Below are 144,179 nucleotides of genomic sequence, written 5' to 3' on the forward strand. Positions count from 1 at the left end.
CATATCCAAGTGGGATTTATCCCTGAGCTGTACGGTTGGTTCAACATCCACAAATATATCAACGTGATACAATACATTAATAAAAGAAAGAAAAAGAATCATACAATCCTCTCAATAGATGCAGAAAAAGCATTTGACAAAGTGCAGCATCCTTTCTTGATCAAAACTCTTCAGAGTATAGGCATAGAGGGTACATACCTCAATATCATAAAAGCCATCTATGAAAAACCTACAGTGAATATCATTCTCAATGGGGAAAAACTGAGAGCTTTCCCCCTAAGGTCAGGAACACGGCAGGGATGTCCACTATCACCACTGCTATTCAACATAGTATTAGAAGTCCTAGCCACAGCAATCAGACAACAAAAAGAAATCAAAGACATCCAAATTGGCAAAGAAGAAGTCAAACTCTCCCTCTTTGTAGATGATATGATACTTTATGTGGAAAACCCCAAGGACTCTACCTCAAAACTGCTAGAACTCATACAGGAATTCAGTAAAGTGGCAGGATATAAAATCAATGCACAGAAATCAGTGGCATTCCAATACACCAACAACAAGACAGAAGAAAGAGAAATTAAGGAGTCGATCCCATTTACAATTGCACCCAAAACCATAAGATACCTAGGAATAAATCTAACCAAAGAGGCAAAGGATCTGTACTCAGAAAACTATAAAATACTCATGAAAGAAATTGAGGAAGACACAAAGAAATGGAAAAACGTTCCATGCTCGTGGATTGGAAGAACAAATACTGTGAAGATGTCAATGCTACCTAGAGCAATCTACACATTCAATGCAATCCCCATCAAAATACCATCCACTTTTTTCAAAGAAATGGAACAAATAATCCTAAAATTTGTATGGAACCAGAAAAGACCCCGCATAGCCAGAGGAATGTTGAAAAAGAAAAGCAAAGCTGGCGGCATCACAATTCCGGACTTCCAGCTCTATTACAAAGCTGTCATCATCAAGACAGTATGGTACTGGCACAAAAACAGGCACATAGATCAATGGAACAGAATAGAGAGCCCAGAAATGGACCCTCAACTCTATGGTCAACTCATCTTTGACAAAGCAGGAAAGAATGTCCAACGGAAAAAAGACAGTCTCTTCAACAAATGGTGTTGGGAAAATTGGATAGCCACATGCAGAAGAATGAAACTGGACCATTTCCTTACACCACACACAAAAATAGACTCCAAATGGTTGAAAGACCTCAATGTGAGACAGGAGTCCATCCAAATCCTAAAGGAGAATACAGGCAGCAACCTCTTCGACCTCAGCTGCAGCAACTTCTTCCTAGAAACATTGCCAAAGGCAAGGGAAGCAAGGGCCAAAATCAATATTGGGACTTCATCAAGATAAAAAGCTTTTGCACAGCAAAAGAAACAGTCAACAAAACCAAAAGACAACCGACAGAATGGGAGAAGATATTTGCAAATGACATATCAGATAAAGGGCTAGTGTCCAAAATCTATAAAGAACTTATCAAACTCAACACCCAAAGAACAAAGAATCCAATCAAGAAATGGACAGAAGACATGAACAGACATTTTTCCAAAGAAGACATCCAAATGGCCAACAGACACATGAAAAAGTGCTCAATATCGCTCGGCATCAGGGAAATCCAAATCAAAACCTCAATGAGATACCACCTCACACCAGTCAGAATGGCTAAAATTAACAAGTCAGGAAATGACAGATGTTGGCGGGGATGTGGAGAAAGGGGAACCCTCCTACACTGTTGGTGGGAATGCAAGCTGGTGCAGCCACTCTGGAAAACAGTATGGAGGTTCCTCAAAAAGTTGAAAATAGAGCTACCATACAATCCAGCAATTGCACTACTGGGTATTTACCCCAAAGATACAAATTTAGTGATCCAAAAGGGTACGTGCACCCCGATGTTTATAGCAGCAATGTCCACAATAGTCAAACTGTGGAAAGAGGCAAGATGTCCATCGACAGATGACTGGATAAAGAAGATGTGGTCTATATATACAATGGAATATTATGCAGCCATCAAAAGGAAGGAGATCTTGCCATTTGCAACGACGTGGTTGGAACTGGAGGATATTATGCTGAGCGAAATAAGTCAATCAGAGAAAGACATGTATCATATGACCTCACTGATATGAGGAATTCTTAATCTCAGGAAACAAACTGAGGGTTGCTGGAGTGGGGGGTGGGGTGGGAGGGATGGGGTGACTGGGTGATAGACACTGGGCAGGGTATTTGCTCTGGTAAGTGCTGTGAATTGTGGAAGACTGTTGAATCTCAGATCTGTACCTCTGAAACAAATAATGCAATATATGTTAAAAAAAAAAAAAGAAGAAGATAGCAGGAGGGGAAGAATGAAGGGGGGGAAATCGGAGGGGGAGACGAACCATGACAAACGATGGACTCTGAAAAACAAAATGAGGGTTCTAGAGGGGAGGGGGGTGGGAGGATGGGTTAGCCTGGTGATGGGTATTGAGCAGGGCACGTTCTACATGGAGCACTGAGTGTTATGCACAAACAACGAATCATGGAACAGTACATCTAAAACTAATGATGTAATGTATGGGGATTAACATAACAATAAAAAAGTAAAAAAAATCTATATTGGTGAACAATTTCAAATCAACCTATATAGTTTTCAAAAATTTGGAATGTGATCATTTTAAAGTATGTCTACAAATTCTTCAATATTCCTCTCTTCAAGAGGTAGACCTTATTTTCATTCCTCCTGGGTGTGGCTGGACTTAGTGACTCATGTCTAACAAATAATATAAAGCATATATAAGTGGAGCTGTTACTTTCAAGGGTAGGTCATAAAAAACTTTGTTTCCACCTTCCTCTTTCTGTCTCTTGACTCACTCATGCAGGGGGAAAGCCAGCTGCCATGTTGTGAAGACACTCATGTAGCCCTACAGGGAGGCTCACATGGCACAAAAAAGAGCTTTCTATCCAACAGACAGTGAGGAGCTAAGTCTCCAGCCAATAGCCATGTGAATGTGGTATCTTGGAAGCAGACACCCCAGCCCCAGTCAAACCTTCAGATACTGTAGTCCCAGTCAATATCTTACTGGATCCTCTTGAGAGACTTTGAGCTAGAATGACTCAGGAAAGCTACTCTCAAATTTCTGACCCTCAGAAATTATGTGAGAAAACAATTGTACTAACAACAATTAACACTTAATAATAAAATAATTGTTATTTTAAGATGCTGAGTTTTGCAGTAGTTTATTACCCTGCCCTAGACAACTAACACAGAGGGCAATATAGACAGTCAGCAGGGTCTGTCCCTTTGTTTCTTCAGGCCTAAGAGAGTGATGGATCCCCACTGTTATTAGACCCAATGTGTTGTCTGGATTTAGAAACTTGCGTATTTTTCTACCTTCTGTTCTCATATTTGCCAGCAGTGCGTATATTAAACTCTTCAATAACTACTTTGAGTGTGCCTTTTTTCCCCCTGCTACGTCCTCCTCAGAATATCTATCATGTAAAGTCTGCAAAAGCTCCAGCGAGTGGTGGTAGATTTGCCTGTGCCATTGGCACCCTGAGTGCAGCTATGCCTATTACGTCTGATGATGCTATTCAGTGCTCTCGGTGCTGGCTTGTTTCAAAGCAAGGTCAGGTCCCAGGGTCTGAGGGCTTCGCTCATATCAGAGGTTCTTTGTCCTTGTCATGGAGAGATGTGTTGCTGAGGCCTCACCCTCTCCATGTCGTTCCTCGATTTTGATACAGCCTCCCTTACCCCAGGACTTGGAAATAAGTCATTGTGGACAAACTGGAGAATCGAGCAGAGGGATGGACAATCAGAATAACCCTGAAGCAAATTTGTTTTCCTGGGATCTCATGTTAACAGCCCCCAGTAGTGCCCTAGTGCACCAAAGATGCTTATAAATTCCTGAATCCTGGTGTGAACAGAGTTTGGGTCCATCTGGACGTTTACTATAAAAACCTAGGAATTGGCTGAGGTGAAAGATTTAGCTTTCCTATACATTGGGATCTGTGAGTCATTGTTCCTGTAAAGATTTTATTTTATTTTTAAAGAAGATTTTATGTATGCATGTAAGTGTTTATATAATTTAGAGAGCCTGAGTGGGGGGAGGGGCAGAGGGAGAGAGAGAGAATCCCAAGTGGAATCCCTGCTGAGCTCAGAGCCTGATCTCACCACCCTGAGGTCATGACCTGAGCTGAAATCAGGAGTCAGATGCTTAACTGACTCAGCCACCCAGTCGGTTTACCTTTTTGTAAAGATTTTAAATCAGAAACTTTTATTTACAGAGAGTAAAATATAAGTAATCAAACATCAGCATAGGTCCCCAAGCAGGATCCACATATAAGACAGGATATTGAGAAATGGCAATCACATGCTAGGATCCAAAACCCCACTAGGAACTGTTATGCAGCCCATGATGCTGCCCCGTGTGCCCCCTTCCTGAGGTCGGGGCCATGTTTGTCTCCCTGAATTTCACTCCAACTGCACTTGTTTCTTTCCTCCAGAACGCTCCACTCTTGAAGCAAGTGGAAAACCTGCTCTATGTTTGGAAATGCTCCCACAGATGTGTGACAGGGTAAAGAATTTTATCTCAATTCTAGCAGGCCTTAATTTTTTATACCTATGAGTATGATAAAAATAAAGTTCTAGAAACAGATGAACTTGTCTGTGGAGACAGCTCTGCAGAGGGGATGGGTTTTAGATAATGTTTCATAGGGCTTTTCAAGGAGCCCAGGAACTTGTCTGCCTTTGTTTTTCTTGGTTCCATTTCTGAAAAATTAGGACACTCTTTAAATCTCCTAACACTGTCAGAGACACTAAATGCAAAGGATATAGCAGCGTTCTTTGCATTATGCAAGACTGAGAGATTTTTCTGTCTTAAAATCATTGCTGCTTCTTTATTAAACTGACAGCATGTCTGAAATGAGGGGCAGGGGATGTGATTCCTTGAACTTCAGTAGCTGTGGCTTCAGTTGCAACCCATATCTCCTATTTTTAATTATTGATGGGAAATAGTAGTTTGAATATACCAAATACATTCTTTGAATCGATTATGCTGATAAAGGTCACTAAGCACCTTCTAAGTGCCAGGCCTCGTGGGAATTTCTCCGTCTCATCTGACCTTTCTGATGTCTTCCCCCTGTGGACCATCTGCTCTTGCAGGCCTGAATTCCACAGCCTGGTGTCTCTCTTTTTTGGGGAGTAGGGGTGTCTTGCTGAGCATCCCTCATTGTATTCACTGAGTCTCGCCCACCTTGAATGTCAGTGCCTTCTGGCTCTGTGGGAAGCTGTGCTTCTTACTGCATTACTATCTCCTCTTTACCATTTGACAGGCCACCACACCCACACCTGTGCCCTTAACCCCTTATATGCCGATGACCCACAGGATCACATCTTTCACACAGCCTGGAAATCCACACTCTAAGCCTATGGAACAGCCCCTGGGGGTCCCCCCAGATGGCTCAGAGCAGAGCTTATTGTCCTGGTCATCAAATTGGTTGCAACTGGTGAATTTGGGGGCTGGCAAGTCTCACCTGTTCCCTCCACCCCAGTCCTCGATCACTTTCTCAGTGGAAACCACCCCCAACCCAGGCACATCTGCCTTCATCTTCTCTCCTAAAACTGATGGTTTTCAGTCTTCCCAGGGCTAGGCTTTGGCATGGCCTCTGTTGCACCACCATGGAAGATTTGCCCTGTTGCCCAAGTTTGGACCACTCAGACATCCTGAGGTTCTGCTGCAATTACCATCTCTGGACTCCGATGGGCTCAGGGACTCAAGCTGTACCACAAAATCCAGAACTTGGCTTCCCAGTGGCTTCCTGGAGGAATCGGGCAACATAACCCAGAGGAGAGAGGGCAGTTAACTCTCCACAGAACAGAAGTTGACCAGTGAAACAAAAGAGGTAGAGAAGCTCCACACCATAAATCCTTCTCCCTTCCTGTCCTCAAAGGCCATTCTGAGACCAAGTGGCTCCACCTACTCAGACCAGAAGTTGCTCTTTGTGACTCAGCCACCAGACATTCCTGATCCACTCTGCAAAGCACCGCTTGGCCTCTGCCTTTCTCCTTCCCTGCTCCCTTCACTTTCTCTGTCTCTTGCTGCCCTGGGACTGTAGCTCCCATGAAGCCTGGTTTGTAAGCTGGGATCATGATCTGAACCGAAGGCAGATGTTTAACCGACTCAGCCACCCAGGCACCCCAATACTTGCTGTTTCTTGAATTTTTTATTTTAGCCACTCTAATAGGTGTGAGATAATATCTCATTGTGGTTTTGATTTGCATTTCCCTGATGATGAGTAATGTTGAGCATCTTTTCATGTGTCTGTTGGCCATCTAGATGTCTTCTTTGGAGAAATCAGACATTCTTATTGGTCTGACTCCTCTGTCATCGCAACCTCCAGGCCATCCTCACACACATTCTCAAGGGCGGGGGGCAGGGGGGTCTCTCTGAAATGCAAACTCAACCATCTTGTTTCCTGCTTTCAGCCTTCCGTTGGCTCCATCATTGTCCTTAGGATAGAAGTCATATTTTTTAGGATGAAAGTCTTTAAGACCGATCCTCTTCAGCTCGAGCTTCTGACAACTACCTCCAACGCTGAAAAAGGAGTTGCTTTCATGCTCCAGCAGCAGGAAGTGCCTACAATTCCCATATCCTTTTCTGCTTAGTGTTACAGGTTGGGTTCTCCAGAGCTGATGCTGAGATGGAGTTTGGGGTGAAAGGGATAAGTTTGTCAGATAAAATATAGGGTGCCCAGTTAAATTGAGTTTCTGATAAACAAAGAATAATTATTTTAGTATAAATGTGTCCCACTCAATATTTGAAATATGCTTACATACAAAAATACATTGTTTACTTGAAATTCAAATTTAACTGGACATTGTATTTTTATTTGCTAACCTGGCAACCCTAATTAGGGATCAACACCTGTGAAGGGAAGAGGGAAGAAGCAGGATTGGAAAGATGAAGAATTTGAATGGGATGCAGTACTGGCAAAGCTGTGGCTTCCTCTGTCTCACTCAACCACAGATGCAAACCCCCCTCCCCCTTGGAGTGGTCTGATATTGGCAGGATGGCTCTCTACCTCTGAGGCAGACCATGAAAAAGCTGACAGCTGTGGGCTGCCTGATGACCACACTTCCTTATGGGCAGTAGGTCTTTCTCTGAAGGGAGATTGAGTGGTACATCTTTGTGTTCACCATACTTAGTCTTTGCCTTTGTTTTTTTGCTCGAACATCTTTCCTGCCTTCCCATCTGGTCTATTCAGTCATTTAAAACAAGAGGTCACCTGTTTTGATTCCATCTGTACCTTACATACAATTAATCACTCCCTTTTCTGTGTTACTTTTGGATATGCCTCAATTGTTCCCCCTATTTCTTGAGTTGTCATTAAGCTTCCCATGTCTGTCTTCCCTGCCAGATGGTTAAACTCCTGCATAGACTATACTGTGTCTTCATTAAGAAAATATTTATTGGCGGGCATCATGAGCCAGGCAGTACATTGGGTATTAGGATATGACTGTGAGCAAGAGCAACTCACTCCAGCTCACCCTGACTTCAGAACTAGATGGGGGATGGACAATTTAGTTGGACAGATATCATAACTATTAGGATGCATGTCGTAGCTTGAATTCCCCCAGAAACAGACTCTGAGATAAAGGTTTGGGTGCAATAAGTGTGTTTGGAAGATGATCTCTGGAAACCTTGGTAAGTGAACAAGGGGGTGAGATAGGAAAGGGAAGGTAACTAGCACAAGGAGGTGGAAGCAATTCCACAACTGGCTTAGATAGTATTGCTCACTCACTCCTCGGTGAGGAGGAACTCGACATGGCAAGAAAGACCCATGATATTTACACCTGGTATTTTGCTGTTTCAGTGAGGACAAGTTAGGCTGTGCTGTGAGGACAATCTCTTAAGAGGTTCAAATAACAAAGATTTGTTTCTCCCTCACATTGTGTGTCCACCATGTGTCGCTGTGAGGTGATGGTTTCTGTTCATTATAGGAATTAAAGGACCCGGGATGACCCAGTTTTCATCTCCTAGGGTGAGAGAGACTGCATTCCTCCAGGTGCTTCCACATCACGGAAGCAGGGAAAGGGGCCCAGTGAATCACACAGCAGCCTTAAGTCTACGGACCAGAAGTGATATGTGATGTTCTGCTCCCATGTCATTGACCAAAACCTTGCCTAATGCCAAAGAGGGTGCTCAAAGTTGACCCTTTTTATGTGCCCAGAAGAAAATCAAGAATATTTGTAACTAGCTCCCATGACCACTAAATATTTGATTCTCATTTCTTCCTGCATTTTTCTCCCAAGAGAGACATCTTAGAAATTCCACAAATATGACAGTGACACTAGAGAACTGGGAACTCCAGAGAGTTCCTGAGGCTGAGGCTGGCCATTTGCTCTCTGCCCTAGTTTTCACCTTGATGGAATGCAAGGGGATGAGCCAGACTCTCAGGGACTATCAGCAGCCAGTGGAGGAGCCAGAGCCTGCAGCTACTACAGCTCACCGACTCCAATGAAGGCCTTAGCAGAGACCTTAGTCTCTAAAAAACTCTCTAGAAAATAACAGAAATTGCATTTTTATTCTCAGTTTGAGAAATCCTGCAGAAAAATTTTCCAAGTCTTTAAGTCATAAAACAACAACAACAACAACAACAAAAACCTGCCTCAGTCCCCAGTCCTGAGTCCTCAGTCCTGAGTGCAGAAACAGATAGGAAGCCCTGGAAGAGAGAGAAATCCCAGCCATCCATAAACCTCAGGAGTAACCTTAGATGACTGGGCCCAGGAGCTGGACCAAGACAGACAGCAGGGCACTGGCTGTGAAATGAGCTCCAGCAGAGGTGTCTGGCTGTGCCTGCATCCATCCTCCCTCCACCTCTCTGCTCCTGTCTCAGGCTGGACAGAAGTGGCCATGCTGAGGATTGAGAGCCCCACCCATTCCCTACATGGCCGAGTGGCTGGGCTCCCCGTTCACACACCAACCTGCATCCACCTCATGTGAATAGCTCTGATGACTCTGATATTGTTTTTTAGCTTTCTCAACTCATCTTTCTGCTGAAGGACACAACAACCTTGCTCCTCCAAAGACCACTGAGTGGAATGTTTTTTGGGTTAGGTCTCATTGTTGCGGATATAACCAGGTTCATGATTTGGACAGGTCCTGGTCTCTGCCTTTTGTGACTAGGTTATGATACGTAACAGAAAGACAAAGATTCCTTTAACTTTCTCAAATTCCATGAGTGTGGAAACAATCATCACCATGGACAGTCAGGGAAACCAGAACCCACTGCTCTTGGTGTGGCTGTAACACATATTCCAGAGGGTGCCCAGGAACTTTCCATTTTCTAGGCCTCATTTCATCCGCTGATTTAAGTACTTGACAAAACGAGCCTGAAATGTTAGAAAATCGCAAACACAGCTGAAGAATGAGTATGGTTTCTCATAAAGCAGTGACTTGTTCTGGCTCCTTGTTTTGGCTGAGAATCAGGAGGGCGCGTTCAGCCAGATTTTCCTTTAGCAGTTCATAAAAACCTAACCATGCATAAAAACGGTTGACAGTTACATAGCACATTTGCGTTTCCAAAGTGCTCATAGGTTTATTATTTCAACTGTGGTTCCTAACAACTGGTTGCAAATGAGGAAATTTAAGGTTAGTAGGAGTCAATGACTTTCCTAAGGTCACACAGCTAGTAAGTGTCAGATCACAGTCTGGGATCCAGACCCCTGAGCACTCCCTCATCATCTAAGGGGGCTCGGTCTTCCTGGCATTCTTTCCTCACATGGCAGAATAGAGAGTGAAGACCCATGAGAGTCCAAAGGTGGGAACAGCTGACCAGCATCCCCCATGCTGTAAGGAGAGGAAGTAACCATCTATGCAGGGTGAGTTAGGAGGGGACCTCAGACAATCTCTGCAACTGACATCCACCTTCAACTGTTACATATAAAAAACCAGAAAACAAAAAAAGCAAAAATAAAAAAACACACAAAAACACAACAACAACAACAACAACAACAACAGATGGGGGCTTGGGCATGGGACCAAAGGATGCAGCCAAAAATTCTGCTTTACCACATAGTTATGGTGTAAGGATTAAATGAGGTGATGCTATACAAAACCTCAATAAACACTGGTCCTTCCACATCCCTCTTGGGATCAAAGGCAGCTGATGGACACCAAGCAACCATTGGAACAACTGGCTCCATTCATAGGATGGAGTTTTGCCTTAGCCCCTCCCTTTAAATTCCTACTAATGACTTTCCATATGCCCTTCTGTTCCCTCAGTTCTGCAGCAATTTTCTGTTGCCAGAATGAGGTCCCCGATGGCTTTGTTTCTTGGACAGGCCTTCTCTCGGGACCAGAGTCTTGTCCTTGATACTGTCTCATGGAAACAGGACACCCAGAGGGAAAGACCTGGCTGGAAGAAAAGCAAGAGAGTGTCAAGTTCTCACTCTTCATGCCTGTCCACACTTTCCTATCCCTGCCCAGTCAAGGTATCTTTTCCCATCTGGGAAGCTACAGAGAGAAGATCCCTCAGCTCACAACTGTCCCATGATTTAAATTGTCCATGCTGAGCTCCCAGACAAGCTGAGGGAGGGGCCCATGCAAGTCAGAGCTAGTGGCAGGGACCGCTGTGACAGTCAACTGCCAAAGGTCAGCCTGACCTCCTTGACAGTTCCTACCCACAGGGAAGGAACCAAAGGAGGGGAGTTTGTGCTCAAGAACCTCCCAGAAGGCTGAGGTCAGATTTGCTGTGGCCAGTTACCTTGAACCAGGGTGTGCTCATGAGCAGAGAGTGTCCACTTGGGGTGGACACACTCAATGTCGGCCTTCAGGATCTCAGCATTTTCTAAGAAAATGCAGCCTCAGGTGCAGTGCCGCTGAAATGAGCTGGGCTGTCAGACCCCTCCCCTCCAAGTCCCCTGCACCAGGTTTGTGCCGTAATCTCGGCTTCTTGCACCTTTCCAGATGTGTTGTCAAACATGCTGCTTCTTACCTAGACAGGAAAGAAGGAAGAAGACTGAGGGCCCAGCTGGCTTCAGCCTACGGTCCCAACTTTAAAATGATTTCCCTAGAGCCATGCCACCTAATAGGAATTTAACCCAGACACATATATAATTCTAATTTTTCTAATGCCACGTTAAAAAAATGAAATTAATTTCAATAATAGATTGTATTTAACCCGCTATATCAAAAGTATTATCATTTCAATTTTAACCAATATAAAACAATAATTAATGAGATATTTTATATTCCTTTTTTCATTCAAAGTCTTCAAAACCTGTTGTGTATTGCACAGAACATCTCGATTTGGACCAGCCACATTTCAAGTGTTCAGGCCTGTGGCTCCAGGCCTGGAGAGCGCTGCCCTACAGTAGTGTGTCCTTTCACAAGTGGTAATTGATTCCTTGCAATAATCATGACTGAATCTTATGTTTGTAGGAGATTTACCACTCCTCACAGAGTCTTCATGCTCTTCAACCCATTTGACCTCATTTGAGCCACTATTGACAGTAGAAACTGAAGCAAAACCATGTGTCACCAGGCAGTTGGTAGCAGAGTTAGGTCACCCAATTCCTGGTGTAGTGGCCTTCCTGCCTTGAGTTCACCTGGGGTGGGAAAGGAGAGGTGAAAAGCCAAGGTGGCCAGGGAGGCTGTAAGGGATGGGTCATATCTGTCTGTGAATATACTAAAACCCACCGACTTGTACATGGTAAGTGGGTAATTGTATGGTAGGGGTATTGTACCTCTTTAAAGGTGTTAGAGAGAGATAGGGAGAGAGAAAGGCCAGCCAAGTGAACTGCTTGCTTTTCAGGAGCTCAGGAGTGAGGGAAGAGAGGGTCTGCTGATGACAGTGCTGTCCTTCATCTGTAAGTCTTTGTATTGTCAAACTATGTTAACTAAGGGAAATGAACATTTTCCGTAGGCAAGGTGAGGTGCCCCCAAGATCCTGAAATAAATCATCCCAAGAATTTGCATTATAAATGATAGAAGCAGTACCCAACAGGTAAGTACGTGTACAAACACACCTTGAATGTACAGATGGCCCCCACTTCTGCAGGACGCTCTGTAGGCTGATCAGAGAGGCTGGCCTGGCTAGGGAAGGTGGTGCCAGCCAGAACCACCTGGGCAGATCTGCCTGCTCACTGCTGTCTCTTGGGTATTTAGCCCAGGCCTGGGCACATATGGCATCCTCAGAGAGTATGTGTTGAGTGAATACTAAGAGCAGAGGGTGCCATGGACAAGGATTTGCCCCTCTGGGGCTGGGAGCAGGAATGTCTCTAAGTTGGGCCTGGATTCTTCTTACCTTAGTCTAATGTCAACAAACATCAGTCCCCACGGGACCTCTGGTCACAAATTACCAGGTCTCTCCTGCACTTGTTAAAGGGAGAGAATGGACAGATGATGTACTTTCTGTCATATGCTTTGAAGTATTGCACTTCTTCCTTGGGTTAGGCATTGGCGTACAGATTGGTACCTTTGTCTATTTGTGTCTGTCTGATTTTTGTTGTGGTGGTTGCTTTGTTTTAGCTGAGCTGGTATCCCCGAGTGTGAATGAGTTGGAACCATGGAAAAGTAAGTTTTAGCCTGGCAAGATGAGCCCCATACCCCAAGGAGACCCCTTGGGTTGGCTTGATTCTCTGGGAAGTGCCTGGAGCTATTTCCATGCCTTTATTCCAGTGCCTGGTGACTTCACTGGAAAGGCGTAATTTCGAGAGAATTTCTGAATCATATCCCAAAAGTAAGAAAGTATAATGTTAAAAAAAAAAAAAATCCACAGTTGGAGTGACTGCTGATGAACATGTGACTTCAGATACCAAGATGCAGATGCCTGTACCCAGCCCTGGCCCCACGCCTGTGCACCCCCAGCCAGCCTGCAAGGGGCCCCCAGCACCTTTCCTGCCATTGCACCCTGGGGGTCGGGGAAGGGAGTGGTGCTGACTCTCCTGGATACACTGAGCACCAAACCTCCCACCCAATGCAATGGGTGGGGGCGAGCGGGAAGCAGGAAGCGCCACAGGCCGGCAGCGCCCAGATAGATAGCTGGAGAGGGCCTGAGTGCTGAATGCCCTGAGCCGGGCGGTTCCAGGAAATTCCAGGCCAGCCAATCTAACTGGCCTTTCAGAGTAGCTAAGCTGCTATTTTGAGGGTGTGTTGAGGGGAAACAACTCAACAAAAACAAAACAATGGTTTCAGAGAAGGAAGGTCAGGGCAGGCTCAAGAACCCCCTTTGCACCTTCTGGGATGCAGCCAGGAACACCGTCCTGGGCTGTTACTATGACACCCCTCTGACAACTGTCCAACAGTTTGCAGTCCCTCAGAGCCTGAGCCAAACCTGGGGCTCCCTGAAACAATGCGATAGAGAGGACTCTGTGCTCCTTCAGGTTGTTTGAAGTCTCTTGACACTTCTTAGGCTGGTTGGTCTGGCCCTCTGCTGGTGCCAACTTTATACCTAGGTCTCTGGAGAATACGTTCCTAAAGGAGGCAACCGCACAGGGGGCTCAACTTCTCTGCCACATCCAGTGATGAAATTTGGAAGTTTTGGGTGTGTGACCGAATGGCTAAAAGAATCCTTGAGACCTTTTTGGTACAAAAAGATGATTTTATAATAGCACGGGGACAGGACCCGTGGGCAGAAAAGAGCTGCACTGGGACTGTGAGGAGTGACTGGTTATATACTTTTTAATTAGTGAGGGTTAGGGATAGTGCAAGTCTCTAAGGAATTTGGAAGCAAACCTTTCAGAACCTTGAAGGGCCAACTGCTGCCAAGATAAAGTTACTTTTAGTCTTTAATAAAAGCATTAAGCATTAAGGCTCTAAGGCAGCAACAAGTTCCTTGAGGAAGGTCACGCTCTGCACATTTCAGGTATCTGTCAGTGGGCTGTAAGCTGTAAAGAGATTTAACTTAAGCTACATTCTCTTGCCTTTGCTTCCCTCATCATCCAGGATGGTTGCTCTGATCTCAAGGTCATGGTTACCCCACCCTGTTTGCAGGCCTGCCAGGGTGAGGCCTGGGTCCTCCTCTGGTGTCGCTCTATGTCACTTATCCTTCTTGGTGGCTCTTTCCTCAATTGTAAAATGAGGTTGGGGGTGAATAATATTCCATCATGCTCCAATGCTACCACCCACATTTCCAGGACCCAGTGTCACTCCTGGCTCCCACCCACTGTCCAATGTCACCCGATTGCCAATGACAGGCTGTGGACAGGGGAGCAGGAAGCCATAGGAATACACATCCAGGGTTTATTTCACCTCTGGTTCCTGTGCAGGTTCCATGCCTCCCATGGGACCACAGGTTCCCCAGCTCCTTTAAGACATTCAAGCCCCAAGTGTCTGTTAGTGGTTCAAGGGAGTTTCTCAGGGCTTTGCTTAGGAGCTGGATCGAGCACCCTGTGGAAATTAGACCAAGAGGAACACTGGGCACAGATTCTAGAAAAGCACAGCCTGCCCCTACCATGGGGATGGTTAAGAAGAGGTGCCAAGACAATCTCTTGGGAGTTCCCTTCAAAGATACCATGACATTGGGACAGTGAGATGCAAGACTCAGATTCAGATCTGCCTGTGACCACTTACAGTCACATGTCCTTGGAGAAGTCACTTAGCCTTCCTAAGGTATGGTATCCTCATTTTAATATACCTCTGAGGGTGCCAGAAGCTGAGTCATGGGTGGGCCTCTTTTCTCTTTGATGGGTGCTCTGCTCATACTCAGCAGGGAGACTGATGGGGTTGCCTTCCAGAGTTCCATTGTGCTGGCTTGGCACCAGCTCCAGAGGGAAAGCAAGCCTGACCTTCCTATTCAAGGTAGACTCCTGGTCCCAGGCTCCCACCACGTGGATGGGGGCGGAGATGTGCCAGCAATTGTCCTGGTTTGTGGAAAGAATATTAAGAAAGTTCAGTTCCATGAGGAAGACAGTGATGAATTAAAAAAATAAAAAGAAAAGAGAAGGGAAGAAAAGAAAAAAGAAGGAAAAGAAAGAAGAGAAGAGAAGAGAAAGAAGAGAAGAGAATAGAAGAGAAAAGAGAAGAGAAGAGAAGAAAAGAGAAGAGAAGAGAAGAGAAGAGAAGAGAAGAGAAGAGAAGAGAAAAGAAGAGAAGGAAAAGCCAGGCTCATATCCGGGGAGGATTTGACATATGAAGAAAAGGATTTGGGCGGTAGGAAAGTGGTTCACAGATGTTTGGCCTGCAGGGCTCTAGGAGGAACAGGCAACACGGAAAACAAAGGAACTGATCACCTCAATAATGTTGTAAGTTGCAGATCATTTTCAAAGAGGCAAATGGATCTGAGGGACAATACAAATGCAAGCAGCTACCGTGTTCTGGAAAAGCTGACACCATAGCTTCCCTCTGACTTTCTTGGTGCCCGGCTCTCCTGTGCCTCCTGTACTCACGGACAGCTTGCTCAATGATGTCCTGAAAAGGAGGCCTGACCTCGGCTGCCTAAACACAACATGTTTGTCTTGGTCTGAGATAGCTCACACTGTGCTTTGCCCTAGAATGAACCCTTCAGAGGGACATGAGGATGTCATGGTGGGTGGGAACTAGGCTGATTGGAAATTTGGGGGCAACCTTCTTTTTGAAAGCCTGGTGAAGTGGGCTGAATGGAATCTCATATCTTCAACTGGGAAAGCAAGCCAGGATAAGAGAATATTTACTGCAACGGGGATTACCTGTGCTGGGTGATTCAGGAATAGACCCCAGTAATCCAGGGACCCAGATTCTTAACATGATGATGTCATGGTTACTCTTCAAAAGAAGCAAGAAGAGCTGTTGGCCCAGGGAAAAAAACAGATACTAGTGTTGGTGAGGTGGCCTGCTCTCAGGTAGCAGCTGAGAAAATCAGCCATGACGTCCAATGGTGGGAGCCTGGCCTCTTCTATGACCACAGGAGCAGAGCCCACCTCAAACGCCATGAAGGCAGCACACCCCTGGCAAGGACTGCTCAACTGGGACCAGCCAAAGTGGGGAGCTGCTTTGGAAGCCACAAAATTGAGGGAGGGGTGACCTAGAGCATCCCAAGGGTTGCAGGTAGAATCCCAAACTAGACAACTTGAAACTGGAGGAGTGGGTGCATTCAAGAGAATGAAAGGGTAGAAGAGAATGAAAGAGAGAGAGAGAGAGAGTGCAGAGTGCAAGAGAGTGCATAGATATGCTGTCCCTCTAATACCCAAGTCACAATGTCCTCTGTTGCGGGGGCGGTCGTATAAAGTAACAGTAGAGTAGAAAATGCAGGACTGTGGCCTTCCCCCATCATTCTGCTCAGTGACAGCTCCCAGACTTGTCCGTATGACATTCATGTAAAGATTTAGCACTCTGTACTAGGATCTGGCATGCAGGAAGCTTCATTCCATACATCTTCTCATGTAATCCCATTTCACCCTCACAAGAGATGGCAAGAATGGCATTATTTCCATTTTTATAGATGAAGAAACTGGGGATCAGGTTAAATAATTTATCCCAGGTTCCACAGCCTGTGAGTGGAAGAACTAAGTCTTGAGTTTCCTTCTCTGTGACCCAAATATCCCCATCCCACCAGGCCCAGCCACTTCTTCCCTGAGGCCTGGTACCCTCCCTCCACACTCAGAGGTACCTCCCCCAGTACTTGCCCTGTCAACTCAAACTGGCTTCTGTGGTCCAAGCAGGTTGGAGTAAGGCCTTGAGCCCTTGTGGTGGATTAAAGATGGCACAAAATCTTAGACATTCCTCCGTTGAGTGGTGGGGTCTGTGTCTTCTCTCCTTGAGTCTGGTGGGCCTTATGGAATCACTGTAACATAAGTAATGCTATGTGGCCTCCAAGGCCAGGTGAGAGGAAGGCTTGCTGTTTTGGCTTTGGTCTCGTAGAACATTCAGTTTCTGGACTTTGGCGACATCCCCTGTAGACCCAGCCCCTATGCTATGACAAGCAGGCCACGTGGAGAGGCACATGTGAGTACTCAGGCTGGCAGTTGCAGCTAAACTCCCAGCCAACAGCCGGCATCACCTGCCAGGCAAGCCAGTCAGTCATCTTGGACGTCCAGTCCAGGTGGAAAAGGAAGCCCCAGCAGATGTCTGATCATAACCACTTGAGAGATTCCCGATGAGGACTCCCCAGTTGAGCCCATCCTGAATCCTGACCCTCAAATCGTGAGCAAAATTAAATGGCTGTCTTAAGTTACTTGCATTTGAGGATAATTCATCGCATAGTGGTAGGTAGCCACTAGGGTGCCTCTATGAATATCTAGGTCAGGATGAGCTGCCTGTAGGGCATGTGGGCATCAAGTGATGAGGAAGCATCAGAGGTGGCCAGACTTGCCTGTTCCACTCAGATAGTCTAAGGGATTCTTCCTGACAATGCCACCTGGCATGTACTTTCAAACTTTCAAACAGCAAACATCCAGAAAAAAGAGTCTGGGAGCAAACTTTTAATTGGTGAATGGCAAACTTATCTCAGAGAAGGACAGCAGGATCTGGGAACAGAGATGGGCTCACAAGCCATCCAGATGGATTTCTAACACATACAGAAAACCAGGGATGGCAGGAGGAGAAAATAGAGGTCAGGAAAGCAAACACCGTGTGAGCTGGTGTGAATGGCACGATGGCATTTTGCTGTTATTTTTGACGATGCTTTTCATTTCCCAGACCAGTTTGTTTCAGGATTTGAGCTCTCCTGGAACAGGATTCCTGAGAATCATTGTCTCCGAGGTGAAGAAATGGGTCTCTTTCCTCTGAAAATCATTTCACCATTTACTGAGCTGCCTGGAGGTTGGAGTTTCTGCCCCAGCCTCTGTTAAGTATCCATAGATTGGGGTGTGCACTTCAGTATGTCATGTCTTATCCCCAAATGTGGTTTAGCATAAATCTGATCTAAAACTCAGGACAGGCTGTGTTTTGAACGTCACACATGTGAATTCGCCACACCTCAAAATTCCTCAAACCTCATCTTAAAGTCTTGAAATTCGACTTGTCTGTCCCTCCTGCTGGTGAAAACAGTCGGTGGTGCCACTTGAGTAGGATTTTGTTCTTTGGCTCTGGGTTTTGGAAGAATCCAAACTTCAAGACCAAAGTCAAGCAAGCCTCCAGGCCTCGGCTAGAGAAGAGAGAAAACCAAGGCAAATACAAGTCTGCATGTGAATGCCCTCCTTCCTAGGGGGGCTGGGACACCTCTTCTTGCCCTATAAGAAGCATGAGGAAGGAAGTGGTGATGAAATAACTGGAGACAAGGGCTTTGCTTTTAGTTCCTACATTCCAGCAGGCCAGCTATCTGGCTTAGGACCGAGTTCAGTATTGCTGGGTAAACAGCCCTACTTGGTCCCTGCTTTTTAGCCAGTGGAATGATTTGGGGGTTTTGTTTGGATGGGGAAGAGAATGGCCTGACAAGATCAAAGATGCAGAATTCTGACATTTGTAGATACACAACCAAATAAAGAAAAGGAGAGAAATGATTCTGTATGTTGAGGGAAAGCCAGAAATGGATTATATTTGAAATAATACTTGAAGATTGTAAAATTCATCTGTATGTAAAGAAGTACCAAAAAAAAAAAAAAACCCACTAATAAGATGCATGAGTTTATATTTGGCCAAAATTTAGGCCATCTTAGGATGCTGGTGAGTCTGGGATGGAGATTTCCATTCAGAAACCGGAGGTTAGGTGTTCAGATGCTGAAGATGGTTTCATTCAGGGGACAACTCTGGTGGAGAGGACCTATATTGGGGGGGGGGGGAATTAAGAACAGACTAGATGAGTGGTTCATAATCTAGTTGACAATCTATGAGGCAAATCAAGTCACACCCATTGGTCTCTATGTTGTGGTTACTTTTCCGATACAAAGGCAGAAGCTAGAGGTTATAGCAGGGACACTGGCCCATGAAACCTCAAAATATTTATTATTTGGCCCTTTACAGAAAACATTTGCCAACCCTTGGTGTAGAAAGTCACAAACACACTCACCTTGGCACTACTTACCTTGTTCTTGCCCTAAAATTTTGTTAGGTTGGGCTCCGCATGATTGCTAGTATGATGAAAAATGAGAATACATTCATGAACACAAATGGATACATGTGTACATGCACATAGACAGACACATACATACCTACCTATACACACATGCACACATACGTGCTTGCATGCATACACACATACATAGATACAATAAAATAAAGAGAAAGAAAGAAATCCATAAGACTGCATCATGGGATTACAGAGAGCCCAAACTTTTGGCCCCCTCCCTGCTCCTCAGTGCTCACTTCCCCTGTACACACTGCAGGCTAAACACTGTTTAGTGTACACACTGTTTACTAAACACAAGTGAGAGTCCTTGCTTGAGGGTTTCCTCTGGACACAGAAGCATGCTTGATCCCTGTGCAAAACAGAGACAGATACTCCCACCATCTGCCCTTAATCTGGGACAAATGAGTGTTAGTAGATGCTCACTCCAGCTTCCTCACCCTATGGAGGGGACAACTCTTAAGATTGTATGTGTGTTGCCCTGTTGCCCAGAAATCCCCAGAAGGATGAGCCCCAATGCCCCCAGTGGTAACCTGTCCATGAACACATTCTTTACTGTGTGACCTCCCTTCCTTATCTCACACTTCCCTACCACTTCTCCTTGGAATCACCTCCCAAATAAGATTCACATCCTTGTCTTGGGGGCTGCTTCTGGGGGGCCCAATACATGACAGTTCTGGCATATTTTTTCTGTTGGCTGTAAGAAACTTGACTCTGATCCCTGTTTTCCTTTGCTTGATCATGTATTTTTTAATATAAGGATAATAACAAGATTAATAAAGAGTTAATGGTAATATCTTTTTTTCTTACTCATCATCTAAAACCAAGAAATGCACACCAAAACAAACAAACAGAGAATCAAGAATGAGGACAGAGGCTAACCTTCTCTGTTGGACATAAATATTTTGTCAAGTTAAGCTTTGTTTGGGCACCAGAGTCTATTTATATAGACAGGCAAAGGAATAAGAAGAACCATTCAGTGTTTTCATCTTTTCAAAGGGGAATAATTGGTAAATGCCCTATAGTGAGATAGTTACTTATTCTACCAGTTGCAAAATTTACAGGTGCCTATGCCAAGCATTCTTTTTTTCTTTTCCTTTTATAAGAATAAGCACAGATCTAGACACAGCATGGAAACACATTTGTCTAAGAGACTAGGAGTGAATGTGAGAAGCTCTGAGGAAAGAGGTATTTGGGAGAAGGTTGTACAGACATCGATGAACAGTTCATTTCCCCACAGCCCTTGGACTACCAAGAAAAAAAAAGGTATCATATGCAAAAGAGAGGAGCTAGATGAATAAGAGTGACAACAGCCTTCAATAGAGTTGGGGCTTAGGGCACCGCTCCCGGGGAAGTAGCTGTTTTGAGTAGAGTGTGAAAGAAGAATTAAAGAATTGAGATACCACCCTCATCTCTGAGATAAGGGGAGTGTTGATACATGGAAGGATAGTATGGATAGGAGAAAAGAAAGGTATCTTGAAGAGCTGGCAACAGGTTTCTTCACTGAACATTTCCCGATTTCTGTTTGGAGACAGAATACTGGCTTGAATGGATGGGTTATCTGGTTTAATATGCCACTTGGCATATTTGCAATAAGATTCATTTTTACAGAAAATTGAGTCTATTGTGCAAAGCTGGACAGTCTCTCCTTGTTGTGGAGTTTTAGAACTGCTGGTGGGCTTAGCAGTCTCCTGCAGTCTCCCATTTCACTAAAGAGTAATGTGGAATGTGATGGGGATTCTTGGTAACAACGACCAGCATTTGTGGAATGGCTACTGTGTGCCAGAACACTTTGTATAGTTTTGCAAATGCTCACTACAACCTTTCAGAGTAGTTTATTGTCCCCATTTACTGTTCGTCTAAGAAGTTATGAAATTTGCTTAAGCTCAGCCACCAGCATATACCAAGGTTGAATTTTGAACCCTGATATATCCAGATCCTATGCCATGTTCTGTCCACCATATCAGTGGTTCCCAAATACCAGTCTGTGTACAATCCCATACCTGATACCAGAGATTCTGGTTCAGCAGGAGTTGTTGGGTTGGGTTCCCTCACACAGAAAACCATAGATGATAAGGATATGAGTGCAAATGATTTATTGGGAGGTGATCCCAGGACATACCACTAGGGTAGTGGGGGAATGGGGCAGGAAAGGGGAAAAAAAACAACAAAGGGAGCATTAGTGAGCAGATTACTCTGGGCAACTGGGATTCAATTCTGCTGAAGAATTATAGGAGATCGTGGAGGATATGTCAGAATTGTCCCATTCTTAGGGGTAGGAAGACGAGGACTTTTCCACCGTCACTGGCTGAGTGAAAAATCTGGGGCATTAACTCCTAGGCACCTCTAGATTCCTCTGAATGTAACACAGGTGTGCTCTCAAAGTAGAGAAGCTCTCAGGCAGAGGGTTACAGGTATTTGGTGTAAGAGAAGCCATCTGGCACAGAGGTGAATGGGCAGGATATAGAATATCAACTGCAGCATTAAGATGGGGCTGAGGAAGCTGTAATTTATTATTTCTTTTTCTTTCTTTTTTTTTTGGGGTGGTATCTGTAATTTTATTTTATTTTTTTTAACATTGAAAACAGTTTTTTATCTGTAACATATAAAGCTCACACAAATCAATAAGAACCAAATAGGAAAATGGGCAAAGGGTATGAAAAAACAATCTACAAAAGAAAATACAATTAAAAAGGAATAAATACATTTAAATGATTTACCTCGTGAATAATTAATTAAATGCCAAATGAAAACAATACTTAGGTAATTGTCACATTCAAATAAGCAAACTTTTTTTTAAGATTTTATTTATTTATTTATTTTCTTCCTACCTACCGGTTTTATTTTTTTAATTTATTTTTTATTTTTTGAATTTTTTCAAATTTAAATTCAATTAATTAACATATATTATTAATTTCAGAGGTAGAGATCAGTGATTCATCAGTCTTATATAATAGCCAGTGCTCCTTACATCATGTGCCCTCCTTAATGTCCATCATCCAGTTACCCCATCCTCCCACCCCTCTCCTCTCCAGCAACCCTCAGTTTGTTTCCTATGATTAAGATTCTCTTATGGTTTGTCTCCCTCTCTGATTTCGTCATTTTATTTTCTCCTCTCTTCCCCTATGCTCCTCTATTTTGTTTCTTAAATTCCACATATAAGGGAAATCATATGATGATTGCCTTTTTCTGATTGACTTATTTCACTTAGCATAATACCCTCTAGTTCCATCCATGTCATTGCAAATGAGATTTCATTTTTTGATGGCTGAGTAGTATTCCATTGTATATATACATATACCACATCTTCTTATCCATTCATCTGTCAATGGACATCTGGGCACTTTCCCTAGTGTGGCTATTGTGGACAATGCTTCTATAAACATTGAGGTGCAGGTGCCCCTTTGGATCACTACATTTGTATCTTTGGGGTAAATACCTAGTAGTACAATTGCTAAGTCATAGGGTAACCCTATTTACAACTTTCTGAGGAACCTCCATAGTGCTTTCCAGAATGGCTGCACCAGCTTGCATTCCCATCAACAGTTTTTTTTTTTAATTTTAATCTTATTTTATTATGTTATGTTAGTCACCATACAGTATATCATTAGTTTTTGATGTAGTGTTCCATGATTCATTATTTTCATATAACACCCAGTGCTCCATGCAATATATGCCCTCCTTAATACCCATCACTGGGCTAACCCATCCCCCCACCCCCTCCCCTCTAAAATCCTCAGTTTCTCAGAGTCCATAGTCTCTCATGGTTCATTACCCCCTCTGATTTCCCCCCTTCATTTTTCCCTTCCTTCTCCTAATGTCCTCCATGCTATTCCTTATGTTCCACAAATAAGTGAAACCATATGATAATTGACTTTCTCTGCTTGACTTATTTCACTTAACATAATCTCCTCCAGTCCCATCCATGTCAATGTAAAAGCTGGGTATTCAACCTTTCTGATGGCTGAGTAATATTCCATTGTATATATGGACCACATCTTCTTTATCCATTCATCTGTTGAAGGGCATCTCAGCTCTTTCCACAGTTTGGCTATTGCAGACATTGCTGCTATGAACATTAGGGTGCATATGGCCCTTCTTTTCACTACATCTGTGTCTTTGGGGTAAATACCCTGTAGTGCAATTGCTGGGTCATAGGGTAGCTCTATTTTTAATTTTTTGAGAAACCTCTAAACTGGCCAGAGTTATTCAAAAGAAAAGAGAAAGGACCCAAATTAATAAAATTATGAATAAAAGGGGAGAGATCACAACTAACACCACAGGAATAGAAACAATTTTTAGAAATTATTATCAACAAATATATGCCAATAAATTAAGCAACCTGGAAGAAATGGATGCCTTCCTGGAAACCTATAAACTCCCAAGACTGAAACAGGAAGAAATTGACAACCTGTATAGGCCAATAACCAGTAACAAGATTGAAGCAGTGATCAAAAACCTCCCAAAAAACAAGAGTCCGGGACCTGGTGGATTCCCTGGGGAATTCTACCAAACATTCAAGAAAGAAATAATATCCATTCTCCTGAAGCTGTTTCAAAAAATAGAAACAAGGAAAGCTTCCAGACTCATTCTATGAGCCAGCATTACCTTAATCCCCAAAATCTCCCCTCCGGACTGGCACCCCTTCTCACCCCCACAGCACCTTGGCCCACACTGGTTAGCAACTCTCGTGCCGTTTTCTAGAATGTGTCCCCTGGCCCTGGGGGCTGGGGAGAGCTCCACATCCTTGCTGGTGGGGGTCACCGTGTTAAGTTATTTTTGTACATGTTCAGGTGTGGGTTCTACGGTCTCTTGCCCTTCCACCTCAGCCCCACCATACGCATTGTACAGAATACCGCTCTTGAATCCGGGACTGCCCTTTCCTTGCCTTTATATACATTAAAAACATGTGAGTCTTCAAAAAAAAAAAAAAGGAGAATCAAAAGGAGATCTCCCATCAAAAAGGAGAATTTCAGACCAATATCCCTGATGAATATGGATTCCAAAATCGTCAACAAAATCCTAGCTAATAGGATCCAACAATACATTAAAAGGATCATCCACCATGACCAGATGGGATTTATCCCTGGGATGCAAGGGTGGTTCAACATTCACAAATCAATCAATGTGATAGAACACATTAATAAGAGGAGAAAGAAGAAACATATGGTCCTCTCAATTAATGCAGAAAAAGCACTTGACAAAATACAACATCCTTTCCTGATTAATACTCTTCAGAATATAGGAATAGAGGGAACATTCCTCAAGTTCATAAAATCCATCTATGAAAAACCCACAGTGAATATCATCTTCAGAGGGGAAAAGCTGAGAGCCTTTCCCTTAAGATCAGGAACACATCAAGGATGCCCACTCTTGCCACTATTGTTCAACATAGTACTAGAAGTCCTAGCAACAGCAATCAGACAACAAAAAGAAATAAAAAGTATTCAAATTGGCAAAGAAGAAGTCAAACTCTCTCTCCTTGCAGATGACGTGATACTTTATGTGGAAAATCCAAAAGACTCCACCCCCCAAATTACTAGAAGTCATACAGCAATTCAGTAATGTGGCAGGATACAAAAATCAATGCACAGAAATCAGTTGCTTTCTTATACACTAACAATGCAACTGTAGAAAGAGAAATTAGAGAAACAATTCCATTTACAATAACACCAAAAAGCATAAGATACCTCAGAATAAACCTAACCAAAGAGGTAAAGTATCTATACTGTAGGAACTACAGAACACTCATGAAAGAAATTGAAGAAGACACAAAAAGATGGAAAAACATTCCATCCTCATGGATCGGAAGAATAAAGATGGTTAAAATGTCTATGCTACCCAGAGCAATCTATACCTTCAATGCCATTCCGATCAAAATGCCAATGATATTTTTCAAAGTGCTGGAACAAACAATCCTAAAATTTGTATGGAATCAGAAAAGACCCCACATCGCCAAGGAAATGTTGAAAAAGAAAAACAAAGCTGGGGGCATCATGTTGCCTGATTTCAAGCTATATTACAAAGCAGTGATCAGCAAGACAGCATGGTACTGGCACAAAAACAGACAGACCAATGAAACAGAATAGAGAGCCCAGATATGGACCCTCAACTCTATGGTCAAATTATCTTCGACAAAGCAGGAAAAAATATGCAATGGAGAAAAGACAGTCTCTTCAATAAATGGTGCTGGGAAAATTGGACAGCCACATGCAGAAGAATGAAACTCGACCATTCCCTAACACCATACACAAAGATAAAGTCAAAGTGGATGAAAGACCTCAATGTGAGACAGGAATCCATCAGAACCCAGAGGAGAACATAGGTGGTAACCTCTTCGACATCAGCCACAGCAACTTCTTTCAAGATACATCTCTGAAGGCAAGTGAAACAAAAGCAAAAATGAACTTTTGGGACTTCATCAAGATAAAAAGCTTCTGCACAGCAAAGGAAACAGTCAACAAAACACAGAGGCAATCCACAGAATGGGAGAAGATATTTGCAAATGACACTACAGACAAAGGGCTGGTATCCAAGATCTATAAAGAACTTCTCAAACTCAACACCCAAAAAACAAATAATCAAGTCAAAAAATGGGCAGAAGACATGAACAGACACTTCTCAAAAGGAGACATACAAATGGCTAACAGACACTTGAAAAAAATGTCCATCATCATTAGCCATCAGGGAAATTCAAATCAAAACTACACTGAGATACCACCTTACACCAGTTAGAATGGCAAAAATGGACAAGGCAAGAAACAACAAGTGTTGGAGAGGTTGTGGAGAAAGGGGAACCCTCTTACACTGTTGGTGGGAATGCAAGTTGGTACAGCTACTTTGGAAAACAGTGTGGAGGTTCCCATCAACAGTTTAAGAGGGTCCTTCTTTTTCTGCATCCTCAACAATATCTGTCATTTCCTGACTTGTTAATTTTAGCCATTCTGACTGGTGTGAGTTGGTATCTCTTTGTAGTGTTGATTTGTATTTCCCTGATACCGAATGATGTTGACCATTTTTTCATGGGTCTGTTGGCCATTTGTATGTCTACTTTGGAGAAGTGTCTGTTCATGTCTTCTGCCCATTTCTTGATTGGATTATTTTGTTTTTTGGTTGGTGAGTTTGATAAGTTCTTTATAGATTTTGGATAGTAGCCCTTTATCTGATAAGATATTTGCAAATATCTTCTCCCATTCTGTTGGTTGTCTTTCAGTTTTGTTGACTATTTCCTTTGTGGTGCAAAAGCTTTTTATCTTGATGAAGTCCCAATAGTTCATTTTTGACTTTGTTTCCCTTTCCTTTTAGACGTGTCTAGTAAGAAGTTGCTGCAGCCAAGGTCACAGAGGTTGCTGCCTGTGTTCTACTCTAGGATTTTGATGAATTCCTGTCTTACATTTAGGTCTTTTATCCATTTTGAGTTTATTTTTGTGTATGGTGTAAGGAAATGGTCCAGTTTCATTCTTCTGCATGTGGCTGTCCAATTTCTACAACACCATTTGTTGAAGAGACTGTCTGTTTTCCACTGGATATTATTTGCTGCTTTGTCAAAGATTAGTTGACCATAGAATTGAGGGTCCATTTCTGGGCTCCCTAATCTGTTCCATTGATCTATGTGTCTATTTTTGTGTCAGTACCATACTGTCTTGATGATTACATCTTTGTAATACAGTTTGAAGTCTGGGATTGTGATGCCTCCAGCTTTGGAAATGCCTTTATTTCCTTGTTGATCTTTGCTTAGATGATCTATCCATTTCAGTGAGGGGGGTGTTAAAGTCCCCTACTATTATTGTATTGTTGTCAATGTGTTTCTTTGCTTTTGTTATTAATTGGTTTATATAAGTGGCTGCTCCCATGTTAGGGGCATAGATATATACAATTGTTAGATCTTCTCGTTGGATAGACCCTTTTATTGTGATATAGTGTCCTTCCTCATCTCTTCTTACAGTCTTTGGTTTAAAATCTAATTTGTCTGATATAAGGATTGCCACCCCAGCTGTCTTTTGATGTCCATTAGCATGATAAATGGTTTTCCACTCTTTTTTCCACCTCTTTTTCAACATTCCTTTGGTTATTTGGGGTCTTTTCTTCTTCCATAGAAATTTTAGGATTGGGGTGCCTGGGTGGCTCAGTAGTTAAACATCTGCCTTCAGCTCAGGTCATGATCCCAGAGTCTTGGGATCAAGCCCTGCATCGGGCTCCCTGCTTCGTGGGAAGCCTATTTCTCCCTCTCCTACTCCCCCTGATTATGTTCCCTCTCTCGCTGTGTCTCTCTCTGTCAAATAAATAAATAAAATCTTTTAAAAAATCTTTTTAGGCTTATTTGTTCCATCTCAGTGAAAAAGTTGACAGTATTTTGATAGGGATTGCATTGAATGTATACACTGCTCTAGGTAGCATAGACATTCTAACAATATTTGTTCTTCCAATCCATGAGCATGGAAACATTTTTACATTTCTTTGTGTTCCTTAAATTCTTTTATGAATGTTCTATAGTTTTCTGAGTATAGATCCTTTGCCTCTTTGGTAAGGTTTATTCCTAGGTATCTTATGGTTTTTGGTGCAATTATAAATGGGATCGATTCCTTAATTTCTTTTTCTTCTGTCTCATTGTTAGTTTATAGAAATGTAACTGATTTCTGTATATTGATTTTATATCCTGCCACATTGCTGAGTTCCTGTAAGTGTTCTAGCAATTTTGGGGTGGTGTCTTTTGGGTTTTCCACATAGAGTATCATGTTATCTGCAAAGAGTGAGAGTTTGACTTCTTTGCTGATTCAGATGCCTTTTATTTCTTTTTGTTGTCTGATTGCTGAGGCTAAGACTTTTAGTACTACGTTGAAAAAAAAAAAAGTGGTGATATTGGACATCCCTGTCTTGTTTCTGACCTTAGGGAAAAAACTCTCACTTTTTCCCTACTGAGAATGATATTCACTGTGGGCTTTCTGTATATGGCTTTTATAATATTGAGGTATGTTCCCTCTATCCCCACACTGTGAAGAGAAAGAGAGTAATATTTTGATCAAGAAAGGATGTTGTGCTTTGTCAAATGCTTTTTCTGCATCTATTGAGAGGATCATATGGTTCTTGCAACACTTTTTTTTATTAATGTATTGTATCACGTTGATTGATTTATGGTTGTTGAAACACCCTTGGAGCCCAGGAATAAATCCCATTTGGTTGTGGTGAATAATCCTTTTAATGTACTGTTGGATCCTATTGGCTAGTATTTTGGTGAGAATTTTTGCATCTGTATTCATCAAGGATATTGGTCTGTAATTCTCCTTTTTGATGGGGTCTTTGTCTGGTTTGGGATCAAGGTAATGCTGGCCTCATAGAATGAGTTTGGAAGTTTTCCTTCCATTTCTATTTTTTGGAACAGTTTCAGAAGAATAGGTATTAATTCTTCTTGAAATGTTTGGTAGCATTCCCCTGGGAAGCCATCTGGCCCTGGGCTTTTGTTTTTTGGGAGAGTTTTGATGACTGCTTCAATTTCCTTAGTGGTTATAGGTCTGTTCAGGTTTTCTATTTCTTCCTGGTTCAGTTTTGGTAGTTGATACATCTCTAGGTATGCATCCATTTCTTCCAGATTATCTAATTTGCTGGCATAGAGTTGCTCATAATATGTTCTTATAATTGTTTGTATTTCTTTGGTGTTGGTTGTGATCTCTCTTCTTTCATTCATGATTTTTATTTATTTGGGTCATTTCTCTTTTCTCTTTGATAAGTCTGGCCAGGGGTTTATCAATCTTATGAATTCTTTCAAAGAACCACCTCCTAGTTTCGTTGATCTGTTCTACTGTTCTTTTGGTTTCTATTTCATTGATTTCCACTCTGATCTTTATTATTTCTCTTCTCCTGCTGGGTTCAGGCTTTATTTGCTGTTCTTTCTCCAGCTCCTTTAGGGGTAGGGTTAGGTTGTGTATTTGAGACCTTTCTTGTTTCTTGAGAAAGGCTTGTATTGCTATATACTTTCCTCTTAGGACTGCCTTTGCTGCATCCCAAAGATTTTGAACAGTTGTGTTTTCATTTTCATTGGTTTCCATGAATTTTTTTTTAATTCTTCTTTAATTTCCTGGTTGACCCATTCATTCTTTAGTAGGATGCTCTTTAGCCTCCATGTATTTGAGTTCTTTCTGACTTTCCTCTTGTGATTGAGTTCTAGTTTCAAAGCACTGTGGTCTGAAAATATGCAGGGAATGTTCCCAATCTTTTGGTACCAGTTGAGACCTGATTTGTGACCTAGGATGTGATCTATTCTGGAGAATGTCCCATGGGCACTAGAGAAGAATGTGTATTCTGTTGCTTTGGGATGGAATGTTCTGAAATTACCTGTGATGTCCATTTGGTCCAGTGTGTCATTTAAAGTCTTTATTTCCTTGTTGATCTTTGCTTAGATGATCTATCCATTTCAGTGAGGGGGGTGTTAAAGTCCCCTACTATTATTGTATTGTTGTCAATGTGTTTCTTTGCTTTTGTTATTAATTGGTTTATATAAGTGGCTGCTCCCATGTTAGGGGCATAGATATATACAATTGTTAGATCTTCTCGTTGGATAGACCCTTTTATTGTGATATAGTGTCCTTCCTCATCTCTTCTTACAGTCTTTGGTTTAAAATCTAATTTGTCTGATATAAGGATTGCCACCCCAGCTGTCTTTTGATGTCCATTAGCATGATAAATGGTTTTCCACTCCCTCATTTTCAATCTGGAGGTGTCTTTGGTTCTAAAATGAATCTCTTGCAGACAGCATATTGATGGGTCTTGCTTTTTTTTTTTTTTTTTTTTAATCTGATCTGATACTGTGTCTTTTGATTGGGGCATAGCCCATTTACATTCAGAGTAACTATTGAAAGATATGAATTTAGTGCCATTTTATTACCTGTAAAATCACTGTTTTTGTATATTTTCTCTGTTCCTTTCTGGTCTATGTTACTTTTGGGCTCTTTCTTCACTTAAAGGAACCCTTTTAATATTTCTTGCAGGGTTGATTTAGGAATAACAAATTATTTTAGTTTCTGTTTGTCCTGAAAACTTTTTATCTTTCCTTCTATTTTGAATGACATCCTAGCTGGTTAAGTATTCTTGGTTGCATATTTTTCTCATTTAGCACCCTGAATATATAATGCCAGTCCTTTCTGGTCTGCCAGGTCTCTGTGGATAGGTCTGCTGCCAGTCTAATGTTTCTACCCTTATAGGTTACAGACCTCTTGTCCAGAGCTGCTTTCAGGATTTTTCTCTTTGTCTCTGAGATTTGCAAGTTTCACTCTCATATGTCAGGATGTTGACATATTTTTATTGATTTTGAGGGGAGTTCTCTGTGTCTCCTGGACTTGAATGCCTGATTCCTTTCTCAGATTAGGGAAGTTCTCTTCTATTTTGCTCTAATATACCTCTTGCGTCCCTCTTTCTCTCTTTCCTCTTTTTTTTCTGGGATTCCCAATTACTCTAATATTGTTTTGCTTTATGGTATCACTTATTTCTCAAATTCCCCCCTCTCAATCCAGTAGTTATTTATCTCTCTTTTTCTCAGCTTCTTCATTCTCCATCATTTTGTCTTTTATATCACTAATTTTCTCTCTTGCCTCATATATCCTAGCAGCTAGAGCCTGCATTTTTTATTGCATCTCATTAATAGTCTTTTTGATTTTGACTTGATTTGATTTGATTTTTTATTTTTTATTTATTTTTTATTTTTTATTGTTATGTTAATCCCCATACATTACATCATTAGTTTTAGATATAGTGTTCCATGATTCATTGTTTGTGCATAACACCCAGTGCTCCATGCAGAATGTGCCCTCCTCAATACCCATCACCAGGCTAACCCATCCTCCCCTCTAGAACCCTCAGTTTGTTTTTCAGAGTCCATCGTCTCTCATGGTTCTTCTCCCCCTCCGGTTTCCCCCCCTTCATTCTTCCCCTCCTGCTACATTCTTCTTCTTCTTTTTTTCTTTCTTAACATATATTGCATTATTTGTTTCAGAGGTACAGATCTGAGATTCAACAGGCTTGCACAATTCACAGCACTTACCAGAACACATACCCTCCCCAGTGTCCATCACCCAGTCACCCCATCCCTCCCACCCTACCCCCCACTCCAGCAACCCTCAGTTTGTTTCCTGAGATTAAGAATTCCTCATATCAGTGAGGTCATATGATACATGTCTTTCTCTGTTTGACTTATTTCGCTCAGCATAATACCCTCCAGTTCCATCCACGTTGTTGCAAATGGCAAGATCTCATTCCTTTTGATGGCTGCATAATATTCCATTGTATATATGTACCACATCTTCTTTATCCATTCATCTGTTGATGGACATCTTGGCTCTTTCCACAGTTTGGCTATTGTGGACATTGCTGCTATAAACATCGGGGTGCACGTACCCTTTCGGGTCCCTACTTTTGTATCTTTGGGGTAAATACCCAGGAGTGCAATTGCTGGATTGTATGGTAGCTCTATTTTCAACTTTTTGAGGAACCTCCATACTGTTTTTCAGAGTGGCTGCACCAGCTTGCATTCCCACCAACAGTGTAGGAGGGTTCCCCTTTCTCCGCATCCCCACCAACATCTGTCATTTCCTGACTTGTTAATTTTAGCCATTCTGACTGGTGTGAGGTGGTATCTCATTGAGGTTTTGATTTGGATTTCCCTGATGCCGAGCGATATTGAACACTTTTTCATGTGTCTGTTGGCCATTTGGATGTCTTCTTTGGAAAAATGTCTGTTCATGTCTTCTGCCCATTTCTTGATTGGATTCTTTGTTCTTTGGGTGTTGAGTTTGATAAGTTCTTTATAGATTTTGGACACTAGCCCTTTATCTGATATGTCATTTGCAAATATCTTCTCCCATTCTGTCAGTTGTCTTTTGGTTTTGTTGACTGTTTCCTTTGCTTTGCAAAAGCTTTTTATCTTGATGAAGTCCCAATAGTTCATTTTTGCCCTTGCTTCCCTTGCCTTTGGCAATGTTTCTAGGAAGAAGTTGCTGCGGCTGAGGTTGAAGAGGTTGCTGCCTGTGTTCTCCTTTAGGATTTTGATGGACTCCTGTCTCACATTGAGGTCTTTCAACCATTTGGAGTCTATTTTTGTGTGTGGTGTAAGGAAATGGTCCAGTTTCATTCTTCTGCATGTGGCTGTCCAATTTTCCCAACACCATTTGTTGAAGAGACTGTCTTTTTTCCATTGGACATTCTTTCCTGCTTTGTCAAAGATTAGTTGACCACTTGATTTGATTTTAGTTTTTATTTCTCCAGAAAGGGATTCTCTAGAGTCTTCTATGCTTTCTTCAAGCCCAGCTAGTATCTTTATAATAGTTATTTTGAATGTTATTTCCCACATCTTACTTATATCCATGCTGATTAGCTCCCTGGCAGTCAGTACTGCCTCTTGTTCTCTTGTTTGAGGTGAGTTTTTCCATCTTGTCATTCTGTTCAGAAAAGAATACATGAACAAGAGAGTAAAATATTAAAATGGCAACAACAATCCCAGAGAAATATACACTAAACAAATCAGAAGAGACTCAAAACTGAAAAAATAAAATAAAAAAAGAATATAATCAGACAGGTGAACAGAACAGCCAATACACTGGATCCTGTGTGTATTTTGGTCTCTTTGTTAGAAAACTAGATCCCCAAATTGTAAAGAAATAAGAACTTATATATGTACCAAAATAAATAAAATACAGTGAAAGGATAGAATGTAACTGTAAAAATGAAAATTAAAAGACAAAAAAAAAAGAATATAAACAGACAGGTGAACAGAACAGAGCAATATTCTACATCCTGAGTGTACTTTGTTCAGTTTGTTATAAGAAACTGCATCCCAAAATTGTAAAGAAAGAAAAACTTATATGTACACAAAAATAAAATTAAATACATTGAAAGGATAGAATGTAACTCTATAGATGAAAATTAAAAAATGACTTTAACAAAAAAAAGAAAAGAGAATATGATCAGACAGGTGAAGAGAACAGAACCATACACTAGATTCTGGGTGTATTTTGATCTGTTTGTTAGAAGAAACTGCATCCCAAAATTGTGAAAAAAAAAATATATATATATATAGACAAAATAAAATTAAAAACAATAAACGGATAGACTGTAACTGTAAAAATGAAAATTGAAAAGGTTTGAAAAAAAGAGTTGATAAAATAAGAAATTTGTTGAAAAAAGAAAAAAATTAAAATTGAAAAACTAAAGAATCTTGGGGAAAAACCATGAATTCTATGTACTCTTTTCTCCCAGTGCTAGAGTTTTGCAGTTCTGTGTGTTCAGTAAACTTGGTCTTAGCCGGATGTTCTTGTTGATCTTCTGGTGGAGGAGGCTATTGCTTTGATTTTCAAGTGTCTTTGTCCTGGTTGGAGTTGCACTGCCCTTGCCAGGGGGCCAGGCTAAGTAAGTGACTCCCGGTTGCTCTATGTGCCCATTTTTCCCTGAAGGCTTTCTGCACCACTTTAGAGCATGAAAATGAAAATGACAGCCTCCCAATCTCCAACCCTGGAGCCAAGAGCTCAGTCCCACTCTGCAGTGTGCCCTCAGGGTAAAGCAGTCAATCACTCCTGTCTCCCTGGTCTCCATCAGCACTCTGTGCTCACCCAGACTGTGACTGATCATTTCTATGTCAGGCATGCAACCCCACTTTGAGTCTCTAAACCCTTCAAACTCCTGGGGTGTGCACCCATGCCGTTTCTCCCAGGGGAGGAAGAGGGGCCTCACTGCAGCTCTGTTGCTTGCTGGGCCCCTGTTCAGAGAGCAGTCTCCCAACGTTGCCACAGTTCATGGTATATGTCAACCCTGAGTTGAGAGCCCACTCTTGGGCTCACTGATTGCAGCTGGCTTCCCCACTCTGATGCCTGGGAACTCTGCCACATTCAGGCACCCCCAGTCTTCTTGTGACCCCAAGAATCCTGAGACCACACTGTCCCACCTAGGATTCTGCCCCACTTTACCACCTGAGCACCTTTCAGTCAAGGATGTCCCTCACTGGAGCAGACTTGTAAAAGTTCTGATTTTGTGCTCTGCTGCTATATTACTTTCCGGTGCTGGCTTACAGAGGCTCCCTCCCCCTGCAGTTTATCTTCCTATATATTGCCTCAGATTCACTTCTTCGTACCTCCTACCTTGCAAAAAGTGGTTGCTTTTCTATTTTTCGTGTTGCAGCTATTGTTTTCTTAGATCTCCAGTTGAATTCACAGGTGTTCAGAATGATTTGATAGCTACCTAGCTGAATTCCAGGGACCAGATGAAACTAAAGTCTCCTAATCCTCCACCATCTTGGACTATCTTCTTGGAATCTGTAATTTTAAAAAAGCTCTCCACTTCTCAACAAATGGTGTCAGGAAAACTGGGTATCTACATGCAAAAAGATGAAACAATATTTAGTCAATGCATTACTTTTTCCAATATATATATTTTAATTTTTTGACTCCCTATACTTAGGACAATTTAGTTTCTCAGCATCAAGTAAACTTTGTTTCTCCCACATTTTAGGCTCCCTGAGTAATGTCTGCATCACCTCTGTATATGTGGGAAGTGGTGCTTGGAGCATGAGGGGTACATTGAAATCACAGGCATAGGCAATGTTTCCAGTGCCCTTGGGTGGAGAACTTACTGGAACCTAGTCAAGCAAGACTTCAAAATAGATGAGTAAATCCTATAGAAATGTCAACTGGAAAATTTGGGTGCTCTAGACAATCTTGTAGTAAACCTTAGATGATAAAGATCTGAGTGCAAATGGTTTATTGAGAGATGATCCAAGGAAGCACCACTAGGGGAGTGACAAAAGGGGACAGGAAAGGAAAACAAACCAAGATGTGGATGTCATCCTTGATGTCAGAAAACCCTGTTTACTTTGTCTCCAAATAAATGTAAAGCTGGCCACTCCATCTGCACCACTGACCCAAAAATTAAGTTGAATCTTTATCTTATCCCACATACAAAAATTAACTCAAAATGGATCAAAGACCTAAGAGCTAAATTTATAATACTCTTAGAAGAAAACATAGCAGAAAATCTTCATGACATTGGATTTGACAATGATTTTTTGGGCATAACAACAAAAGCCTAGACAGCAAAAGAAGAAAATAGATAAATTGGACTATATCATAATTAAAAGCTTCTGTGCATCAAAGGACACAATTCAACAGAATGAAAGCCAACCCAATGAATGGGAGAAAAGTATTTGCAAATCATATATTCTATTATGGATTAATATCCAGAATATATAAAGAACTCTTCCAACTCAACAACAAAAAGGCAAACGACCTGATTAATTAATGGGCAAAAGACTTGAATGGACATTTCTCCAAAGAAGATATGCCAATGACCAATAAGCACATAAAAAGATGTGTAACATCACTAATTATTATGGGAATGTAAATCAAAACCTCGATGAGATACCACCTCATGCCTATGAGGTTGGCTACTATCAATAAAATAAAATAAAATAATAAAAAGTAACAAGTATTGCATCTTACTGATCAGAAAACTGAAGTTTAGAGGGTATGTGTATTGTTGAATGATACGGAGCACATTAAAATTTTCAAGAATTTATTTGAGCATACATTGATTTGAGTTGGGTAATGCAAAACCAAAAGTGGTTAGGAGAACTCCATCAAGAGGAGCTAGGGGAGAGGTTTTTATAGAGGAGAACTGGAAACAAAGCAAGGAAATTACTTGATTAGCTATAGCTCAAGTGGTTGCATTTATTTGGGAAAGCCTAGTTGGCTGTTTGTGATTGGTTGTTTTGGTTTCATTATCTCACATTCAATTGCATTAATGCTCGTCTAAGTTTTAGTTAATTGTGTAGGCTTAAGGCATTAGAGCCTTCCCAGTCTGAGGGTCTCCTTGTTTAATTACTCTAACAGTATTATGCTTAAGGTCACAGAATTAAGGTCACAGCTAAGACTTAATTTTGTGACCCCCAACCTCTTCCTTGGTCATGTCATACAAACTTCCAGAAACAAGGGGAGCCATGTTCCATTGTAGATGAGAGGAAAAGCTGCAAGGTATTACTATAGCATTTGGTTTTTAGCACAAAAAATGAAATTCTACTTTAATGATATTCAGCTTGAGAAAAGACTACACAAATAACATAAAGAAGGAAAAAAAAATGTAATAATCCCACTTGAAGCTAGAAACTTCCTCTAAGGACAGAAACACAAATGTGTATCCCAAGAAAGGATGGGATCTCTTCTTCAAGAGGAGGAAAAGTCAGCATTTGATAAATATTTGCAGAATTCTTCCAACTTCAACATCTCCTTATGAGGATTGGGAAAAACCAAGGCAGTGCAGAGGAAATAGTCTGACCCTCTTTCCCAAAGGAAGATTGCAGGAAGACTTGGAGAAGTGAAGAATAAGCTCAACCACATTTCTCTGAGGCCAGGAGGCTGTCACATTCAGAGCAGGAATTTATGGCAACTGTTCCAGTAATTTCTTATTGAAAATTAAGAAATCTGAAGGATTAAGTTAAAGAGGCAAAACAAAATAATACAGTATGCTTCACAGCAATGACAAAGGACTTGCTTATAGAAAGTAAGCAATTCTGAGCCCTTTGTGGAGGATAGAAACAATGTGCTTTTGTCCTGTGGAAGACATCCTCGAGGGTAGCTCATCTTGTGGACTGTGAAAAGTTTATTATTTGTTTATTCTTTGTTTGAAAAGACCATTTTGGTTGCTCTATATAGAATGATGGAGAGGGGAGGGAGGTGAGGAGGCCAACTAGGAAGCAGCTTCAAAAACAAGACATGACCTTAGGTTGCCCTAGGATGGAGACAGCAAGGTGAAGAAAGTGGGCAGGTATGAGATATGTGCTGAAAGTAGGATCTCTGGGGTTTGCTGCTGTATTGAATATGGAGGCAGGGGAGAAGGGAAACCAATCAACATACTTTTTAGCTCCAGCCACTGAGTAAATTTGGGTGAATGGGAAAAAGGTACTGGGTCAGGGGGCAGTAAAGGCAAGCTCAGCTTGGATATGTTAAATTTGTAATGTCCAGAAGGCAAGCAGTTTGGCTACATTCTGATGTTTGACTTTGGTGCCCTGAAATAGGTTTTCTTCACACATAAAAATGGAGGAAAATTATATCTCCCTTACAGGGCCGTTTTGGACTTGGACTTTTCGGAAGTGTTAAAGCAGTATGAAAATATAATAAGATATAATATCTATAGGAAAAGGAACATGTAATTGTCAATCAGCAGGTAGAAATGCTGGTTCCCAAAGACAGTGAGGTAAGTTGTGGGAATAAGCAGCCAGGTGTAAGCAGTCAGCATGGTATTAGAAAGCCCCCTCCCCTACAACAAACACAATTATACGTGGTGTGTGTGTGTGTGTGTGTGTGTGTGTGCGTGCGCGCACGTGCGCATGCGTGTTATTATGAGTGTGCATGCCTGTGTACTTGTACTTTTGCATGTGTGTATTCAATTCGACACAGGAGTAATGAGGAGATGAGAAAGGAATGGGGTGGAAGTTTCTAAAATGAAAGCTAAAGAGATAATACCAGGTACCAAGTTTTGGTGAGTGGTGTGCATGTTTAAAATTCTTTGCCCTTCTGATCTGAGTCAGCAGGGTCAGTATGCAGGATCCAGTAAAAGGGAGTACTTCAGAGAGGGAGGGTTTTTTGTGGACATCCAATAAAAATTGGCGATGAGGTCTGTGGGAGTAAAAGGAAATGATAAATGGATTAGAAGTCCTGGAAGGCAAACGGTGACGTGAGCTTTTCCAAGAGGAATGGCAAATTACATAAGTATCTGATAAAATAGTTGGTGCACATTTCCATCCTGTTGTGGAGCATAAGGGTAGCTAATGAATTCCAAAGGAACAGTTCAATGGTGAGTCAGGGGATGTGGAGACCTGGTGAAGGATATTTGCTTTTTCTGTCAAGCCCCTCTCAAGCATACCTTTTTATCTTTCTCTGGAGAGCTTCACTCCCTGACCTCAGGGGTAGGAACTTTACCAGATGAGTCAAACACAATAGCCTGTAGCCCTGGTCTTGAGGAGTAGACCCTGATGCACTTGAGTCCTGAGCAAGAGTGACTTGAGGCCTTCTCCAGGATTTTTCTACTGGTAGTTTGCAGAAAAGAGCTACCAGTCCCCAGAGCTACAAGGGTGACAATTACATTTGGCAGTACGGCAAACTCAGACTCAGTCATCCTACCAATGAGAAACAAGTAAAGTAATTGGTTAGCTACTGGTGTCTAAAAAGTCACCCTGATAGTTAGTGGCTTGAAACAACTGAACTCTCGTCTTTTTTCTGTTTTATTGTGCTGGGTGGATCTTTTGCTGAACTTTCTTTGGCTCTCTCCCAAGGTTCCATTCAGCTGGTTGTTGGGACGGGCCAGCTGATGGTGGGAGCATCCCGAGCACTCATGCCCAGGGACAGAGCTTAAGGAGCTTCTGTCTGCATCATGTTAGCTGTTGTAGGATTGGCCAAAGCAAGTCACATACATGGCCAAACCCAGAGTAAGAGTGGGAGTGAACAGAGGAGGCACAATTGGTTGGGGACCATCATTGTGACTACTACACTAAGGTTCAGACACTCTAGTGGCATCAAAATCCATGGCCCTGGGAGTCTTTGATGTGTTTTCCCATCATTCAAAAGATCCCTGACTAATGAAGACCACCAGACACCAGAGATTATTCTCATTTACTAAGGCAGGGAAATTTTTCTATCCAGAAATATAGGCAAGATCAGAGAATCTTAGTCATTCAATCTGCAGTTAAGTGTTTATTGAGAAGCTACCGTAACCTTGTGTAGAATAAAAAGAAAGGTTATATACTCTTCTAGGCTTCAAATAGCTCACAATTTCCTGGGGGAAATAAGTCATTCACATACAGAGAATTAAAACACAATCCAATAATATGAGGCACCATGAGTAAAAAAAAAATACCTGTCATTCATTGAACATGTTTTCACAACCTTTCATTGTAGCTGTGATGTCACCCAGGTCCAGAAAGAAAGCCATGAAACTCAGAGAACGTATGCAACTGGTCATAGGCAGATGGATGAAATAAAATATATTCAAGTGATGAGCGGTTATGGAGGACAAGAGTGGCCAGAAAAGCCACTGTAGAGGAGGCTGTTATTATCTGTACTCTTTTTTAATGTTTAAATCTTTTATTTATTGGTTTTCAAGATAAATAATTGGTACAACTAATAAAATATCATGTTGAATTACTACATTGTACACTTGAAACTAATATAAAACAGTGTGTTAACTAACTGGAATTAAAACAAAAACAAAAAATATGTCATATTATCTATACTTCCAACTTTTCTGTAAGTCAGTGCTTTAACATTGGCCACTAGTTATTCCCAAGTATCTTAGTCCCTGCAGGATGCTCTAACAAAAATACCATCAACTGGGTGGCTTATAAACAACAGAAATTTATTTCTCATAGTTTTGATGGCTGGGAAGTCTAAAATTAAGGCACTAGCAGACCTGGTGTCTGGTGAGAGTCTGTTTTCTTGTTCACAGGAACCTGAAACCTCACATGATGGAAGGTGTAAGGGAGCTCTCTGGGGTCTCTTTCATGAGGCATTAATCCCATTCATAAGGGCTCCACCCTCATGACCTCATCACCACCCAAAAGTCCCACCTCCAAAACCATCACAGTAGATATTAGGTTTCAACATAAGAATTCTGGGGGGATACAAACATTCGGTCTATAGCACTAAGTAAACCCTGGCTCATCCAAAAACCTCTGGAGACTTTAGATAATTCCAAACCGCATGATCTAATTGTTACAGTGAACATGAATTTCATGGTAGTACCACTTCCAAACTTCACTAGCCATCCTGAACCTGCTTACTCTACCTTGCCCTTTCCTTTCCATGAAAACACAACAAAGACATTTGCCCAATAGTTCTCTCCCCACTCCCTTCCTCATGATCAACACTGGTGCTTTCCTGAGTGGCTCTGGGTTGTGTGCTGTGTTCTCCCCAGGGAATTATAAGTATGATAAATGTTTTAAATGTTCCTGGTCTGTGTCTTGTCTTACATACCTCACCCAAGGTAATATGCTTAAAATGGAGGCAGAACTTTCTACTTTGAAAAATCCTTATAAGCAGGCAGGAACCACCTCACCCCATCCAGCACTATGATGAGGATCAACTATAGTGGATGGGACAGTGGTGAAGCTTCAGAGGAGCACTGAAATACTTCAGTGAGCTTCAGTGGGGTGGAAGAGTATATCTGCTAGTCCCTGAAGCCATGTGTGAGGAGTTGGTTATCATATGGACCCTGACAGCTTCCCACTGCAGACTTCCTTATCAGATTTCCCACCCTACCCTCAGTGCAACATCTCATAATTATAGGGTATTACTAAAATATAATAAAATTATAATGAGCCACTTGTTAGAAAATGTGGCCAATAAAAAGAACCCTCCATGAAAAGCTATTGTAAGTAGCCAATGTCAATGATACATCTTCAACAGCTTACACATAGGAATTTTTCATTTTCCAGGCTGAATGTGTGTATTTGATGGATGATTGTAGGTCATTTGATGGATTTGCCGTTTCATAGTTGACCTTCCCTAATGCCTATGAGATGGAAGCTGGTCTGGGCTTAGCTGTGGTCCAAATGCACATGTCAGATCAGAGATGAGGATACTTTTCAACAAGGACTATGAAAAGATGCTCTTTCCTTTAGAAGACCATAGTACAACAGTACCAGAGGAATTTTATAAGGTCACTGGGACCAATCCCTATAGAAGAACAGGTGAAGGTTTTAAAAGCCCATGGCAGGTGTTTGCTTCCCTGCAATTCTGAGTCCCAAGGCAGATCTACACAGCTGAAATGAACTGAATAAATCCAGAAAATCTCCAAACCCTTCACCTACCCAACAGTCTTTAGGCTAATATAGTGGGAGCCAAGTTTTTAATTCACTTTAGCTGTGTAGACAGACCCTTGGAGAAAAAGATCAGCTAATTTTCACCATAGTTCATGGGAAAACCTCTTCACATAGTTCACTCAAACTTACCTTGACCTTGATCCTGTAAAGATTTCTGATCTTCAGTGAGCTGGATTATAGCCTTAAAGTTATGTCTGGCAAACAAATCTGAAAACAAAAAACCTTTGGATGGGACAGTAGCAACAACTGAACAAATCCAGAAAGTTGATCTGTGTTCCACAAAGCCTTGGCTCCCAGGACTGAAAATCATGTGAATGATTAGGAATTAAGAGCAGTCTGGGAACCTCTCATCCCCCTGAGGCAGAGATTTCCTTTAAACTATCATGCAAAACAAATGCACCATAGAATGAGCAGACTGCCATGGGAATATTAACATGGTTGAAAGCATGTGCGCTTCCAATTTTTATCAGACTGCCAAACAATCCTGCTGAGGCCACATCAATTTACTCACTTGAAGAGCATCTCTCTCTTCATCATCGCTGGGTATTACTTCTGACAAGCTGAACATCAGAAAATAGTGTTCCATTGCTGTTACTTGCTTTCTTTTAATCCTGAGTGAGATTAATCATTTAAAAATATTTCTATGAGTCATATATATTTATTTTCTTGTACATAGTTTTTATATCCATTATCCATTTTCTTTAGGGGTTTTGAGGGTTTTTTTTCTTATTAAGTTGTATGAACTTTCCATGCATTAAGATGACAAAATCTTTATGCATTATCATTATTTTTCTCAATTTGTCATTGTTTTCTGAATTTATTAACGATTTTATTTTTAAGTAGTCATATTCACTGATTGTTTCTTCAATGGCTATGGGAATTTGTGTTCTTAGAAAAATAATAAAGCCACCCACACTTTGACATTATATTTTCATTATGGCAAAATCTTTGATTTCTCGGGAATTTGTATTAGAAGGAGGAGTAAGGTAAGAATCAATAGATATGATCTTATCTTCTGCCCCCAAACTTAACCAGCCTTCTTTCTCAGCCTATTCCTATGTGCTGTATATTAAGAAATTTTCAGACACTGAACAATTTATTATAACGCTTGTTCAAACTGTATGATTCCTTTATTTTGCCAGCAAAGCAAAATTTCTATTCTTCAAATTGTGATTTCTGCATTCACATCTATAACTGGGTTTTGTTTCCAGTCTCCTTTCCTGTGCTGTCATATTTGCTTTCTGCCTTTTGCTCCAGAGATTATTTTTTTATTGAACTTACTTAAAATCTTGTTTCTCACTTATCAACTTGAGACATTCTCTGCTAGCTCTACATTGTGAAAGAAACCGAGGCATCACACTAGTTTCCACAACCTTGTACCTCCTCCTGGGCTTTGTCACTTGCACATTTGCTTAGGCCTTTACAACTTTAAACAAGTTACCTAAATTCACTTAAAATAATTTAGAGGTTCTAATATCTTTTGCTGTATAACAAATCACCCTAAAATAATGGCTTGAAATGTCATCGATCTTTTGCTATTTCTGATAGTTTCTGCATGTCAAGAATTCAGACAGAGCACAGTAGGGATAGCTCATCTTTGCTCCATAATATTTGGGGCCTCAACTGGAGGACTCAAAGGCTGGGGCCTGAAATCATACAAACGCTCCTTCATTCCCATGTCTGGTGGTTGATGCTAATATCAGCTGAGGGTGCAACAGAGGTTGTTAGCTGAAAGACCTTCATATGGCTTCTCCATGTAGTCTAGGCCTCCTTGTATCATGGTGGCTATTTTCCAAGGCTGAGAACAGGACAGAGGGAAAAAAAAAGGAGAGATATAAAGAAATAGAGATGATAGATGGATAGATGGATGGAGGATAGATAGATGATAGATAGATGATAGAAGATAGATAAAGAGTAGGGGTGGGGGTACTAGGCTGAGGATGTATTCTTTATGACATAACCTGGGAAGTCACATTCCATCATTTCTGCCACTTTATTAATTAGCAGTGAGTCACTAAGTCCAGTCCACATTCAAGAGAAGAGGACCCAGACTCCACCTTAATTTGAAGAGTGTCAAAGAATATGCTAACATTTAAACTTTTTTAAAAGATTTTATTTATGGGACACTTGGGTGGCTCAGTCGGTTAAGCATCTGCCTTCGGCTCAGGTCATGATCCCTGGCTCCTGGGATCAAGTCCTGCATCAAGCTCCTTGCTCAGCGGAGAGCCTGCTTCTCCCTCTGCCTGTTCTGCCTGCTGCTCCCCCTGCTTGTGCTCTCTCTCTCTCTCTCTCTCTCTCTGACAAATAAATAAATAAATAATTTTTTAAAAATAAAGATTTTATGTATGTATGCATGTATGTATTTGAGAGAGAGGGGTGGGGGTGGGGAGGAGCAGAGGGAGAGGGACAAGCAGACTCTGCACTGAGCACAGAGCCAGATCCCACAACCCAAAGATCACGACCTGAGCTGAAATCAAGAGTCAGACACTTAACCAACTGAGCCACCCAGGCAGCCTGAGAGAGAGAATCTTAAGGAGACTCCATGCTGGGAGCCTGGGAGCCATACAGGGCTCAATCTCACAACCCTGAGATCATGGCCTGAGCCAAAAACCAAGAGTTGGATGCTCAACTGTCTGAGCCACCCAGGCACCTCTAAACATTATTTTAAAACCACCACAATTGTTCTTAGGATGGTGGCCTTGGGATAATGATCAAGATCTGTGCTGTGTCCTATGAGCTTTGCATGCATGGCCCCTGCCTACCTTGCTAGCCTCATCCTTGATCATGCTCTCCTGTTCTCCCTCCAGCAGATCCCACAGGCTTTTCATTTCGTGGTACTACCACTGCACTGTGCACAGCATGCTTCTCTGCATGGAACCCTGTTTTCGCCACTTTACTGAGCAATTCTTGGTGACCTTTCAGTTATCATTTCAGCTGTCACTTCCTTAGGGAAGTGACCTCCCTCACAGGGCTGATTTCCCTCTGCTATCCCCTCTCTTGGTACTGTGCATCTCTCCTTCATAGCACTCAGCTCAGGGGACATTTTCATTTCACTGTATGACTGTGTATCTTCCTTGCTAGACAGTAAGCTCCTTGGGGAGAGACTGCCCACTGCTTTTCACCGGCATTGTCAGCACTTAGCATACACCCAAAACTTAGAGGACACTTCCTACATATTTGCTGAATTAATCTGTCTTTTGATTTATCAAACATACTCAATGTCTATTTTCTCCACAAAGAAAAATATGGAAATTAACACACTTGTACATCCTCCCACTCTCCATTTTTTTCACTTCTTTTTATTTGTTGGCAAATATATTCCACATTCATCATATTTCCTGGATATTACCCTACTTTCCTTTATTATTGAGCTTTACTTAAAATGGGTTTGAGTTCACCACTCCTTCTGTGCTTCTGTTGTGATGCTTCCTTTTATCTCTCAACTTCTGGTTGTCTTCATTTTGTCCTCAAGAAGTTCATTTAAAATGGGCTAATGGACTCCATATTTTCTACGTGTGTGTGTGTGTGTGTGTGTGTGTGTGTTTGATACCATCTGCCTATTGTTTCTATACTTAAAAGAGATACTGCTGGAAATAATATTTTTGGGTCACACTTTCTTTCCTTCAGCATTTTGTAGATGCCACATTGTGAGGCAGTTCAGTGGTGGTTTGGAAATCAGATCCTGGGTCCGGCTACCTGGTTTGGCAACTTTCTCATCTACTAATTGCAAGCTAATGAATGTCTTCATTCCCCAGTTTTCTCATTTATAAAATGGAGCCCTAGTGGTGTCAGGTGGGGTCACAGCAGGACAGAGATGGCACAGTTAAATTGGCAACTCCAGGAGAGTTTGATAAGGGATTACTTACATAGTATGGCTGCTAATAGCGGGGCTCACTTCCCTGCCCCCAGACCCGATTGAATGACGGGAAGGAACAGTTACTAAACCCAGAGACAAAGATTGCTATGTGGGCAGGGCCTTCTCACAGAGGCTGAAACTTTAGGTCAAGGGACCAACCAGCAGGGAGGAAGCTTCCACAGATAACTTGCCACACTCCCTTCATGATTCCTTGTGGTACCCTCCATGGGGCAATCCCAACTGCACCCAGAGGAGGGTTCTGGGAACTAATTTAACTTCACGTCAGTAGTATGTAACTGGCCAAGGAAAGTCTACACCACAGGCATCAGCAAATATGACACACCAGGGCCTTTTTATTGGAGATCCTCTTGTTAAACATTTGCCAGCCCACTACTTCCTCTGGAACAGAAATCAGGGTGGAGATGGGTGGAGAGTGGATCTGGCAGGGCAAAAATAAAAAAGATATCTGGCACAAGGCCCCTGAGTATTAAGTCAGAGAACACATATCGGGTATCCAGCCCAGCACCCCACACTCTGTAAGTACACTGTTGCTGGCACCTTTCGGAGCTGAGTGTTGAAACGGAGAAGCTGCAGGGCAGCCTGACTTTTTTTTTTTTTTTTTTTTTTTTTTAGTATTTCTCTAACACTGCCTAGAGGCTGACAGTCCCTTTACCCCTCCTCTACTTGCCAGTCTGAGATTCAGTTTTGGTGATTTCCCATAACAGATTTTCAGGAACACATTGTGCCCTTTGGTCTGCCAGTTCATTTTTCTTCTAATGTATGTTTGGGGACTTGCTTTATTCTCTTTATTGGCTCCTCTGCTCATGTTCCATTTCTTTGTATTCCATGGCTATTATCATGATTACTTGGCAGAATTTCTGAGTATCCACCATGCTTACCACCAGCAATTATTTTAGGTTAGCAATAGGGTGTTCAACCATGTCTGATCTATTTAGGGTGGCTTAAATATCTTTGTTAGTTTTTTTTTTTTTTTTTTTTAATGGCCTCAAATTTGTTTCCTTGACTCTGATGTATTCTTGGCATCTCATTCTGTTGTTTACTCAGGTAACTTTTACACACTTGTGTTATTGAATGCACGTCCTTATTGAGATCTTCCCTGGCACAAAATATTTCCAGTTTTTTTTTTTTTCCAGAACATATTCTCTTCATGACTTTTGCAGTAGTTTTCCCATCCTCTTTAACTAAGTAGGTTTCATTCCATACTATTTTATGGTGATCTTGCTCATGTTTTATATCAGCACCCATCAGGACCCCTACTTTATTTCATTTAACAGTCATGCATCCCACTGGCTCCATCCTATTCACCTGACAGTAGTTGGTGTTCCCTGGTAGAGCCGAGTTTGGTGCTTGATATTATGTGTTCCATCTTCTCTGTACTTTGTGGGCAGAAGTAGAAGTGCAGAGGCCATCTGGAATAGTACTGCCCACACACCTGGGCAAGAGGGACCTGGCAGTATGTGTAGGCAGTCCCAATTTTCCCAAACACACAAAGCAGTTAATAGATTAAATAACAAAGGGTGCCTCTTGTCACTTGGGTTCTGGCACTCAGCCCTGGAGCAGAACTTACAATTTTGCTCTTGATTCATACCAGTCAACCCCTGGGAAATGCTTCTCCTTGTCTCTTGCCCTCTTCTTGTGTCTGCAAAACAAATCCAACTATGTCCAGACTCCAGAAGGTTTGTGGACTGTGCTCTGGCCAGTGTTGGATATGAAACCTCCTTTGGATGCAAAGAGGATCTGACCAGTGAGAGGGAGAGCTTAAGCAAAAGAAAGGTGAATGTGTGGAGTTGCCAAGTCCTTCTTCTCAGACAGCCAGATGCCACAGGGGCCTGGCACAATGAGTGGGACTCCCCCAATAGTGTCAGAACCATCCTTCCGTTTTTCCTTGTGTTCAAGCATGTGGTTCTAGAGGCACTCATAAGTGTACACAGCTCTTGCAGTGTTTGCCTGTGGCAGCTAAGAAAAATGTGCAATATGAGGCAATTATTATTACCTTTGATTTGTATATGGATGGGTCCGTGTGACCTCAGAAAATAGTTACACTGATACCTAAATGGCCAATGGATGATGGACTTGTGAATAGTTTCATGTTTATGAAAATGTTTATTTATATTTTTCTCTTGTAATTTTAATTTAAAAACTTTTTTTTAAAGATTTTATTTATTTGACAGAGAGAGACACAGTGAGAGAGGGAACACAAGCAGGGGGAGTGGGAGAGGAAGAAGCAGGCTTCCCGCAGAGCAGGGAGCTTGATGTGGGGCTTGATCCCAGTACCCTGGGATCATGACCTGAGCCGAAGTCAGATGCTTAATGACTGAGCCACCCAGGTGCCCCAATTTAAAAACTTTTTTTAAAAACATTTTTTTTAAGATTTTTTTTTATTTATTTATTTGAGAGAGAGAGAGTGGGAGAGAGCGCAAGAGGGGGTAGGGTTAGAGGGAGAAGCAGACTCCCCGCCGAGCAGGGAGCCCGATGTGGGACTCGATCCCGGGACTCCGGGATCATGACCTGAGCCGAAGGCAGCCACTTAACCAACTGAGCCACCCAGGCACCCTAAAAACTTTTTAATGTTACTTCAATTTATACTTTTGATAAAAATACATTCAAAATTTTGGTCAGTGAAATTTTAATTCAGTTGAATATTATTTTTAATCCTTTAAGTCAGTTTTTCAACTTTGGCATATAGATCTTTTGGACCAAATGATTCTTTTTTTTTTTTTAATTTATTTTATTATGTTATGTTAGTCACTATACAATACATCTTTAGTTTTTGATGTAGTGATCCACGATTCATTGTTTTCATATAACATCCAGTGCTCCATGCAGTACGTGCCCTCCTTAATACCCATCACTGGGCTAGCCCATTCCCCCAACCCCCTCTGCTCTAAAACCCTCAGTTTATTTCTCAGAGTCCATAGTTTCTCATGGTTTATCTCTCCCTCCGATTCCCCCCCTTCATTTTTCCCTTCCTTCTCCTAATGTCCTCCATGCTATTCCTTATGTTCCACAAATAAGTGAAACCATATGATAATTGACTTTCTCTGCTTGACTTATTTCACTTAGCAAAATCTCCAGTCTCATCCATGTTGATGTAAAAGTTAGGTATTCATACTTTCTGAAGGCTGAGTAATATTCCATTGTATATATGGACCACATCTTCTTTATCCATTCATCTGTTGAAGGGCATCTCGGCTCTTTCCACAGTTTGGCTATTGCGGACATTGCTGCTATGAACATTAGGGTGCATATGGCCTTTCTTTTCACTACATCTGTGTCTTTGGGGTAAATACCCAGTAGTGCAATTGCTGGGTCATAGGGTAGCTCTATTTTTAATTTTTTGAGGAACCTCCACACTGTTTTCCAAAGTGGCTGTACCAACTTGCATTCCCACCAACAGTGTAAGAGGGTTCCCCTTTCTCCACAACCTCTCCAACATTTGTTGTTTCTTGCCTTGTCAATTTTTGCCATTCTCACTGGTGTAAGGTGGTATCTCAGTGTAGTTTTGAATTGAATTTCCCTGATAGCTAGTGATGATGAACATTTTTTCATGTGTCTGTTAGCCATTTGTATGTCTCCTTTTGAGAAGTGTCTGTTCATGTCTTCTGCCCATTTTTTGACTTGATTATTTGTTTTTTGGGTGTTGAGTTTGAGAAGTTCTTTATAGATCTTGGATACCAGCCCTTTATCTGTAGTTCATTTGCAAATAGCCTCTCCCATTCTGTGGGTTGCCTCTTAGTTTTGTTGACTGTTTCCTTTGCTGTGCAGAAGCTTTTTATCTTGATGAAGTCCCAAAAGTTCATTTTTGCTTTTGTTTCACTTGCCTGCAGAGAAGTATCTTGAAAGAAATTGCTGTGGCTGATGTCAAAGAGGTTACTGCCTATGTTCTCCTCTAGGATTTATGAATGAAAGGGGAGAGATCATGACTAACACCAAGGAAATAGAAACAATTATTAGAAATTGTTATCAACAACAATATGACAATAAAATGAGCAATCTGGATGAAATGGATGCCTTTCTGGAAACCCATAAACTCCCAGGACTGAAACAGGAAGAAATTGACAACCTGTATAGGCCAATAACCAGTAACGAGATTGAAGCAGTGATCAAAAACCTCCTAAAAAACAAGACTCCAGGGCCTGATGGATTCCCTGGGGAATTCTACCAAACATTCAAGGAAGAAATAATACCTATTCTCCTGAAGCTATTTCAAAAAAACAGAAACAGAAGGAAAGCTTCCAGACTCATTCTATGAGGTCAGCATTACCTTAATCCTCAAACCAGGCAAAGACCCCATCAAAAAGGAAAATTTCAGACCGATATCCCTGATGAATATGGATTCCAAAATCCTCAACAAAATCCTAGCTAATATGATCCAACAATACATTAAAAGGATCATCCACCATGACCACATGGGATTTATCCCTGGGATGCAAGGTGGTTCAACATTCACAAATCAATCAATGTGATAGAACACATTAATAAGAGGAGAGAGAAGAACCATATGGTCTTCTCAATTGATGCAGAAAAAGCACTTGACAAAATACAGCATCCTTTCCTGATTAAAACTATTCAGAGTATAGGAATAGAAGGAGCATTCCTCAAGTTCATAAAATCCATCTATGAAAAACCCACAGTGAATATCATCTTCAATGAGGAAAAGCTGAGAGCCTTTCCCTTAAGATTAGGAACACATCAAGGATGCCTACTCTCACCACTATTGTTCAACATATTACTAGAAGTCCTAGCAACAGCAATCAGACAACAAAAAGAAATAAAAAGTATTCAAATTGACAAAGAAGAAGTCAAACTCTCTCTTTTCACAGATGATATGATACTTTATATAGAAAACCCAAAAGACTCCGCTTCCAAATTACTAGAACTCATACAGCAATTCAGTAATGTGGCAGGATACAAAAATCAATGCACAGAAATCAGTTGCTTTCTTATACACTCACTAACAATGCAACTGTAGAAAGAGAAATTAAAGAAACGATTCCATTTACAATAACACCAAAAAGCATAAGATACCTCAGAATAAACCTAACCAAAGAGGTAAAGGGTCTATACTGTAGGAACTACAGAACACTCATGAAAGAAATTGAAGAAGACACAAAAAGATGGAAAAACATTCCATCCTCATGGATCGGAAGAATATAGATGGTTAAAATGTCTATGCTACCCAGAGCAATCTATACCTTCAATGCCATTCTGATCAAAATGCCAATGATATTTTTCAAAGTGCTGGGACAAACAATCCTAAAATTTGTATGGAATCAGAAAAGACCCCGAATCACCAAGGAAATGTTGAAAAAGAAAAACAAAGCTGGGGGCATCATGTTGCCTGATTTCAAGCTATATTACAAAGCAGTGATCAGCAAGACAGCATGGTACTGGCACAAAAACAGACATATAGACCAATGAAACAGAATAGAGAGCCCAGATATGGACCCTCAACTCTATGGTCAAATAATCTTTGACAAAGCAGGAAAAAATACACGATGGAAAAAAAGACAGTCTCTTCAATAAATGGTGCTGGGAAAATTGGACAGCCACATGCAGAAGAATGAAACTTGACCATTCTCTAACACCATACACAAAGATAAAGTCAAAATGGATGAAAGACCTCAGTGTGAGACAGGAATCCATCAAAATCCTAGAGGACCAAATGATTCTTTATTGTTGGGGGCTATCATGTGTGTTACAGGATGTTTAACAACATTCCTGGCCTTTATCCACTATACGTCAATAACAATTCCTCCCTATAATGATTTATGAGTTATGTAAGTCTAAATTTTATTACTCACTTAAACATCACTGACAAAACATTCAGATGCTTGCAATCATTCAGGCATCTGAGATTTTGCCAACTTTCAGTCATAAAAAAGTCAAGGGTATACTGATAGCTTTGATTTTGCCTTTATGAAGGTATATTAATCAAGGCAAGTGATGGAACATATTAACAATTTACTGGTTAGTTACGTTTGTTTATATCTTATGAATAGGTGGGCATATGGTCTGTGGTCTGCCATTTGCCACAGGCCCTCAAAGTGTTGGAGGTAGACCTGGCCCAGGGAAGCAGCTTTAGTTGGGAGCCATGGAGCCTGATTTCTTTCTTTGTTTTACTAGAAGCTTTGAAACAGGGTTCTCTCATTTTATTGGAATGCATATTCTAATTTCATGGGAGGTTCCCTGTGCTTCAGATTGCTTCTCCCGTCCTGGGGAGAGCCTTGTACATACACCAGGGGTCCATGCCCCCGCTGTTTACTTAGCCCACCCTGCTGATCTTTTTGAGCAAGCACCACATCCGCTCAGGGGAAGGGCTGGTCACCAGTTTGTATTGTTACATCCTGGGCACCCTTGCTGTTTCAAAGGACATTGACTGATGGAGTTTCTCTTTTACTGTTTGTGACTGGAGATTCTTATCTATAACTATTTTCTTCCCAATCTGGAAGAAGCAAGAATGTGTGCTTCAGCAAGATTTCAACACTTTTTTTGAGTGGGACCTCTGTTTTAGAGATTGTTTCCAAGCACAATCTCCTTTTTCCTTGTTGAGATTATTTTGTTAATAATCTCCCCCCAACCAAGGAGGCTTCTCTGAAGAGTGAAGTCAGAGGCTGTGCAAACAGGGGTAGATGCACCTGTTGAGTATGCAGACTCCTGCAATCTTTTGCTCTTGGCCTGACTTTCATTTTGTTAATAATATGGCTTAAAACAAAGGTCCCCCTTTAAAAAAAAATGAGGGCTTGGACTTGGGCCTGCTGGTTTTTGTCATAGTTTTTACCCATTCTATAATAATAATGACATTAAGTTTTAGAGGAAGGAAGATTTTGATATCTGGTTTTACCCTCCTACTTTATTCAGAAGTTCCAGATTTTAATTGGTAAAATGTTAGAAGCATCACTCTATACTGGTTTTTAGTCAGTAATTTTAAAAAAAATATTATTCTTGGGGCATCTGGTTAGCTCAGTCAGTTAAGCATCCAACTGTTGATTTTGGCTCAGGTCATGATCTCAGGATGGTAAGACTGAGCCCAGCACTGGGCTCCAAGTCAGCTCAGAGTCTGCTTGAGATTCTCTCTCTCCTTCTCCCTCTGCCCCTCCCCCTGCTCTCACTCACTCACTCACTTACTCTAAATAAATAAATAAATAAATAAATAAATAAATAAATAAATAAATAAAATATTTTAAGAAAAACCTATTATTCCAAAATATTAAATCTAGTTTCCCCTATCAATTTTTCCTGAGTCTATGGTTTAGTTGTAAGTGATCAATTAGAAACTTGTAATACATTGTTACGAATTACTGTGCTAACCAATAAAAAAATCAGCTTATTAGAGAACATTTACTGACAGAGGAAAACACTCATGATATATTGATAGAGAAAAAGGTAAGTTACAAAACAGTATAATAATATGGTGACATTTTGTAATGTTATACATTTACATGCATATAAAAATGTATACATTGAAATATTAAAGCATGTCACCTCTGAGCAAAGAAATTTTGAGGGATTTTTGTTATTTTGTAAAAAATTTGAGCTGTTCTATTTCTCAAGTTTAATGTATTGAATATGAGTTAGTCTTATAGAAAAAAATGTATTTGTAAAACAAAGACAAGCCAAATAACATAGCTCGAGAAGGGTTTCAAAGCTCTACGCTAACAACCTCTGCTGACTTAAGGTACTGGAACCAGCTCCGTGCTTGTGATCTGACGGCCACATGGAAAGGTCAAGCTCACACTCAGAACTCCCCCAGCCCTATTCTTTCACACTATGCATACTGCCCAGGGATAAGGGGGTCGACCATCTTCTCTCAGTATGTGCTGGTGGTGCCAATGGGCTTTACATTTTCATTTACCTAGAGCCAGTAGAAACACTGCAGCACTGTTTCCAGGTGGACTTCTTGCTTCCCAGGCAGAAGAGTTCAGACAATCCGTCGATTTTCAGTGCTACTTGAATTACCCAGATTGGTATTTATTTGTTTAGGATTTATACCTCTGGTCTCTACATGTCCTTCCCAGTAGGGAATTACCCAGATAATTGTGCAGCTGTGCAGACGTCTCCCCAAAGGTCATAAGCTTTGGTACCACTGTTGGGAAACATGTGTTTCTCATCCTCGGGAAGGATTGTTCTTGGCTTTGAATTCCAGTACTTAGCACTTGTAAAATTGAGATAAAGCACATTGGCGGCTTTGAGACTTCTGCGAGCCAACAGCTGAGACTGGACTTTGGCAAGGCTATACCACTATATCCATTCTGGAATTACATTTGTTATTTTCTCTAAAAATGCTTCACCTCACTCACCTGGGGTTTCTAAAGTATTTCAGACTATCAGTCTATTTTGCAGCCCTGCAGCTATGTTTACTTCTCACTCACCACATTCACAGTTGAATCAGGAGGTCCTGGGGCTGGTAAGTGGGCTTGCCTAAAGCATCCAAGAAGCCCTGGGGTATAGGCCCCACTCCAGAACCTGACCTAAGGCTCTGGGGCCACACAGCTCTGCTCCCATGATGGATTGACCCCCCACAACCCCAAACATATGCTCCCAAGAGAAGACCATGTGCCCCCAAATGTCCAACCCACTCTTCAATCCTGCATTTGGACTCATTGCTCAGGAATGTGCTTGGTTTTTAAAAAAATATTGAGGGAGAGTATAATCTACATACAATAAAATATGATTCTTCAGTGTTGATTGGATGAGTTTTATCAGTTGTATATGCCTGTGTATAATAATGACATGGTACTAGATATAGAGTATTCACATCACCCCAGATGGTTCCTTGTGCTTCTTCCCAATCAAGGACTCTCTGCTCTAACCCTAGGCAACCAGTCTGAATTCTACAACTAATGAATTGATTTTGCCAGTTCTACAACTTCATATAAATAGAATTATGCAATACATGTTAGACTTCTTCCACTTTCTTCACTTAGCATGCCCACAATATTTACCCATGCTGTTGTGTGTATCAACAATTCATTCCTTTTTACTATTGAGTAGAAGTCCATTAATATATCCTGTTGATGGACATTTGGGTGGCTTGTACTTTGGGGCTATTGTGAATAAGGCTACTATGAACATTCTTGTACAAGACTTCTTGTGGACATATGCTTTCATTTTACTTGGGTAAATGTCTAACAGTGGAATTACTGGGTTGATGTATACTTAATTTTATAAGAAACAGAATGGAGTGATTTTAAAGTTTAAAATTTCTGGTAGACTCATGGCCTATACAAGGTGAAAGGAAACTTTGATTCCTTGGTCATTTAGCTCAACGTCATTATTCAAGCTAAAAGCAAATGACGTACAGAGGGTTACAAGATTCTCTCTCAAGGTTATAGGTCCAATAAATGCAAAGCAGAGATCCAATCCCACTCTTCTGACTTTGTGCTTCCTTAGTGAGGAACATCAGAAAATCCTACTTGTTCCCACTTACGAGGTAGGAATTATTTCTAAATGGATGAGGTCATTTTCTTGCCTTGACTCAGAGTGGAGAAAATTTAATCCATGCAGGACTGCTTAACACATGAATTCTCATGGTATTATAGTATAGCCATAGAAAGTGATAGATATAGGGTGAATCTACACTGTTTTGAGGACATGTTCTGGAATTAAATTTCCCCTAATACATTGTATTGATTGGTCTTGCTGAAAAAATAAATGTTGGTAACTTTTGACTTAGTAATAATAATTCCACTTCTAGAAACTTCTCTTAAGGACATAAATACAAAAGTGTGGGAGATTTATGTAAGAAGATGTCTGTATTGTTTCTAACAGTAGAAGAAATATCAAATTCAATTATTATAAATCCATATGATGGATTATCATGCTGTTACAAAAAATGTTACAAAGAAGTTATGTTATAAATTGTGGCAAAATTGTATAATCATACTTATACCTACAGTATGCTTAGTAACAGTCTGAAGGAATTAGCAAAAATAATAATAATAAGCAAAATAGCTGACTAAAGTATCTTTGATGATGAGACAGAGGGTGGCCTTTCTGTTTTTTCCTCATTTTTCTGTACTTACCGTTATTTTAACACTTGTTTCCTGGACACCCATTCTATGGTAGGCAAACTCCTGTTTGCCAGGCATGCAGCAGGGGCTAAAGCAGAGATTGGACTCCATGAAGTTCGCATTCTATTGTGGGGTTGGGGACACAGACAATAAGTCATTAAATGAGTGATATATATTGTATAATTAGATGGGGGACAAGCATTATTGCAGGAAAAATTAAGCAAAGCAGAGTGATTTGGGGTGGCTGATGGAGGTGGAGGTAAAAGTCACCATTTTTTAAAAAGTGGTGAGAAAAAGTCACTAAGAAGACAATGTTTCTATCAGGACCTGAGAAGGGTAGGGCATGACCTCTACAGACATCTAAGGGAGGCGTGTCCTTGACATAGGACCTTCAAGTGGGAGCTTGTCTGGTGAGGCTGGAGCACAGTGAGTGGGATGTAGAAGAGAAGGAGACAAGCTCAGAGGACAAGACCTTGGTCTCATAGGATGACTTCAGCATTGGTCCTGAGTAAAACAAATGTTTCAGGGAAATGGTAGCAGAGGAGCTACAAGCAGCAATCTGCATGCCTGAGGTCCTTCTATCTTCTGTGTGAAGGATGCACAAGGTGAGGGTGATGGGGAGGCCAGGCAGGAGATAATGAGGCCTGGGTGGTGGCACTGGGGGTCTGATTCTGGTATATTTTGAAGATTGAGTCAACAGGTTTTGTTGCTGGATTGGATGTGGGATGTTACGAAAAGAAGAGCCAAAGATGACTCTGAGCCTTTTTAGGTGAACCCTGGAAGAATGAGATGATGACAATAAAAAAAAGAGAGAAGATAGGCAGGGATGGGGGAGATAAGCAGTTCTAATTTGGAGGTGTTAAGTTTAGGTGCCCAGTAGACATCCAAGTGGGGGTCTGGGTAGTCAATTAGATACAGGAGTCTTGAGCTCATGGGAGAGGGGCAGCCTGGTGATGCAAATGTGGGATTTGCTAGGGTAGGTGGTTTTCAAAGTCATGAGACTGGATGAGATCACCTGGAGAGTGAGCATGGTTAGAAGAGAGAAGTTGGTTGTGAGGAGAAAAGGAAAATACCAACCAGTCAAAATTAGAAGGGGGAACAAGAGGCTGCAAGGCAAGTATGGGAAGTGCTTAAGGAGTAGGGTGTAACCAACTGCGTCTGGTGACACTAACAGGTCAAAAAGGTGAGGACAGGGCCTTGACCATGGATTTAGTAGTGTGGAAATTATTAGCTGTTTTGTCTCCAGTACCTAATGCAGTGCCTGGCATCTAGAGGTATGGGATATTTGACTGGATGGCAGGAGCATCTGAACTTGACTCACAGACTCCTGATTTGAGCATGCTTAAGAGAAAATGAGATTTATTTTAAAGAGGATCAAGGAAATTAGATGGTACCTGAAGGGGAATATAGGATTAAGACAGGGATTTCTCAGATGGGAGAAATGACAAGATGCTTACATGATGGTGGCAATGACCCAGCAAAGGAAAAATTAAAAATATTCTACCAATAGCCATAACAAATGCTATTCTAACAGACTGCCAAGCCAAAGACACCTTGATCAGCACAAGACAAAAAAAGTTCTACAAGACAAGTCATGACAGTGTGAGCCTGTCAGTAGTACTAAGTGAGGACTATAGTCTCCTGAATTCTGACCTTGGCCCTGCTCCTGGCTTACTGTGAACCCTGGATAGGTCATTCAGCTTCTCTGTGTCCCCATTTCTTTACCCAATAAAGGGCTGAGATCAGACCCTTCCAACTCTCACACCCCATGATAACTCACTGAAGGGTCCCCAGTAGGCTGTCAGCTCCCCACCATCACTGTGCAACCCAGAACCCAGGTATTGCAAGTTCATATCCATATTCTAACTGTTTAATTAAAGTGCTGATCTTCAACAGGGAAAGAGTTCAAGTTCTCTGTATTCAGTTAGGACACAGATCCTTGGAAGCAGGGAAGTCTTACACATCTCAGACAGATTTTATAAAGATCCAGGATCAATGTCATATGAAATGCAACTGTCAACTTTTGAGCCCCAAAGAGTTCACGATGGGGTGAGATCAGGTGAAGTCCAACTAATGAACAAAGGAGAAGCTGAGATTTTAAAGGGCTCTTGTGTTGGAGTTATCAAAACTTTCACCAAGAAGCATTCATGGTTGATGTGTGTTCTAGTATGAACAAAGAAAGATGGAGTTGAGGGGGAAGGGGATGGGAAGGCTAAGAGCCTCATTATCTTTCATGTTGAATGGAGCTCCATGAAAAAGGATCATTTTTATTATAACTTTTCTATTGTTACTTAGCATTTCATATGTTGTGAACTAACTTTTAATTTATTGCTTTACTTACCACTGCATGATCTTCAACAAATCACCAACTTCTTTGAGAATTATTTCTCTCATTCCCCAAATGGGCATCATATGAATACTTTGCAGGATTTTAGAAAAGATTAAAATTTGGTGATTTGTATAAAAAGCACTTTGGGAACTTTAAGGGCTATAGAACTGCTAGCTCCATCTTTCAACAAATATTGATTGTTCTAGGTGCTGTTTTTCATTAATGCAAACTGGAAACTTTGAAGTTTTTTTTTGTTGTTGAAACTTTGAATAAAATTTAACCACAAGTTTGGTTTAGAATCAGTCACAAAAGCAACCAAATAGAAGCTCTGCATGTGAGCTAAGTCTAGAAAGCAATTTTGGTCACAGGTAGAGAGAGAATCCATCACTAGAACATGCCAACCTAGGACAGCTCTGCAAAGAACTTCATCTTTTTGGTGTGGAGCAAACCATGCATTTCTCTGGGTGTCAGGCTCAGAATTACCCAGGGGTACCCTCCTCCTTACTTGTAGACCAGCTGTCAGACACTTCTTGGATTATCCCAAGTTACTTTCTCCCACAGTTGCCATTGGAGGAGAGAAACATTTTCTGAGAGAAATTCCTCAATCCTGCTTTTTGGCCCACCTCCCTGAAACTTTTGCCCTGGCCCTTAGATCATGTAGAGAAAAATAAGTAGCTTTTCTGATGGTGTAACTGATATTTCTTTTTCCCAGGAACCTGTTTTGGTGCAGAGCTTATAGCACAAAAGTTTAAGATTCAAAAGTAAGCCAACAAACAAACAAATAAACAAAACACCAAAACAGTTACCAGTATTGTAAAGGCATTTTACAAATACTTTGCAAATATGTATTTAAAATATAATAATTCTTGGGCGCCTGAGTGACTCAGTTGGTTAACTGTCTTCCTTCGGCTCAGGTCATGATCCCAGGATCTTGGCATCAGGCTCCCTGCTCAGCAGGGAGTCTGCTCCTCCCTCTCCCTCTGCCCCTCCCCCCGCTTGTGCACAATCTCTCTTTCTTGCTCTCTCAAATAAATAAAATCTTAAAAATATATATATAATTGTTCCCAACTTCTCATTATTTATAAATTGATTATTCCAGTTATTATTCCAATTCACATCCAGCCAATTTCAGCTCAATCTACTCTGACACCAAACTTCTAGAAAAGCTGAACATTTCTTTTTTTTTATGTTACGTTAATCACCACACATTACATCATTAGTTTTTGATGTAGTGTTCCATGATTCATTGTTTGCATATAACACCCAGTGCTCCATGCAGAATGTGCCCTCTTTAATACCCATCACCAGGCTAACCCATCCTCCCACACCCCTCCCCTCTAGAACTCTCACTTTGTTTTTCAGAGTATATCATCTCTCATGGTTCATTTCCCCCTCTGATTTCCCCCCCTTCATTCTTCCCCTCCTGCTATCTTCTTTTTTTTTTTTTTTTTATCATATTATGTATTTGTTTCAGAGGTACAGATCTGCAATTCAACAGTCTTGCACAACTCACAGCGCTCACCATAGCACATACACTCCCCAATGTCTGTCAGCCAGCCACCCCATCCCTCCCACTCCCCACCACTCCAGCCAGCAACCCTCAGTTTGTTTCCTGAGATTAAGAATTCCTCATATCAGCGAGGTTATATGATACATGTCTTTCTCTGATTGACTTATTTCACTCAGCATAACACTCTCCAGTTCTATCCACGTCCTTGCAAATGACAAGATTTCATTCCTTTTGATGGCTGCATAATATTCCATTGTATATATATACCACCTCTTCTTTCTCCATTCATCTGTTGATGCACATCTTGGCTCTTTCCACAGTTTGGCTATTGTGGACGTTGCTGCTATAAACATCGGGATGCACATACCCTTTCGAATCCCTACATTTGTAACTTTGAGGTAAATACCCAGTAGTGTACTTGCTAGATTGTATGATAGCTCTATTTTCAACTTTCTGAGGAACATCCATACTATTTTCCAGAGTGGCTGCACCAGCTTACATTCCCACAATAGTGTAGGAGGGTTCCCCTTTCTCTGCATCCCCATCAACATCTGTCGTTTCCTGACTTGTTAATTTTAGCCATTCTGACTGGTGTGAGGTGGTATCTCATTGAGATTTTGATTTGGATTTCCCTGATGACGAGCGATGTTGAGCACTTATTCATTTCTCTGTTGGCCATTTGGATGTCTTCTTTGGAAAAATGTCTGTTCATGTCTTCTGCCCATTTCTTCATTGGATTCTTTGTTCTTTGGGGGTTGAGTTTGATAAGTTCTTTATAGATTTTGGATACTAGCCCTTTATCTGATATGTCATTTGCAAATATCTTCTCCCATTCTGTCGGTTGTCTTTTGGTTTTGTTGACTGTTTCTTTTGCTGTGCAAAAGCTTTTTATCTTGATGAGGGACCAATAGTTCATTTTTGCCCTTGCTTCCCTTTCTTTGGTGATATTTCTAGGAAGAAGTTGCTGTGGCTGAGGTCGAGAGGTTGCTGCCTGTGTTCTCCTTTAGGATGTTGATGGACTCCTGTCTCACAGTTAGTTCTTTCAACCATTTGGAGTTTATTTTTGTGTGTGGTGTAAGGAAATGGTCCAGTTTCATTCTTCTGCATGTGGCTGTCCAATTTTCACAACACCACTTGTTGAAGAGACTGTCTTTTTTCCATTGGACATTCTTTCCTGCTTTGTTGAAGATTACTTGACCATAGAGTTGAGGGTCCATTTCTGAGCTCTCTATTCTGTTCCATTGATCTATGTGTCTGTTTTTGTGCCAGTACCATACTGTCTTGATGATCACAGCTTTGTAATAGAGCTTGAAGTCTGAAATTGTGATGCCGCCAGCTTTGCTTTTCTTTTTCAACATTCCTCTGGCTATTTGAGGTCTTTTCTGGTCCCATACAAATTTTAGGATCATTTGTTCCATTTCTTTGAAAAAAGTGGATGGTATTTTGATGGGGATTGCATTGAATGTGTAGATTGCTCTAGGTAGGATTGACATCTTCACAATATTTGTTCTTCCAATCCATGAGCATGGAACGTTTTTCCATTTCTTTGTGTCTTCCTCAATTTCTTTCATGAGTATTTTATAGTTTTCTGAGTACAGATTCTTTGCTTCTTTGGTTAGATTTATTCCTAGGTATCTTATGGTTTTGGGTGCAATTGTAAATGGGATCGACTCCTTAATTTCTCTTTCTTCTGTCTTGTTGTTGGTGTATAAGAATGCCACAGATTTCTGTGCATTGATTTTATATCCTGCCACTTTATTGAATTCCTGTATGAGTTCTAGCAGTTTTGGGGTGGAATCTTTTGGGTTTTCCACATAAAGTATCATATCATCTACAAAGAGGGAGAGTTTGACTTCTTTGCTGATTTGGAAGCCTTTGATTTCTTTTTGTTGTCTGATTGCTGTGGCTAGGACTTCTAATACTATGTTGAATAGCAGTGGTGATAGTGGACATCCCTGCCGCGTTCCTGACCTTAGGGGGAAAGCTCTCAGTTTTTCCCCATTGAGAATGATATTCACTGTGGGTTTTTCATAGATGGCTTTTAAGATATTGAGGTATGTACCCTCTATCCCTATACTCTGAAGAGTTTTGATCAAGAAAGGATGCTGTACTTTGTCAAATGCTTTTTCTGCATCTATTGAGAGGATCATATGGTTCTTGTTCTTTCTTTTATTAATGTAGTGTATCACATTGATTGATGATTTTCAGATGTTGAACCAACCTTGCAGCCCAGGGATAAATCCCACTTGGTCATGGTGAATAATCCTTCTAATGTACTGTTGTATCCTATTGGCTAGTATTTTGGTGAAAATTTTTGCATCCATGTTCATCAAGGATATTGGTCTGTAATTCTCCTTTTTGATGGGGTCTTTGTCTGGTTTGGGGATCAAGGGAATGGTGGCCTCATAAAACGAGTTTGGAAGTTTTCCTTCCATTTCTATTTTTTGGAACAGTTTCAGAAGAATAGGTATTAATTCTTCTTTAAATGTTTGGTAGAAGTTGGCCGGTTAGCTCAGTTGGTTAGAGCGTGGTGCTGATAAATGTTTGGTAGAATTCCCCTGGGAAGCCATCTCGCCCTGGGCTTTTGTTTCTTGGGAGATTTTTGATGACTGCTTCAATTTCCTTAGTGGTTATAGGTCTGTTCAGGTTTTCTATTTCTTCCTGGTTCAGTTTTGGTAGTTGATACATCTCTAGGAATGCATCCATTTCTTCCAGATTATCTAACTTGCTGGTGTATAGTTGCTCATAATATGTTCTTATAATTGTTTGTATTTCTTCATTGTTGGTTGTGATCTCTCTTCTTTCATTCATGATTTTGTTGATTTGGGTCATTTCTCTTTTCTTTTTTATAAGTCTAGCCAGGGGTTTATCAATGTTGTTAATTCTTTCAAAGAACCAGCTCCTAGATTCATTGATCTGTTCTACTGTTCTTTTGGTTTCTATTTCATTGATTTCTGCTCTCATCTTTATTATTTCTCTTCCCCTAATGGGTTTAGGCTTTATTTGCTGTTCTTTCTCCAGCTCCTTTAAGGAGTAGGGTTAGGTTGTGTATTTGAGACCTTTCTTGTTTCTGGAGAAAGGCTTGTATTGCTATATATTTTCCTCTTAGGACTGCCTTTGCTGTATCCCAAAGATTTTGAACAGTTGTGTTTTCATTTTCATTTGTTTCCATGAATTTTTTAAATTCTTCTTTAATTTCCTGGTTGATTCATTCATTCTTTAGTAGGATGCTTTTTAGCCTCCATGTATTTGAGTTCTTTCCGACTTTCCTCTTGTGATTGAGTTCTCAAAGCATTGTGGTCTGAAAATACGGAGGGAATGATCCCAATCTTTTGGTACTGGTTGAGACCTGATTTGTGACCTAGGATGTGATCGATTCTGGAGAATGTTCCATGGACACTAGAGAAGAATGTGTATTCCGTTGCTTTGGGATGGAATGTTCCGAATATATCTGTGAAGTCCATTTGGTCCAGTGTGTCATTTAAAGTCTTTATTTCCTTGTTGATCTTTTGCTTAGATGATCTGTCCATTTCAGTGACGGGGGTGTTAAAGTCCCCTACTATTATTGTATTGTTGTCAATGTGTTTCTTTGCTTTTGTTATTAATTGCCTTATATAATTGGCTGCTCCCATGTTAGGGGCATAGATATTTATAACTGTTAGATCTTCTTGTTGGATAGACCCTTTAAGTATGATATGGTGTCCTTCCTCATCTCTTCTTACAGTCTTTGGTTTAAAATCTAATTTGTCTGATATAAGGATTGCCACCCCAGCTTTCTTTCGGTGTCCATTAGCATGGTAAATGGTTTTCCACCCCTTCACTTTCAATCTCAGGTGTCTTTGGGTCTAAAATGAGTCTCTTGCAGACAGCATATTGATGGGTCTTGTTTTTTTATCCAATCTGATGGCCTGTGTCTTTTGATACGGGCATTTAGCCCATTTACATTCAGGGTAACTATTGAAAGATAGGAATTTAGTGCCATTGTATTGCCTGTAAGGTGACTGTTACTGTATATTGTCTGTGTTCCTTTTTGGTCTATGTTACTTTTAGGCTCTCTCTTTGCTTAGAGGACCCTTTTCATTATTTCTTGTAGGGTTGGTTTCATGTTTGCAAATTCCTTCAGTTTTTGTTTGTCCTGGAAGCTTTTTATTTCTCCTTCTATTTTCAATGACAGCTTAGCTGGATATAGTGTTCTTGGCTGCATAATTTTCTCATTTAGTGCTCTGAATATATCATGCCAGTCCTTTCTGGCCTGCCAGGTCTCTGTGGATAAGTCTGTTGCCAATCTAATGTTTCTACCATTGTAGGGTACATATCTCTTCTCCCGAGGTGCTTTCAGGATTTTCTCTTTGTCTCTGAGACTCATAAGTTTTACTATTAGATGTCGGGGTGTTGACCTATTTTTATTGATTTTGAGAGGGGTTCTCTGTGCCTCCTGGATTTTGATGCCTGTTTCCTTCCCCAAATTAGGGAAGTTCTCTGCTATAATTTGCTCCAATAGACCTTCTGCCCCTTTCTCTCTTTCTTCTTCTTCTTGGATCCCAATTATTCTAATGTTGTTTCATCTTATGGTATCGTTTATCTCTCAAATTCTGCCCTCGTGATCCAGTAGTTGTTTATCTCTCTTTTTCTCAGCTTCTTTATTTTCTATCATTTGGTCTTCTATATCACTAATTTTCTCTTCTGCCTCATTTATCCTAGCAGTTAGAGCCTCCATTTTTGATTCACCTCATTAATAGCCTTTTTGGTTTCGACTTAGTTAGATTTTAGTTCTTTTATTTCTCCAGGAAAGGTTTCTCTAATAACTTCCATGCTTTTTTCAAGCCCAGTAGTATCTTTAAAATCATCATTCTGAACTCTAGTTCTGACATCTTACTAATGTCCGTATTGATTAGGTCCCTGGCAGTCAGTACTGCCTCTTGTTCTTTTTTTGAGGTGATTTTTTCCATCTTGTATTTTGTCTAGCGGAGAATAGATGAATGAGAGAACAAAATGCTAACAAGGTAAAAACATCCCCAGAAAATATACACTAAACAAATCAGAAAAGATCTGAAACTGGGGGAAAAGAAAGGGAAAGAAAGAAAAAAGAAAAAGAATAAAAAAGAAAAAGAAAAAGATAAAAAAAACAAAAAGAAAACAAAACAAAAATAAAAAACAGAATATGATCAAATTTGATCAGGCTGGTGCATAGATCAGTGCACACACTAGATTTGAGGCATGCTTTGGTCTGTTAGAAGCAAGTGCCTCCCAAAATTTTAAAGAAAAAAAAACTTATATACGCACAAAAATAAGGGTTAATATGATGAAGGGATGGAATATGACTGTAAAGATGAAAATTATAAAAGATTTTATAAAAGGAATTGATATGATAAGAAGTTGTTTGAAAAAAGAAAGAAGAGGATTAAAAAAAAAAAAAAAAAAGGAGAGAATGTGATCAGGCAGGAGACCAGAACAAAGCCATACACTAGAGATTTAGGGTATATTTTGGTCTGTTAGAAGAAACTGTATCTCAAAATTTTAAAGAGAGAACAACTTATATATATATATATATACACCAAAAATAAGGGTAACTACTATGAAAGGATAGAATATGACTCTAAAAATGAAAAATAAAAAAGATTTTTTAAAAAAGGGATTGGTAAGATGTTGGTTTGGTTGAAAAAGTGAAAAAGAAAAATTCAAAAAAAAAAAGACAGTTAAAAAAATTAACTTGAAAGACTAAGGAATCATGGGGAAAAAGCCTTTAATTCTATGTGCAGTATTCCCCTAGCGCTGGCATTCTGCCGTTCTCATTGATCTGTAAACTTGGTCTTGGCTGGCTGTTCTTGCTGATTCTCTGGGGGAGGGGCCTGTTGCCATGGTTCCCAAATGTCTTTGCCGGAGGCGGAATTGCCCCACCCTTGCTGGGTCCAGGCTAAGTAATCTGCTCGGGTTTGCTCTCTGGAGCCTTTGTTCCCTGTAAGCTTTCCGTACAGCTTTGGAGGTTGAGAGTGAAAATGATGGCCTCCAAATCTCTGCCCCGGAGGAACCACGAACTCAGGGCTCCACTCCTCAGTGTGCCCCCAGGGAAAACAGTCAATCACTCCTATCTCCCTGGTCTCCGGCCGCATTCCATGCTCATGTGGCCTGTGACCGAGCGTTTCTATCTCTGGCACCCGACCCCATGTGGAGTCTCCAAACCCAGCAGATCCCTGGGTGTGCTTCTGTGCCACTCCTCCAGGGGGAGGAAGGGGAGTCTTCCCGGATCTGCCGCTTGTTGGGTCCCCAATGGAAGAGCAGTGGCCCGACTGTGCTGTGGATCATGGTTTATGGCAACCCCGAGCTGAGAGCCCACTTCTCGGCTCTGTCTCTGCAGCTGGCTTCCCTGCTCTGATACCTGGGAGCTCTGCCACACTCAGGCACCCCCAGTCTTCCTGTGACCCCCAGGGTCCCGAGACCACACTGTCCCAGTGAGAGTTCCACCCCCGCTTAGCCACTGGAGCAACGTCCCTCAGCGGAGTTGACTTCTAAAAGTTCTGATTTTGTGCTCTGCTGCTCTATCACTTGCCAGTAGCGGCTGACGGAGGCCCCCTCCCCCGCCATCTATCCTCCCTAATATCACCTCTGATTCACTTCTCCACACGTCCTACCTTCCAGAAAGTGGTCACTTTTCTGTTCAGAGTTGCTGCTATTCTTTTCTTCGATCTCCTGTTGAGTTTATAGGTGTTCAGAATGGTTTGATCCCTATCCAGCTGAATTCCTGGGACCAGATGATATCCAGGTCTCCTACTCCTCAGCCATCTTGCTCCACCAAAAAGCTGAGCATTTCTAACAACAAGTATATTTAAGAGCTCAATTGAATAATATAAAAATTTTTAGATACTCATTTTGTGAATATGATTTAATAGGCAGGGTACATTTCTGAAGCTTTCTCTGAACTCTCTTATTAAGACTATTTACTTAATATGTGAGGATTTCTCAAATGACTTTAAAGACAATTTGATTTTTCCAGGTGGAATGGGAAGAAGAACCAAGAGGACTTATTCTGCATCATCTCTATTCCACTTCTTAGAGACATTGTTGGGGACATTTTTATTCTTTCAAAGTCTCTCCTTCCTTTCAAATGCACATCCTTTTTGTCCCTTGGTACCCAGCTAAATAACTTGGCTTGAAAAATTGTTATCTCACTCATTAACTCAGCAAATATTTACAGAGCACACCTTATGTTCTCAGTGCCATGCTAAAATGAGGACCAAGATAGCATTTGCATGGTCAGGGCAGCAGGCAATGATGTCACAATGTACCATATTAAGGTAAGTTTGAAAGTGGAGCAAATTGTAAGATACTTTGGGGAGTTGAAAACTAGGGAAAGTGATATTGATCTGGAAACTTGAAGGAGAGACAGGAAGTCAGAAGGGAAAAAGGACCAAGAAGGTGTAGAGCAAGGGCAGGGCTTATCAGGAAGAGCGAACACAGTGTGCAAAGGCTCCAGGGTTAAAGGTGAGTCAGGCACATGACTACAACTGCACAGAACCTTATGTGTGGCCACTTTGGGGTCTGATTTGGGAATATGAGGACAGGAGGCTGGGAAATGGGCAGGAACCAATTTTGAGAGCCCCAAAGTCCAGATTAAAGAGACTGAACTGTATTCCTGAGGAAAAAGAATCAGAAAGGAATAACACAAGATATGATCACCATAATTCAGCAAGAGTTGGGAATAACAATCTAGGGGTGGTGGTGGCAGAAATGAAAAAGGAGAAAACTAGCCAATTAAGAGTTAGAAAATAGAATTGCCATGGCTTGGGGATAGTTTGGTCAGATTCATGCCTTGAGTATTGGGGCCATTCATATGAAGGGGGCAGTTTTAAGGTCCAAGATGCTGTGTTCTGTGCTGACCATTTTGAATTTGGTACCTGTGGGTAATAACACTGACTTGGTGGGTAAGACAAGGGATTGTGCTGTCTTATTTGTCAGCAGTCATCCACAGCTGTTAATTAAATGAATGAGAAAGTAAATGAGTAAATGAATAGATGAATCCAGGTGAATACAGTCAGCTGACATTTTTATACAACTTGGATATAGAGAGAATCTGAGGCTGGCATGCCAGCTGGGGGAAGGCTCAGGAGTGGACATCACTGAGAGGGTGTGTGTGTGAAAAGAAAAGTCAACCATAGACAGGAGCTTAGAGACTGATATTGAAGGGGCCAGGAGAGAAAGGGGAGGAAGAAGGGTAAGAGGAGCAGTCATAGGTGTGGGAGGAGAACCCAGAGTCAGAGAATCCCAAATCCTTCAGAGAGGATAGTAAAGGTAAAAACTGAGGAAGGGCCATTAAGTTTACTAATACAGAGGTTATGATGATCTCTGCGGAAATTGGTTAGGGCAAAGCAACAGAGTCTTGTCCTTCAGATCTGCCTTTCCATCCATAACCGGGACAGCAAAGAGCCATTGTTACAGAAACAATGTAAAAGGAAAAGCCAAAATCAGCCCTCTGGCACACCACCTTTTAGAGGGAGAGCAAGAGAGAGCATGTGAGAAAACACGAATTTGTCTCTTGTTGACTCTTTGTCTTAAGGTAATGTAGTTGCCTCTGACTTCCCAGAGGAACCAAGCAGCTCCCACGTTCCTAAGCCATATATAAGGGCAGAGGGCACGGTTGGGAATGTTTTTATTGTTAATTTTTTGTAGTTTAATCATATTGGCAAAATTGTTTCCAAGTTGCTCAAACATAGATTGAGAAGCTGAGGGTAGCATTCTTCTGTGATGACATCACATGGCTTGTGTCACCAGTTAAAAGATCATCAATAAAGCAAGTGGTTAACTCTATGAATTGAAAAATATGCTTCTCCTCAAAAAATAATGAAGTATGGAGAAACAAATTTGATTCTAACTTAGAGACTCATTGACAAACTTGACAATCTAAGTTAGTGTCTTAGATTCACATGTCTTAAAAAACAAGGATGGGGGAAAAAACCCTCCATTCTTAACTAGCATTTACCTTTTATCCTATCTGTATTGTTAAAAAAATGCTGAGAAGGATTATCTATAGAGAGGTGACATGTAAATGTAGGAGGAAAACAATGCCAGGATTTGGAACGATACCATATGTCTGAACCAGAATTATTTCCAAAATATACTCTCCTGTGACTTCCTATATTTCTTTGTTTCTGGGCTGCATGAGAGAATGTTTTCTTAAAAGCAAACATGTAAAATGAAGCAGGAGTGACTATTGGCTGACCTAGGAATTTTTCTCCCAACAAGTGCACACACTGGGACTTTAGACTTCTTTAACTAAACCCGAGTGCTACACCATAAGATCATGAAGCCAATTAAAAATTTGTCATATGATCACTATGCCAAATCTCCTCATTTCTCCTGAGATAAAATGGTGGAATAAAAAGGGGAGAGGAAAGCAAATGTTGAAGTAGAACCATTTCTTCTATGGTGCAAAATAGAAGACCAGAACAGTACTGAGTAGGTACAGAACCACAGGATCTTTGAGGTTGAGAACAGGATGATGCCATGGGGATTCCCCAAAGTATATTCTCCTGTTAGAGCTGCTTGATGCTACATCAATCTGATTCATAGTCCTGCATCAAATTGATAGTGGTCACTTGTCAACACAAACATTCTCCCTAGATTTTACTTTCCCAAATAAATATTTCTTGAAATACTTTATTTTTTGACTTCCATGATTCATGGTCTCCTCATGTTGCTCCACCTTCTCTGGTTACTCCTTCCCATCTCCTTTGTTGTCCTCCATCTGTCTTTGTCTTCTAAATGCAGAATACTCCCCCTCTTTTCCTTCTAAACACTCTTCTTGGCTGACCTCATTCAGTCCATTGGTTTAAGTACCATATAAAGGTTGATGAATCCCCAACCTATCTCTCAGACATTGCCTCTTTATATACCAAGATGTGGATGTTATCTCTGATGTCAGAAAATCTGGTTTATGAGACCTCCAAATAGATGTGAAATTGGCCACTTTATCTGTACCACTGATCCAGGACCTCATCATCTCTCACTTGGGTGACTAAGTAGATTCCAACTTCTGCTTCTTGACTCTTCACAATACCATCTCCCCTGTGGCATTCAGAGTAAACTCTTTTTTTTTTTTTTTAAGATTTTATTTATTTATTTGACAGAAAGAGAGAGCACAAGCAGGGGGAGCAGCAAGCAGAGGGAGAGAGAGAAGCAGACTCCCTGCTGAGCAGGGAGCCTGACGTGGGGCTCAATCCCAGGACCCTGGGATCATGACCTGAGCTAAAGGCAGACACTTAACTGACTAAGCCACCCACGTACCCCCAGTGTAAACTCTTGAAAATACAAATCAGTCTGAAATCCACCAATGGCTTCTTCTAGAACATAAAGTAAATCCTAACCCCATCCCCCTCTGTGCCCCCAGCCTTCTCTCACACCACTCTCCCTACCTTTGATTCTATGCTCTGGCAATGCTAACCTGCCCTCAAGCCTGGAACGTGCCACGTGCTAGGCTTGTTTCAGCCTCAAGGTCTTTGCATGAATGGTTCCTTCTACTTGCCATGCTTTCTCAGCATGTGCTATTCTAGCTCATTCTATGTCACTCAGAATCAGCCTAAAGATGACCTCTGAAAAACCTTCTAAAGTTGTGCCTTCCATCACGTCCCTATTTCAGTCTCTTCCCAGCCCTTATTTTCTCCATGTTCAGTTATGTATTGATTTGCTATTCTCTATCTACAAGGTGATGTACTCTGTATGAGGAGGCACCTTGTCTGTTACAGGGTGTAGGACAGCCCTTATTACATAGCTATATAAATATTTGTTGAATAATTGATTGACTTGCTATCCCTCATGGACCCTGCTTCCTGGGGCTTACCCAAATAAAATGTTGAAGATTTGGCCTTAATCCAATATGACTGTTAAAATTCCAAGAAGTTGGAATAAATATCAAGTTACATTTGAAGGTGTTTTCTCTAATTTAATAAATGAGTCTCAGATTGGTGTTTCTGGGCAGAAGTCATTCCAAATTTCAAATTGATTCCATTTTTTATTTGCCCTCCCATCCCACCTCTTGCTTCATGTATCTGAGTCAGGAGAAAACCCATCAGCTCTGAAATTGGCTTTGTTTTCCTCTTCATCACTCATAGAAGTGATGAATACAAATTATTTTGATGAAAAATGATAGAGCATAAAAAAAGCATTTTCCCCAATACACTATTATTACCAATTTGACTGAATTTAACCTTTAATCAGGCATTAAATCAAGTTTATTGAGTTATGTGATAGAGAGAAGATCACTGCTTGCCTGGGCCAACAACAGGGTGAAGGTTGACTGTGAACAGCAAAAGGACTTTCTGAGGTTATGGAAATGTTAGTTTTATTGGGGTGGTGTTTACATGAGTATAATGCATTTGTCAAGACTTATCAAACTGTATACTTAAAGTGTATGCTTTTACTAAATGCAAATTATACCTTAATAAAGGTAATTTTTTAAATCTATAAAAATTACTCTATGTGAAGGGCACCTGGGTGACTCAGTCGCTAAGCATCTGCCTTCGGCTCGGGTCGTGATCCTGATTCTGGGATCGAGCCCCGCATCGGGCTCCCTGCTCAGTGGGAAGCCTGCTTTCTCCCTCTCCCACTCCCCCTGCTTGTGTCCCCTCTCTCTCTGTGTCTCTCTCTGTCAAATAAATAAATAGAATCTTAAAAAAAGTTACTTTATGTTAAGAACGCTGCCTAGTATCTTATGTTGATTAATATTTCAGAACTAGTACATTACAGAGCATGGATTTGAACAGAGTTGCTCAGCTACAGACAAATCGTGATCTTTATCCTATATAAAACTATTACCTAAGAAGTCTTTTTTTTCTATTTGAGTCAGAAAAAAAGTTTTTTTTTTTTGAGGGGGGAGGGGCAGAGGGAGAGGAAGACAGAGAATCTTAAGCAGGCTCTGCACTGGGCATAGGTCTCAGTCTCACAAACCTGAGATCCTGACCTGAGCCAAGATCAAGAGTCCGATGCTTAACCAACTGAGCCACCCAGGTACCCCAGAAAAAAATATTTTTTTATCTTAATCCAGATGTATAGTGTTCACCTGAATATTTTTCCTGAATGAAGTATCTATCTTAGCTTGGGTTTCCAATAAAAGCAGAGCCTAAGACAAGGATTTGGGTGCAAGTGATTAATTTGGGAAGAGGTCCCAGTGAACCCTACCTTGGTGGGGGAGTAGGAATATATGACAAGGCAAGGATGGAAGACAATACATGGTGAGTTAAGGATCAGAGACCATGCTAGGCACATGGCCCTCAGTCCTGGGGGAAACCTCTGGGTGAAGGTATAGAGCACACCTGAGAGTTGCCCCACCTAAAAGAGGAGGATGCAGGGACATTTATCCTGACTCCGCTGACTGAAGTCTGCTCCTAGGGCAGTAACTCTACTGAAATTTCTTCTTGCCAAGCACATAAACTGAGCATGCTTTGGGGACCAGAGAAAGCTGTCAGGGAAAGAGTCAAAGCCACTTGCACTAAGAAGCTGCTGGGCTTTGGTGCAGGGAAACAGTGGGTGATAAGAAGATGTGGTGAACCAGGAAAATGGCTGCTAAATATCTATACTTGCATATGAAAAACCCAACCAAAACTTACCTGCTTGGGGTTTTATTTGTTTTCCTTTCTCTATTATAATGGTTGATTAATTCTTTGTGGCACTTTTATTACTTTAAATTAAGGTGCCAACATTAATCATAGTCAAAGATAATGGCTTACACTAATCATATTTATAAAATGTTTATGTTTACATGAGAATGTCACTCTAATTTATTGAGCTCCTATTATGTACCAGATACCAAAATCAAGTGCTTTATTTGCTTAATTGTCAAAGCAACCCTAGGCTGAGGATGAAGATATTTATCCCTACTTTATCATTAAAGGAACTAAGACTTTGGAAGGTTAAGTAATTGCCCAGGTTCTGGATTTGGCAAACATGGCCAGAGTCCAAAGCCAGGCTGCCTCTGCTCAAGCTCTCAACCACTAGACTCCATGTCTGTTCTAATGCGCAACAGAGAAGCACAGCGCTCCTTCCCCAGTGGGTATCCCCATCTCAAAACCAGAGCATTTGTGATGTACACAAAGTCAAAGATGTTGGTGGGCATGGAATCAGAGCAAAGACAGAGAGCTTAGAGAAACATAAAATGTGTGAAAGCAACTTACATAAATCCTGTCAAGATGCTATCCTAATGTTTACAAAGAAAAATTCATTTTCTTCTCTGATAATATGATAAGGAATTAGCCCACATAACAACCCATTGCAATAAGGATTGATTTTAGCAATAACAAAGAACTTATTTAAACAATGGCTTATACAGGGCCTGAGTCAGTAGGGTCTGAGGAATAGGACCCTGGCACTGACCAAATGTGCTACAAACAGCTGAGGATCCCAGCCAGTGGACACTCACAGAATTTATTCTCTTCAAACCTCCTGCCCTATCCAACAGTCTTGGCCATCTTATTTATCTTCACATTTTTCACTCAGTGGTCCTCATCACACCATATTGTCTTTGATTTTTCTCCTCTCTCTCTACCTGTGGATATTATGATTAATGATAGGACTGGATGACTGATTATATAATAAAGAAGTGGAGGACGCATGGGATAAACCTCTTGTTATGACTCTCTTCCTTCTTTTCTGCTTACAACACTTCACGACTCTCCTTTCCATCCTAGGATACACAATTAATTGGCCTCCTTCCCTGATTCAATTTCCCATCCTCTTCTTGTGTTTCCTGGAATCACTCAAACAAACCACTTATTATACTCCTTACACCACCTTAAGATAGTGTTATTAACACTACCAAGTGTTCCCAACTCCACAGATTTTCAAGTTTCTGAGGGCGGGGACCAGCTTTGATATGTTTGTACTATCCATACCTAGCCTAGAGCACTGTACAGTAGATCCATAAGTACCCTGTGATTTTATTAAAAGCTCTATGACATTAGCACATTTATTAAAGGCTCTATGATATTAGCACATTACCCTTTTTCACAGCACTTTGGGTTAAAAAAAAACACGTCTAAAAGACAGAGCACACCAGTAGGAGAAGCCTGTGAGAATAGTAGTGAACTGGTTCTTGGTCACAATCCCATATAAAACTGAACTGCATTCCAGGTGGGTAGTATGAATGACCTAGGGAACAGAAGGCAGCCTTAGAGTATATTTATTAAGAGACCCAGGGGCGGCTGTGGGACATAATGCACTTTTTTTTGCTTTTCTCTTTGTATGGGCTGCTGGGGAACTCGAGTCCACATTCAGCAGTTCATTTCTAGCAAAGTGTTGATTGTATTTCATGTGTTTTTCTACTTCATTTCCAGCTGCTGCTTATTTTTCCCTCTATCCTATATATTCTGTTCATTTTCTTATTGATTTTTATCCTGGATATGGTAAGATATTCTCTTCCTGCCTGTTGGTGATGATACTGGGCCCTCAGAAAGGGGAGAGTGTCAGGTCCCAGGGCTGCTGAGAGGCAGTGCTGGGACTCATTTCTGGATAGTTGACCTACATCACAGGACTGGCTTCTGCCATGCCCAATGGTCCATTTTCTGCCTGCTTGGCAATTCCACCTCATCTGAACAGGGATTGGAGCCTGAGAACACATGCAAAGAATGACATTCACATGCAACTCAGTCAACATTAGAACAATCTTAGAACAATCTGGGTGGCCTGCGATTTCACGGTCAGCTCTCTTTTGAGAGTCTAGTGGTTTCCACCTGTGGTCTCTGAATGCCCAGTCTCTAGGAAGCCACAGATCGATGGATCCTGGGCTTCGAGATCCGCACTTGGCATTGGATTTTCAAAGGAGGGTTGCTGGCAATAACTGCCCTCGCAAATAGGGGGAGGCACTTAGGGACCCTTCAACAGTAAATGTTGCCTGTAACTTATAATCAAGATTTAAAAAAGAAGAAACTCCTTTGACTAATAAGGATTAAATCCCCTCTCAGTCTTTTCATTTTTATTTCCTCAAAGCCAATTTTATCAACACTGACAATATGACCTATGCCATTTAATGAGTATGTTCTAAAATTCTTTTCTGTCCTTGGAAGGTAACTTCTCATTCACATCATTTATAGCCTGCTTGACAGGGGTCCTGATATTTCAGTAGGTTTTAAATGTTCTTTAGTATTCAACATTATTTAAAAAAAAAATCTGTTCTTCCTTTTTAGTGTGGCCTGCTACAATCATCAAAGGGTTTATTGATTTTCATATTGATAAGCTAAACTCGGAAGTAATACTGCCTCTTTTGTCCTGAGTTTCTTCAACTGTGAGATTGGAAGTAGGCGGGAGTCAGGTTGCAAACAGAGAAAGGAATTTGGGTTTATTCTATGAGAGATGGTCAGTTTTGGCTAAGGGAAGGAAGGGATCTAATCTGTGATTCAGTAAGTCAAATTGACCACTGTGGGTAAATGGAATGACTACTGTAGACCAGAGTAAAAGCCAGGAAACCAGTTGGGAAGTCAGTGGAAAAAAGAATAGTGGTTAGGAGGTGGGTGGCAGCATAAGATAGAGAGAAGCATGCAGCTTGACAGGACCCACTAGGTAGAAGGCACTTCCTAATAGAAGTCACAGAATGTCCAGACTCCACGGGAATCCAGACAGCTGCCAGCTTAATCTCATTTTATAGTGCCAGTCACACGTGAGGGAGAAGGAGAGGAAAGGAAGGAAGAGAAAAAGAGGGAATGGGGAGAACAAGGAGGTAGAAATGAAGAGAGAGATAGAGAAAGAGGGAAGGAGGGAGGAAGTGAGGAAAAGAAAAAGGAGGAAAAGGAGAAGAGCCGAAGAAAGGAACAGGGAGGAGAGGAGAGGGAACATCGCAGAATCCTGACCTCAGAAGGACTTTGCAGACTGATTAAACCTCTCAATGAAGGATGAGAGGTTTGGTGGTTTGCTCAAACTCACACAGCTGCCCAGAAGCACACTCAGGATTCAGTATTTGGTCTGATGTGAATTTCACTACAGCCCAATAATTCACGTTCCTGGTGGCTTACTTTGTGTTAATACTAGAATCATTTGTGTTTCCCTGAAATATACACTACCTAACAAGGGAGGGGAGGACCTGCCAGGGTGTCAGATGGCAGAGGACGAGGGACTTGCATAGAAGCAGATCTAACAGGGCTCCATATAGAATCCTGGTTTGGGACAATGCCAAGGAAGACTCAAGCCAGAAAAAAAGACCATGTTTCTTATCCTCCTCAACCTACAAGGAAAAGGAACCCGTGTTAGTGAAGGGCCTGTCATCTACAAGCCAGCAGAGACTCATTCATATACATCAGTTTCTTCTGTCCCATTCTAAAATCAGAAAAGTGAGGTCCTATAACATTCTCCCTGATGACGTGGCTAGTGAGCAAATTTGAGAGCCAAATCTTGAAGAGAGGTGAGACATGCCTGGGGAAAATGAAAGGGGGGAGTTTGTTCATAGTATAGGGGAACAGGGAGGGAGAATCAGAAGGGGCAGCTTGTTGTTGAATGGCCTTCCCTTACAAAGAGGCTGGGGCTTTGCCCCTCTTTAATGCCAAGCCTGGCATGTGGGGATTTCAGAGCCAACTCAGATGGGAGTATTTGAGCTTCAATATGAGAGGGTTCAAATGGCCTGTGAAGTACAAAGATACCATATTTTGAATCCCACTGCATCACTGGACAACCTCCAGATGGGATTTAAATAAAACAGAATAAAGCCAGGAAACTCTTGTGATGAAAAAGAAATTCAGCCTCATGAGAAAGTGGGATCACCTCAGTATATCTCACACAAACCCTCCTTTGTGACATCATAAACTGGCCCCCCAGAAGCTGACCATTGACAGCTCCAAAGCATAGGCAGAGCCCACCCCCTTTTCTCTAAGTGGGAAATCACTGTGCCTCATGGTCTAATTTGATGTGTGTGTATATGTGTGGGGGGGTAGATTTTTATCTGGACAAGTCACCCTGGACTCAAGTCTGTAATCTCAAGAAGTCAGGAACTGTCCCTCTCCTGCCCTTGGACAGAAATCATCATGTTTGATCCCCAGGGCCAGTTTGGCAAATCTACTCAATTCCAACACTTCCCAGTGTTTCTGTATAGTGTGGCATGGCAGTTGAGGGGGCCACAGCAAGGCCCATCCTACCTCTGCCATTCCCCACTCCTGTGTAACCTGCACAGCGTCTGTCCCTCCCTGCCCCTGCCTATCCTCCTCTCCTGAGGATGGGCACCCACTGCACCTGCTACATAGAGGTAGTGTGAATTTCAAATGAGTTTCATATGTAAATCTCAGAACGGTGTCTGCCTTGGCAGTGGTAACCACTTAGAACTACCAGTGCTAGGTTTGTGCAATGGAATCTGAAGTCAGAGGCTGCTTAGAGCACATTTACTGTTAAACCTCTTTTTTAGACTACTTTTATTTACTTTCTATATTATGTGTGTTTGTTTCTTTGTTAGCTTGATTTCATGAAGGCCCATCTGAAATCAATTTAGGCCCTAGTGTCTGAGTCTCAAATCTTTTCAAAGCTTCCAGTTTCCCCAGAATGTAAAAGTTTCTCCAAAGTATGGGGTTAGGTTTCAGAAATAGGAAAACATTGGAAAGCTATGTAGAGCTGCAACTACTCCACCAGGAATAGATAAATGACTGATTGAATCATTTCTAAGCTAAATAGACTCAGGGCAATATCCTGCATGCCCATGCAGCACTTGGAGCCAAAGTGACCCAAGACAGAGTCTAGTAGTGGAGAGAAATGTTCAGACATATCTGTAGAAGTTACTGGAGCAGAGGGAGAAAATTAAGAATGGCTTCCTCCAGGTTGGCTGCTTAGCTCCATGTTGGAGTGACATGTACACGCAACCTTACCAAGTCCTACTTAAAATTGGGCAGGGGGACATGTAACATAGTGCAGGGTTGGGTGATGTCAGATTCAACTGTTTTTTGTAACTTGGGGTGAGTCAGTGAAGCAGTCAGAATTCTGACTTGAATGACTGGCTAGTTGTGTGTTCTGCCTGGTTGGAGCTGTGTGCACCCATTCACACTGGAGTTTTGTGAATAAGGAGGCTTTGTCTTTTGTAGGTGAGGGGCAGCTGTTGCTCACATGGAACCTGATGCATTAGATAGCCAAAGAAAGATGGGGCAGATGCAGAATTAGGCTGAGAGGGGGATGTACGCTGAGATGAAGGGCCCAGAATGAAGAGGTGAACAACAGGATCTGCTGAAATCACACAGAGGGGACTGGGTCAAAGCAGTTTTCAGCTGCAAGTACTGCTACAGCTTGGCAAGCAACTCCAGTGAGCAGAGTAGGGAGAATGTGAGGTCAGGGGCTGGGACAGTACCATGGATAGCTCCCCTGGGCACAGCTACTTGAAGCAAAGTGTTAAGAAGGATTCTAAAGCTGTGATTGGGCCAGGTTGGAAAGACTGCTGATTAATGATGACTGCCATGGACATGTAAAATGATGCGGTGCAATGTTTGAACATGTTTGCCTTTGCTAATTTAAGTTTGGTCTTCATGCACCAGAAAGCGTGCATTTCAACCAATTTGCACATGAGGAATTTGGGTCTCTGAGATAGACAGGGGTATTCTGTGTGCTCACGATTCTTTCCATTGGCCTCTTCCCTCCAAATCCCGGTCTTGCTCTGCTGAGCATGCCTCCCTGTGGTCAGGGGAGGTTCCTGAAAACTGAACTTTTATAGTTTTGACCCCACTTTTCCTAGTGATTGAACTTCAGTTGCTGCTGCCTGGAGCTGAGTAACCATAACACCTTCTCTAACTCCAGAGCTCAGCTATAGATACTTGGACTATGGTTCTGGAAAACTCTGGTCTTCTATTCATCGTAGGCTAGATATCCTAGTTAGCATATGACCATCATGTAGAAATGCCATCTCTTAAAGAGCCCAGGTGACTTAAACAATTTCTTTTCCTATTGTGTAAGGGTTTCTATGACCCCCAGGACCCTGCATGGATGCCACAACCACAGGGGCATGCAGGCTGGCAATGTCACACATAGAAGTATTTTTCTGAACTATGGCAATGGTGTTTTGGCTCTGACACACATCGCCTGAAGGCTTCATGCAGAAATGTGGAAATATGACATGAGCATGCTCAGAGCAAGCCTGTTGCTGGGGAATGTGGAACTCCTTGGCTTAGAAACATCCACAGTCTTTCAGCCTCTAAAAGCATTTACAAACAGAACACAGGACTCTTTGTCCCCTTCCCCTGCCTGTTGCCCCTGTCCATGTAGGTGGGGAGACATCCAGCTTGGGCCAGGGTCCTCCCTTTCCTTCTTGCCATCACCTTAATCTTAGCCAATGGTTTTCAAACAAAATTGACTTTCTTGTCCACCCCAGGCATACAAAGTGATAGGATTTCTTCTTGAGGACCTGTTTCCTCAACACTCCTGTTTATAGCATTATGCTCCAGAGACCCTAACCCAGCCTTCACCGCCAGCAACCAGCAACACTGCACTGGAGATGTTTACCTTCAGAATGGCCCTACCTTCAAACATTTCTTCATCTTTAACTGCCTGATTTGTCTGAAATGCCCAGTGGCTTTGTGTTGGTTGCTGGGAGAGCAGCTACTAAATGTTCACCCTGAGGGGCTAATGACAGAAGGTATAACATCTCCCAGGAGTTTAAATTCCAAAAAAGAAAGTGAAGAAGAAATAAATTACTAATGGTGAGTTTTCCAGTTCAACGGCACTTGAGCATGAAAAGGTTTCTTCACTCCTCTCCCATTGCACACATAGAGGCCTCAGTCACAGGCTATGGATTTGGACATTTAAGCCCTAATGTTTTCTGAGTGCCTCTCCTGTGTCAGACCCCTGTCTGGAATCATTTTTCCATTCAATAATCTTAAGCCCTGTGAGGCCGGTGTTATCATCCTTATTTTACAGATGAAATAGGCACACTTCAGTGGAACTAAATGGCTTCTCCCAAGTCACACAGCTACTGGATGGCAGAATTAGGTTCCACATCCAGATTTCTGATGCAAACACCAGTGATGATTCTATGTCACTACAGTGGTATCAATGGAAATGCAACCCTTCTATACAGATCTATCCTCACCACCTGGTGCTCTATCTCTTTCCCCAGATTTCCGCCCCACCTCAGTGGAGAGACTGGCAGGAGTTAAGCTTTACTCATTTCCGAACCCTAATTCCTGGACCATATTCCAAGCCCTTGGTGAATGTTTGCTGAGTAAAACAAAAGAAAACAAACAAAACAAAACAAAACACACAAAAGACATTAGAATCCAGTTAGCAAACATGTATTAGTTTTTTGTGGCTGTTTAACAATTTGCCACCAATCTTGTGGATTAACCCAACAGAAATTTATTCTCTCACACTTCCAGAGACCAGAAATTCAAAATCAGCTTCACTGTGACTAAACTAAGGTGTTGGTAGGGCCATGTTCCCTCCAGAAGCTCTTGGGGAGAATCTGCTCCTTGTCTCTTCCAGTTTCTGGTGGCTCCCAGAATTCTTTGGCTTAGGACTGTGTCATACCAATCTCTGACTCTGCGGTCACATGCCTCCTTTTCTGTGTGCATTTCAAATCTCCCCCTGTTTCTCCCCATCATAAGAATACTTGCGATTGCATTGGAGGCCCATCTGGATTATCCAGGATCACCTCCCTTGTCAATATCCTTAATTATATCTGCAAAGACTTTACCATATAAGGTGACACACACAAGTTATGGAAATAGACATCCTTTTTCAGCCTGCTGTGTACACAGATCCAGCCTTTAGTGCACACAGATCCCCCTTTAGGCTGGGTGTTGGTCCAGTTACTGGTGAGGTCATTGTTCACACTGGAAGACAGGTGACTGATGATCTCACTCCTTTCAGAGGGATGGACCTGCTACAAGTCAGCTGCCCCAGCCTTCAATAGGAGCAGCACTCCTGGCTCTATGAGAAAAAGCTCTATTCAGAGTTTCTTCACCACTTCTCAGGGGGGTGATCTCAGCTCTCCTGGGCTTCAATTCCCTCATCTATAAAATGGGAATAAAAAAAGTACCACCACTTAGCTTGGTCATGAGGATTACATGACAGGGACCATGTGCCTAGAGTACATAGACTTAGAATGTTGGCTACTAACTTTTTTTTTTTAGAGAGAGATGGGGGAGGGACAGAAGGAGAAGGAGAGAGAGAATCTTAAGCAGACTCCATGCACAGCATAGAGCCTGATGAGGGGCTTGATCTCATGACCCTGAGATCATGACGTGAGTCGAAACCAAGAGTCAGAGGCTCAACCAACTAAGCCGCACAGGCGGCCCTACTATTATTGATCTTCTGGTTCGCTAAGTCTCCTGGCAGCTCTATGGGGGGAATCCATGCTTTTCAAAGATTTCCTAATTCATTCCTAATGTCTTACCAGTATCTTTGGCTGGTCACTGGCCCAGGGGTGAAGGGAAATGAAAGGCCAATGACATTTCCTTTTGTGCTCATATTTGTCTTTTAGTGACTTTGGATTTATTCAGAGAAATCCAGCTGATCATGCAAGTTGCTTTCCTCCTCACTGGAAGCCAATAGGTACTAAAATAAGGAAGGAAGTATGCTTTCAGAACTTCTAAGTGACCTTGGGGTGAAATACTGAGCTCTGGCAAGCTTGAACACAGTAGCCAGGAGAGACATGCAGTCTTCTCTCTTGCACCCAAACTATGCAGGATTAGTTGTTCCCCCTTGTGGGCCGAAGTTGGGGATTTCTTTTTTAATGGAAGAGAAAATTTGACAGACCTGATTTTGTTAAAACTAACTGAATAAAAGGTGATGAAAGCCTTTGCTGTTGACATTTAAAATTCTTCCTTAGCTACAAACAGCATTTCCCTCTCTCTATTCCTGTCAAAATGGCAAATTACAGTTTCTTCAGATGTCATTGATGTCACCGGGAGTAGAGATCTCTGTGCAGACTTGCCTTTGTCTTGTATTTAATCAGTCCTCGCTTTCAGAAGTATCATTGGACCCTGGAACAGCTGCTGGTCCCCACCCTGGGTGCTGTCTTAGGACCCTGTGGCCTCATTGGCCACCACCTGGCACTACACTTATCTGTGTGTCTGCATGTTTGTGGTAGATGAGAATGCCATTCCAGGGTCTTTTGTTATGGGGTTGTGCACCACCTCCCTCCCACTAGAGTGAGTGTGGTACCTATTTCCATCTTCAGAATGCTGGGCTTGGCCAATAGAGCAGATCTAAACCCCATGTGCAGCCTGCAAGTGAACTCAGCTGAACTTAGCCAAACCCAGCCAAGAAGAGTCCAACCCTAGCCAACCTACAGGTCTGTGAGTGAGGAAAAGAAACATTTGCCATTCTAGGCACTGAGATTTTGAGGTTGTTGGTTATGTAGCAAAACATGACTAGCTCAATCTTCTTCATTAGACTGTGGTTGCCTTAAGGAGAAAAACTGCACATATTCACCAGGTGCCAGGACTAGATCAGACACTTAAATAATTGTTAAATGAAGCACAGAATGGTTTTTATTTTGATTAAGATCCCTTGTCTCTCTCTTCTTTCCTTTAATGAATGCCATGAGACTGTGACAGGTGGTCCCAGGAGAGCTGGTAAGATGTGAGCTAGAACTGAATCAAGTGATGGCATGGGATCAAGCGTAGTTCCTTATATAACTTCATATTGATCCAGTCGCACAGACCCAGAACTCCCATTTGACCCCCAATCAGAACTGTGATGCCCATTTCCATTTCCAGCTCTCTTTGAAGTGGGGTTAATCTAGGGTCATAGCCTGGTAGCTGTAGCTGTAAGGTGTGCTGGGATTTGTGAAAGCTGCGGGGACAGGGGACCAAGCCAGGAAGAGCCACAAGAGACAAAGGGGATGGACTGGTTATTGGCAGGCATTCCAAATTGGGGTTGGGTGGGGTTGGGTGGGTGGGGGGTGGAAAGAAATGTAGCTGGGGTGACCATTATGGTGGGCTTAAGAGTAAGCAGGGCCAGTTCTTCCACACAAGTGGGTGGGATCACCTGGTTCAGGAAGGGGCAGGTGGGCAGGTTGTGGCTGTCTACTTTGGAGCAGGTCCCCAGGCGCATGCTGGGTGACGATGCATGAAGGAAGAAGAGACGTAGTTTCATTCTTTGGAGAAGGGAGTTCAAAAGTTTTGTGAGGAGTAACAAAGGAGGCAGAGTCCCATGCTCAAAGCTCAGAAGCCCAGCAGGACACCAGAGTTGCCAGTAGAAGCCCAGGAAGTGGCCTGGGTAAATCCTGTGGGGGCCAAGAGGAGGATGTGGCTCAGAGGAGACCGTAAGCTCCAGGGTGGTGTGGACCACAGCCAGCCACAGTACTTGCATAACCTCACTGTTGTTTCTCCCTGGCCCCAGAGGGCATAGGACAGCACATCTGAGTGGGCGGTCAGGCCCAGGGGAGGAGGGCCCAGCTCAGCCCAGGCTGCCTGGGGATCCAGTGTCTGTGGAACTCTGAAACCTGACATTTGTGAATGGGCTCTTGACTGTGCTGGCCATTCCATCCCTCTCTAGGAGTCCCCCCTGCTCCCCCCGCCCCCCCCACTGTTGTCTCATTCTGCACCCTCTCCCTGTTCTTCATAGCACCTGCCATCCTTAATCACTTTACCCTGATTCACCATCTCACCCCAGACACTAAGCTCTGTGGGGGTCACAATCTTGGTCACTCTTGTAGCCCCAGAGCCTACATGCAACCTGATTCAAGGCAAACTCTTGAAAAATACTGATACAGTGAAAAAAGAATGAATGAAGAAGAAAGGAAAATCAAAGCAAATCTACAAAAACCCAGGATCACAGCTGTGTTTCTGGAGTTAGTAACCTTGTTCATGCCCTCCCCCTCCTGCTACCCAGAAGGCACAGTGGTGGAATGACAAGACCTGGTTCTGAGCCAGGGGCTACCTCTTCCTGGATTAGTCTAATCCAGCAGAGTTTTGGTTTTTGCATTTTTAAAATGGGAGCAACCACAAATTTATGGAGCAATAAATAAAATAATGGATAAAAACTGCAGTGTTTGTCATATGGTCAGAGATAAATAAATGCTAGCTTTTTTTCCTTCCTCTTGGACTTAATCAAGGCTTGATTCTTGCTTGCAGGAACAGAATTCAACATTAAGCAAACTTAAACAGCAGGGGAGATTTTTTTTTAAAGATTCTATTTATTTATTAATTTATTTATTTAGAGCTGGGGGAGGCGAAGAAGAGAAGGAGACAGAGGAACTCAAGCTGGTTCCTCACTCAGTGTGGGGCTTGATCTCATAACCCTGAGATCGTGACCTGAGCTGAAACCAGAGTCAGATGCTCAACTGGCTGAGACACCCAGACAATAGGTAGCGACATTAGTTCTTTTTCCCAGCACCGTTTTATCCTTCATTTTGGGCATTTACACCAATGCTTGCAATTTGGAACATACAAATATATATCTGTTATGCCTCCCCCCAACTCTGCATCCCTCAATGCAGGGGCCTTGCTCAATTACCCCCTTCTATCTCTATAACAAGCAAGTGACCAGGACATTATAAGCATTACGTATGTGTGTGTTTTTAATTGCCATATGCAAACAGCAACAGGAGAGTAAATGCTCCGAGATGTATGAAATGAGGGGCACCTCGGTGGCTCAGTCAGTTAAGCATCCAACTCTTGATTTCCGCTCAGGGCATGATATCAGGGTCGTGGGATTGAGTCCCGAGTCAGGCTCCGTGCTGTGTGTGGAGCTTGCTTGGGATTCTCTCTCTCTCCCTCTTCCTCTGCCCCTCTCCCTCCCCACACTTTCTCTCTCTCTCTAAAATAAATAAATATATTTTTTAAAAAAGATGTATGAAGGGAAGCCTGGGTGGCTCAGTCGGTTAAGCGTCTGCCTTTGGCTCTGGTGACGATCCCAAGGTCTTGGGATCAAGTCCTGCATCGGGCGCCCTGCTCAGCAGAGAGCCTGCTTCTCCCTCTGCCTGCCACTTCCTCTGCTTGTGCCCTCTCTCTCTCTCTGACAAATAAATAAATAAATCTTTAAAAAAATTAAAAAATAAAAAAGATGTATGAAATGAAGACTTAACCCTTGATTCCTCACTGCCCTGATTATTGGAGCCCCTGGAATTGAAGTCAATTCATTCATTTAGGCTCATGTTGCACACCTACTATGCACCAGACACTGTGTTAGGCCAGAATCCAGTTTCCTTGATCTGCAGACTACAGTGGAGGCTCAAAGGGGTTATTTTTAGGAGACAGATCCCCTCCCAACCTATCTGACATGGCAGTTGAATATAAATTTTATTTCTATTTTCCTCAGTAATTTAATAAGTATTTCTTACTTCAGTATAGTACTAGTAATAGAAGAACTTGTTTTGGTCCAGTCCTTAAAGGACAATTCATTCCTTATGTTTTACTCTGGCCTTTAGATCAATCATATTTTCTCATTTCAAATTGTTCAATTGTATTATTTTCCAAGAGCTGAGCCAAATACACACAAAAATTTTGCTGGTTTGGTAATTGAATGCCAGAAACCGAGAAGTCCTAGAAATCTTATTTTAGGAGATTTTGGATGGCAGATTTTTCTGAGGGGCTATCATTTGACAATAAATGAATATTTCATTGGATCTGTTGGAAATGTTTTTCTTTGAAAGTTAATTCATGGGTTTAGGCTCCTGCTGGTTTCCTCCCCATTTCAGAGTCCAGAAGTTATGTTGGATTCAACTTTTCCAGTCCTGGAAAGAACTCTCTAAATTATAAAGCCAAGGCACAATTTCTTTTTCTTAATGAAAAAAAAAAAAAAAACCTATGGTTTTTATCTACATTTTTGCTACCAATGAGAATCAATAAGTGTGAACCAAATATTGACAAACTGACAGTATGTTTTATGTTGAAGTTATTCTGTCCCTATTTAAACAACTTACCCCTCACAGAACATGAAAGGTGCAAGCCTGCTTATTTCTGATCAGGTAAATTGTGGACAGCGTTTATTCTGTGATTTGTAAGCCTGCAGCCTTTGAACTAGATAATCACGTATAGAATCTGTCCAAGGGCCATATAACCTTCTCCCATTATTCCCTCCCCCATATCCAGAGGCAGAAGCACACAGTATTACCACACATGTGATAGACAATGTAAGTTACTGCTTTGAGTGTGGAGGGTTAGATGGCTCAGGGATTGAGCACCAAACCCTCAGGATATTATACAATCAGAAATGGGGTAAGTCAAAATTGGCCACCACTTGATAGAATGCAAGAACCCACATCACTTCTGGAATATTCTTGCCGATGATGCATAGTTTAAATCTAATACCAAGGAAATAGCAAACAAACCCAAACTGGGGTATATTCTACAATATAACTGAGGCCAGCCCTCTGCAAAATGCAAATCAAGAAAGACCAAGGGGATGTCAGATTGAAGACAGCTCACAGTACAAGGCAGCTAAATGCGGCCCATGATTCTGATCTAAACACTTTTGCTACAAAAAATGCTACTGGGACAACTGGAGACATTTGTGGGGGTGGTCTCAAGATAAAAAAGTCTATCATGTCAATGTGATTTCCTGAGTTTGGTAGTTGTACTGTGGCTCTGAGAGTAGTGGATGTGGATAAGGTGTCCGCTCTGTAACTTACTCTCAAATGGTTCAGGAGAAAAGGTCTCAATTCTGTACTTGCAACTTCTCTGGACATTTAAGATTGCTTTTAAATTAAAAAAAAAAAAAAGAAGAGGTTGAGGCCTTCTCAGACCACCCTATCCACATGATAACCCTTCTTCCCCACCACCTGCCATGACCCCACCAAATTGATAGACAAGGCATGGTACAGCAGGCTACTGATGTCCACTTAGCCTCAGCCCAGCTCTTCTGTCTCTTCCGTTACGCTGGATATTAGCCTTTCATTTGTTGCTACTAATTCATATCTAAATGTCTTTCCTAGTGATTTGTATCATTGGAGAGCCTGTACTTTCAGGCACCGAAGCAGCCTCAGCCCTGCAGTGACACGCAGAGGTACCACTAATGCCAGATCATTGTGTTCAAACCTCCTGTTTCACAGGTGAGGACACAGAGGCAGACACAGAGTGATGGTCAGCAGCCTAAACTGAGCCTCGGGCATCCCCCTCGTGGGCCAGCACACTCACCAATATGGTCTTCCTGCATTTCTCTTGTGGGGCAGACCCTTAGCACTGATCATCGGTAGGGCTTTCCTCCCCGTGGCCCTGGGAGCTGCACTCATGCTGAGCATGAAAAGAGCATTCTCGAGGCTTTGAGTAAACCAAGAGGGTACTAATGGAAATAGAGAGGTGGGAGAGAGAGCAAAAGAGCAAAGAGAAATGGAATATATTTTGGTTACTTTTCCTTTTGTTTAGTTGTAATGGGAATCTGTGCTGTGAGCGGCCCAGAGAGAGCGGTTCCTGGAAAGGGTGACTTTGTGGTTAAGAGTCTGAACTTTGGGTTTAGGTTTCAACATAAATACATGCCCAGGGAATAACAAGCACCCTGCATCCCATGGGGTGGACCTCATCAGTGCACAATGAAGGAAGACTTTATACTTGGTTCTAAAGACTAGCCATCAGTGCTGCAAAGGTGGGCAGAGGAGAGCAAACTCAGGTGTGCCAGCCAAGGACACAGTGTGTCACATTATTATAAACTCCAAAAAAAACTGAACAAGCAAATAGCAATGTACATTGGGGAAAAAAAGGCATATGTTGATCCAGTCTGTAGTAACATAAAAATTGTCTTTTAAAATAAATGTGGAAAAAATAATAAAAATAAAATAATAATATAATAATATAATTAATATAATATAATATAATATAATATAAATGTGGAAATGAAGGGGCAGACTAAAAGCCCCTTCTCAGAGACAATGTTCTCCCAAGTAGGTGCACACCCTCAAGGCAAATCTCAAGACAGCCCTTTTCTTGAAAACAAGCTTCAGGATATCTGAGTCAGCCTGCAGAAAATTCTAGGAATATGTTGGATACTGTAGGGAGGCAGGCAGTGGGGCCAAGGGAGGAAACTTGCAACTGTGCCATCTTTGCGAGAAGCGTGCTCTTCCTGGGGCCGAGGGAAGAACAAGTACGGCCGGGGAGGCCCCCGAATGCTGTTGGTGTTGGTCAGTTGAAAAGGAGGGAAGGGAAAACCACCACACACGTGAAAACCCGGGACCTATAGGGCTTCAGAATGAGCCTGGAGATCTTTCCTGGCCTGGCCAGACTGGAGATGACAAAGCAGCACATTCAGAGCAAGAAACGAAAACTGAGTCTCCTCCTCCACACAGGTGGCTGGGGGTTGCCAGGCAGCATCATGACCAGCAGCGGGGCACGCTTGTGTCATGAAGGAGAGTTGGGGGGACAGCGCCGCCCAGCACCTGCCATCATGAAAAATGTGACCAAAGAAAGCCCATTTTGAAACAATGAAATGGAGCCTTTTACTTTTTTGTATCTGGAGAAAATGTTTATAGATTTATCAGAAGGGGAAGCTTATGCTCCAAACAATATGGTTTGCACAGGAAGCAACCAAAAAGCTGAAGGGCTGACAAAAATGAGCTGCGTGTAGGTCAGGTCTCATAGAGAAACCTGACTGGTGTCTGGATGAGGAGCTCACCGGGCAAAATGGAAGAGTTTGACCGGGTATTCCAGAAAGGATGGTCCAGTTGTGCTCACTAGGACCATGCATGCAACGTTAAATAGAACGAGGGAGGGAAGAGTTCCGTGGGTTGGAATTATACTGCTTTATCCTCTACTCATAAACAAGATCTCCACTGGGTTGGGAATGATGCCATGGTCTCTGGACACCGCTGAGTCCTAGTCAGAATTGTGGAAAGGCAGTCCTGACTCTAAAATGCTTTCATCTACATAATGCATTGCAATGTGTATTCTTTAAAAGATGGGGGATAGAAATGCCTTTAATTTGAAAGACACATAAAAAAACAAGGAGACCAATTAGGATAAAATCCGGCTTTGTGTAAGTATTGTACATAAAGGAAGAATAAAATAAAAAGGCAAGGCAGTTTATGAGCTGTCCAGCAGCTGTAGCTCACTTTGATGAGCCAAGAAAAGAATTTAAGGAATACAAACCAGTTATTAGAGGAAAACACTGCATCAGCTTTAGTTAGCAAGAATGAAAAGTTGGCTAAAAAACAGAGGGAAAAAAAATCAAATGGAACCTCATTAGTGCTTGGATCAAGTTTGTAGCATTCAAAGGTCTCTTGAGACCTACAGGAAAAAAATTTGAAAAATAAATAGGAAAGGGGAAGAGCATGATCCAATTGAGATCATGCTTACAGAGATGATTTACAATGATTTAAATGCACACTCCATAAAAAGGAGGCCTGAACAGGATTTTAAAAAATATCTTTGGAAAATAAAAATAAAAACAAAATATCTTTGGTATGTGCTTGGAGGTAAAGTGCAAAAAGACTGTACCACTGTCACAATTTCAGAGACGATGGACTTTTTTTCATGGCTCCAAGTAAGTTTATTAATATCCATAAGCCAAACTCAAAGGATACAGATAAGACAGCACAAAAAATAATCTTAAAATATGTGAAGGATAAGTGTGGGTATATTAGTTAAGATACAGATCTGGTTGCTTTAAAGGAGAATGAATCTTAGAGGAGCCTAAATAAAATAGAAGTTTATTCTTTTCTCATATATAAGTCTACATGTGTATAGCTAGTTCAGTGGAGTAGAATGACTTTGGTTCCCAAAGGAAGGAGACCCTGTGTGGCCTTGCTGCACCATGCTCTGGGCTCTTCCTTCATCTTCATGGTTGAAGATGGCTCACCATGACCATGTCTGACTTCCAGGCTGTGGGAAGGAGAAGGAGGAAGTGGAGACCATGCAGCTTCTTTTTACGCAGATATCAAGGAGTTGTACTTATCCCTTCTGCTCACAGCTCACTGGACACAACTTAGTCATAGGGTCACATGCAGCCACCTGAGTCTAGGAAATGCAGTCCTGAGCTGGGAAACCGTGTGCTAAAACTGGGACTGAGGTGGAAATGGATACTGGGAGACAATTAGCAGTCTTCATACCCAGGTTCCTTTCAGTGTCTCGCTCCCCCAGCCCCCGAGGTGGTACCTGCACTGGTCCAGCATTGCCTGATTTGCATTCAAGCCTGTGGGGGGGAAGGAGAACATGGAAGCAAGCAGCTTCCTTTGAAGGATGAGACTTAGAAGAAGCCCATGCTATTTCTGGTCAATCCCATTTGCCAGAACATAGTCTCATGGCCACATCTAGCTGCAAGAATGGCTGGGAAATGTCTGGGGGGGGGGGGGGGGTGAGGATTCTGTGAATAAGAGGAGGTAAGTGAGAATGAATATGGGGACACAAGTTGCAGTCTCAAATACAAATAGTATAAAATGTAATTGCTGAGAGCACGTTCTACTTAAGTAACTATGTAAGATACCAGCAAATTACTCTCTCGTCCATATAGACTAATGGTGTTTGTGATAAGAAGGATCTTTATTAATCAAGTGAGACCATTAGGCTTTCCAACTTGAAAACACTTTGTGCATTCTTAAAAAATAATGATGATTTTTATTAGAGACAATATGTCATTCAAATGGCATTTTCAGCAATTTTATTTGAATCAGAGAGGCTTATGTGTAACGACAGCGCAAATCCAGGAGGCTTTCCCAAACTGTGTTTTGCGTATGTCCTGTGAAATGATTTTGGAAACCAGATGCATAACATCCTCCCCTTGACAGTTTCACGGACTATGTTGCACATGGAAGTCTCACAAGCCCTTCGGGAAAGAATCTGTTTCACTTTCTTAACCCAACATATGCCAAACTTACTTGATCACTGAGCCCCTTATTACAACCACCTTCTTACTTTTCCATGCAATTAGCGCTTCATGGGACACATTTTGAGAAACACTGTCTAGCTTGGTAGAAATAAGCAATGATAAGAAACAAGCAATGTGGTAATAAATAAACAATATACACAGTGTTTAATTTATTACCTATCACAAATGCAATGGACTCGCCAGGAATAAGAATGGGCTGTCTGACTGTGAGGCTCTGAGCACCCGGGCTCCTTGGGCCTCAGCTTTCTTGTCGTGATAAGAGAGAATTTGGCCAGATTATATCTAATACTAGGGATTAGAGAACATATCCCTTCTTTTCCCATCACCATGTGCTGATAGGATCATGATTTTAGCAAGAATAGTTTCTTGGAGACAAGGACTAAATCTCTCTTCCATTGTAACCCAGCAACTTCCCCAGGACAGGCTCCGAGTGGGGGTGTGTGTGAATGCCTGGAGCGAATCCTAAGAGAACAGGTGACCTGGCCACCCTTAGGAAAATGATGGATGACTGGCCCCTACGGAGGAAGCTACCGAGGTAAGAAATTCCAGTTGACTTGGTCGCTCAGCTAGAAAGTGACGGGAAAGAGGGAGGACCCCAGGCACCTCCCCCAGTGCCCTGCCTCCCCCCACCCCCCACATCCTAGCTTCTCACACAGCGTGGGGTCCAGCTACATCCTGGATGCAGAGTAGCGCCAGGACACAAAGGCTATACATCAAAATATTTGCAAAAGCCAAACTTTTTTTCCCCTTTGCTATTTGGAGCAGAATCCAGCTCTGATGAGAAATTTTTATCCTGTCATGGGAAAATGCTCATTAGAATGTTAAAAAGAAAAGCAAGATTCGAATCTGTGGATGGTGCATACCATTTCAAGCCTATAAAAAAACAAGACAAAACAAAGCAATTTTGTGTAGACATAGTCATGAGAAAACTGGAAGTACACTGATACGCTAATAATTTCTATCCCTGGAAGTAAGGTTATGAGTGACTGTCATAATTGTCATCACTGTTTTGTTCTTTCAATGAGTAACGTGACCGTACCAATGCATGCTTACGTTTATGTCATTTTCACATATAATTTTCCCCTCAAACCCACTGGCTCTGGGCCCCCAGGGGAAGCCTTTACAGCCCGCTTGCCTGTCACCTGTCACCAGCTGCAGACTGCCTCCAGCAGGGTGGCTGTCTGCCGCTGAGCCAGACTGAAGATGCCGACAGCGGAAGCCCTGCTGACCACACCCCCACCGTCTTTCCTGGAAGGGACCTGGGCACCTCTGTATCAGTCACAATGCCTGAGGACCCAAAGCCCCCAAAGCCAGCCTCGCCACACATGCAATGGAGCCTCCCTGAAGTCTCCTGTGCACCCCTCCCAGGGTAACAGATGAGCCACGAGGCCAGAGGTTGCAAATACAGGCGCATCCTGTCCCTTGCTGGAGAGCTTGCCTCGCACAACACAGAAATGACGTCACTGTACTTAGGTGTCCAGGTTACAGCAGGCACGTGCGCCAACACAAACCAATTTTAAAGGTGTCTTTTGAGGAACTGAAAGAATATTTTTCCAAAGGCCACTTGGATGTTCACACTTAACAAATGCCTTGGTCTTTTGGCTTTGTATCAGGCAGGGAATAGCAGGAACATTCTTCCCAGGCATCTCTTAACTAAATAAATGAGGCAAGAAGAGGAAGAGTTGCTATCATTTTACGTTTCAATGGAAGAGTAAAAATGCCCTGAAGTTAATCAAGGAGGGCTGTGTGCGTGCGTGCGTGGGGTGCCTGTGCTCTGTGAGTTCCCAGATGCATTTAAAAATGAACAAAAACCAAAATAAAGCTATAAAATGTGTGGCATGTTTCAAATGTTTACCTTGAACAACAGTTTAAACACACATTGAGGTTTTTTACGGCGACTCTGAGTAACATCCTTTGGAGATTATATAAAAAGTCTAAAACGCTTGGCCTGCAGAACCAAACGGGCCCGTGGCCTGCAGAACTCCCTTGGAGCCATCGCGACCCTGGGAGAGGCCTGTGTGCCGGTGAAGGAAGAGACCCTGTGAGCTCCTGGCTGCTGGAACCCGACGGCAATAAGAGGACAGCCACATGTCTGGGAGCGTTCTCAAGCATTCTGAGTCTGGACATGTTGGTGGGGTATTTCCCACCCTGGGCTGACCCACATCTGCTCAGAGGGAAGAGAGCAGACTAGATCGCATGATATGGACAACGTGGGCTTGACAGCACTGATCTCTTGAGGCTGGAATTTTCCCTTTCGGCATGGGTAGATCCGAGTGCCAACCCTCCCACAGTACCAGAGCCAGAGGCCCGCCGGCTGCAGACAGCCCGGGAGCCCCGTGCATGGGAGAAAGCTTTCCCGGATCCCCAAGCGTGAGATTCAATTAGTTTTATTGGAGTTACTGACCACAGTTACTGGTTCTGCTTCTGCTCTGAGGCCCCTGCTTGCCATTCTGTCTGGGGGCCACGAGGCTGCACATCAAGTTCACGGCAACGGCTCAGAGAGCTCCCCAGGGAGATAAGCTCAGGCACAGCCACGGACATGCTAACTGTAGAGCCCGGCATGCTGGAGCCAGTCCTGCCAGGAGGGCACAGCCTCAGAAGGAAGAGGCATCAGGCTGCTTGTAGGATGCGTGCTGGGAGAAAGGAGAAGCCCTGCATGCAGGTGGGGGTCTGCAGATACCAGGGAAATTGTGTTCTAAGACGTTAAGCATGCAAAGTGTAGAGCAGTGGGAAGGGCTGGGCCAGGTCGTGTCTGGGAGACGCTGACTGACAAGAGCAGGCCCAGGCCCAGCAGCTAAGGAGGGGAATGTGCAAGTGGGCAGAGAAATGGTTATAAGCACACTTGCAAGAGTGTAAAATTCACAGCTCACCTATCTTCTCTCATCTCTCACGGCCTGCACACTCTAGGCAATTACTGGTGCTCGGCTTGGGCAGGCTGTTTTTAAATTTGCATCACAGGCAAATCCTCACTCCCTTAGCCCGAAGCAGCTGCCTGATTTAGCATGTGTCTTATCTAAATCTCAGGATGCTAGCTCTGTTTTGCTAGACTAATAGGAACAGTATTTTTGGCAGTTCGGCTAATTCATTGTTAAAGTAGAGGCAGCCACCCCCGCCCCCACCCTTTTCCCAGAGAATTCTTCCCTTTCTCTCTTGTGCCCCTTCGGTGAGTTCCTTGAACATGAGGCCTTGTGTCACCAGCAAGACAGGGATCCCAGAGCCTGGCTACCTGTCCCTCCAACAGGGAACATTCTGAACGATAACCGAGGATGTATTTTTGCACCTGGTGAACCTGAGGCCCCCAGTATGTTGGGCTGGACAACCCCAGGGGAGCCCAGGTCTGGAAGCATTGCATGGTCAGAATCCCTGCAACCCAGGTGGGCTCAGGTCATCGTCAGAGCCCTCAGAGCCCTCCATTAAAAATAACATGGCTTTTGTTACAATCAAGGGATCCTGTACAATCTGGTTTGCATTGCTCTGCGGAGGTTGGAGAAGTAAGTGGACACAAATATGAGTCTGAGTCACCAGGCTTTTTTACGTAAGCCTCAGATTTGGGGTCAGCTGCAGCCCAAGTGTGAGCTCATCCACCTTCCCTCCCCCGAGCCCTGCCGCTTTCCCCTCTGCCCCAGCTGCCTCCTCAACTAAACCCACACAACACAGCTCAGGTCCACAAACGTGTGTGGAGCACATTTCCTCACTGGGCTGGGCTGCGCCGGATCTGCCCTGGACACAGTGGTGCTGCTAACCTCCAGTTCCCAGCTTCAGGCAAGTGCCTCCACTGGGACCCCCTAAAAGCAGTTCAGTGTAGGTCTTTTCCCCCAGGGCTCGGCTCTCAGATACAAGAAAGGGAGAGGTGAGTCAGGTAAACTGCTGGGCGTACTGTTACCTCTGCCCTCCCTACCAGGGACATCTCAGATCAACCCCTGCATGGTCTCCCACTGAACCAGGACATGGCCTCAGGCTCTAAGCAGCCGCTGCCAATCCCTTGGAGCAGATGCCCATGCAGAAGCTTCTTTGCCATTCTCTGGGAACAGAGAGAAATGGCTCCTCTTTAGGGGAAACACAGACTAAGACCATGGATGATAAGGCTCTCCTCCCAATTTCCCCTGGGACGAAGGCAGGAGGAACTTTGAGGACAAAGGCAGAGCTTGGACATAACCGAACACCACACTGGGACCTTCCCTGTGATCTCCTCTGAGGGTGAAGCTGATTCTGAGCTAGAGGAGAGCGAGGTGTTTGCCTCCTGAATCACTCCTGAATCTTCTGCCCTTGGCTTCAGAAGGGTTGGGTTGTTGGGCTGCACCCCTGCCAACTCTGTGCTCCTGGAGGACACCCCTGCGGAAGGAACGGGCCAACTGCTCTGGGGAAGCACGAGAAGGAGCCGGCCAGGCCTTCTTTCCTCTCCTGGACCACTGTGGCCAGATCACTGGGACTCCGGGTGGGGTTTCTCGTATTCAGATCCTCAGCTCCTCATTCAAATCTAAAAGGAAGAGTTCTCACAGGAAGGGTGCATGGGGTGGGGGAGGGGTTATGTCAAGGTTTTAGACCCGTGGCCCTCTCTCCTAACTGAGGGCCGTGATACAAAACTGACCTGCAGTTGACTAAAATGCCCCAGCCATGAGACATAAAGGAAGGTAAGGAGCTGTTCCAGGTTCAAGGAGGCCAAAGAGATGACAGCAAGGGACAACATGACCCGGGAGCTCCCCTGTCATTGGGACGTTATTGGCACAATTATTGAAATCTGTAAAAGGTCTGTAATTCGCTAATAGGTTTGTATTGGTCTTAATTTGATGATTTTGATCATTTTTGAAGTGAGAGAATTTTCCTGTTTTTAGGGGACACACATTGAAGTATCTAGGGGCAAGGGGAGGGAAGAAACAGAGAGACAGAAGAGGAGGAGAGGGGCTCAGGCCTCACTGGGGAGCATAGGGAAGCCTCAGCAAGCACCCTCCACTGAGAGGCATTAAAATGCACCCGGGTGCCAGGCAGCAGTGGAGTGGTGGGGGCTGGATTTTATTTTTTAAGACTGCTCATGAATAGGCTCGTAGTCCAGGGAGATCAATGCCTCCCCCACCCCAGCTGGGGTTTCTGGCACAGCGCCCAGTACGTTATAGTTCCCCACTGTCCTGGCAGCGGGAGGCGTAAGTGGGCACAGGGCGGAGAACACTGCATTTTATTTTTGGCCTCATTAACCTTTACTGAAACCCCAAGCCTGCGAGAGGGACGCAATGGCTGGCACAGGCTCAGAGCCCTGTTCCTCTTATCTGGGGCCCACACTGACTCAGACTTGGGGGCAATTTGATCATTCCCTTCCCAGAGGCCAAGGTCAGAGCAAAGGCAATGAGCAGCTTGGGTTTGAGGAGAAGTCCATTCATCGCCACAAAGGCGGTTTACTTTCTGAGATGTCCTCAGCTGAGGGCTCGAGAGAGGTCAAATACAAACACGCAGCAGGGCTGTTGTTTGAATTCAGTAAGGAAACAAGGCCCATTCTTTCCAAGTGAACCCCAGGGGGTGTAGGCACACTTCCAGCAGAGGTTACTGTCCCCTCACACAGAGGACTCTGGGGACCCAACCCTACAGTGTTCATGCTCAGGGAGTCTGACTTCCAGCTTACTCGGACCAGATCAACGAGTGCATCAGCACATAAGCCAGTGACTGGACCCTATCAGAGGGCTGATGGTGATTTGCACCTTGCAATCCCTCCTAAGGAACTGGTTACCCCCCTAGGTAGGTATAGGTTACCCCTCATGACAGGGCTAAAAATTCTAGGGTACGTTAGTTCTAATTTAGCAATGATCAAAGTAATCCTACTAGTGAGAAGGGCGTGATCCTGCCGTCTTCTGGAGATTGGAAAATTTAGACCTTCCAGGTCTGGGAGACAGAGCTGTGGAAAGAGGACATGCTCATCACCTGGAGTTATGAAAGCCTCAGAGAAGATGGCCCTGTGGGTGGCACAAGCCCTGAGTGCACTGGACCTGCTACATGTCCCCACCTGTCCACCCCAGCCATTATGGACTGTTTATCACAAGACCAGAGCCTTGATGTTCTGCCTTGGGTGGCATCTCTGTAAGATGGGTATAGTGACAGCATGGGCCTGGCGGGGTGCTGTGAGGATTAGGTGCAATCATTCACATGAAGGCCCAGCAGTGGTGCCGACTCGGGGTGAGCTCAGGGTGAGCTGTGTGCAGGCTCTGGTCCTGTCTGCAGGCGCAAGCGCACAGCCAGCCCCTTCCCTGGAGGGAGGCAGCAGTTTGAGTCCATCCATGGGAAGCTGCGTGTGGAATCTCAAAGGAATAAATAGCAGGGCTGCCTTGTCATTCCTGAAGACCAACCACCTGCCTCCAAGCCAGGGACCTCACCCTGTTGCCGTGGAAGCCCGGTTCTAGAATAATGTGGGGTCTGCTCTCCCCACCCCCCCCACAAGCCAGGGCCCACCCTCTGGGTTTTACACTGGGAGACCTGAGAGCTGTGAGTCACTTTCTGCCAGCCTGTCTTTGTGACTCCATGGCTCCCCGGGAAGGTTCGGATCCCCCCTGCAGCTGGGAGTTCTCTCTGATGTGCTCTCTGCCGCCACCCAGTCTCCTACTTCCCTGCGTCCCCCCAGGCACCCAGAGCTGCCCTCACCTTTCCCAACACACCAGACAGTGTCTGAGAATGTGTGTGAACTGCTTTTCCTTGTCTCCTTGGCAAGCTTCTGTCATCCATGGATGCAGCTCATGTCCTTTTTCATGGATTATCAGGCCTGCTTTGCAGGGCATCCCTATAATATGGGTGCTAAGTACAGGTAAGATCTTAAAATTCACCTTAATTCCTGGTCCCCAACCATGAAAAAATGTCCTAAAGGTCATGTGTAGGTCCTTCATCAACAATGCACTGATGGTGCTTTTGGCAGGGGGGTGACATAGTGCTCCCCCCCCAAATCTTGACTCTCAGAGCTTTATTGTGTGGGTAGAGTGCAGGCTAAGAACCTTTCCCTTTTGTACTGAGACAACAGGAGGTTGGCATAGATGATGACACGAGATCTTCTTTGTATGAATCCACTTTAAAAAAATCTATCCAATTATGAAAAGCACTTATAACAGCTAAAGGCCCCCTCCCTGGTCCAGGGAAGACATAGCTGTCGACCCGAGCAAAGTTTCCCCTAACCTCCAGGTGCCTGGTTCTGTCTGGCCTCAAGCCCCAGCCTTTGCCCCTTCATCTTATTTGCTAATTCCAGACTGTACTGTCTTTCCCCCACTCACCTCAGCATGCACCACGCCTATACCCTCTTTCCTGGTCTTCCTCTAGGCTTCTCTGCCTGGAAAGCTCCATCACACTTCTAACTTTGCAACCCTACTCATCCTTTGAGGTTGACCTCCCATGTGCAGTCCATACCAATACCACTGGGACTTGTCTTTAAACCATGGTTACCCCTCCCTCCCTCCCTCCTTCCCTCCCTTGCTTCCTTCCTTCCCTCCCTCCCTCCTCCCTTCCTTCCTTCCTTCCTCCTTCCTTCTTTCCTTCCTTCCATCCTTACTTCCTTCCTCTTTCCTTCTTTCCTTCCTTCTTTCCTTCCTTCCTTCCTTCCTTCCTTCCTTCTTTCTTTCCTTCCTTCCTTCCTTCTTTTCTTCCCCCTTTTTTTTCTCCCCCTCTCTTCTGCCTTCCCTCCTTCGTTCCTTCAGAAAACACTTGTTGAGGGCCACTAGGTGGGCCAAGTATACGTGCTGCACACAGAGAAGCATGGTTGGGGTCCTGCCCTTGTGGAGCTTATGTCTCAGCTGGAAATGAAGTCACATCCAGCCAGATGTGAAATACATACATCAAACAGAGAAGTAAACAGTGAAAAGTGGTCAGTGGGATGAAGGAAAAGAACCTGGTAAAATGTAATCACAGGACCTGATTTAGTCTGAGGATCAGGGGTTTTCTAGGGGAAGGACAGTTCACGTTAGATCCTGGAGGATGTCTACAAGTTAAATACTCAAAGGAGAAGAGAGAACTTGAGGAAGGACGACCCGACCCGAACCCATTTCTTCAATTCATTCATCCAGTCATTTGCTCATTCATTTAATCACACGTCTGTACTTGCTATATGCCAGGAACATCAGAGGATCAGTGAGAGGCTGGGGACATGGAGCTGCTGAACTTCAAACTGGTGCATGGTGAGGTTGGAGAGGGGGTCAGATCTTGCCAGGCCTCACAGGCCAAGTTAGGGGTCGGGGTCTTGATAGGAAGCACAGTAGAAAGACATTCCATGGTTTTAAGTAGGGGCTTTTCAAGATCAGATTTATGTTTTGAAAGATGTTTCCATGAGTTGAGTTCCTGAAGAGCAGACCCTGAAATGGTGAATGTGTGCAGGAAGTTTTTCAGGATCTTGGGTCTTGGATACTAGGATCTGGGGTCAACACCCATGAAAGGAAGGGAAGGAAGGACTGCAGAACTGGGTGGAGGAACTGAGCCCAGAGCCAAGCCCATAGGGAGCTCCAGACCTGGAATGGCCCTTCAGAGCTGTCCCACACGGGGGCTCTCATACGCCCATCAGACATTGGAGAGAGGGTGGACTGGCTGTCAGCTGATGTGTCTGCAAGGGCCTGACAGTATCTCCAGCAACCATGGTAATGAGTCCTGTACTTTCTCAGGGGGATCTGGCCAGTGCATCCCAGCATCTCCCAGCAGACACTGACATTATCTACTAGCCTTGTCTCCTTTTTGACCATTTGTTTATCTGTGGTCACTAAATTCTCATGTAACATTTAATTATTGGTTGGTCTTCCTTCTCCTCCTGCCATCTAAATTTATTTCTCCTTCAGAGTATGGACCAGCTCTCGGGCTGAACTGTGGAATCCAGCCCACAGACCCTTCATAACTCCTTGATGACTGACGCATTATAGTTCTGATCAAAGGATCCAGAGGAAAGTCTGCAAACCCAGAATAACACAGAGCCACAGCCTTTGGGAGTAACTGCTTGCAATTACTTATCAAATGATGGATATGGACCAAACCTTCCAGCAATTTCCTAATAGGTGACTTTTTTTTTTTTTTTTTTTTTTTTACAGTGTGCTCTCCCTGTAAGCTGAAGAAAAATCTGTTGCAGGATCCTGGGCTGAGCTACGAGGCCCTGCACTTCCATTTTCTTAGGTCTCTCCCTGTCCTCCTCCTCCAGCTCCCTGGCCCAGGCCCCCTCTGTGCCCTCCCCCCTTTCTCCATGCTTGATGTTGTGTTGGACATCGTGGAGAGCCATAAAAGCAAAGCCGGAAAAATAAAAAGCTTATCGTGATGGTGTACAGTCAGCAGATATGAAGGTATATCAGGACCCCAAAGCACAGAAAAGCCTTCTCTCAGGCAGTTAATGTAGGATAATACTGTCCAGGAAACACCTCTTTTTCAGGAGCTGTAACGACCACCCCCTCCCTCCCACATTTGCTTCAATAATCATTCTTGGGAATTTATAGTTCTTTGCACATGCCATGACAATAGCACTCTTCCATATTGTCACTTTCTAGTCACTTATTTTTGTCTCTCTTAAGCTGAGAGCTTCCTTTCCTTTGACCTGTTCTGGGACATGACTAGCAAACAAGTCCTCAACACAGCAAGGTCCAGAGTGACTCTCAGGGGAGGGCAATGCCCACCCCTATGAAACTGGTATTTGAAGAGGCCCCATGACTCTGAGGGATGGTTGTATAAGGGTATTTGGGACAGGAGACTGCAGCACAGGGGGGACAGTTTCTGCCCACTGCCCATGGCTGTCATTGTTTCTACACTTGTGGATGGCTTCCTGCTCCAAGAACCAGATTCCCTGTATGAGGGGTAAGCCAGAGGACCAGAAGTTAATGTCCTTGGGGAAGGTCCTCCATCAAGTATGGGTGGGAATCATGGTTAAATACTAAGGTTCCCTACCCCTGAAGGGGGACAGCTTTGTGGTGTGTTTTGAATTCTTCACTCCAGACCCCACATGGGATTAAACCCTAGTTGACCACGATGGAGACTCACTTGACACCTACTCTCTATTATCTTCCCTGTCCCACTTCTCCACCCCCTGGGGCTGCTTCCTGGGATCCATTCCCAGACAAACCAGGATCTGCCGGTGGGGAAACCCAGTCCAAGACAGAGGCTGCCGCAGCAGCTCTGGCATGTTTGCATGGCCTGGAAATGATGATCTGGCTCTGTGCAGAAGACTAGAGGGTTCCATGTGCATCCCACCCACCTTCCATCCACAGACCCCCAGTTCATGAACTGTCACTTGGCCCCTCCAGACTATTATTCCCACTTCCACAGGGAAAACATTACAAAATGCACCCTCTGTCTTGACACCTATTTGCACCACGTTATTCCATAACATGTAAACTGCAGGTGGGCAGGCATCATTTCTACCCCAAATCTGGACAGAATGCACCTTTGGGCTACTGGGTACATGTGACTATATTCTAATGAATAATAAAATCCGATAAACATATACTATTCCCTTACCAAGAAACAATTTAATTATGTACTAAACTCAATGGTTTAAAACATTCATAATGTGTCTAAAGAAAAACAGAATAAGGAATAGACTTTAAAGAACTGGAATTTTTTTTTTTTTGAAAGAACACCTAAGCAAGCAGCTCAAGAAAGGAACTCAATAGGGGAAAGTATTTAGAAAGTATTCACAAGAAATCCAGCAACTGTCATTCCAGTTTCTGAACCTGAGAACACCCAGTAAATGCTGGGGGCTGCTGAATGATAGCAGCCTGCCTGGGGCGGACTGGAGAGACAGGGCGGGGGGGTGTCTTGGGGCCCTAACCATTTTTGCCGGTCACGCTGCTAGCACAGTTCATACAGGCAGGACGAAGGGTTAAGAGTCATCTCCTGGCTCCTGTTTTCTGCCCATGTCAGGATTTCCTTGCTCTGTAAATTGAATGTAGATCCTTAGATGGTTTGAAAATTAGACCTAGGCAGGAGGTCAAGGCACCAGGGTCATTTAGCCTTGAGAAAAGAAGGTTGATGGGTGATCAGATGACATTTTCCAATAGGAAACTCTTATTGTACAGATGGTGACCAGCTGTTGCTTTCATGGAGGCAGGGTAGACATGGGGATTAGGTTTAGACAAAGACTGCTCAGATCGGAGGCTCTGTTGGCACTGGAGGGAGAACCCACAGGGACCTGTAATCTCCTTTCTGAGAGATTCGGGCTAATGAATAAGACTATTACTTGTCTATCTTTTAGCCTTTTTTAATAGAGTGTTCTCTGAGACAGACCCTAGCATTTTATGGAAGCTTATTGCAGTATGTTGGGAAATACTTATTAAACAGAGGATTTGAGGATACATATGTGTATGTTAAATTCAGGAAATTTGCACCATTGTGAATGCTTATGAAGATATGAGCAAAGAAACCAGCACTTTCTCCTCTTACATCTCTGCATTGCACCCGGTTTCCATCTTTAGTGACCCCATTCACGCTGCTGATGCCTGTTGTGTTTTAATATCTTTATGAGCCCCTCTTTCCTCCTTATGACTTTTAAAACAACCAGAGGGCAGGACTTAACAAAGCCAGGCCAGGCCTGTGGGAATCCCTGTGACCCACTGTGTGGAGAAGTGCTCACAGCTGCTAGATACTTATTAACAACTTTCGTTTTATAATAGTGCCTGGGGAGAAAGCTTACCAAAATTGTAACAAAAGCACATTTGCAACATTTACAACACTCTACCTAGTATACAGTAAGGTCATTTTAAATTTTACCCTAATAAAATAAGTTCAAATAGGATATGATATGAAATTTATAAAATAAAGTTTATTCTGCAGAACACATTTAACAACAGAGACAAGGATGTTTGGATACGATGTCTCCAGTGGCCTCTCCTTGCTCTGTCTGCTGGAAGGGTCACAGCTGGGCTTCCCTGAGAATACACATGCATTATCTGTTTCATTTTGCTATTATGCTTTTTCAACAGCTGACCCACTGTAATGTGAGTTTTTCAACAAAATAGAAAAAGAAGTTAAAGAAAATTACTTTTACTGCTTAAAAACAAAACTATAAATTGGTATTAGGAGAAAATAAAAACAAAACAAAGTTTTAGTGGGTATTAAAAATAATATTTTTTTTTTTTTAAAAGGAGGGAAAATGAGCTAGCAGAAGGCAAGGTGAGCCCAGCAGGCTCACCTAGGATATGATAAAGATATAAAAGTCCACAATTTTCAAGAATCAAAACATAATTTTATAGTTCATATATTACAACCATATGTTCCATTAGATCACTCAGTATTTTTCTCATTGAGCTTAGTGCTATTTTTCCCCTTCAATAAGAACATTTTTCTCTTTATTTTTGCCAGCGTTCAAAACTTCCAAGAATACCCATGATTTTTTTTTTTAAAGTTTCTCCTGAAACCTATGACAAAGAAATTACTCACAATTCTATGACTGCATGTGGATACTCTAGAAGGGTTGGCTGTACTGTGTTCTTTTATCAGCTATTGGGATTTCAAAAACAACCCAGCCGTAGAACAATAACTGAGAAAATCAACTCTCTGAACTACCATCTGTCCTCTCCCAGCTCAGATTTTGCAGATATCTAGCTTAGAGAATCAACACGGGCAAGCCAATGTCTTTATGCAATCTACTTGAAAGCAAAAATAGCAAATGTGCCAATTAATACTTTGCGAATAATGTTTATTTTACCTTAGCCTTCAGCTCATGGTTTGCTAGTGCTTATTCTGAAGGCATCGCAGAACTGGGTTTTCTTATTGGTGAAATGCCCACAGCAGTCAAATTAGGGCTTTCATAGGAGGCCAAAACCATCCTTCTCCCACATGCTGAGCCCTTAACACCTTGTTATCACCTAATACTTTTTCTAGATTTGTAGCATTGAAACCTAAGACTTTATTCTCTGAGTATTGAATGTTAAAGAGATACTGTCAGTTTGGAAAGAAAGAAAAACGTGAACTTGTAACTTGACTTCCCTAAAAAAATAAAAATACTATATTCCTTGATCACCACATACTTTACAGGGTTTGAAATACTAGCAAATGATATCCCTTCTATTGTGAACATCAAGATCAAGACGGAAGCAGATCAAAATTTTATTCCACATGATTTATGTCTTTATCAGTTGGATTCTTAAGGTCTCACACAGCAGGTTTTGGTGTTGATAAAGTGGGTGTTTATTCTGACTTGACTCCCTGACCTGGGGGTTGCATTCTGAGAAGCAGCAGGATTTTGCTTAAACCCCTCCACTTTACCCACCTTCAGAATGCAAACAAGGGGCTGTTTTTCCTTTCTCTTGGTCGGGCAGCTGTGAGTTTCTCTCCGGGGCTCTGCTCAGCTTGCTTTCAAGAAACCACATGCATACTTGGGACTCATTCTCCTGCAAGACTAAATTGCTAGCATAAAACTTCAGGAGATTAATCTTCTTTGAGAAGATTCAACTAAAATTCCAAACCTCCTGATAGGAATAATCTTTAAAAATCTAATAAACAATTTATAAAAGTCGGAAAACCACACACAGAAGGACCAGCATTTTGTTTTTAGCAAAAAATGCACTGGAACTGGCAGTGGGGAGACTTCAACAGGGCTTCCTTTATCCAGAAGGATAATATGTCTTGCTTTTAAGGCAGCAGGTTAACCCACTTTTCCAAACCTTCATGAAATGATAGAAAATGGCTTTTCTCAAGTAAACCCCAACACATTCTCTATTTACCAAATTACCGATAGACCCTTAAAAGGGATTTTGGACAAAGTGCCTTGTCTTGTTATGCATCACCCAGAAATGGAAAATGCTGCCTTTTAAGCACATCGTGTGGTCTGCTTTGTGATGCTATACCTTCCACTAAAATTCTTCTCGGTCCATGTCAGAGTTCATACATGAAGCACAGGAGAATGTCCACCTGCATGTGACTTCACAGTAGACCTAAGGACCTTGCACCTGGCAGTTTATTTGCAACACTCCTTAAATAATTAAACTTTTGTATTTGAAAAAGAACTCCCTTAGGGGGACACTGACAAGCAACAGTTACTGGGTTTCTGAAGTGTAAGATACACAGATGATTGGAAGGTGCCTCCCTTTCTCTAGCACGACCCCCCCCCCCCACCAATCCTCAGTATTCTTTCCCCCTATTGGGGCCCTTTTACTTGCTGGCTCTTGTCTTAGTTCCCCTCAGCCCCTTCCTGTTGTCGCTCTCCTCCGCTCTCTTTCTCTCCCATTCCACTCCTCCCTGGAAGGTGGAGCAGCATCCACCCGCTTCTGTGGAGGGCACTGGTGACACAAGGCAACTAGGGGCCTCTTCTCTTGGCGCACACCCACGGGTCTGGGAGATGGAGTCAGCCCCAGGATCACCACCAGGAGCTTCCGGTGGATTCTATGGTGATTCCAAACTGAGTCCTGAGCAATGCTGGATGCCAGACGCTTCCTAACAGAGAATGTCAGGAGGCTGGGGTGATCATAAAATGTAAAGTGGTGCTCTTAATAATTCAACCAGGAAAATAGTTTCATAAAGTTGGCAACCCAGAGCCAAGCAGCAGAGAGGAGCTGGTGGACGGGCAGTGGCCCGTGGTGTTAGAGAGAGCCCAGGAATGGGAGTTAGACAGGTGGCTCCATCTCTAACTCCCTCTCTGAGTACATTATTGACCAGAAGGAAATTATGCATGAAATCATGACAAAGAACTTCAGAGAAGTAAAAATGTAAGACAAACATAAAGCCCACTTCTGAAATTGTTGCTGCAACCAAGGCCAACACTTGGCACAGGCCAAGGGACAGAAGGCTTTAGTCTTAGAAGAGGCACAGACATCAGTCACAATGTGACTGAGGGTGTGACCCTGCAGGGCCAACCCGGGCTCACCCTCTCAGCACAGGGCGTGGCATAGAGTAGGCGCTTAATATGTGTCAGTGGGATACATGAAGGGCCAGAGGGCAAGGGTAGCAGCCTCCACATCGTGTGCACCGTACACATACACAGATACACAGGTTCCATCGAATGCAGGAAAACATGAGATTGCACTGAGTTTGTTGATCAAGCTACATATGAGAAGGAATTCTATCTGGATTATCTGGAGAATAGGCCCATCACGTCCTCATTAACATTGAACAAGAGCGGACTTTTACAAAGTGCAAACTGTGTGGCCATCCCATGCGACTCGGCAGAATGGGGTCATGGAGTCCAGGGACATGGGTGATCGTAGCAGGAGCTATGAGCAGAAATGCTAGGCTCATTCTTATGTCCAGTCAAACAGTGGGATTCACAGGGGGACCTCCATGAGGAAATGACAAGACCAGCTGCTGGAAGAAGCAGGGAGGCCAGCATCTGTGGCCAAGGACAGGTCAGGAATCCAGGAAACAAATGGAATAATCTCTCTCAGAGGCAAGCAAGAAGAAATGCAGGTGTAAATAAAATATTTTTTAAAAAGTTGGGGGGGTTCTGGGTGGCTCAGTCGGTTAAGTGTCTGCCTTCGGCTCAGGTCATGATCACAGGGTCCTGGAATTGAGTTCTGCATTGGGGTCCTTGTTCAGCGGGGAGCCTGCTTCTCCCTCTGCCTCTACCCGCAGCCCCCACTTGTGCTCAAATAAGTAAATAAAATATTTTTTAAAAAAGAAATGCAGGTGCACACATTCACGCACATAGACACGTGCTTTCAGCTCATATGACTGATAGGTACTTCCTCTCACTTTCGTGGGTGACATATGTCTTTTGTGCCCCAATAGCCATGAAGTGTAGGGAAAGGAGAATTGGAAGTGTGTACAGGTTACCTTCTATGACCTTGGGTCAAGGTTTCATGGTGGTTCATCTGGAATCAACTACTCAATTCCCTGAATTTTACAGATGAGGAGACCACACATGAGCCAGATTCAATTTCTCTTCTTTTTTTTTTTTTTTAAGATTTTATTTATTTGAGAGAGAGAGAGCAAACAAAGGCAGGGGGGAGGGGTAGAGAGAGAGGGAGAAGCAGACTCCCCACTGAGCAAGGAGCCTGAATGTGGGACTCGATCTCAGGACCCGAGGATCATGACCTGAGCCAAAGGCAGACGCTTAACCGACTGAGTAACCCAGGCGCCCTAGGATTCAGTTTCTCTTCTAACATCTTGTGAGTTGTGTTCTTACACATGGTGTGGATCGAGGGGGCAACAAGCTCATGACACCAATGCTATGGGGATCCAGCAGCTTCCTTGCTTTATCATAACTGCTCATTTCACTCTTCCTGTGTGCGGTGTGAGTCAGGGGTCATTTTCTCACTTCCCTTGGGGTTGCAGGTGCATAAGTGAGGTTGAAAAGACCCATCAAACAGTCAATGGGAATGAGCCTGGTTCTGTTTGTTCTCAACAGACCATGGTGGTTAAAAGGAAGCATCCATGGGGTTCTCTGCAGGGATGTTCCTGGAGCATGAAAAATTAGAAAGAACACTGGTGTGGGTTGAATTGTGTCCCCCAAAAAGATATGTTAGAGTCCTAATCCCTTGTATCTCATATTATTTGGAAATAGGGTCTTTACAGAAATAGTCAAGGTAAAATGAGATTATTAGGGTGAGCCCAATCCAGTATAAATAATGTCTATAAAAAGGGAAAATGTGGACACAGACAAGTGCAAAGGAAAGACAATGTGCAGACAAAAGGAGAAGGTGGCCACTTGACCAGAGCAATACACCTGCAAGCCAAGGAATGCCAAGGATTGCCGACAAACTCCAAAAGCTGGAACAGGCAAGGAAGGATTCTCCCCATCAGAGGCACCATGGCCCTGCCCAACCTTGACTTTTGACTTCTAGCCTCCAGAGCTATGAGAGAATTAAATTCTGTGGTTTTAAACCACCCAGTTTGTGGTATTTGTTACAGCAGGCATAACAAGCTAATATAGGCAGGTCTCCTGGGTGTCTGTCCAGCCCCAAGTAGCTCCATGCTGGCAAATCTAGGATAGTGACCAGCACCCAGATCAGCCTGAAGGAACAAAGATACCACAGGACATAGCCTTAGCTGGTGCCTCTCTGGTTTGGGGGAACAGTCCATGAAGCCCAGGGACAGCACAGGGCTTATGGATCGAGTGGGCAGGAAAGCCTCTTCAGCACCAACCAACATATGCACCCTCTATCAGCAGGCTGCTTGCAGAGCCAGACCCATATTCTGATTCCCCATACTGTGGCAACAGAGCGTCCCCATGTTTAGTTAACATCCCGTATTACTTATTAATTAACTAATTAATTAATATATTATTTGGGCTGACTTCCTAAAATACTGTATCATACTAATTCATTCTCTCTCTCTCTCTAACATGTACATACTTATGTATGTGTACACATACACACACACACACACACACACTTACACAGAAAGCATGGTGGGGTAGAAATACCTTTTGAGTTAGAGTCAGAAGACTTCTATTCCAGTTCTGGACCAGGGTTGACCCCTCACAAGCTGTCTTACCACAGGGAAGAGACTTAGCACTTCTGGGTTGGTTCCTCATTTGTAAATGGGAGAAATACCGCTTTGGGTTTGGTTTGAGATTTAAATAGAATTATGCAGAGGGGCGCCTGGGTGGCTCAGTCGGTTGGGCATCTACCTTCAGCTCAGGTCATATCCTGGGGTCCTGGGATCAAGTCCCGCATCAGACTCCCTGCTCAACCAGAAGCCTGCTTCTCCCTCTCCCTCTGCCTGCCGCTCCACTTGCTTGTGCTCTCTCTCTCTCTGCCTGTCAAATAAATAAATAAAATCTTTAAAAAATTAAAATAAATAAATAGAATTATGCATGTAAAACAGGCGACATAATCTTATTTAAGGGAGCAGTCCTATGTAATACAATGACCACCAATCAGAAGCAAAGAGACCTGGGGGAGCCTGTGTGGCTAGGTCTGTTAAGCCTCTGACTCTTGGTTTCGGCTCAGGTCATGATCTCTGGGTCCTGGGATCAAGCCCCGTGTCAGGCTCTCACTCAGCATGGAGTCTGCTTGCCATTCTTTCTCTTTCTCCCTCTGCCCCTCCCCACCATACGTGCATGCTCTCTCTCTTTCTATCTCTCTCAAATAAATATATCAATCTTAAAAAAAAAAAAAAAAAGTAGAGACCAGGGCTCAAGTTACTCGCAAGGTGTGAAACCTTAGCAAAATGACCTCACCTCTCTAGTAAGCACAATATTTGAGGATTAAACAAGATACATATGAAAGCACTTTGGAAACTATGATATAAACACATGAGCTATGTCTCTGTATAGTTACTATAACATTATCATGTACAATACTCTCAGTTTCAATTACATTTATTCACCAACAATTCAATTTCAAAGCAAAAAGACATACCTTGCTAGTAGGGAAGGCAGCATATCTGGGGGAAGTTGGAAGACTATGGAATATACATCATGTGGTTCTTGGAGTTACACAGTTATTTTTGCTTCACCATGTATAAGAATGTGCAGCTCAAGAGGTTTCAGATCAATATTGTTTTTAGCATTGAACTTCAACTAAGTCAAGACTGATAAGTATTTAGCAGTCTCAGCTCTTTCCAGGATCCTTAATTTCCTCCAGGTTTATGTGGTGCCTGTCCAATAAAGTACACTTGACATCAAGTGTAAAAGAGAAGCTCATTTATTGAGATTCTATGCTTTGAACAAAACATTACTAATGGGAGAATCTTCTAGTCTCTTCTTTCATCCTTCAGTGACAGGAACCGTTTTGGAAGTGCAGCCCACACACTTGGATTCAGGACCAACAGATGAAATAGCATTTCTTTGTAGACCAGTGGAGCCATGGCTACCACATGCATTTTTCAGGCAGGCGTGAAGAACATGATTGGGTCTTAGCTGGTGTCATGTGAGATGTGCCAAATATCCCAAGCACAATGCTATGACTTTGTCCTGGGAATGTAGGACTTTAGTGCTCTGCTTCAGAAATGTGGAGAGTTAGATGTAGGTCAACATTCAACCACTGCCCAATTAGTTTCTTACTTCTTATTAGACACCCTACAAAATTTCTACCTTTGGAATTCCTTTGCTTGTCATGTTTTTTAACAGGGAAGAGACCAATCTGCTTCTTGTGTGCCATGTCCCCACCTCACACTGTCTCAAAGATATTCCCTTAAGTATACTTTAGCCTCCATTGTGTTTGGTCACCAAAGGGTCTTTAAGTGCTTCAGACATCCCCATACCCACTTCCCCTTCCACACACATCTGATCTACATGTGACTCATGACTAAGATCTGTGAACATATCAGGTGTACATCTAAATCTAGATATTTATAATTATGTTTAAGAAAAGGACACCAATACAGGACAGATATTATAAGCAGAGAGGTATATGTGAGAGAAGAAATATTTCCTGAGCACCACTTGAGTGTATTAGCATGAACTGACCCACACACTTGGGGTACAGAGATATCACATCTCTTTATTTATTTAAACCAAATGAAATCCAGTTCTTGTCTAATATTTTCATTTCCAAACTCCACTCTTTGTCCTTGGGATTGCTCATGAGTCCCAGGAGTCTAGGGTCCTGGAAGGGACATTTCAGTCTGATGTTGTCATGGCAGCTACTGCTGGCAGCCCCTTCACCCCTTTCAACATCACTGATGCCTTGGAAGTGGGTCCTACTGGACCAATCAGGCATGGCTCATGATCTCTGCAACAATCCTGACCATGGTGAGGTTGGGGGGGCAGCTTGGAGTGTTCCTAGTTCTTACCAGCCCATGCAACTGCCCTGATGCCTTTTCCTTCTTCAACCTCACTAACACAAAATGCACCATCTCTCCTTTGGCCTATCTAGCTTTATTCCCTAGGCTTCCAACACAGCAAAAACTATTAACCTCATGCCACATGCAGAAACTGGACTTTATGTGTAATGACAATGGGGAGTGGGGAACCCTCCTTTGAGTGGTCCATAAGGATCAGAAGCAAAATATGAGTGATGGACTTCGGGTTTCAGCTCTAACACGGAGAACCAAGAAGTTGTCACTCCCACCCTCACAACAAGGAAAAGAAATAAAAAAAGGAAACAAACCAAAAACCTTTGGCATTTCTTGGACCCATCAAAGAACCAAGATCACGGAACGAACCCAACATTCCAAACTCTGGAGAGACAGGCCCATCCAGAAAGTCATGGTGCGGTCTGCTTATCTGAAGCAGATGCTGCTAGAGCCATTAACCGGTAGGGACATTTAAATGTTGACTTTGGTGAACTTCTGAAGGCTGAGTGTGGACCAGTGTGAGAGTGAGAAATTCCTGGAGGAACTCACTCTCAGTGATGTCTCCCTACTTTTTGTGGGTTTTACCTCCAGAAACCCCACCGAAGTATTTCAGTGAAGAGCCAAAACAAATAAACAACAAAAAAACCCTTCTTGTTTCTTCTGGGAACTAGGAAAAAAGTGACCAATTTGAAGTACAGGCATACCTTGTGTTATTGTGTTTCACAGATACTGCAGTTTTTACAAACTGAAGATTTATAATGACCCTGCATTGAGCAGTAAGTCCAGCAGCACTATTTTTCCAACAACATTTGCTACTTCATATCTCTCCATCACATTTTGATAATTCTTGCAATAGCTCATATTTATTCATTATTACTATATTTGTGACAATCATCTTTGATCAGTGATTATGACTCACTGAAAGCTTAGATGATGGTCACCGTTTTTTAGCAACTATTTTTTAAATTAATGTGTGCACACTGTTGTTTTAGACATAAGGTTATTGGACACTTAATAGTATTACACAGTATTGTGTAAACATAATTTTATATACGCTGGGAAACCAAAAAAAAATTCGTTTGGCTCTCTTTATTGTGATATTCATTTTATTGCAGTGGTCTGGAAGCAAACCCACAATATCTCCGAATTATGCCTGTGCTCTAGAGCCTTCTCCATAACAAAAGCCAGCTCAACAGGGGAAAGTACCTTACCAGAGTATTATCTAACCTGAAAGGAGGGAGATCACCTACTCCAGCCCCTGCTAAACTTCCTGTCTCATCTAAGGCAGAAAAAAGTTAAGACACCATTATGAAGTCACAGCCCAGAGCCACAGGCTCACTAAAAGCCTGAGACCTAATCATAGAGTTACATAATGCTTCCTCTCCCCCCACATTTCACCGCCATACCAACAGGGCTCTGGTGCAATAACAGTGGGTTTCATTTAAAGAGCTACACAACACAGATTCTATTTAAGAAAGAGTTCTTAGGTAAACCCAAAAACAACCAGGAGACAAAAAACAAGACTGTTAGAGTAATTTGAGGCCAAACACACCCACTGCTACATCAAACATTAAACACAGCCCACCTCCTAGTCAAATTTACATACAATATCACACTAAAATTTTATTTAACTCAGTTCTGATACCTAATAATATATCATGTCTGACATTCAACAAAAAATTACAAGGCTTGTTAAAAGACAAGAAAAAACAGTCTGAAGAGACAAAGAAAGCATTAGAACGAAAGTCAGATATGGCACAGATTTGGGGATTATCAGACCAGGGAATTTAAAATAATCATAATTAATATGTTAAGGGCTCTAATGGGAAAAGTCAACAACATACATAAACAGATGGGTAAAGTAAGCAGAAAGGTGAAAACTCTAAGAAAGAATCCAATGAAAATGTTAAAAATCACAAACACTGTAACAGAATGAAAAATGCTTTTGATGTGCCCAGCAGTATACTGGACGTGGCTGAGGAAACATCAATGAACTTGAAGACACATCACCAGAAACTTCCCAAACTGAAAAGCAAAAAGATAAAAGAATGAAAAACAAAACAAAACAACACCCAAGACCTGTGAGGCAAATTAAAAAGATATAACGTGTAATTGGAATACCAGAAGAAGAAAGAAAGAACACACCAGAACTATTCGAAGTAATCATGGTGGAGAATTTTCTGAAATTAAAGAGACACCAAACCACAGATCCAGGAAGCTCAGAGAACATCAAAAATTCTACACCTAGGCATATCAGATTCAAACTGAAGAAAATCCAAACAAAATAGAAAATTCATGAAAAAAGCTGGGGGTCAGATGGGTGGTGGTGCAGGGGCATCTTCCCTATAGAGAAACAAGGGTCAGAATTACATCAGACCTATCTTCAGAAACCATGTGGGCAAGAAGAGAGTGACATGAATATTTAACATGTTGAAAGAAAAATAGATAAAACACCAACCTAAAATTCTATATCCAGAGAAATTTTCCTTTAAAAGTGAAGTGAGAAATAAAAGGTTTCTCAGACAAACAAACAAACAAACAAACAAAAATGAAGGAATTCATCACTATCAGACCTGCCTTTTAAAAAATGTTAGAAGTTAGGGGTGCCTGGCTGGCTCTGTCAGTAGAGCATGCTGGTCTTGATCTCAGGGTCATGAGTTCAAGCCCCACACTAGGTGTAAAGATTACTTAAAAAAAAAGTTCTTCAGAGAGAAGGAAAATGATATATATCAGAAACTTGGAACTACATAAAGAAAGAATGTCAGAGGAGAAATAAGTGAAGGTGAAATCAAATCTTGTTTTGTTTTGTTTTCTTACTTCTTTAAAGTAACAACAGTAGCAATGTATTAGGTGATCACAGATATGGGTAAATGACGTGAGTGACGGGCTGGGCGGGGAGACTTGGAAACACTGTGGTAAAACACCTGCACTACCTGTGAAGTGGTGTACTGTTGTCTGAAAATGAGCTTAAATTAGCTGTCAATATATATTGCAAACTTCAGGGAAACTGCCCCAATCGTTAAAACGATGTATAATTTTGTATGCTAAAAGAGAAGAGAAAGTAGAATCATATGAAATGCCCAATTAAAACCAGAGAAGGCAAAAAAAAAAAAAAAAATGTAGGAAGATTTACATTAAAAAAAAAAAAGGAACAAGAGCAAGAATGGAAAACAGTTGCAGCCATGACATATATTAATCCAAATAGATAAATAATCATTTTAAATGTGAATGGTCTACACCAATGAAAAGAGAGCAACTGTCAGAGAGGATGAAAACACAACACCTCAACATGCATTGTCCACAAGAAACCTTCTTTAAATAGGAAGGCTCAAAGAGATTGAACATAGGGGCGCCTGGGTGTCTCAGTTGGTTAAGCGTTTGCCTTCTGCTCAGGTCATGATCCCAGGGTCCTGGGATGGAACCCTGTGTTGGACTCCCTGCTCAGCAGAAAGCCTGTTTCTCTCTCTCCCTCTGCTGCTTCCCCTGCTTGTGCACTCTCTCTCTCTCTGTCAAATAAATAAAATCTTTTTAAAAAAAGAGAGAGAGACTGAACATAAACAACCAAGAAAGAAATGCCGTGCTAAAATGGCGTAAAAGAAAGCGAGGGGTAGCCATATTGATTTTACACAAAGTAGACTTAAGAGCAAGGACGCTTATCAGGGATGTAGATGGGCATTATGTAATGATAAGAGTCAACTCTTCAAGAAGACACACACCCTTGATGTGTATGCACCCAACAACAGAGTGTTGAAGTACCTGAGTCAAAAACTGATCACACTGCACAGAAAAGCAGACACATCCAGAATTACAGTGGGAGACTCCAACACCATTCTATGGAGTGTTGTTCAAAGTAATAGCAGTAACACTGCATTGCACGGTTGCCGTGTTTGGGTAAGTGAAATGAATGACAACAATGTTATAAGCATGGGAGGCACGAATCAGGAATGTTCTATTGTAAGGTAGCTGCCCTACCTGTGAAGTGGCACGGTGTTAATTGAAGGCAGACTTAGATTAGTCGTAAATATATTTTGCTAACTCTGTCCCATAATGGACAGATTCAACAGAAAATCAATAAAGACACGGTTGAACTCAACAGCACAGTCAGTTACTTTGTGACCTTCTCCCTGGGTAGAAGGTAGAGGGAAGAGCACAGTGACTTGAACAGGGTTTCCTCATAGTTACTGACTGGCAATCTTTACATTTAAAGAAGCTGCAAATAGCAAGAAAGGATCATGGGGCATGTCAAGGGCAAAGATCAGCCTGTCGCTGGATCAGAGGCTTCTGGCTCATACACTCGAGGGGTAGTGATGGCTTCAGAGCTTGCTTAATGACCTAACAAGCCTCAGTGGTGTGTGGGTTTTCACAGCACTCCTATCTATCCCTAGTGTGGACCACAATGGATGCATCTGGGGGGATAATCACTTACAATTCTGAATAATGAAACCATTTCCTCTACTCCAAAATACTCATTAAACAGAATTGCTGCACTAAGCAGTGGATACTATTCAAAACTCATAACATTATATCTCATTACCTGAAAGTGAATAACACTGCCAAATGGACAAAAAGATTCAATTAAATGAAAAATAGCCAAAGGCTTGGGATTTTGTGAAAACTATAAGCAAAAGCCTACAGAATTTGGAAAATGATGTAATTGAAATTGTACTTGGTCATAGCTGGTTCATAGCACAAAAAGAGACGCTGGAAATTGCAGCAAATGAATATATTTTCCCTTTTATGCAGGATGGCTCTACATCCCTTAGGCCTCCCTATCCCCCAGGCCATCCCCTAGGCTCCCTAGACCTCTCTTTTTCCAGTGCTCAACGGTCCTTGGTCTTCATCCCTGAAGGAGTTGGCAACACCTTTGCCATTCAAACTGTGAATTCAGGGCTCATGTGTTCCCAGAATTTTTCCTTGTGTCTGGGTTATCCCTCAGAAAGCAGAGAGGTTTCCTATATTTAAGGAAGGATGAAGTCCTTCATACAACAGACTCTCAGGTACTCTATTTTAAAAAACAAAGTACTCTTTGTTAAGACATATTGTCTTAACAATGTTAAGACAATGTTGTTTGGGATCTCTATAGAAGGATTTTCAAAAAGAAAGAAATGAAAATCTTGGGTAATGACATCAAAGTTGTGAGTGTGTTTCTATTAGTGTCAGACACCAAAAGTACTTTAAATATTGCTTTACAAAACCATTTCAATAAAGGGTAACATGGAGAAGGTGAAGGCCTTAGTGCTAGGGATGCCAGTGAAGAGTCTGAAAGGTCATTTCATACTCACTTTAAATGGACTTACCCACAGGACCTAGCAACTGTACTCTTGGGCATATGTTCCAGAAAATGAAAATGCATTCACAGAGAAACGTGTACACAAATGTTTTACTTATAGTAGCCCCGGACTAGAAATTACTCAGTGTCCTTCAATGGGCAAATGGATAAACAGGTTGTGGTCAATTCGTGCCATGGAATCCTACTCAGCAATAAAGAGGAACAACTAAGGATACAGGCAACAACTTGATGAACCTCAAGGAAATTATGCTGAGGGCGCCTGGGTGGCTCAGTTGGTTAAGCGACTGCCTTCGGCTCAGGTCATGATCCTGGAGTCCCTGGATCGAGTCCCGCATCGGGCTCCCTGCTCAGCAGGGAGCCTGCTTCTCCCTCTGACCCTCCCCCATCTCATGTGCTCTCTCTCTCTCTCTCATTCTCTCTGTCTCAAATAAATAAATAAAATCTTTAAAAAAAAAAAAAAAAAAAAAAAAAAAAAGAAATTATGCTGAGTGAAAAAAGCCAATCTCAAAAGCTTATGTACCACATGATTCCACTCATACAAAACTTGTGAAAGAACAGAGTTATAGAGAAGGAGAACAGATTGTGGTTTCTAGAGGTTAGGGGTAGGGGATGCAGCCATAAAGGAGTTGGCCGGAGGGACCCTGCTAGTGGTGGTACAGGTAGGTATCTTGATGTGATGGTGGTTCTATGAATGTGATAAAATTGTATAGATACACACACACACAAACACACATGAGTACAGGTAAAACTGGTAGAATCTGAATAAGCTCTATGTTTGCACCAATGCCAGATTCCTGGGGTTGACTCTCTACTGTAGTTGCTTAAATTGTTACTGCTGGAGGAATGTGGAAGAGTCCGTGGGACATCCTTGTACATTTCTTTGGCTGGTCCTGTGAATCTATATTTGTTTCAAAATAAAAAGTTTTTTTTTAATTATTCCATGAACAGTATACATTAATATTTTAAGTAATATGTGACTTTAAATATGTAACTGTAATGCAATTAATGAATAAATTATTATAAGCATGCATTTGACTATTTTATCCACATCCACAAAAATTATGTAGTTCTCAAAAACATCTTTTTGAAATATCTGCCCACTATGAAGATGGAAATCACCTGACATTAGGGATTGCCTCGCCATTTAGACATAAATGGTTAGAATTCCTCTTTGGTGCCCATGGCCCCCTGGGCATGATCTTCTCAATATAGACAAAATATCTGTAAACATCTCTTCCCACTAGCTGTGAAGCTCTTTGATGTCAGACTCATAGCATAAACAGGGGCAGAACTGGGTTTGAGCATCCCTTCCTTCACTCTTCACCCCTTGTTCATGCTCTCATGTATCCATCCATTAATGTGTTGGTCCCTTCATTCTTTCAACAAATACTATGACCTGTCACCATGCCCTAGGCACTGGGTGCTGGGTGCTGAGTGTAAGAAGAGTGAGCAGGGAGACAAGATCCATGCCCTTTAGTGCTGACATCCCTGTGTGAGAGCTAAAAAGTAACTTACAAAAACACCAACCAAAAAATAAACAAGCCAATGCATAAAATAATTTAGCACTCTGTGATTAGCATTCTGCAAATAAAAATGGAGAATTAAGATAAGGATAGGTGATGGGGTGGGGTGGGTGAGGGGAGGAGGGAACTTGCAGTCAGATGGTCTGAGAAGGTTTCTCTGTGGATGGTCTGTTTAGGCTGAGGCCAGAAGACTGAGCAGGGGTAAGCAGCGCAAAGATGAACAGCATTTTAGACAGAGAGCACAGCATGTGCAATGGCCATATGGTAGAAAACAGCTGGATGTGTTAAGGAAGAAAACAATGGCCAGCATGCACAAAAGCAGTGGCCAGGGCTTGGGTCAGGGGAATGGGCATGGTCCAGGAGCCTGAGACAGCAGCGTCAGCATCTAGAAGCTATCACAGAGTGAGACATCTCTGAGGCTCCTACTGTATTGATTCTCATATACTTACTTGCTCATTTGCAGAACTACCCCCCCCCCATTTTGAGAAACAGGAAAGAACATTTTAAGGTTCAGAATCCAACACACTGAGAGTATTTATTCAACTCTGGACCTTCTGGAAGCATGTGGCTGTTTTTGGCTTAATTCAGGGTTGAAAACTGGAGGATCTGCTTCCTAAGTCCCCAAAGCCACTCCTGGTGGCTGCCTAAGTGGGTAGCGAAATGTGTTGGTGTTCACTCCAAAGTGACAAAGAACTCAGAACCCTTACACTCCCTCCCACACTTTTCAACTCCTTGGTCAAGGAGGACAATGGACAAGGATGGTACTGGCATGGCATTGGGGCAGGAGCTGCCTGTGCCCTCTTATAAGCACTAGCACTCAGGCTTCCTGGGGATCCCTTGCATTTGGTGCACAGGCAAGTGTCCACTCTGTAGTCCACTCCTGTTGGGTCTTTCTTCCTTCACTTGCCCAGTGCCTGAGAAATGTCAGGCCTGTCGTATGGGTACATGTGCTTTAAACATATGTCCTTCCTTCTCCCCATCTTAAAGCTATAAAGGAATCAGGGTATGGAAGGCCCTGGGGACAAACAACCCTTGTTTTCCTCTGTGAGATGGTCTTGGTTGAAGGCTCCTCACCCCTTTTTGCCATTGGAGTGGAAACCCATTTAAGGCTACAATTTGGCTGTTCTGTGACATGAGGACAGGATCCAGGGGCCACCCAGCCTGTTCTCAGCCCTACCCAGAGGCACACAAGAGTCTGTGTGGTTCACAGGTAGTTCAGTCCAGCTCAGGAGAGTTAGGAGTTCAGGACTGAAATTTTAACTAGTAACAAAGAGGATGCTTTGACCTAATTTTGTCTTCTCTGCAACTACAGAGAGGAGAGGAGAGGAAGGGAGAGGAGAGGAGAGGTTGCATTCTGTGTGTCATTTGTGGAGTGGAAGCAGCACTGGGGAGATATGGTGCAGCCTCAGGAGGGGCTTGGTGCAGAGTTACAGGTCTGAAACCAAGAACCTTCTCTGATACCTCTTTCTCCACCATCCCCACCACCCCCTATACTCTATCCATTTCTAAATCCAGTGACTGCTTTGTCCCAAGTAACTCTTAAATCCATCTTCTGCAGACCACACTCACAGTCACCTCCTACCAAAGCTGAGATTATTCCTTCTTGGACCACAGCACATTCCAAAAGGGACACATTCCATCCTCCTTCCTAGTTCAGTGGTTTCCCATTTTCCTATTGTGCGTAATCTGGAAACAGAAGTCTTTAATGTGGATGATAGTTTGGATATAACATATAACCAACCTTCTTCACCAGTGTGGGCCCCCTCGTTTTGCCCCTCTTGTCTCAGTGCCGGCCACCTTCTCATAGGCCCTGGAGCACACCACATTGTCTCCCGTCACAGGCCCTATACTCATGTTGTTTCTTCTGGAATGCTCACTTCTGTATCTTATCCTATACAAACGTCTTGGCCCAGCTTAATCTTGCACATGTTAGGAGCTCAATCCTAAACTTCACTTCCTCAAGAAGTCCATCCCATATAGGCACTCTACTCCAGTTTAGATCTGTTTCCTTCCCACCACATGTATGTAGCAATTGGATTAGTATTTGTCTCCACTAGGAGTTAAAGTTCCATGGGAACAAGGGTCGCTCCTGTCTTGTTTCCTGCCGTGACCCCAGGGCCTGGGATAGCACCAAGCTCATGGAAGGAACACAACAAAATATGTGTGGAATGAATAAACAATGAATGAATTGGGGAATGTGGGATCTTGGGTCCTACACATTCTCTCCTCTCTTTCTCTGTCAAGTTCAGTGACCAGTATGATAACCAAACTTCCTAAGAACTAAAAAGGCTAGAAATCACAGTGTGGATTGTGAGCTACAAAACATGAAAAAGTAATCTGCAAATATCTAGTAGAGACAGGCCACTGAAAGAAGCCACAGCACCCAGGTCTTGTCTGAACTCCGCAGAAATCTAAAATGTATAAATGGCAGGGCCTCCAGAGCTTAGCTTTTCGTAGGTTACTATGCCATGTGGCAACATTTCCAAGCTACTGGGCTGTGTGGAGAGATTACAGCTTTGGTGGCCTACTGGGGGCAGTTACTGGTAGGAAGGGAAGACAGGCTGATGGTGGCTGACAGGCCCATGATAGGCAAAACTATGGCTGAGACCAGCCTGGAGGTGTTGTGGGTTCATGTGTCATACCAGCAAAATGTGTTCCCCCATAAAAAATACAACTGTGGAGTTGATGGGGAAAGGAAAACTCTCTCTACTCGCAATCCTTTTGACACCAAATGTGTGAGTTTTCCCACAAGCAATTCTCCAGTTCTCTGCAGACACCAGCTGGGTGTCCTACACTGTAATGCAATTCTGACACTAACTATCCAGAGATAGTACAGAACTCACATGTTCAAAAACTCAGTCCCATTGTCACTGACCAACGTGAGTTCACTCCATGATGAGTCACAGAAACTGCACCAGGTGAGCTGTCACACAAAGAAAATTTATTTGCAGCAAATAAGGAGATCACAGTGAATGGCTTCAAAAGTTGTGACTCCCTGAAAAGGGATGCATGGGTTCTTTTTTTATTATTATTATGTTCAGCCAGCCAACATGAAATATATCACTGGTTTTTGATGTAGTGTTCAACGATTAATTAGCTGCATATAACACCCAGTGCTCATCACCACATGTGCCCTCCTTAATACCCATCACCCAGTTACCCTATCCCCTGCTTCCCTCCTGTAACCCTCAGTTTGTTTCCCAGACTCCAGAGTCTTTCATGGTTTGTCTCCCTCTCTGATTTCTTCCCATTCAGTTTTCCCTCCCTTCCCCTGTGGTCCTCCACACTATTCCTTATGTTCCACATATGAGTGAAACCATATGATAATTGTCTGTCTGCATGACTTATTTCACTTAGCATAATCCCCTCCAGTTCCACCCATGTGGATGGAAATGGTGGGTATTCATCTTTTCTGATGGCTGAGTAATGGATTCTTTTTGATTAGGGTTAGGATGAATATTTCAGTAGGGAAGCCTTGTCATCTTATGTAGAGGCAGGCATAAGGTCGTGCATGTGCCTTAAGAAGACATGCCTATACATACATTGCATGTTATGTAACTGAGACTGAGGCTCCTTCTAGGGTACAGATTTTAGTATTATAATGAGGTAAAGGTAACTGTTCGTCATTCCAGAGGTCAGTCCATGGTCTATCTGTGTAGGTGCAAGTCAGGGGGTTTAGCTCAAAGATCTGGGGGGGTGGGGATGGTGGGAGGTCTTGTCAGGGTGGTCCGTCACCTGACAAGTGTTTTCCAGTTTCATTTGCCTGAATTAAGAGGTAAGCCAGAAAGAAGAGCTTAAGGAAAAATGTAAGACAGAGGTTAGTGAGTACAAGCTGTTGAGCAGTAAAGGTCAGGTCTTAGGGTGACACCACAGGACTATCCCTCACTTCAGATGTCAGTTGAAAGTAGTGGGTTCCCAGGAGTGCCTGGATGGCTCAGCCAGTTAGGCATCTGCCTTCAGCTCTGGTCAGAATCCCAGGGTCCTGGGATCGAGCCCCATGTTCAGCTCCCTGCTCAGTGGGGAGTCTGCTTCTCGCTCTCCTGCTGTATGTGGGCTCTCTTTCACTCTCTCTCTCTCTCACTTGCTCTCTCTCAAGTAAATAAATAAAATATTTAAAAAAAAGAAAGTAGTGGGTCCCCAGATTACCCACACTTCTGTCCAATTTAGCTATAAATGGGGGGGGTGGTTCTCATGACCTCCTCTTCAGGTTTGATAATATTCTGTAACAGCTCACAGAAATTAGGGAAACACTTTATGTACTGTTGCTGGTTTATGATGAAACATATTATAAAACATACAAATTATTAAAAAGAAAACCACAGGCCAAAAATGGCATCACTTAGGTTAAGGCCCCAAGTCAGTAGACCAAAACTTAATAAGTAGCCTAACTGTAGTTTCAACCTCTTTCCGAAATGCAGTGTCCACCGCTTAGTCAGGAACTTTCTGGTCAACACAGTAAGATAATCTGTCACATGGACCCTCTCCATCCCCCAAAGGAAGATGAGGTAATCCACCTATAAGGACCCCTCTGTCCCAAAATGAAGGGGACCTCACCTGAAATAATCTTTTTTTTTTCTTCCTGTTTATGACTTCCTTGTTCTGTCTTTAAAAAACCTTTCCCTTTTGTAGTTCATTTGGAGCTACCCTTGACTGGCTAGACAGTATGCTGCCTGACTCATGAATTGATTAATAAAGCAATTAGATCTTTACAATTTATTCAGTTGAGTTTTTGTTATTTAACAAAATAAACAGCCAGATGAAAAGGTGCACACATTAAGGTCAGGAAGGGTCCCAAGCACAGGAGGTGATGTCTCTGTGGAGTTTGGGGTATGTCTCCCTTTGAGCACATAGGTGTGTTCACCAACCCAGAAACTCCTTGAACCCTATTGTGTGGGGTTTTTATGGAGGTTCCATTACATAGGCATGATTGATTAAATCATTGGTCATTAATGATTTACTCAATCCCCTGCCTAACTCCCCTACCAGCAGGCTGGAGGACAGGCTGAAAGTTCCAACCCTCTGACAACCAACCACTATCTTTCAATAGTCACCACCTCAGTAGGATAAACTCAAGTATGGTTGAAAGGGGCTTATTATGAATAACCAAAGATAGTCCTCTCACCCCCATCACTCAGGAAATTTCAAATATTTTAGCAACTCTTGTGCTGGAAACCAAGAATAAGGACCAAATATAAATTTCTTATTATATTGGAGTATCCCATTGGGAGAAGCTGGGTTAGGACTCTTAGTTTTCAAAAAAGCAATCACCTTGAGGTAACTTAAGTCAAAATGAATGTGTGTCTCTGAACCCAATGTCACATCTGATAATGGATCAGAGCCAAATGCATGGCTGGCAGGACACTTCCTTCTGGCCATGTCACACACTCTCTGTGATCTTAGAAAGCTTAGTGGGTATAAAACCATGGCCCTCTTTCCTTTATTCAAAAGATCACTCAGATTGACTAGGAACCTGAGTTCAATCCTGAATTCCCAGAAGAGGACCTTGATTCGTCTAGCAGAGTGAAGGTGCACCTGGAGTCCAATGAACCATGGCTGGTGTGGAGAGGTTATAATGAACTGAAATGTAAGGCTGCAGAGGCGCACCCCTGGGTGTTAGTGGAGGATCAATATGCTAGTGGCCTGCTGAAAAAATATCCTAAGAGATACCTTCAGTATTACCTACATCTTTGAATGAAAGTTTGGTACTGAATGATCAACTGGATTCAGAGGAGTAGGAAACTCAAAATGAGGAGCGCTGCCTTTTTGCTACCTGCCATGTGGCTTGTTTCAGCTTACATCATAGATGCATTATCCACAGTACAAGACTGGAAGTTCTTGTGGTAAGAAGCCACATTTTCTGGTTTTCTGACAAACACTAAATATTCTACTGAGGCTCACAAATAAGCAACAATGACATCAGCACCATGGCTTTTTCATTACTGATACTAGAATGGAAGCTATCCTTCATGTCTTAAGTAATCCCTAAGTAATCAAAACAAGGTACAACCTAGTTGGAAAACCCATTTGTTTCGCTGCTGGGGACTGCTGTAATGTGGAGAAGTGAGGAATATAAGAATGACTTATGTCATTACAAGTAGAGAATATGAGGCCTTCTCCATCCCTCCTGTTTTATTTGACTACAAATTAGATGTTATGAACTTAGCAGAGGCCATGGCCATCTGCATCCTCTTTCCATTAAGGATAGCACCAGTCCTGAAGCCAGAGAAACAGTGACAAGTCACCAGGAATCCACATGAAGTCTGAATTATCAACAATTTAAAGTTGAGGTGTCACAACATTGCAGCAGCAGGATATGAAGCTGGAGTGGAGATGGGGAAGTCACACCATGTGCCCTGTGTCCTACACCTGTCCACATGACCCCTGTTGTCCCAACAATAAACCCTCAGGTATTAAATGAGATCATGGAGCAGCAGGTAATCACTGAGCCATTCAGTGCCAGATGCCATGAGAGATGTGCTTTTGTATGGTTCTGGCACAAAAATAGACACAGACCAATGGGACAGAATTAAAATCCCAGAAATAAACTCTCACATATATGGTCAACTAATATTTGACAAGGGAACCAAGAATACTCAGTGGGGAAAAGATAGTCTCTTCCATAAATGGTGCAGAGAAAACTGGAATTCACATGCAGAAGAATGAAATTGGACCCCCTATCTTACACAGGGCACAAAAATTCTCTCAAAATGGATTAGAGACTCAAACAAGACCTAAAACCATAAAACTCAGAAGAAAACATCAGGAAAACCTTCTTGGTATTGGTGTTGGCAATGATTTTTTTGGATATGACATCAAAAGCACAAGCAACGAAAGCAAAACTTAAAGTGGGACTAAATTAAACTAAAGAGTTTCTACACAGCAAGAGAAACAAGAGAATGAAGATAGAGTCTATGGCATTGGAGAAAATATTTTCAAACTCTCTATCTGATAAGGAGTTAATATTGAAAATACATAAAGAGCTCATACAATTCAATAGCAAAAAAAAAAAAAGCCCTCCCCCCAAAATGACAGAGGGACTAAACTAAAGCATTTTTCCAAAAAAGATATTACAAATGGCTAACAAGTACTTGGGACAATTTTTTAACAATGTGAGGAGAGTGGATCCAATTATATACACTTTGGAAAAAGAATGTTTATTGTCTGTGGAACAACAACAACAAAAGCTGACTTAACCCTTTCAAGAAACAGAAGGCCAGGCAAGGTTTGCTTATTTACTGGATCAGAGGGCTTCTGGCCAAATCCCCTGGAAGCTCAGGAGCAAAGATGAAGCCCAAGGAGATGAACAGGAAAGGGCTGCGACGTGTGTGCATGGCTGTGGAATTGTATCCTGAGCTTCATTAAGGAGGAGCCACGTTTCCTGAAACAGCCCGTCCCCATTATGACCCAAAGGAAAAGGGTGTGATCAATATCCTCTTTGAAAGGGATGGGAAAATGGCACCCTTCCCTGCCCTCACACACTTTTTTCTGGCTCAGCAAGAAAGAGCAGGCCCTCCCAGCCTCTGCTCACCATCTGTGCTGAAAAAGGTGGAAATTACTAGTTTACCTTTTACCTTCAAGGAAAATTCCAGCACTTACAAAGTAGATGTAAAAAATATATATATCTTAAGACAGATAACCTCTGGTTCTGAGACTCTTACTGTCTAAAGTTCAGAAAATTTCCTCAATTCTCTCTCATACCCAAGGCAGACTTAAAACAGAAAAATATTGGCAGAAAAGTGGTCAGAGAATGTATTCTGACAGGCTTAATGGAAGGAATGTGGATTCAGGATTTTTCTGGATTCACACAGATAATTAAGGATTGAAAGGGCTCTGGGTTTTAGTTTATTTGTTCACCAACAGCTAATGATCATTAATAAGAATGGTAGTATTTGGTCAAAGCATTTGTCCTTTTTTTTTTTTTTTTAAGATTTTAGTTTTAAATAATCTCTATACCCAATGTGGGTCTAGATCTCGCAACTCCAAGATCAAGAGTCACATGCTCTATCAACTGAGCCAGCCAGGCACTCCACCATTTGTCCTTTCTAAAAAGTTTAAGTACTATCATCTTTGAGGATATCCTACCTGTCTATAGGCAGCTGGCATTTATAAGGGCATTAGGCACAAGCAAACCACTGGATAAATTAGTTAAAAATTTGTTTCTCTGGAGCATCTGAGTGGCTCAGTGAGTTAAGCATCTGACTCTGATTTCAGCTTAGGTCCTGATCTCTGAGTCATGAGATCAAGCCCTGTGTTGGGTTCCGTGCTGAGCATGGAGCCTGCTTGGGATTCTCTCTGCCCAACACCCACCCCCCCCCCCCCCCCCCCGCTTCCTCATGCTTGCTCTCTTTCTCTCAAAAAAAAAAAAAAAAAAAATTGTTTTTCTTAAAGTGAATGTTGAGCATAATCATGGTCAAAGAATAAGGTTGTTTTTTTTTTCAAATAATAATGAGGGACTTAGAACAGCAATGTGATAGTCCAGATAAGATCAGGTTGGGCCAAGAAATATAGATAAGAGGAACAGAATGATTGAGAACAGGAAATTTTCCTTCATCTAGGAAAAGCTTCGGAATGCTCTTGACAGAACCCATTAGAGTCACCTTTTTAGTTATTGCATATATTTATGTTTAAATTAACTGTATAGTGAAAAGCATGTGGCACACATTTCCTTAATTTGACACTGTTAAATGGAAGATAAAGAATCAACTTAGCAGCAGGGTTTTTCTTTCTTTTCCTTTTTCTTTTAAGAGAAAGGAACATAGGGGCATCTGGGTGGCTCAGTCATTAAGCGTCTGCCTTCAGCTCAAGTCATGATCTCGGGGTCCTGGGATCGAGCTCCACATTGGGCTCCCTGCTCTGTGGGAAGCCTGCTTCTCCCTCTCCTGCTCCCCCTGCTCGTGTTCCCTCTCTCGCTGTGTCTCTCTCTGTCAAATAAATAAATTTTAAAAATCTTTAAAAAAAAGAGAAAGGAGCATAACATTAAATGTCAACTTTGATTGCATCCCAATTTCAGGAACATAAAGAATATGACGGAAAAAGGGTGTGTATTAGAATCAGAGAGAATACAATAGTTTCCATAGCACAAGCTCACTAATGCTCTATTAAATTCAAACTACTCCAAATTAAAGAATATGAGACTTGTTTTTTCCTCTCCTGAGTATTACCACAAGGACTCCAGTGTCCAGACTGGACAGAAACAGGTAAGCAGAACTCTTACAGAATCTCATTTTATCAAAGCCAAGTCACATCCGGGATTCTATTTAATTAGAAGGGGACAATAGTGATTTTCATGTTTGGACTCTTCATGCAGGCGCCAGGAAACCGAATTGTATAAAGAAGCTCAGAGTCATAAGTTATGAGTCCTACCCTGGTCATGTGTCTCTCTAGGTCTTGTAGCACTATCAACCCTCTCCCCATTGCCTTTCCCCTGCCTCCTCCCACCCCCACCCTTCATACTTCCACTTATGTAGTTGCTCTGGAGACATTGTTATTGAAAAATTTCCCTTAAATGGAATAGTCACTCAATTATATATAAATGTATAAAACATACTATATATATATAATTAAAGTAACTATCCTGTGTTGGACGTCATAGGGATCACCAGGATATAAAGTGGCACAAAAGGTTGGGTTTTTTGCTTTGTTTTATTTTGTTTTTGAATGTAAAGGCTCTGATCTCATAGGCCATTTATGTGTTTATTCCACAAGATCATATTATATGAACAAGAGTTCTCAAGGCATAATAGAAAAGCAAAGGGAAAAAAACTAAACAAAACATGATTTTCATAACACTAATTGGTGCCTGGCCCTTTATTAACTCAACACTGTGGTATGAATGTTTGTGTCCTCCTCCATAGCATTTACATGTTGAAATCCTAATGTGATGGTATTAGGATGTGGAGCCTTTGGGAGGTGCAGAGGTCATGAGAGTGGAGCCCTCATAAATAGGATTAGTGCTTTTATAAAAAGAGACCCCACAGAGCTCCCTAGCCCCTTCCACCACATAAAGACAAGGTGAAAAGATAGCTGTCTATGAACCAGGAAGTGGGCCTTCACCAGAACATGACCAAACAGACACCTTTATCTTGGACTTCCAGCCTCCAGAACTGTGAGAAACAAATGTCTGTTACTTGTAAGTTATCCAGTCTGTAGTATTTTGTTACAGAAGCCCAAATAGACTAAGACATTCAGGTCCTTCTATTAGGACAATGTACTCATCCCCTAACTGCTGGGTGCATTGGTTGTTAAGAGTACACAGTTCTCAAAACTTCCAATACTGTGTTTAGTCCACAGTTTCCCCTTGTCCTGAAATATCTGGAAGGTTAAATAGTTAATGGCCATCTGATATAGGAATACAATTCTAGGAGGTGAACAGAAATTTTATATTATATTGAAACTGTAAGATATTAAGGAAGGAAATTGAAGAAGCCACAAATAAATGGAAAGACATTCCATGCTTATGGATTGGAAGAATTAATATTGTTAAAATGCCCATACCACCAAAAACAGATTCAGTGCAAATGCTATCAAAATTCCAATGGCATTTTTTACAGAAATAGAACAAGCAATCCTAAAATTTGTGTGGAACTACAAAAGACCCTGACTAGCCAAAGCAATCTTAAGAAAGAAGAACAAAGCTGGAGGCACCATGCTTCCTCATTTCAAAATATATTACAAAGCTACGGTAATTAAAATAGTGTGGTATTGGCATAAAACCTGATACATAGATCAATGGAATATAATAAAGAGTCCAGAAATGAAGCTACATATTTGTGGTCAATTAATTTATAACAAAGGAACCAAGAATATACAATGGGAAAAAGACAGTCTCTTCAGTAAGTGGTGTTGGGAGAATTAGACAGCCACACACAAAAGAATAAAACTGGACCACTATATTACATCACACACAAAAATTAACTAAAAGTGGATTAAAGACTTGAAAGTAAAATATGATACTATAAAAATCCTAGAAGAAAACATAGGCAATAAGCTCCTTGACATAGGTTTTGGTAATAATTTTTTGACTCTAACACCAAAAGCAAAAGAAACAAAACCAAAAATAAACAAGTGAAACTATATCAAACTAAAAAGCTGCTGCACAGCAAGGGAAACCATCAACAAAATGGAAAGAAAGCCTATTGAATGGGAAAAAAAAAATCATAGTCTGATAAGCTAATATCCAAACTATACAAAAAACTCATACAACTAAATAGCAAAAAGACAATCTGATGAAAAAATGGGTAGAAGATATGAACAGATCTTTTTCCCAAAGAAGACATACAGATGGCCAATAAGTACATGAAAAAATGCTCACCGTCACTCATCATCAGGGAAATGCAAATCAAAACCACAATGAGATATCACCTTACACATCTAAGAATAGCTATTATAAAAAAACAAAACAAAACAAAACAAAAAAACAAATAACAAGTGTTGGTGAGGATGTGGAGAAAAGGGAACCTTTGAGCATTCTTGGTGGAAATGTATATTGATACAACCACTATGGAAAATAGTATGGGGGGAGTTCTAAACATTTAAAAATAGAACTGCCATATGATCCAGCAATTCTGCTTCTGGGTATATTCAAAGAAAACAAAATACTAATTCAGAAAGATATATACACCTCCATGTTTCTTGCAGCATTATTTATAATAGTCAAGGTATAGAAACAACTTAAGTGTCCATTGATGAATAAATAGATCAAGAAATTGTGATATGTATATATATATGTATATACATTTATAGAATAAAAATAAAATCTTGCCATTTATGGCAACAGGGATGGACTTCAAGGGTAATATGCTAAGTGAAATAAGTCAGTAAGAGAAAGACAAATATTGTATGATCTTTTATATGTGGAATCTTAAAAACATAAAACAAAAAGCAAGCTCCTAGAAACAGAGAACAGATTAGTGGTTTCAAAAGGAGCAGGTGGGGCACAGGACTGAGGAAATGGGTGCACTTATTTTTGAAGTTCAAATAAATTGATTAAATTAAAAATAGTTTCCAAAGATTTAATTTAATTTTATTTTAAATCAGTACAATCCATAGTCGATTATCTTAAATTCCCACCTCTTACTGTTCAGTAATTATTTCCATTTATTATTATTATGTAAGAATTTCTGTGTACAGAAGACATAATAATTATACAACAGTGAATAATGTTGAGGTTTGTTTGTTTCTTTTTCCATCTGGCTTCTTATCTTTTTATTTTATTTTATTTTTTATTATTTTATTTTATTTTATTATTTTATTTTATTTTAATGTCATGTTAGTCACCATACAATACATCATTAGTTTTTGATGTAGTGATCCATGATTCATTGTTTTCATATAACACCGCAATACATGCCCTCCTTAATACCCATCACCGGGCTTAACCCATACAACCACCCTTCTCCCCTCTAAAACCCTCAGTTTCTTTCTTGGAGTCCATAGTCTCTCATGGTTCATCTCCCCCTCCGATTTCCCCCGCTTCATTTTTCCCTTCCTTCTCCTAATGTCCTCCATGCTATTCCTTATGTACCACAAATAAGTGAAAGCAATATGTGATAATTGACTTTCCTGCTTGACTTATTTCACTTAGCATAATCTCCTCCAGTCCCATCCATGTTGATGTAAAAGTTGTGTATTCATCCTTTCTGATGGTTGAGTAATATTCCATTGTGTATATGGACCACATATTCGTTTTTATTTTATTTTATTTTATTTTATTTTATTTTAAGTTATGTTAATCACCATTAATTACATCATTGGTATTTGATATAGTGTTCCATGATTCATTGTTTGCATATAACACCCAGGGATCCATTTAGTACATGCCCTCTTTAATACCCATCACCAGGCTAACCCATCCCCCCACCCCCCTCCCCTCCGGAATCCTCAGTTTGTTTCTCAGAATCCATAGTCTCTCATGGTTCCTCTCCCCCTCCAAATACCCCCCCTTCATTTTTCCCTTCCTACTATCTTCTTCTTTTTTGTTTTTGTTATGTTATGTTAATCACCATACATTATATCATTAGTTTTTGATGTAGTGTTCCATGATTCATTGTTTGCGTATAACACCCAGTGCTCCATGCAGAACGTGCCCTTTTAAATACCCATCACCAGGCTAACCCATTCTCCCACCCCCCTCACCTCTAGAATCCTCAGTTTGTTTTTCAGAGTCCATCGTCTCTCATGGTTCATCTCCCCCTCCGATTCCCCCCTTCATTCTTCCCCTCCTGCTATCTTCTTCTTCTTCTTCTTCTTTTTTTTTTTTAAACATATAATGTATTATTTGTTTCAGAGGTACAGGTATGTGATTCAACAGTCTTACACAATTCACAGCACTCATCATAGCACATACCCTCCCCAACGTCTATCACCCAGCCACCCCATCCCTCCCACCCCCCACCACTCCAGCAACCCTCAGTTTGTTTCCTGAGATTAAGAATTCCTCATATCATGAGATCATATGATACATGTCTTTCTCTGATTGACTTATTTTGCTCAACATAATACCCTCAAGTTCCATCCACATTGTTGCAAAGGGCAAGAATTCATTCCTTTTGATGGCTGCATAATATTCCATTGTATATATATACCACCTCTTGTTTATCCATTCATCTGTCAGTGGACATCTTGGCTCTTTCAATAGTTTGACTATTGTGGACATTGCTGCTATAAACATCGGGGTGCACGTACCCCTTCGGATCCCTACATTTGTATCTTTGGGGTAAATACCCAGTCGTGCAATTGCTGGATCGTAGGGCAGCTCTATTTTCAACGTTTTGAGGAACCTCCATACTGTTTTCCAGAGTGGCTGCACCAGCTTGCATTCCCACCAACAGTGTAGGAGGGTTCCCCTTTTTCCACATCCCCGCCAACATCTGTCACTTCCTGACATGTTAATTTTAGCCATTCTGACTGGTGTGAGGTAGTATCTCATTGAGGTTTTGATTTGGATTTCCCTGATGCCCAGCGATGTTGAACACTTTTTCATGTGTCCATTGGCCATTTGGATGTCTTCTTTGGAAAAATGTCTGTTCATGTCTTCTGCCCATTTCTTGATTGGATTCTTTGTTCTTTGGGGGTTGAGTTTAAGAAGTTATTTATAGATTTTGGATACTAGCCCTTTATTTGATATATCATTTGCAAATATCTTCTCCCATTCTGTCGGTTGTCTTTTGGTTTTGTTGACTGTTTCTTTTGCTGTGCAAAAGCTTTTTATCTTGATGAAGTCCCAATAGTTCATTTTTCCCCTTGTTTCCCTTGCTTTTGGCGATGTTTCTAGGAAGAAGTTGCTGCGGCTGAGGTCGAAGAGGTTGCTGCCTGTGTTCTCCTTTAGGATTTTGATGGATTCCTGTCGCACATTGAGGTCTTTCAACCATTTTGAGTCTATTTTTGTGTGTGGTGTAAGGAAATGGTCCAGTTTCATTCTTCTGCATGTGGCTGTCCAATTTTCCCAACACCATTTGTTGAAGAGACTGTCTTTTTTTCCATTAGACATTCTTACCTGCTTTGTCGAAGTTTAGTTGACCATAGAATTGAGGGTTCATTTCTGGGCTCTCTATTCTGTTCCATTGATCTATGTGTCTGTTTTTGTGCCAGTACCATACTGTCTTGATGATGACAGCTTTGTAATAGAGCCTGAAGTCCGGAATTGTGATGCTGCCAGCTTTGGTTTTCTTTTTCAACATTTCTCTGGCTATTTGGGGTCTTTTCTGGTTCCATACAAATTTTAGGATTATTTGTTCCATTTCTTTGAAAAAAGTGGATGGTATTTTGATAGGGATTGCATTAAATGTGTAGATTGCTCTAGGTAGCATTGACATCCTCACAATATTTGTTCTTCCAATCCATGAGCATGGAACATTTTTCCATTTCTTTGTGTCTTCCTCAATTTCTTTCATGAGTATTTTATAGTTTTCTGATTACAGTATCTTATGGTTTTGGGTGCAATTGTAAATGGGATTGACTCCTTAATTTCTCTTTCTTCTGTCTTGTTGTTGGTGTATAGGAATGCCACTGATTTCTGTGCATTGATTTTATATCCTGCCACTTTACTGAATTCCTGTATGAGGTCTAGCAGCTTTGGGGTGGAGTCTTTTGGGTTTTCCACATAAAATATCATATCATCTGCAAAGAGTGAGAGTTTGACTTCTTCTTTGCCGATTCCGATGCCTTTTATTTCTTTTTGTTGTCTGATTGCTGTGGCTAGGACTTCTAATACTATGTTGAATAGCAGTGGTGATAGTGGACATATCTGCCACGTTCCTGACCTTAGGGGGAAAGCTCTCAGTTTTTCCCCATTGAGAATGATATTCGCTGTGGGTTTTTCATAGATGGCTTTGATGATTTTGAGGTATGTACCCTCTGTACCTACACTTTGAAGAGTTTTGATCCAGAAAGGATGCTGTACTTTGTCAAAGGCTTTTTCTGCATCTATTGAGAGGATCATATAGTTCTTGTTCTTTCTTTTATTAATGTATTGTATCACATTGATTGATTTGTGGATGTTGAACCAATCTTGCAGCCCAGGGATAAATCCCACTTGGTCATGGTGAATAATCCTTTGAATGTACTGTTGGATCCTATCGGTTAGTATTTTGGTGAGAATATTTGCATCCATGTTCATCAGGGATATTGGTCTGTAATTCTCCTTTTTGATGGGGTCTTTGTCTGGTTTTGGGATCAAGGTAATGCTGGCCTCATAAAACGAGTTTGGAAGTTTTCTTTCCATTTCTATTTTTTGGAACAGTTTCAGAAGAATAGGTATTAATTCTTCTTTAAATGTTTGGTAGAATTCCCCTGGGAAACCATCTGGCCCTGGGCTTTTGTTTGTTGGGAGATTTTTTGATGACTGCTTCAATTTCCTTAGTGGTTATAGGTCTGTTCAGGTTTCTATTTCTTCCTGGTTCAGTTTTGGTAGTTGATATATCTCTAGGAATGCATCCATTTCTTCCAGATTATCTAATTTGCTGGCATATAGTTGCTCATAATATGTTCTTATAATTGTTTGTATTTCTTTGGTGTTGGTTGTGATCTCTCCTCTTTCATTCATGATTTTGTTGATTTGGGTCATTTCTCTTTTCTTTTTGATAAGTCTGGCCAGGGGTGTATCAATCTTGTTAATTCTTTCAAAGAACCAGCTCCTAGTTTCGTTGATCTGTTCTACTGTTCTTTTGGTTTCTATTTCATTGATTTCTGCTCTGATCTTTATTATTTCTCTTCTCCTGCTGGGTTTAAGCTTTATTTGCTGTTCTTTCTCCAATTCCTTTAGTTGTAGGGTTAGGTTGTGTACTTGAGACCTTTCTTGTTTCTTGAGAAAGGCTTGTATTGCTATATACTTTCCTCTTAGGACTGCCTTTTCTGTATCCCAAAGATTTTGAACAGTTGTGTTTTCATTTTCATTGGTTTCCATGAATTTTTTGAAATTCTTCTTTAATTTCCTCCTTGACCCATTCATTCTTTAGTATGATGCTTTTTAGCCTCCATGTATTGGAGTTCTTTCCAACTTTCCTCTTGTGATTGAGTTCTAGTTTCAAAGCATTGTGGTCTGAAAATATGCAAGGAATGATCCCAATCTTTTGGTACCGGTTGAGACCTGATTTGTGACCTAGGATGTGATCTATTCTGGAGCATGTTCCATGGGCACAGGAGAAGAATGTGTATTCTGTTGCTTTGGGATGGAATATATTGAATATATCTCTGAAGTACATTTGGTCCAGTGTTTCATTTAAAGTGTATATTTCCTTGTTGATCTTTTGCTTAGAGGATCTGTCCATTTCAGTGAGGAGGGTGTTAAAGTCCGCCACTATTATTATATTGTTGTCAATGTGCTTCTTTGTTTTTGTTATTAATTGGCTTATATAATTGGCTGCTCCCAAGGGGAGCATAGATATTTACAAATATTTGGGGCATAGATATTTATAAATATTTATGGGCATAGATATTTACAAATGTTAGATCTTGTTGGATAGACCCTTTAAGTATAATATAGTGTCCTTCCTCATCTCTTATTATAGTCTTTGGTTTAAAATCTAATTTTCTGATATAAGGATTGCCACCCCCGCTTTCTTTTGGTGTCCATTAGCATGGTAAATGGTTTCCCACCCCCTCACTTTCAATCTGGAGGTGTCGTTCGTCTAAAATGAGTCTCTTGCAGACAGCATATCAATGGGTCTTGTTTTTTTTATCCAATCTGATAGCTTGTGTCTTTTGATTGGGGCATTTAGCCCATTTACATTCAGGGTAACTTTTGAAAGATAGGAATTTAGTGCCATTGTATTGCTTGTAAGGTGACCGTTACTCTATATTGTCTGTGTTCCTTTCTGGTCTATGTTACTTTTAGGCTCTCTTTGCTTAGAGGACCTCTTTCAACATTTCTTGTAGGGCTGGTTTTGTGTTTGCAAATTCCTTCAGTTTTTGTTTGTCTTGGAAGTTTTTTATCTCTCCTTCTATTTTCAATGACAGCTTAGCTGGATATATTATTCTTGGCTGCATATTTTTTCATTTAGTGTTCTGAATATATCATGCCAGTCCTTTCTGGCCTGCCAGGTCTCTGTGGATAGGTCTGTTGCCAATCTAATGTTTCTACCATTGTAGGTTATAGATCTCTTGTCCTGAGCTGCTTTCAGGATTTTCTCTTTGTCTCTGAGTCTTGTAAGTTTTACTACTAGATGTTGGGGTATTGACCTATTTTTATTGATTTTGAGGGGGATTCTCTGTTCCTCCTGGATTTTGATGCCTGCTTCCTTCCCCAAATTAGGGAGGTTCTCTGCTTTAATTTGCTCCAATAGACCTTCTTCCCTTCTCTCTCTTTCTTCTTCTGGGATCCCAATTATTCTAATACTGTTTTGTCTTATGGTATCACTTATGTCTCAAATTCTGCCCTCGTGATCCAGTAGTTGTTTACCTCTCTTTTTCTCACCTTCTTTATTTTCCATCATTTGGTCTTCTATATCACTAATTTTCTCTTCTGCCTCATTTATCCTAGCAATTAGGGCCTCCATTTTTGATTGCACCTCATGAATAGCCTTTTTTATTTTGACTTAGTTAGATTTTAGTTTTTTTATTTCTCCAGAAAGTGTTTCTCTAATATCTTCCATGTTTTTTTTCAAGCCCAGCTAATATCTTTATAATCATCATTCTGAACTCCAGTTCTGACATCTTACTAATGTTCGTATTGATTATTTCCCTGGCAGTCAGTACTGCCTCTTGTTCTTTTTTTGAGGTGATTTTTCCACCTTGTCATTTTGTCCAGAGGAGAATAGATGAATGAGAGGACAAAAGGCTAACAGGGTAACAATGACCCCAGAAAAATATACACTAAACAAATCAGAAGAGACCTGAAACTGGGGGAAACAAAAGGGAAAGAAAGAGAAAAGAAAAACAAGAAAAAGATAAAAACAAACAAACAAACAAGCAAACAGAATATGATCAAATATGAATCAGGCTGCCACATACTAGATTTTGCACATATTTTGGTCTTGGAAGAATGTGCCTCCCAAAATTTTAAAGAAAGAAAAGCTTATATATGTACAAAAATAAGGGTAAATATGATGAAGGGATGGAATATAACTGTACAGATGAAAATTATAAAAGATTTTATAAAAGGAATTGATAAGATAAGAAGTTGTTTGGAAAAAGAAAGAAGAGGATTAAAAAAAAAAAAAAAAAGGAGAGAATGTGATCAGGCAGGAGACCAGAACAAAGCCATACACTAGAGATTTAGGGTATACTTTGGTCTGTTAGAAGAAACTGTATCCCAAAATTTTAAAGAGAGAACAACTTATATAAACCAAAAATAAGGTTAACTACTATGAAGGGATAGAATATGACTCTAAAAATGAAAAATAAAAAGATTTTTTAAAAAAGGGATTGGTAAGATGTTGGTTGAAAAATGGAAAAAGAAAAACTCAAAAAAAAAAAAAAAGAAAATTAAAAAAAATAACTTTGAAAGACTAAAGAATCATGGTAAAAAAGCCATGAATTCTATGTGCTGTATTCCCCTAGTTCTGGAGTTCTGCCGTTCTCATTGACTGGTAAACGGCCTGGCTGGCTGTTCTTGCTGATCTTCTGGGGGAGCGGCCTGTTGCTGTGGTTCTCAAATGTCTTTACCGGAGGCGGAATTGCCCCACCCTTGCCCGTTGGCTAAGTGATCTGCTGGGGTTTGCTCTCAGGAGCTTTTGTTCCCTGCAAGACTTCCGTACAGCTTTGGAGGATGAGAGTGAAAATGGCGGCCTCCCAATCTCTGCCCCCGAGGAGCTGAGAACTCGGGGCCCCCTCCTCAGTGTGCCCCCAGAGAAAAGCAGTCAATCACTCTCATCTCCCCGGTCTCTGGCTGCACTCCATGCTCACCCGGCCTGTGACCAAGCATTTCTAGCTCTGGCACCTGACCCCGTTTGGAGTCTCCAAATCGAGCAGGTCCCTGTGGTGCACTCCTGTGCCACTCCTCCCGGGGGAGGAAGGGGAGTCTCCCTGGATCTGCCACTTGTTGGGTCCCTGCTGGGAGAGCAGTGGCCCGACTGTGCTGTGGTTCACGGTTTATGGCAACCCCCAACTGAGAACCCACTCCCTGGCTCCGTCTCTGCAGCCTGCTTCCCCGCTCTGATACCTGGGAGCTCTGCCACACTCAGGCACCCCTGGTCTTTCTGTGACCCTGGGGGTCTGGAGACCACACTGTCCCAGCGAGGGTTCCACCACCCACTTAGCCACTGGAGTGATGTCCCTCAGCAGAGCCGATTTCTAAAATTCCTGATTTTATGCTCTGCTGCTCTATCACTTGCCAGTAGTGTCTGAGGGAGATCCCCTCCCCCGCCATCTATCATCCTGAATATCGCCTCGGATTCACTTCTCCGCACGTCGTACCTTCCAGAAAGTGGTCGCTTTTCTGTTCAGAGAGTTGTTGCTTTCTTTTCTTCGATCTCCTGTTGAGTTTGTAGGTGTTCAGAATGATTTGGTACCTTTCTAGCTGAATTCCTGGGACCAGACAAAATTTAGATCTTCTACTCCTCTGCCATCTTTCTCTGGACCATATCTTCTTTATCCATTAATCTGTTGAAGAGCATCTCGGCTCTTTCCACAGTTTGGCTATTGCAGACATTGCTGTTATGAACGTTGGGGTGAATATGGCCCTTCTTTTCACTACATCTGGGTCTTTGGGGTAAATACCCAGAAGTGTGATTGCTGGGTCATAGGGTAGCTCTATTTTTAATTTTTGAGGAACCGCCACACTGTTTTCCAAAGTGGCTGTACCAACTTGCATTCTCACCAACAGTGTAAGAGGGTTCCCCTTTCTCCATAACCTCTCCAGCATTTGTTGTTTCTTGCCTTGTCAATTTTTGCCATTCTCACTGGTGAAAGGTAGTATCTCAGTGTGGTTTTGAAATGAATTTCCCTGATTGCTAATGATGATGAAAATTTTTTCATGTGTCTGTTAGCCATTTGTATGTCTCCTTTTGAGAAGTGTCTGTTCATGTCTTCTGCCCATTTTTTGACTTGATTATTTGTTTTTTGAGTGTTGAGTTTAAGAAGTTCTTTATAGATCTTGGAAATCAGCGCTTTGTATTGTCATTTGCAAATATCTTCTCCCATTCTGTGGATTGCCTCTTAGTTTTGTTGACTGTTTCCTTTGCTGTGCAGAAGCTTTTTATCTTGATGAAGTCCCAAAAGTTCATTTTTGCCTTTGTTTCACTTGCCTTCAGAGATGTATCTTGAAAGAAGTTGCTGTGGCCGATGTCAAAGAGGTTTCTGCCTATGTTCTCCTCTAGGGTTTTGGTGGATTCCTGTCTCACATTGAGGTCTTTCATCCATTTTGAGTTTGTCTTTGTGTATGGTGTTAGAGAATGGTCTAGTTTCATTCTTCTGTATATAGCTGTCCAATTTTCCCAGCACCATTTATTTGAGAGACTTTTTTCCATTGCATATTTTTTTCCTGCTTTGTCGAAGATTATTTGACCATAACGTTGAGGGTCCATATCTGGGCTCTCTATTTTGTTCCATTGGTCTGTATGTCTGTTTTTGTGTCAGTACCATGCTGTCTTGGGGATCACTGCTTTGTAATATAGCTTGAAACCAGACAACGTGATGCCCCCATCTTTGTTTTTCTTTTTCAACATTTCCTTGGTGATTTGGGGTCTTTTCTGATTCCATACAAATTTTAAGATTGTTTGTTCCAGCACTTGGAAAAATGTCATTGGGATTTTGATCAGGATGGTATTGAAGGTATATATTGCTCTGGGTAGCATAGACATTTTAACAATGTTTATCCTTCCGATCCTTGAGCATGGAATATTTTTCCATCTTTTTGTGTCTTCTTCAATCTCTTTCATGAGTGTTCTGTAGTTCCTAGTGTATAGATCCTTTACCTCTTTTGTTAGGTTTATTCAGAGGTATCTTATTGTTTTTGGCGCTATTGTAAATGGAATTGTTTCTCTAATTTCTCTTTCTACCAATGCATTGTTAGTGTATAAGAAAGCAATGATTTCTGTGCATTGATTTTGTATCCTGACACATTACTGAATTACCATATGAGTTCTAGTAATTTGGGGGTGGAGTCTTTTGGGTTTTCCCCATAAAGTATCATGTCATCTGTGAAAAGAGAGAGTTTGACTTCTTCTTTGCCAATTTGAATATCTTTTATTTCTTTTTGTTGTTGTTGTCTGATTGCTGTTGCTAGGACTTCTAGTACTATATTGAACAATAGTGGTGAGAATGGACATCCTTGACGTGTTCCTGATCTTGAGGGAAAGGCTCTCAGCTTTTCCCCACTAAAGATGGTATTTGCTGTGGGTTTTTCATAGATGGATTTTATGAACTTGAGGAATGTTCCCTCTATCCCTATACTCTGAAGAGTTTTAATCAGGAAAGGATGCTGTATTTTGTCAAATGCTTTTTCTGCATCAATCGAGAGGACCACATGGTTGTTCTGTCTCCTCTTATTAATGTGTTCTATCATATTGATTGATTTGCAAATGTTGAACCACCCTTACATTCCGGGGATAAATCCCACTTGGTCATGGTGGTTGATCCTTTTAACGTATTGTGGTTCTTATTAGCTAGGATTTTGTTGAGGATTTTGGAATCCATATTCATCAGGGATATCATTCTGAAATTCTCCTTTTTTGATGGGATCTTTGCCTGGTTTGGGGATTAAGGTAATGCTGGCTTCATAGGATGAGTCTGAAAGCTTTCCTTGTTTCTATTTTTTGAAACAGCTTCAGGAGAATAGGTATTATTTCTTCCTTGAATGTTTGGTAGAATTCCCCAGGGAATCCATCAGGCCCTGGACTCTTATTTTTGGGGAGGTTTGTGATCACTGCTTCAATCTCGTTACTGGTTATTGGCCTATTCAGGTTGTCAATTTCTTCCTGTTTCAGTCTTGGGAGTTTATAAGTTTCCAGGAAGGCATCCATTTATCCAGGTTGATCAGCTTATTGGCATATAGTTGTTGGTAATAATTTCTAATAATTGTTTCTATTTCCTTGGTGTTAGTCGTGATCTCTCCCCTTTCATTCAGAATTTTATTAATTTGGGTCCTTTGTCTTTTCTTTTGGATAAGTCTGGCCGGTAGTTTATTGATCTTATTAATTCTTTCAAAGATCCAACTTCTAATTTCGTTGATCTGATCTACTGTGTTTCTGGTTTCTAATTCATTGATCTCTGCTCTAATCTTAATTATTTCTCTTCTAATGCGTGGCTTAGGCATCATTTGTTGCTTTTTCTCCAGTTCCTTAAGGTGTGAAGTTAGTTGGTGAATTCGGGATTTTTTTATTTTTTTGAGTGAGGCTTGGATGGCTATGTATTTCCCGCTTAGGACCACCTTTGCAGTATCCCATAGGTTTTGGACCAATGTGTTTTCATTCTCATTGGTTTTTATGAATTGTTTAGGTTCTTTGATTTACTGGTTAACCCAAACCTTCTTGAGCAGAGTGGTCTTTAGCTTACAAGTGTTTGAATTTCTTCCAAATTTTTTCTTGTGATTGAGTTCCAGTTTTAAAGCATTATGGTCTGAGAATATGCAGGAATCAAACTCAATCTTTTGGTATCAGTTGAGACCTGATTTGTGACCCATTATGTGATCTATTCTGGAGAAAGTTCTGTGTGTGCTTGAGAAGAATGAGCATTCTGTTGTTTTAGGCTGGAATGTTCTGTTTATATCTATGAGGTCCATCTGGTCCAGTGTGTCATTCAAAGCTCTTATTTCTTTGTTGATTTTCTGCTTCGATGTTCTGTTTATTGCTGAGAGTGGAGTATTGAGGTCTCCTACAATTAATGTATTGTTATCAATATGACTCTTTATTTTGGTTAACATTTGGCTTATGTAGATTTCTGCTCCCATGTTGGCGGCATAGGATTTACAATTATTAGATTATCTTGTTGGATAGACCCTTTAAGAATGATATAGTGTCCTTTTGTGTCTCTAACTACAGTCTTTAGTTTAAAATCTAATTTGTCTGATATAAGAATTGCTACCCCAGCTTTCTTTTGAGGTCCATTTGCATGGAAGATGCATCTCTATCCCTTTACTTTCTGTCTGGATGTATCTTTAGGTTCAAAATGAGTAGATAGCATATGGATGGGTCCTGTCTTTTTATCCAATCTACAACCCTGTGCAGTTTTATGAGAGCATTTAGGCCGTTCACATTGAGAGTGATTATTGAAAGATATGAATTTATTATCATCATGTTGTCTGTGACGTCCTTGTTTCTATAGATTGTCTCTTTAAATTTCTGTTCTATATCACTCTTGGGGTCTTTCTCCTTTTATAGAACCCCCCTTAATATTTCTTGCAGGGCCGGCTTAGTGTTCACATATTCTTTCAGTTTCTGCTGGTCTTGGAAGCTCTGCATCTCTCCATCCATTCTAAATGACAGCCTTGCTGGATAAAGTATTCTTGGCTGCATGTTCTTCTGTTTAGTACCCTGAATATGTCTTGCCAGCCCTTTCTGGCTTGCCAGGTCTCTGTGGATAGGTCTGACATTATTCTGATGTTCCTCCCTCTGTACATAAGGGATCTCTTCCCCCTAACTGCCCTTAAGATGGTTTCCTCGGTTCTAAGATTTGCGAATTTTACTATTTCATGCTGGGGCGTTGGTCTGTTTTCCTTGATCTTGGGAGGGGTCCTCTCTGCCTCTAGGACTCGAATGTTTGTTTCATTCCCCAGATTAGGGAATTTGTCAGCTACTATTTGCTCAAATATATCTTCTATTCTTCTCTCTCTCCACCCCCTCAGGAATCCCAATAATTCTCACATTGGAACGTTTCATGGTGTCACTTATTTCTCTAATTCTGTTTTCACGGATTTTGAGTTTTTTCTCCCTGGTCTCCTCTTTTCCTTCTTTTCTATTGATTGGTCTTCTAGATCACTAATTCATTCTTTTGCCTCGTTTACCCTAGCTGTTAACAGTATCTAGATTAGATTGGATCTCATTGATAGAATTTTTAAGTTCTGCCAGTTCAGCTTTCATTTCTTCCGTTAGAGACTCTATGTTGCCATTAATCGATTTTTCCATTCTAGCTATCGTCTTCACAACTGCCACCCTGAATTCCATTTCCAACACCTTGGTTATATCCATATCCATTTGTAAATCTGTGGCAGAAGTCACATTCTCTGAATCTTTCCTATTTTGGGGGCTCTCAGTCATTCTGTTGAGGGGTGGTTGAGGGAATGTACAGAGTCCAAATTATTGACCACAACCCAAGCAAGATACACCTATTTTATAGGGACCTTAAGGATGTTGGTCTCTTTTTCTCCCAGTTTGGGAGGGAGGGGCCTGCTGCAATGTTACTCTGGCAACCCTGTTTGGGCAGAGTTGCCCTGCCCCCTGTGGGCGGGGGGAAGGGCTCTGTGAAAACTGTTTTGGGGGGGCTTTTGTTCTCTGGCAGCTTTCCTTGGCGGCTTTCTGCATCTCTTCCAAGAGTCAGAGCAGAAGACACCATTTCCTACCCTCTGCCTCAGAACAGAGAGATTACAGTCTGTTCTTCAGTGAGCTCTCCAGGCCACACTGTCTCTGTTTCTGTCTGTGCTGCTATAAACTGCAGTGTCCTGGGTTGTGCACCCCTCAGCTGGGCTCCCAGTCCTCGCCTCTAGGTTAGGGCATGGGGGCACATCTCTGCCCTTTGTGTTTCTAAAACCACCAGCCGCCCCCAACTCACATATGTGGCCCTGTGCAGTCCAGGGGGCTGCCCTAAAGTCCTTTCCCCATTCCTACTGGTCTGCGAGTCTTCCCTGTCCCCGGTGCGGGAGGCTATTGCTCACCGGTGGTGCAGGATCCCCACAGCTCCCTCCCCCTTCCATTTATCTTCTGATATGTGCCTGCAGAATCATGGCTCCCCGCTTCATACCTCAAAACCAACCACCTGCGATATTCTGTTTGTAGAGATGCAGATCTATCTTCTTACATCTTAGGCTGATTTTGTGGGTGTTCAGTAGTCTGGTGGATATCCAGCTGAATTCCACAGACCGGTTGGAATTGGGGCCTCTACTTCTCTGCCATCTATTTTCAGGCTCTGGCTTCTTATCTTAGAAGAGTAAACTTTCTGGTCTGACATGTAAAGAATTTGAAAGTTATCACTCCTTCCCTCAACAAGAGAAAAACTAAACAAACTGAAAATCAACTCTCTTCTTAGATTCATCAGAGAATTAATGTCACAAACTACTGCTCCCAAAACTGTGGAGACAGAGAAATACAGAGACTCACTGCTTACTGGAAGCAGAAACCACCAGTAGAAAAACTTAATCAGTAATCAACTAGTTGCTGAAGAATGAACATAGGTTCCTGGAGACGCAACCTTGAGGGGACCTCACACTTTATGAGTTTTATCTCCAAGAATTCTATCGGGTTCTCAGGGTGAAGTTCAGAGAAAATTTCCCACATGCTTCCAGCAGGAGAAGGCAAGTAACCACAGGGAGAAAATGTGCCCAGAGCATTCTGTTCTCCTTCCCAAAAAACTCCTTCAAGAAAAACCACTTGAGTCTAACCCAATATGGATTAAGGGAAATATCAATCTAACGCTTTCTGTCTACCTTAAGGGAAGAAAAATAAAAGACTGTGTAAGTCATAGGTCAGAAGCACAGACCTGCTAAAAGGCTGAGACTTAAATATAATGCTTCCTCTCGCCTCACCTAATTCACCATGGTATCAATAAGAACTCAGTATCATAACAGGGGATACAACTGAAAATACTGCAAGTGTCAGACCTTATTTAAGAAAAAAAAAATCTCTAGGCAAACCCAAAGACAAAAAGGAGAGAAAAAAAGAAGAAGAACACTAGAGGAAATTAAGCTTCTGATGCTGTCAGCTACAGCAGATATAAACACAGCCTAACTACTAGCCTGTTCAGCAAAAACACCTCACACTAAAGACCTGTTTCTATACTCAATATATCATGTGATCTTTCAGAAAATTACAAGACACACTGAAAGACAAAACTAAACAAAAACAGACAAAACAGCACAGTCTGAAGAGATAGTGCAATCATCAGAGCCAATTCAGATAACATAAATTTTGAAACTAGGGAATTTGAATTAACTATGATAATATGCTAAAGGCTTTGATGGAAAAAGGACAACATGCAAGAGCAGATGGGAATGTAAGCAGAGAAATGGAAACTCCAACGGAAATGTTATAAATCAAAAACTAACAGAAGTGAAGAATGCCTTTTATGGACTTGTCAGCACACTGAACACAGCCAAGTGAAAAAAGTCAGTAAGCTTGAATATATATCACCAGAAATTTTCCAAACTGAAAAACAAAAAAGAAATAATAGAACATCCAAGGACTGTGGGACAATTTCAAAAGACGTAGCTTTACATGTAATGGGAATACCAGCAGAAAAAAAAAAAAAATATATATATATATATATAAAGAAGAGAAGAGATATTTGAAGTAATAATGGCTGAGAATTTTCTGAGATAAATGACAGACACCAGCCACAGAATCAAGAATCCCAGAGAGCACCAAGCCAAATAATACAAAACATATATATATCTACACTTAGACATACTATATTCATAATGCTGAAAATCAAAGACAAAGAGAAAATCTTGAAAGAAGTCGGGGGGGGGGGAGAACACCATACCTACAAAGAAACATGGAAAAAAGTTCTATCATATTTTTTTTTTTTTTACAGGAACTATGCAAACAAGAAGAAAGTGGAGTGGATATTGAAAGTGTTGAAAGGAAAAAAAACCCACTAATTTACAGTATTGTATCCAATGAAATTATTCCTCACAAGTAAAGGAGAAATAGGCTTTCTCAGACAAACAAAAACAGAGAATTCATCATGTTGACCTTTTGTTTAGAGAACTTGGTATACTCATCTATTAATTTCAGGAATATTTTGTTGCTGATTCTTAGGGATTTTCTAGAGACCATCATGATCAGGTCATTTGTGAACAAGGATGTTTTTATTTTTCCCTTTACAGTCTGTATATCTTTTATTTCCTTTTCTTGTCTTATTGTATTTGCTAAGACTTCCAGTATGATGCTCCCATATACTTCCTCTTTTCTCACACAGTATTTACCCAATTGTTACCATCTTCCATTAATATGGTATATTTTATACAATTGATGAGCTAATACTGATATATTATTATTAACTAAAGTTCATATTAAGGCTCATTCTTTTTGTTGTACAGCTCTGTGGGTTTTGACAAACACACAATGTATGTATCCATTACTACAGTATCATAATGAATAGTGTTACTGCTTAAAAATCCCCTGTACTCTAGGTACTCATCCCTCCCTCTCTCCCCAGACCCCCCCCCCCCACACACACACAATCTTTTTACTATCTCAGTGGTTTTGCCTTTTCTCAAATGTCATATAGCTGGAATCCTACACAATGTAGCCTTTCCAGACTGGTTTCTTTCACTTAGCAATATGCATTTAAGATTCCTTTGTTTTTTTGGTGGCCTGATAGCCTATTTCTATTTATCCCCAAATTATATTCTATTGTATGGAAAGTATGTACCACATTGTATATAACACAGTTTGTTTATCCATTTACCTGTTGAAGGACATCTTGGTTGCTTCCAAGTTTTGGCAATTATGAAGATACCATAAATATTTATGTGCAGTTTTCTGTGTGGACATAAATTTTCAGGTCATTGACTAACTGCCCAGAAGCATGATTGGCATATGGTACGGTAAGTCTATGCTTAGCTTTATAAGAAAATACCAAAGTATTTTCCAAATTTACAATTTTGCATTCCCACCAGCCATAAATGAAAGCTCCTGTTGCTCCACATTCTCACCAGCATCTGATGGTATCACTGTTTTAGGTTTTAGCCAATCTAGTAAGTGTAGAGTGTAGCATCTCATTGTGGAATCTAATTGTTGTTTTAATTCATAAATCTGTAATGATATATGTTGAACATCTTTTCATATACTTATGTGCCATCTGTATATCATTTTTAGTGTGGTGTTTAATCAGATATTTTTTTTCTTATTGTTGAGTTTTAAAAGTGTTTTGTATATTTTGGATACAAGTCCTTTAACAGATATGTGTTTTGCAAATATTTTTTCTTCCAGTCTGTGGCTTTT

The sequence above is a fragment of the Phoca vitulina genome, unplaced genomic scaffold (genome assembly GCF_004348235.1).
Source record: "Phoca vitulina isolate PV1807 unplaced genomic scaffold, GSC_HSeal_1.0 scaffold22, whole genome shotgun sequence".
Lineage (NCBI taxonomy): Eukaryota > Metazoa > Chordata > Mammalia > Carnivora > Phocidae > Phoca > Phoca vitulina.